Source organism: Oryctolagus cuniculus, chromosome 7 (genome assembly GCF_051225735.1).
Source record: "Oryctolagus cuniculus isolate XC-2025 breed Fujian yellow rabbit chromosome 7, ASM5122573v1, whole genome shotgun sequence".
Taxonomy (NCBI): Eukaryota; Metazoa; Chordata; class Mammalia; order Lagomorpha; family Leporidae; genus Oryctolagus; species Oryctolagus cuniculus.
The window spans coordinates 153313169-153435064 of record NC_142873.1 but is presented as its reverse complement, the minus strand read 5'-3'; the positions used below and the strand labels follow the sequence as shown (position 1 = coordinate 153435064).

The 121896-nt window shown below is 60.6% G+C and overlaps 1 protein-coding gene across 6 annotated transcripts; it reads left to right on the top strand.

Moving 5' to 3' along the window:
• Positions 1-525: 525 nt before the first annotated feature.
• ACTL8 (actin like 8) lies at positions 526-64801 on the top strand. 6 transcript variants are annotated; one of them, XM_089299248.1, is made up of 4 exons: positions 526-636; positions 62393-62785; positions 63587-64314; positions 64456-64801. In XM_089299248.1, the coding sequence occupies exons 2-4, from the start codon at positions 62438-62440 to the stop codon at positions 64574-64576; spliced, it is 1197 nt and encodes a 398-aa protein (XP_089155374.1). In that variant the 5' UTR covers positions 526-636; positions 62393-62437; the 3' UTR covers positions 64577-64801. The 6 variants fall into 6 exon arrangements, with proteins under 6 accessions (XP_089155374.1, XP_089155373.1, XP_089155370.1 ...); XM_089299247.1 differs by lacking the exon at positions 526-636 and adding an exon at positions 2490-2623; XM_089299244.1 differs by lacking the exon at positions 526-636 and adding an exon at positions 4879-5390.
• The last annotated feature ends 57095 nt before the right edge of the window (positions 64802-121896 follow it).

The window sequence follows — 121896 nt, the reverse complement described above, 5'->3', positions numbered from 1 at the left end:
GTAAAAATTCTAAAAATTGAGATGTAGTTTCTGTACAATGAGACACTCAAGAGTTCAGTTACAAGGATTTTCACCAATTTGTTTATATACCTGCACCCATCACCACCCTAAGTGTGAATCAGTAAAAATTACTATAAAAGTGTTTATGAGAGGCATTTCCACCACCCCAGAAATTCTCACCCTGCCTCCTTTCAGTAAAATGCCCCCACCCCCACCCCAGGCACCTGCTGTGGGAATTCTGTCCTTGTAGATTACCCTGCCTGTTCCTTCTCTGAAACGTACAGGCTGTGCTGTTCTGGGTCTGGCTTTCCCGTATCGTTTTGTTGCTGTTGTCCCAGGAGCGCAGGTTATGCGTTCACTGCCTCCCGCACCCTTCTGAGCCGCTGTCTGGAAAGGGAGCTGGGCCCTTTAAGGGCCCCCCTGGCCAGCAGGCGGGCTCAGGCAGCAGGGGGCACTGGGGACCAGGGGCCTGCCTCCCAGCACGTGGGGCCCTGCCTCCCAGCACGTGGGGTCCTGCCTCCCAGCACGTGGGCGCCAGCCGCTCGCTCAGCAGCCCCCAGCCCCCATCTCCACCTTCGGGCAGCTCTGCCGGGGTCCCCGTGAGCCGCCTCCCCTCCTGAGCAGCTGTGGTTTGGGGTGAGTGCCCCAGCTCCGACTTCTAGCAAGTTCGCCGGTGTGGAATTTCTTTTTCCAGACTTAACTTGGCCGTGTGTGGGTGTGTGGTGGGGGGGTGGGGTCACTGCCCTGCCCTCTTCCCAAGGTTGGACTTGGGGCCCCAAGGAGGGGTTGCTTCTCAGGGGGCTACCTCTTTTCCTGCCTTCCTGGGGAGGGTTCCTTAGGGCTCTGCCTCAGCCCTGGGGTGGGGGTGCCTCCGTGGGGGCTGGCTCAGCCTGGGGGCCGTGTTTGGGCTCTGGGGTGGAGAGGCTCCTCCTTGGAGCAGGGCCCACCTGGGGGCTGTGTCCCAGGCCTGGGGGTGGGCTCCGTTTGGTCTGGGGGTCTCTCAGCCCTGGTGGGGGAGCTCCGCGCTGGGGTTTCCCTGAGCTGGGGGAGGGGCATTTTTGAGGACCGGGTCTCTGCCCTGGGTGGGCGTCTCTTGGGACCTCTCAGGCTCTCCCGGGGGGCTGGGCCCCCGTCCTGGGGGGAGTCTTCCTGGGGGGACTTTGCTTCCATCTTGGAGTTCTTTGGAGCTGCCCTGGGGGGCCCTGCTTCAGTGCTGGAGGTTCTCAGTGCCCTTGGTGAGGGGTCCGTCCCAGCCCTGGGGGTCCTCTCCCTCAGTGCAGCCGTCAGCTCCGGGGTGGGGGGTGGGGTGGGGTGGGGGGTGGGGTGGGGCGGGGCGGGCAGTGGCTGCTGCTTCTGCTAACTCCAGTTCTCTGCCCCTTCCTGGTCAGCTCCGGGGCAGTCGCTGGTCCGCTGTGTGCCACTGCTGTTAGGGTCACAGCATGGGCTCCTTCTCTCGCTGGGTGGCAGCAGTGACCCCCTGGAGAGGCACCTGCAGCCGGTGGCGTCTGGGGCTTGGGCTCGGTGCGGTGGCTGAGGGTGGGGTCCAGTTCCTTGCCGGTGGGCAGTGGGATGCGTGGCGGAGGCACGTGGTGGCGTCACAGTGCGTGCAGCTGTCGCCGGGACGCGTCCCTTGGGGCTGGGGGGACGCTGCTCTTGACTGTGTGGCTGGGGCGGGCGCTGGAGCTCGGAGAGAGAACGGGGCAAGCTCAGGCCTTTAGCTCTGACCCCAGGCCTGGGCTGTGAGGGCCGAGGCCTCCCGGGAGCTGTCACTGCCCGCAGCCCGGGGCCTGGTCCCCGGGAAGACCACACTCTGGGCACTGCTGTCGGCGGGGTGGCATCTCGAGTTTCGCATGTGAAAGTTGGGGCGTTGGTTGGGAACAAAGGGGGTCCTGCCCCGTGGGGTCCACAGGGCCCACGTGGAATGGGAGGAGTCGGAATGCCCAGGCAGCTCAGGGGGACCCGAGCCCACCGCTGTCGGGGGACACTCAGTTCCTGTGTGTAAGAAAGCCCTGCGGGGCTGGCGCTGTGGCGTAGTGGGTTAACGCCTTGGCTTGTAGCACCACATTTCTTATGGATGCGGGTTCAAATCCCGGTTGCTCCATTTCTAATCCAGCTCTCTGTTATGGCCTGGAAAAGCAGTGGAAGATGGCCCAAGTGCTTGGGCCCCTGCACCCACATGGGAGACCTGGAGGAAGCTCCTGGCTCCTGGCTTTGGATCAACCCAGCTCCTGCTATTGTGGCCATTTGGGGAGCGGATGGAGGACCTCTCTCTCTCTCTCTCTCTCTCTCTGGCTCTACCTCTCTCTAACTCTGTCTTTCAAATAAATAAAATAAATCTTAAAAATAAATAAATAAAGCCCTGTGCTCCCCCTGCCCCGTCGGCACCTGCCAGCGAGGCTCACAGCCCAGCCTGCTCCACGGGGCCAGGTGCACGCCAGCCCCTAGAGGAGCACGGGAGGACCCACGAGACTTTGCTCCGAGGACGTGTGTGGGACTGGACTTGGGAGGGCACTGTCCCGCTAGATGGGGCTAACGCCAGGGAAGCTGCATCTCATCGCACCACGCGCCCCGTAAGGGCGGGGCTGTGCTCCGGGAAACTCGCTCCCAGGTGGCTTCGTCCCTGGTGAGTGCCATGGAGCGTGCTTGCATGAATTACGATGCTGTGACGGCACCAGGCAATGTACTCTTTGAGAGGCAGAGAAAGTGAGAGAGAGAGAAAGAGAGAGAGAGACAGAGAGAGCAAGCAGGTGGGAGAGTGAGAGAGAGCGCATGAGCAGGTGGAAGAGAGAGAGAGAGAGAGCAGGTGGGAGAGAGAGAGAGAGCGTGTGAGCAAGTGGGAGAGAGCGAGCAGGTGGGAGGGAGAGAGAGTGAGCAGGTGGGAGAGAGAGAGCGAGTGAGCAGGTGGGAGAGAGAGAGAGCAGGTGGGAGGGAGAGAGCGAGCGAGCAGGTGGGAGAGAGAGCAAGTGCTCTCAGTGGCTGGTTCATTGCCCGGCTGCCTGCAGTGGCCGGGGCTGCTCTGAGACCAGAGCCAGGAGCTGGGACAGCTCTGTCCAGGTCTCTCAGGCCGGCCGCCGCTGCTGCTTCCCAGGGTCTGCACGGGGAAGCTGGAATTGGACGCAGGCACTCCGGGCTGGACGCGGGCCTCTTCAGTGTCCTGCTCCGTGGACATGACCTTGCGTGGCCACCGTTGCGCTGCGGTTCGCTGGGGGTGCCCTCCCGTGGCACCTGACCGTACTCGCTCGAGTGGCTGAGTTGGCAGGTTGCCATGAGCCTATAGTTAGTGCTGGGGGTACCGTGATGTGAAAGAGGGAGACGGGGTGGGGGCCTGCGTGCACCCACCTCTTCTGTAAGAGGGACCAGAGACGGAGACATGGAGAAGCAGATGCGTGTGCGGGAGGGGAGAGGTGGCGGTGCTGTGGCTCAGTGGGTTAAGCTGCAGCCTGCAGCGTGGGCATCCCATGGGAGCGCCGGTTCGAGTCCCGGCTGCCCCACTTCCGATCCAGCTCCCTGCTAATGCTTCCGGGAAGGCCGCGGAGGATGGCCCAAGTGCTTAGGTCCCTGCCACCCATGTGGAGACCTGGATGGAGTCTGGCTTCTGGCTTTAGCCTGGCCCAGCCTGGACCATTGCAGCCATCTGGGGAGTGAACCAGTGGATAGAAGATTCTTCTCTCTCTGTCTCTCTCTCTGTAACTCTGCCTTTCAAATAAACAAATACATAAATCTTATGTCTCAGGGGGCTGGCATTGTGGCTTAGCAGGTTAAACTGCTGCCTGTGGCACCGGTATCCCATATGGGTGCCGGTTTGAGTCCCGGCTGCTCCACTTCCAGTCTAGCTCTCTGCTGTGACCTGGGAAAGCAGTGGAGGATGGCCCGAGTGCTTGGGCCCCTGCACCCACGTGGGAGACCAGGAGGAAGCTCCAGGCTCTGGCCTGGCCCAGCCCTGGCTCTTGTGAACATCTGAGAAGTGAGGCACAGATGGAAGATCTCTTCTCTGTCGCTTCGCCTTTCAGATAAATGAAAACAGGTATTGAAAAAAATCCGTAATACCATAGAAACGCCCTGGGGACGGCTGGCGTCCTGTATTCTTTCGGGAATAACAAGGAAAGACCCCTTCGTGTGTTCAGTAGATGCAGTTCTTTCTCAAACATATTTGACCCACCTCTGGGTGAGCCCGTGGGTGGGGCCTGAGCGACACAGCCCTGGGCGGGCCAGCCCCGCCCCCCGGCTTGAGGCTTCTGGTAGGAGTGGTGAGCACTCGTCTTGTTTGCCAATGCCACGGTCTTCCCAGACCCTGAAGGCCTTGGAAAGCCGGGGGCCCCGGAGGGAGGGGCCCGCATCTCAGTAAACCTCCTTCGACTCCTGTCCCCCAGGGCCTTGCTTCATGGGGCGGTGGAGGTGGCCAGACGGTCCTGGGGTGGCCAGGCGGTGGCCCTGAACTGGTCCCGGGGGACCCTCTAGCGCTGGGTCAGCATGGGGGCTTCTCACAGTCGGGTGGCAGGAGTCTGCTCCCAGCCGGTGCCCGTGGACCTGGCTGTCCATGCCCATGCCAAGACCGTCTCCCACACTCACAACTGCACTTAGCGCCCAGCCAGCTTCTCCCCAGGCGCCTTTTAAAACAGATTTATTTTTATTTTTTTGAAAGGCAGAGTTACAGAGAGAGAGAGGTCTTCCATCCGCTGGTTCACTCCTCAGATGGCCACAACAGCCAGGGCTGGGCCAGGCTGAAGCCAGGAGCTTCTTCTGGGTCTCCCCTGTGGGTGCAGGGGCCCAAGCACTTGGGCCATCCTCTGCTGCTTTCCCAGGCCATAGCAGAGAGCTGGATCCGAAGTGGAGCAGCCGGGACTTGAACTGGCGCTCTGTGGGATGCTGGTGTCACAGGCGGTGGCTTTACCTGCTATGCTACAGCACCGGCCCTCCATTGCCTTTTGTGTACAAGCGTTGGCAAGGCCTTAGCAGAGCATCCGTGGAGCTGTGTCCGAATTCGAGCAGCGGTCAGCGTGGTCTGCCGGCCCGTGGGCCCCCAGTGTCCTCGTCTCCTGGGCAGAGCTGGAGCTGTGTTGCTGTGCAGGAGCGGCGGGGGCTGGACGGCTTCCCACGGCAGCTGAGGCCATACAGGGAAGGCGTGCGCTGGTTCCGGCCACCGCTTCTCCACGCACCCTTCTGGGCTGCTGCGTGGGAAGGGAGCTGGGCCCTTTAAATTCCCCCCTCCCCCGCCGGCAGCGGACCAGGCTGGGGCAGCAGGGGGCGCTGGGGAGCGCAGACCGGCCTCCCCAGAGTGTGTGCACCAGGGCCTCCCGCAGCGGCCAGGCGCAGCCCCCAGCTCCCCTTTCTGGCCCCTCTGCAGGGGGAGCCCCACAAGTGAAGAGGCCCCAGAGCAGCTGGGATTTGGGGTGAGTGCCCCAGGCCGGGCTTCGGGCAAGTTGGGCTGGTTCCACATTTCTTTTTCCACGCTAACTTCTTGGCCAAGTGGGGGGTCACTGCCCTACCCCTTCCCAAGGTCGGCACTTGGGCCCCCAAGGTAGGGGGTGCCCTACCTCGGCCCTGGGGGCAGCCCAGGTGGGCAGACTCCCCTGGGAGCGTGGGAGTGGGGGTCTTCTCCTGCTTCAGCCCTGGGGCGGGGTCTTCGCTATGCTGTCTCAGCACTGGGGCTGGGGGACCCTCCCTTGGGGGGACTCTCTCAGCCCTGGGGGTAGCAGCTACTCCTTTTATTGTTTTTTAAAAAATTTCATTTGAGTAGCAGAGAGAGGAGCTCGGGTTCTCTGGTTCATTCCCCAAGTGCCTGCAGCTGGGCCAGGCGGACACTGGGAGCCAGGAAGGCAATCAAGGCCTCCCACGTGGACGGAGGACTTGAACCCAGGCCCTCCCACGTGGGACGCCGGCGTCTTACCAGTAGGCTAAGTTCTTTTCATTGCATCGTAGCCAATCTCCCATCGTAGTCATTGTCCTTTCTGTAAGTTGCCCTGTTCGGGCGACCGTGCGGTCCCTGCTCGGCCTGGTGCGCGTGGGCCCGGGTTGCTGGTGCCTGGGTGCTTCCGGCCGGGGGCTGTGAGCACACCCTGCCCCTCGTCCTCACGGTGGACACGGCTCCTCTGGCCTCCGTCTCAGAGCTCTCGTATGGAGACCACAGGGCTGCCTCTCGCGTGTCGGGAGGGTGCCGCACACCTCTGAGTGTTTCCTGGGTCTGTTTCTTACAGTCGTGGTGGGGGGAGGGGGGTTCCATGCGGATTTGGAGGGCTGGCTCAGCCTGGTGTGAGCCGGATGAATGTGGAAGCACCGTCTAGGGCCTCCGGCCGTGTCACCTGGCTGTCTCCTGGTTCCTGATCTGTGAAATGGGCCTTCGCTTGGGCAGCTGCTGGATGGTGGCAGGACTGCGCCTGCTCCTGGGCACAGCCCTTGGCAAGCAGCAGGTGCACCGTGGGCGGCAGCCCGGCTGACCCGTCCCAGGCCTCCCCTCCACAGACCAAGAGCCCAGCGGGGTGAGAAGGGGCCTGGTGCTGCTTTCCAGGGCCTGGGCCCTTGGTGGCCGTGGCTCTGGACTCTCTACCTGGCCCCTGCCCGTCCAGGCCTGCAGGGACTGGTCAAGTGTCCGTCTGTTGAGGGATTGACGAGCCTCGTTAGTGCCAGGGCAGCCCAGGAGAGGGATGGCTCGGCGGGGTCAGTGACTGGGCGCAGCGGTGACATTTAAATGAGGTCGCACTCGTCCAGGTCCTCACTGGAGGCAGCCAGGCCCCTGCGGTGCGGCGGGGCTGGTGGGGGTGGGGCTTCGCTGCAGAGAGGCAGGAGGGGGCTACTGTATGGGAACCCGGGGGTGGGGGTCACTGTGGCGTTCAGCGAGAGCTGAGAGGACAGGGCCCAGCGCAAGCCTGGCACGCGGCAGGTGCTTCCTAAATGCCCGTTTCTGCTTCTCTCCCTGCTGCCCCGGGGCTGAGCCGGGCTGCTGGCCCGAGCTGTTGGTACAGACTCCGCGTGGCCGGGCCTCTGGAGTGTCATCTGTACAATGGGACAGCTCCAGCGTGGGCAGGGGGATTTCTGAGTTCAGGGGCCCAGCCTCGCTCTGTTCTCAACACACCACTTTGCTCTGATGCTGAACCCAGCGGACCCCTCCCCCGCCACCAGGCGCCTGTGCCGCGGGTGTAGACATCGCGGGCTCCTCTCTGCGGGGGGCAGGAAGCTGTGGGGGCCTGAGCGGCTCACCTGAGGTCCCGATCCCTGATCCTCCTGTTTTCTTGGAGGGATGTGGCTTCGGCCGCCCAGTCCCTAACCTTCGCCCTCCATGGTGGCACTAACACCCCTGACCTGGAGGCCCTCGGGGGCTCCCGGGGACTGGAGAGGGCCGTCCGGTGTTTGCAGGAATGGATTGGCTTGAGTCCAGCAGAACCGAGTCCGCAGGCCCTCGGGGTCTGCTGCCCCCTCCCGGGAGCCCACACTGTCCCGTGCAGGCTCTGGAGCGAATCTGGGCTCCCAAGTCTGGGCTCCCATGAGTTTGTAGCAGGACCCCGACTGCGGGGCTGGGGCCTTTGCTCCGCTCCCGTGACTACCTCCCCGCTCCAGCACAAACCAGCCCCCAGCCCCCAGCCACAGGGCGCGGGGTCTCCCCTCCCCCTCTCGCTGGCCGCACCCGGGGCAGCGGCTGCCAGGGGCTCGCAGGAGTTGGCGTGGAAGGGATGAGAAAGCCTGCTGGGGGCGCGGGGGGAGGTCCCGCTCCCTGGGGCCCCCGACACTGTGGCTCCAGCTCGGCAGTGGGCTTCTGCCGCCTTCAGCTCTGCCTGGGTTCGGGGTCGTGCAGGGCCAGGTGGGCTGGGGCCCTGTCCACGAGCTCCGGCCGTGGCCAGGCTGAAGCCAGGAGCCAGGCAGTCCCTCCAGGTCCCCCCCGGGAGTGGGAGACTCCATTCTCCTGCCAGTTCCCTGGGGGCAAAGACCACAGCCCTGCTCACAAACCGGCTTACGTGGAGTTGCATATGGGGCCATGGAAGTACAGGGGTGGAGGGAGTAGCAGAGAGGGCTTCCCGGAGGAGGTTACATCGGAGTGAAATCTTTAAACACAAATAGATAGAAGCCCGACAGGGACAGGGGCTGAACAAAGGCCAGGCCAAGAGGCAAGAGGGCCCCGTCGCAGGGGTGACCCACGCGTTGATGTTGCTGGAGGTGCAAGTGTGGAGTGGGGAACGGGGACCGTGGAGGTGGCAGAGCCGCGGCTCGGAGGGACGGGGACCGTGGAGGCGGCAGAGCCGCGTCTCGGGGGGACGGGGACCGTGGAGGCGGCAGAGCCGCGGCTCGGGGGGACGGGGACCGCGGAGGCGGCAGAGCCGCGGCTCGGGGGGACGGGGACCGCGGAGGCGGCAGAGCCGCGGCTCGGGGGGACGGGGACCGCGGAGGCGGCAGAGCCGCGGCTCGGGGGGACGGGGACCGCGGAGGCGGCAGAGCCGCGGCTCGGGGGGACGGGGACCGCGGAGGCGGCAGAGCCGCGGCTCGGGGGGACGGGGACCGCGGAGGCGGCAGAGCCGCGGCTCGGGGGAACAGGGACCGTGGAGGTGGCAGAGCCGCGGCTCGTGGGCCTCGAGTGCCAGGCTGTGGCTCCGAGTCCTCGCAGGGAGGACCTGGGGGAGTCACTCTGACACCGGGGCCACCCTCCACCCCAGGGCCGCTACGCATGGTCAGGAGGGCTAAGAGGTGCGGCTGGGAGGGCTCCGACCGCGCGTGCCCTCCTGGTGCCACGGGCCCCGTGGTCTCCCCCATGCTCCGGCAGACCCCCAGCCTCACTAGGTGAGAGGGAGCCTGGCTTTTCCCAGCGGCTATCTCTGGGACCCCCAGTCCCCTCGTCTCGGGCCCTGCCTCCTCTGCCGGCTGGGGGCTCGTGCGGAGAGCGGTGTTGCCAGGGCTGCGGCTGCTCTCGCCCTCTCTCTCCACTCTGCCTCCTGTGGACAGGGCTGCAGCCTCCCTGCTCGCTCTGTGCCCCTGCCGGGCAGCCCGCAATGGCGACTGACCTGGGGCCCTGTGTCCAGGCGGCTGGTGACAGCAATGCCAGGGTCCCCCTGGGAGAAGCTGTCATGTGTGACCTCTGCTTAGGGCCACCTTCCACTGCCCTCCCAGGCCGTAGCAGAGAGCTGGATCAGAAGTGGAGCAGCCGGGACTTGAACCGGCACCCATGTGGGATGCTGGTGGCCTGAGGCCTGGGCACGGGGGCTGCTGGGTGCTGGCCCTTGCTGTGCCGTGGCCCCTAACTGGTGAGCTGTCAGGCTCCAGCCCTCTCCATGAAGAAGCAGGGGGTGGAGGAGCCCCCAGCTGTCCCGAGTTCAGATCCAGCCCTGGCCCGGCTCTCGGGGCCATCTGTCTGCTGCCTCTCGCACCACCCTTGTGGCCTCTGACAGCTGTGTTCCTCAGCACCCGGCAAGCCTCAGTTTATCCCATCCTCATAATGGGCATGCAGTTCCCAAGCGCCAGAGGCAGGCCTGGCAGATGCACTCACAGCGCGGTGGGGGCGGCCCGGGGAGCTTTATTTTGTCGCTGACTCCCCAGGGGCTGCCCGAGGGTGCTGCATGCAGAAGACAGATGCGCCATCCAGGTCACGGGCGCCGCAGGGTGGACCCCACCCGGGCGGGGGCTTCTGCCTGCTGTGCCCCCAGCCAGCCACAGAGCGGAGCTGCTGATGGGCGTGGGAGTAAACTGGGGGCGGGCAGTATGCTACCCCGCTCCTGACCTCCACACCACAGCCCAGGGAGTAAGTAGATTAGACCCACTTGACAGATAGGGACACTGAGGCCAGGAGGTGAGGGGAGGCTCCCAGCCCTTCTGCATGGCTAGGAGTCTGGCCTGCTCCCAGCACTCCCTCCACGGCACAGGTCACTCGGCCGTCTGTAGGTGTCCTGCTCCGTCACTCATTCATTCTCTGAAAGGCACATCCAGCTCACGGCAGGTGCAGGCGCAGGCGCAGAGCCGGCGGAGCAGCCCGTCTGCCTCCGCGTCGGCGTTCCTGCCCACCAGGCTTTCCTGCCTGCTCGGCTTGCCCAGAGCCGGGGTTCATTCAGTCCCACCCTGGCGGCGGTGTTGCTTTGAGGGAGGCGGGTGCGAGGCGCAGGTCCCCCCAGGGCATGGAGTGCCGCCCTCCCGCGGTAGTCACGCATTCCCCCCACCCGCAGCCCTTGGGTGATGCTGTCAGGAGGAGGAGGTGGGCCTCGCCCGGCCCCTGTAATTGAGGGCTGGAAAGCGCAGCCCGCAGTGCCCCCAGGGGTACAGGGTGCTCCGCTGCGTGGGCCAGGGGTGTCTGCTCCTTGGTTCCCCCACTCTGGGCTGCTTTGCAAAGATAGTAATGGCTCTGTGGCCCCCCAAGTTGTGCTCGTGTCCCCGATCCACGGTGGAGCCTCATGGCGGCTCTCCTGCTCCCGCGTCCCACACTGTCTCCACTGGCGCTGGTGCAGTGCAGGGCACAGGTGCTGCCAGCAGCCTGGCCAGGGGTTGGTCTGAGCTGTGTGCACCCGTGCATCGTGGCCGAGGTCTTCCTGCACCTGCCTGGGGCCACGTTTGGCCCCTTTGGCGTCCACGGCTCCCGGGTGCTGCTCGGTGGTGGCTGTCGAGTCCCTCACCCTCACGGTGCACGGGGAGCGCTTGGCCTCTTGGGCACTGGACGGAGATCCGCGTGTGCCGTGATTTCAATTTGTAACATCTGTAGAAACAGCTGCGTCGTGGGTCACGGGCTCAGCGCCTCTCACTGCTCCACTGATTGACTTCAAACACGCGGCCCCTCCCCCTGGTGGGGCCCCTCCCCCTGGTGGGGCCCTCCCCCTGGGGGCACCCCTCCCCTTGGTGGGGCCCCTCCCCCTGGTGGGCCCTCCCCCTGGGGGCACCCCTTCCCCTGTTGGGGCCCCTCCCCCTGGTGGCGCCCCTCCCCCTGGTGGTGCCCCTCCCCCTGGTAGGGCCCCTCCCCCTGGGGGGCACCCCTTCCCCTGGTAGGGTCCCAGCTGGCCTGGGTTCTGTTCCCACCCACGTGGGAGGAGCGAAGCTGCCTTAGGGTGGCCGAGGGCAGCAGCGCCACACGGGTCCCTCCCGCCCTGCCCGCGTGGTGCCCACGATGGGAGCAGACGGGTGGGCTTCTGGGGGGCAGGCGTGAGTGGGTGAGGTGGGGTCCAGACAGCCAGGGCTGTTGTTTCAGAAGCCGCTGAAGGGGGCTCTGGGCACCTGCCGCAGAGGAGTGCACAGATGGAAGTGTGCTGGGGACAAGCCTGGAAGGGGCAGGGACCCCGTGGGGGTCCCACCAGGAGGGCGGCCCCAGCTGGGACTGGGAGTCCGTGCCCAGGAGAGAGTCAAGCTGGCTGGTGGGCTCCGGCCCTTCCACGCCGGTGTCGTGGGGTCAGGGTCGCTCCTGCACAGGAATGTGGGGTGTGCGGGTGCCAGAGAAGAAAGAGGGGGTGCTTGGCTGCTACCAGTGCTGACGTCCCCCTGGGCTTTGCAGCAGGCTGACGATGGGGACTGTCACCCGCAGAGTGTGGGGGACGGAGGCCGTCACCCCCGGAGTGTGTGGGGCGGAGGGCATCCCCCAGAGTGTGGGGGACGGAGGCTGTCAACCTCAGAGTGTGGGGGATGGAGGACGTCACCCCCAGAGTGTGGGGGACGGAGGGCAACTGCCAGAGTGTGGGGGGCAGAGGGCATCCCCCAGAGTGTGGGGGACAGAGGCCGTCCCCCTCAGAGTGGCGAGGACAGAGGGCATCCCCCAGAGTGTCGGGGATGGAGGACGTCACCCCCGGAGTGTCGGGGATGGAGGACGTCACCCCCGGAGTGTCAGGGATGGAGGCCGTCACCCCCAGTGTGGGGGGCGGAGGCCGTCACCCCCAGAGTGTGGGGGATGGAGGCCGTCACCCCCAGAGCATCAGGGACAGAAGCCGTCACCCCAGAGCGTCAGGGATGGACGACGTCACCCCCAGAGTGTCGGGGATGGAGGCTGTCACCCCCAGAGTGTGGGGGATGGAGGCCGTCACCCCCAGAGTGTGGGGGGCAGAGGGCATCCCCCAGAGTGTGGGGGATGGAGGCCGTCACCCCCAGAGTGTGGGGGATGGAGGACGTCACCCCCAGAGTGTCAGGGACAGCCCCAAGTTTCTCGGAGCCAGTGGAGGAGCTGGCGGTGGGGGCAGAGGGGCTCCCGTGTGTGTGTGTGTGTGTATGTGTGTGTGTGTGTACAGGGGAAAGGTTGTGGAAGTGCTGGGTCTGGTTGGGCCTTGAGGGCTGGGTGGGCTTTTTTTTTTTTTTTTAAGATTTTCTTTATTCGAGAGGTACAGTTATAGACTGAGAGGGAGAGACAGAGAGAGAGAGAGGTCTTCCATCTGATGGTTCACTCCCCAACTGGCCGCAATAGCCATAGCTGCGCTGATCTGAAGCCAGGAACCAGGAGCTTCTTCCAGGTCTCCCATGTGGGTGCAGGGGCCCAAGCACTTGGGCCATCTCCTACTGCTTTCCCAGGCCACAGCAGAGAGCTGGATCGGAAATGGAGCAGCCGGGACTAGAACTTGCGCCCATATGGGATGCCGGCACAGCAGGCGGCGGCTTCATCCACTATGCCACAAAAAAAAAAAAAAAAAAAAAAAAAAAAAAAGGGTGCTGGCCCCCTGGGTGGTCTTGAACGGGAACAAGGGGTGGGGCTCAGAGCAAGGGTCCTGAGGCTGGGGTCCGTGGGGACGGGCTGGTGGTGGAGCCACAGGCAGCAGACGCAGTTGAACTGGGGGCGTGGGGAGGAGAGGAGGCCAGGGCAGGGCTGGTAGGACACGCCACCCTGGGGGGCACCTGCCGTGTGCTCGCTCTGCTGTGCCGTGTGCATTCTGCACAGCAGCCCCGTCCGCTTAGCGCTGCTGGGACCCCTGTCCACACAGACGGAGACTCGGGCTCAGAGAGGCCCAGCGCCTCGGCCGTGGTCACACAGCAAGCGAATAGCAGAGCGGGGGCTTGGAACCCTGGCCTGGCCCGGCCAGCGTCATCTGCTCGGCTCTTCCCGGATCTCGGGTGGTGAAGTCTGGGGGCGCCTGCCGATGTGTCCCGGGCTGTGGCCCGGTTCTTTCCCCTTAACCCTGCCCTCCTGCAGATTTCCTAGACAGCATTGAGCATGGCCGGGGGTGGGGGGAGCCGGGGGCAGGTTCTGGGCATGGCTGGCGCGGGGTCTGGGGAGATCTCCTTGGCTCTGAAGGTATGCTTTTCCCCTCCCTCCTCCCCCCTTGCAAAGAGCCGGAAGAAAAGGTGGCAAAATTGGAGTCAGCAGAAAAATCTCATTTTCACCTTAGACATGTTTGTAGCTGTCAGATATCAACCCAGCGAGAGAGCTCCGAGCCCAGTCCCGCCCTGGACGTTGGCAGGAAGTCACTGTCCAGGCGTAGGCAGGATGAGTCACCTCTGCAGGCCTCAGTTTTCCCACCAGTTAAATGGGCGTGGGGGCCCTTGCTTGCTTACGGGACCTCTGGGAAAGGCAGAGGTGTGAGCCGGGCCAGGAGCTGGAGAGGGGAGGGTGGGCAGTGCCCTGCTCATGGGTCCAGCCCTGCTTAGAGGGTCAGCTCTCTCAGGGCCAGCCAGTTGTTGCTGTGCGGGGCTGCTACGGCCAGATCTTTGGATTATTTCCAAGGAAAGCCAGAAATCTGAATTATGCCCTAAAATCTTCCAAATCTGGGCTGGCGCTGTGGCGCAGTGGGTTAACGCCCTGGCCTGAAGCACCGGCATCCCATACGGTTCGAGACCCGGCTGCTCCACTTCTGATCCAGCTCTCTGCTAGGGCCTGGGAAAGCAGTAGAAGATGGCCCAAGACTTTGGGTCCCTGCACCCATGTGGGAGACCCGGAGGAAGCTCCTGGCTCCTGGCTTTGGATCAGTGTAGCTATGGCTGTTGTGGCCAACTGGGGAGTGAACCATCGGATGGAAGACCTCTCTCTCTCTCTCTCTCTCTCTCTCTCTCTCTGCCTCTCCTCTCTGTGTAACTCTGACTTTCAAATAAATAAATCTTTAAAAATAAAACAAACTTCCAAGTCTGAACTATTAGGCACCGGATCCAAAATGTTGGGACCCACGGGACGGCCCCTGGGCTCAGCAGCAGGCGCTGTGCCCGTCCGCTCGCCACGGCTGGGCTGGATTGTCTGGGTCTCCTCCATGCATACAAAGAAAATCCAAATATTTGCTTCTGGATCTATTGATTTGTACTCATTGATGAGGTCTGTGCTTAACACCGTGCGTCTAAGCTCGGAGCTAATAATGGGGCGGGGGCATCGTGAGAAACGGTCATCAGGTTAGGACTCCGTGTGCACCTGTGCCTCTCCCGCCGGTCACGCCCCCGTCTGCAGTCCGGCTGTAACCTGTCCTGCTGCGGACTTAACCTAGCCTGGCTCCAATGGCAACAGAGCCTGCTGCCCCTCCCCCTCGTCCTAGATTCCGAGGCAGGATCGCAGGGAGAGTGGCCCTGAGACGTCCATGGCCCGGACAGCTGTCCCGGGGACCTGCACCCTCCATCTCTGAGACACCAAGGCAGGGCAGGGTTATCTGACGCCAGCGGCGGCCCGAGAGTGAGGTTCGCTGGCACTCGGAGGTCTTGAGGGACCTCCAGCGAGAGCAGTGGCCAATGTGGGTCAATTTCTTTCTTTCTTTTTTCAAAAGATTTTATTTATGTATTTGAAAAGGCAGAGTTAAAGAGAGAGGGAAAGACAGAGAGAGAGAGAGAGAGAAAGAGAGAGAGAGAGAGAGAGAGAGAAGGGTCTTCCATCTGCTGGTTCACTCCCCAAATGGCTGCAGTGACCGGAGCTGAGCCAATCCGAAGCCAGGAGCCAGGAGCTTCTTCCTGGTCTCCCACGTGGGTGCTGGGGCCCCAGGACTCGGGCCATCTTCTACTGCTTTCCCAGGCCACAGCAGAGAGCTTGATCGGAAGTGGAGCAGCTGGGACTTGAACCAGCACCCATATGGGATGCCGACGCTGCAGGAGGAGGCTGAACCCACTGTGTCACAGCGCCGGCCCCGTGGGTCAGTTTCTTTAGTGTCCAGTGGGTTTATAGGCCCTTTAGAATGTGGGTTGGGGAAGATCTACAAAGTCAGTAGGACTGAAAGAGGATCCAGGGGCCCAGTGGCCACGCTGATCACCGGCCCCGGGCACCAGGAGGCCCGGGTGGATGTGGCTGGGGAGGGTGTGTGACAGCAGTCAGGCTTGGGCCCTGCCCAGAAAGAACAGGGAAGTGGGTTGGATGCAGACGCTGTCAGGTGCCTGGGTCTGGATCCTGCCTCCACCACTGTGGGCTGTGGGCCTGGGCCGTGGGCCGTGTCTGTGGGCTTCTCAGGACCCCCTTGTCTGTCCGATGAGCCTGGAGCGGTGCCCTCTGCAGGAGGCGGCGGCAGACGCTGTCAAGGGCGGCTCACAACCCCCTCGGGCTTCGTGGGCCAGATGGTCCCTGTGGGTCTCTTCCGCTCTGCTGTTGTAACTTGAAAGCAGCCGTGGACAATATGTAAATGAATGGGCGTGCTGTGTGCCAATAAAACTTTATTTATAGGCACTGGAATTTGAATTTCATAGACTTTGCGTGTGTCATAAAATAGTTGTCTTTTTTTCTCTTTTTCTGCCCCCCCCCCCCCAAACTATTTAAAAAATGTAAAGACCATCTGGGCTCCGGACTGTGTAGCAGCCGGCAGTGAGCTGGGCTTGGCCTGGGGGCCATTGTTGGGTGACTCCCGATACAGAATCGTGCCTGACACTTGCTCATTAAATGTTTGTCACAGGGGTCAGAGTTGTGGTTAAGTGGCCGCCTGTGACCTCAGCATCCCGTATGAGCACAGGTTCGAGTCCCGGCTGCTGCACTTCCGATCCAGCTCTCTGCTATGGTCTGGGAAGGCAGTGGAGGATGACCCAGGTCCTTGGGCCCCTGCACCATGTGGGAGACCTGGATGGAGTTCTAGGCTCCTGGCTTCGGCCTGGCCCAGTTGTGGCCATGAGGGGAGAGAACCAGTAGATGGAGGATCTCTCTCTCTCTGCCGTTCACATAAATAAACAAATCTACAAGAAAAGCAGACAGATGTTACTCATGGATCTGCTGTCTCTGTTCTTTTCATCCGAGGAGGGTGGATTGAAGACAATGAAGTAGTTGGCCCAGAAGGAGCCGGCTCGGGCTGCGGGAGGCATGATGCTGGCTCCAGGGCGGGAAGCCGGGTTTGTCTTGCATCCGTCCTGCGCCCCACCCCCGAGAGGGGGCCTCGGTTCTGTGGCCCGAATCGGCAGGGCTGTGGCACTGGGTCCTCCAGCAGCTGGGAGTGCCTGCTGTTGGAGCCGGCGGCCTTGGGTGTAGAGCGGTCACAGGAAGTGTCAGGGCCAGGCCCCCCCAGTGCCCTGGCGTGCAGCCCCGGGGTGGCTCGCAGGCTGGGCACACGGATGTGCAGAGGGGGCCACGCTGGTTCTCATGGGCTTGGGCGCCAGGAGGGGCCAATTCCTGTCTTCCATGGTGACTTTCATTTTTTAAATTACAAATAAGTTAGAGAAAGAGAAATATCCCATCTGCTGGTTTGCTCCCCAGAGGTTCACAGTGGCTGGGCCGGGCCCATGTTGGGAGCCAGGGACTCAGTCTGGGGCAGGAACCCAGGCCCGTGAGCCATCGGCGTCGGCGATGGCAGGAAGCTGGAGTCAGGAGCCCGAGGCGGGGATTGAACTGGCGCCGTGATGTGGGACACGGGTGTCGTAGCCATTGGGCTAAGCACCTACGACTCATGCGACCTTTTCTTAATTCTCCAAGTGCTTGCCCTCCTCCTGCCTTCTCAAATAACCCAGACATATGTACTGGCCATGTGTCCCCCATTAACAGGTGGGAGAGCTGAGGCCTGGAGATGGGTGCACTGGACCCCTGTCCGGACCTGTGGGCTTGGGCAGGGAGGTGGGGGGGTGGAGACACAGGGGCTGTGGTCCAGCTCTGCTGCTTCCTGCTTTTGTGATTTTCCGTGGAGCCCGATTTCCCGTCCGCAGAGTGGGGGCAGGGTCCCTTCTTGGCAGAGCGATTTCAGGGATGAAGCACACCGTTGCCTGTGAACAGCCTAGCTTGGTGCCTGGCAGGCGGCAGGTGTCCACGCAGAGCGCTGTCCACACCTGCCCTGGCCTCGGTCCCAGGGGCTGCTCCCCTGTGCTGGCAGGTGCGGGGCGGGGCAGCCCTTTGGGGGCGTGGCCTGTCCACTAGGGAGCTCTTTCCTGAGCCTGGGGTTTGAGCACCATCTGGGGAGGGGTAAGCGTCAGGAGGTGGGACCCCCAAACTTCTCCGGGCTGGGGTGCAGGGAGGTGAGGCCCCGTCCAGCTGCACCAGGCCCAGCCAGTAGGGGGCGACCTGCTCTGTCGAGACAGCAGACAGCAGGCAGTGAAGGCTGTGGCTTGGCGCTCCTGCCTTGAACTTGGCTATGCAGTGCTGAGTGTGGACTTGGATGCGGAATGGGGGAGCCGTAAGCACAAGTCCAAGGCCCAGGGGCCAGCAGGAGCACCTCGGGCTTTTAGGGAGCCTTGACTCACTCGGGACTCCGTACCCCTCTTCCGTGTCAGGGACGCTGGTTCTCCGTCCCGCTGCGCTGGCCTCTCGGGCTGGCATGTGCTCCGGTGTCACAGGACACGCGCCCCCCTCGCTGGCACTGTGCTGTGTGCACTGCCCGGTGAAAGCTGCATGTTTACACTTGGCCATGATCTGCACAAAAACCGGTGGCGGCGTTTGGTCTGGTGGTTAAGTTGCCGCTGGGGGCGCTCAACCCCACATCAGAGTCCCGGGGTTCAAGTCCCAGCTGCTGATTCCAGCTTCCTGCCCAGGCTGACCCTGGAAGGCGGCAGGGGCTGGCTCAGGGCTGGGTCCCCACCGTCCACGTGCGGGACCTGGGGTGAGATCTCAGCTCCCAGCTTGAGCCTGGCCATGGCAGGCACTGGTGGGGGGAGTGAATCAGCGAATGCGAGTGGTGTCTGCTTTTCTGTCTCTGCCTGTCTCTCTCTTTCTCTTTTAAGATTTATTTATTTATTTGAAAGTCAGAGTTACACAGAGAGAGAAGGAGAGGCGGGGGTGGTGGGGTGGTGGTCTTCCATCCACTGGTTCACTCCTCAATTGGCTGCAATGGCTGGAGCTGTGCTGATCCGAAGCCAGGAGCCAAGAGCTTCCTCTTCATCTCCCACGCAGGTACAGGTGTCCAAGGACTTGCGCTGTCCTCTACTGCTTTCCCAGGCCACAGCAGAGTGCTGGATCGGAAGTGGGCAGCTGGGAATCAAATTGGCGTCCATATGGGAAGCCAGCAGGTGCCGGACCCTGCCTTTCTCTTTCTCTCGTCTTTTTGCCTCTTCATGTAAATAAATAAAATTAAAACAAATGATAGAAATCTAGTAAATTAGCAGCAGGCTTCTGTCCATGTTAACAGGTTAAGAAGTGTAAAACTATGCCGATAAGTGGCCGGGCGCTCTCTGGAAAGAGGCCTGAAGCTGCAGCAGTGTGCTCGTTCCACCTGCTGCCCAGCAGAGAGGGAGGAAGAGGGAGAGACAAAGAACGGAGATAAGAACTGCAAAACAGACCGAGGGCAGAGGGTGGGGGTGAGGTGGGCGAGTTCAGGGCAGTGGGAGGGGACGTGGCTGGCTGGCTGTGGGGCAGTGCCTCCTGATCAGGCTCAGCTCTCCGTGGTCACCAAGCGTTTCCGGGGTGAAATCGTGCAAGAGCCAATGTGAAATTTGCATAATGCTGCAATTAGGTCCTAATCTGTGGATGGCATTGGAACGGATTTGCATTTTCAAAATTAGCGTGTGGCAGAAGGGGTTGTACGCCGGCTTCCAAAAGCTCCTGGAAGAGGCGCACTATGAAAAAAGCCTGCACCGAAATAAACGTAGATTTTAAATCCCATCCCTCCGTGAACTGTTGGAAGCCCCCTTGTGCCTTGAATCAGGAGTTAAGAGGGGTGGGAAGGGGGTCGGCGCTGTGGCATAGTGGGCTAAGCCTTTGCAGGCATCTCCGGCATCTCATATGGGCACCGGTTCAAGTCCCGGCTGCTCCTCTTCCGATCCAGCTCTCTGCTGTGGCCTGGGAAAGCGGCGGAAGATGGACCAAGTCCTTGGGCCCCTGCACCCTCGTGGGAGACCTGGAAGAAGCTCCTGGCTCCTGGCTTTGGATCGGCGCAGTTCTGGCTGGTGCAGCCATTTGGGGAGTGAACCAGTGGATGGAAGACCCCCTCTCTCTATCTCCATCTCTCCCTCTCTCTGTCTGTAACTCTGCCTCTCAAATAAATAAATAAATAAATATATAAAAAGGGGGTGGGAGGGGCCTTTGCAAACACGGATTTCCCCCTTGTGGCTCACCCACCCTGGGCAGGTGGGCTTCTCAGGCAGGGCCTTGATGGCCTCTGGGGTTCAAGGCTACCCCCCTCCAAGCCCTGCTCCTGGTCTTGGGGGGCTCTGAAGGCCCCACAGTCTGCCCCCTGCTAAATGATGGTACCCCAGTGACCCAGGGAAGTCCACGGCTCTGAGCACACAGCTCAGCAAAGTGGTTCCTGACCTTGGAATCCTGTTGGAGCAGGGAGGGGGCCGAGTCGTGGTGGGAGGTGGTGGTGGGGTGCAGGGTGGGAGTGGGGGCCCTGCGCCCCCAGCTCCCGTAGCCTCTGCCTTTTGCTGCTCAGTCCTGTGTGGTCTGGGGTGGCCGGGACCCCGGGTCCTTCTTGGGCGAGACCCTGGCGCTCTCAAGAATCCCCTCTCTTCTGCATTGAGCCCGCAGCGGGGCCTCCGTGTGGGAAATGAGGGCTTGTGCGTGGCTTCTCCTTGGGATGAGAGGGGGAAGAGAGGATCGCCAGAATTTATTAGTCTAATTACATTTTCCTAATGCGCTTGACCCCCGCGCACAGCAGCCAGCTTATCAAAGCCGCGATCGCGCCAGCATTATTGGAGTTTTAATAAGAGTCAATTGGTTATTGTCCTCGCCGCGCCGGACACCGCGCGCGTAATCCCAGAAGCCGCCTGGGAAGGCTCGGGGCTTGTTTCCGTGCAGGAATATTATTTACATTAATAACGAGGATTAGAGGCTTGTTTGATGTGTTTAGGAGAGCGAGGTTTGCTTTGTTCTGGAAGCTCCCGGCTTCCTGCCGAGTGCCGGCCCTGCCTCTCCGCGGTCAGCAGGACCCGGGCTGGGAGGCGAGGCCTTGGGCTTCCAGCTCCTGGCCCCCGACCCCCACGCCTTGCTGTGTGGGCCCAGGCGAGCTGCCTCACCTCTCTGGGAGGACACGGGTAGCGTCCACTAAGTGAGAACGCAGGGTGGGTGTTCAGTGCAGAGCCGTGTGGGATGCCGGGGTCCCGTGTCCACGTGCCTGGGTCCCGGGCTCAGGTCTGCCTCCTCCTCCAGCGTCCTGTGTGTGTGCACTGTGGGCAGCAGCAGGTGGGGACCCACAGGCCTGTGAGTACCCTCATGGGAGAATGGGGCCCAGCGCCCAGCGCCCAGCTTCAGCCTGGCCCAGCCCTGGCTGTGGTGGGCATTGGGGGAATGAACTAGTGGATGAAAACCTCGCTCACTCTCTTTTTCAAATCAATAAGTGTGTAAATGAGAAGGCAGGGGAAGCACTTTCTTGGCTTCTTAACAGGTGTGAATAAGTGCTGGCTACTCCGCAAATAACCAACTGGGGTAGGTGCCAGCTGAGCCTTCACACACACACGCACACACACAGGCATACACACACGTGCGCGCGCGCACACGCACATGCATGCACACACGTGTACACACACGCACACACCTGCGCACACACACATGCACACACCTGCACACGGACGCATGCATGCACACACACATGTGTGCACACACACGTGCGCCCACACTCCTACACAAACATGCACACACACACGCACATGCACACACATGCACACACCTGCACACAGGGATGCACACACGCATACATGCACACACACATGCACACACGCATGCAATGCACACACATGCATGCATACATGTGTGCACGCACACACACGTGCATACGCTCACACACCTGCGCACACACGCATGCACACACGTGCTGTGCCGGTAGCCGTTTGCTTCTGGAATGAGTTTCCCTGGAGCAGGGGCTCCGTTCTGGCCACAGCAGGTGCCGGTGGCCTTGCCAGGGCTCCGACGTCTGCTCTCCCGTGCGCCGTGTGGCTCGGGGCCCCCATCTCTTCCCTCCCTGGAAAGTGGGGTGATCAGAGGGCCTCACGGGGCTCCTGCGTGAGCACTGCCCATGGTGTGCTCTGGACGGCACCGGCCAGAGCTGAGCGGGCGCTGGGAGAGCCAGGGCCTCTGTGCTCTGCTCGCACTCTGTGAACCGCGGAAGGAGCTGCCCAGGCAGGCTCGCGGTGAGGGTGCAGTGGGCGGTGCTTCTGCGGTGCCTGGCACCGGGGCTTGGTTGGGGACAGCGGGCGGTGGGCGCGCGGCTCCTCAGCGCTTTGACAGCTGGGGGCGCTGTGGAGTGCACGCTGCCGGCGACAGATGGGGACAGAAGCCCAGTGTCCTTGAGGCTCGGAGGGGCAGAGGGGGCCGTGCTGCTGTGACCAGGGTCTAGCGTCCGATGACGTTACCAGGCAAGTCTGCAGCCAGCCGGGCGGCTGTGGTGCCCCGGTCTCAGCCAGGCTTGGCCCCTCGGTTCTTCACTGGCTTCGGTGTCGTGCCAAGGGTGGCCCTGTCTTGTCCCTGCTCTGTCAGGGGCCAGCCTCGTGTCCTGGCACCTAGCAGGTCTCAGTAAACGTTCCTGCCTCTACCTGCGCCAGACGGTCAGGAGGGGAACAGGAGGACAAAAAGAGGGGCAGGTGCTTTTGGAAGGCGTCGGGGGAGGCTTGCGATTCCGACTCCCCCGGGGCCAGGGGAGACCTGCTGGAAAGGGTCCCCTGGCAGAGACCCCAGGTGAGAAAGGAGCAAGTGGTGCAGCTGTCTGAGGGGAGGGGTCCAGGTAGAAGGAGCAGCAGGTGCAAAGGTCCTGAGGTGGGCGCATGCGGGGCGTGTCTGAGGAGCAGAGGCGAGAGGAGGCCGGGGTCCAGCGAGCAAGGGGACGGGGATCTGCCCAGCACACTCTGCTTTGGGTGCCTCGCCCCGGGCCACGGGATCGGTACTGCCAGGCAGCTAGAGTCCCGGAGTGCTGGAAGGGACCAAGGAACACACCATGTGAGGGTTGCATCATGCATCCGTGTCCCCGTCTCTGGTGACAGGTGTCCCTTCCTGCCTAGATGGGCGTGACGGACGCGTCTTCCGTGGCAGGCCCCGCCTCCCTCTCAGCGTGGGCTCCTGAGTCGCACGTGGGAGGCCCGGGCCCTGCCCCCCCAGTGAGGAGTCTTTGTGAAAATTCCAGGGGGCCGGGGGAGGGGCGGGCACCCTGCTGGCCCACTGCTGTCCCAGCCTCGGCAGGCACTTGTCCGATCAGATCCTCAGAGCTAAGTCTGACTTGAGGAGTTGGGGGGTGCAGGAGGGGAACCGAGCCCAGAGAGGGCAAGGATTGGCCCAGTTTGCCCAGCAAATGAGAGACCAGGGCTGACGTTGGGCAGGAAGACTGGAGCCCGAGGCCCCAGCTGGGCAGGACAGGAGCCCGCAGAGGCTGCCGCCTCCCGCCCCTGCTTGGCTCGGCTCCTGGGGCCGAGGCCACCCCTGCCTGGAGATGGAGTGAGTTTTCTCTTGGTATGGGAGGGGCCCCGAAGCTCATGAACCAGACCCTGGGCTGGGGAGCGGGAGGATCTGGAGGGAAGCAGACAGAGGCCCCGGCAGCCAGGGCCGTGCCGTCGGCGCTGAGGGCTAGGTGGACATCATTGCAGGCCTGGGCCAGCGGCGCAAGCAGCAGAGGCCTACAGTTCCCTGTCAAGGTCACCTGGGACCCCCGAGACTAAAATCAGGGGGTTAGAGACGCTCGTTCCCCAGGCATCCTCCACCTGTTGCTTCTCTCGCCCTGTGCACCTGCTAGAGGTGCGTGCCCACGACACGCACGTGCCCAGGGCACCCCCTGCCTGCTGGGGTGCACAGCTCAGCACTAGTGAAGCCCTAGATGGGGTGCTTAGGGCTAAGATGGGATTCCTAGGGCCATGTAGAAGGAAGCCCTTGCTGGCTCTACCTGGAGTCCCACAACTTTCTGAAAGGTCAAATCGTGTTAGTCTTTCCTGAGGGCTGCCTGGCTGTCCACGCCGTGGGAGTGCCACCTCCCTCCACCAGCGACCTGTGCTCAGCTCGGCGCCGTGGGAAATCCTGTCTCCGTCGGCCCCGGGCCGTGTCAGCTCCACTTCTGTGCCTGTCCTGACTCCGTGCCTCCCTCCACCAGGCCCCTGCGTGCCCGGCTGTGGAAAGGCAGTCCTGTTTCCTGGCTCCCAGTTGGCAGTCACAGGCGTGCACGTGGCCTTCGTCTTGTGTGCCGACTCTGATAAGTGGACCACTGTGGATCCCAGCACCGTGCACAGAGACGCCAGGCTGTGCTGGGCTGGTGATTGATTAGTGATGTCTGCCATGGCCGCAAGGGAGGAGAATGTGGCACGAATGCTAGAAAGGGCCATCTGGGGCCGGAGCTTTTTCTGTCTGTGTCCTTTGTCCTGCTGTGGGCTCTGGAAGGCGGAGTTGCTGAGTCGTCATGGCTGCTGGCTGCTCTGAATCCGTTCCCGCTGGCCTTGGGGACAGTGGGAGTTGCTTTCTGCTGAGACTTGTGTCTGTTCGGGATCATGCGCTTTGCCAGTGACGAGCGTCTGTTGCCCCCACGTTGGGTGGGCTGGGGTGAAGCGGGAGACTTGGCGGAGGGAGAGCATCTAGCCTGACACCCGGCCTCAGGGCGAGGGCTTACTGTTTCCTGGGCAGCGTCTCACCACCAAAGCGTTTCCTAAGCCAGGCCCCAGGACGTCTTCCTGGTCCCCGGGGGTGGGGTGGGGTGGAAGCCCAGGAAGGGGCCCGAGCAAAGCTGCTTCCCCGAGACCCCGGGTCATCTTTCCCTCCCTGCCTGAAAACCGTGGCCCTAGGGCCCAGCGGGCTGCAGGTGCATTGTGGGCGTGGCCGCTGATCTGGATGGAGCAGGGCCGATGTCTGGTCATACTGAAACCCCAAAGGCCCCTGGGCCCCCAGAAACAGAGCAGTAAGAGAAAGACCAGCGTCCCGGGGGGCCACGGCTGTGCCTGGGATTTGCTGTGTGGCTCTGGGCAAGTTCCGCCCTCTCTGGGCCCATCTTGCGTCGCTGTACACGGAAGGTGGGGAGGGGGTTCCTGAGCTCTCAGAGTCCGAGCTCGGCCGTGGGAATGGCCGTCCAGGGCACAGTGCTGCGGCCCCAGCCCTACAGCCTGCTCTCCCGGGCGCTAACGGAGTCCCCGTGCGAGGCGAGGCCAAGGCGGAGATGGCCCGGCCAGGGGGCCACGTGCCTGCTGCGGCCGCCTCTCCCCAGGCTGCTCTGTTTGGAGGAGAGCAGGCACGCTCCCCGACAGGCCCACCCGAGAGTCCAGCCTCCCCGCTCTGCGTCGGATCCACGGAGATGGACGCTGAGCGTTTCTGTCTGCTGGCGCCTGGACTCCCTTGCCTTCTCTGACTTTGCCTTGAACTTGCCTGGGCCCGAGTCAGAGCCAACCCAAGACCACCCCGCCCCCACCTGGGCCCGGACCACAGGCGGGGCCCTTTGTCTTATGGCTGGATGCCTTTGTCTTATGGTTTTGTCTTTGTGGATTCTCGTCTACCTGCCCATTTGGATAGCGTGCGCTTGAGCTGCCCGGGGGGCTCCTGAGCGCCCTCTTGTGGCGGGCCCTTCGTCTGCTTCTGGCCCACCTGCCGGCTCTGGCTAGCGCGCAGCGCAGGGGCTGACCCTCCTTCCCAAAGCAGTCGTTCAGGCTGAGAGGCCGAGCTGGCTGCTGGCCTTGTTGCTGGTGCCTTTTGCTGTGCAAACATCCTGGGTTGCTGTGTGGCTTCCGGTGACTTCTGGGTCTCTGGTGTTGGTCAGTAAGGACTCCTCACCGTCCCAGTTCAGTCCGACAAGCATTTGCCAAATGCACCGTCTGTGCCAGGCCCGGGGCTAACCGTCCCAGATACAGAATAAGCAAGGTACCGGCCCGTCCCCAAGAAGCTCAATGTCCCCCGGATGTGCAGCACGACGGGGCACAGGCTGCTGGCGGGCGGGGCCCTGGGGGTCAGCGTCTGCGTGCACTACTCCATGAGCTCGGAGCTGCCGGGCCTTGGAGCCGCTGTGGGGGGGGGGGGGGGGCCGGGGCGGCCAAAGCCACCAGGAAGCTCAGCACTGGCCACAGCAGCCTCACACGCTGGGCCACGTGAGTGTCACTTCCTGTCTTCCCTGTGCGGGGGCGGGGGGGTGGGGCCCTGGGCTGGTGCTTCAAGGTCAAGGGCAGAGTGGGCCAGGTGAGGCAGGCGGGTGGAGGGAGGAGGTTCCTGGGGGAAGCCACAGCAGGAGGGCTTGTCCTACCTGAGGCGTCTCCCCCTGGGCCTAGGGAGGCTGGGCACAGAGGGGGGCAGGGGTGAGGGCCAGTGTCCCCGTTCCAAATGCAGGACAGACGGGACCCTGGGAGAGGTTGGCAGCAGGGGAGAGAGCTGGACCTCACTGGTGCAGGTGGCCTGGGGGAGGGCAGGGCCACGTGTGCCGGTGACCTCCTGGCCTCCCTGGGGGAGTCTCCCAGGCTGCTGGCCGGTCCTGGTCCATGGTGGCCAAAGCGGGCTCCATGCATCGCCAGGACCGTGGGAGAAGAGGCCCGGAGCCGGAGTTAGAGCTGCGTTTCTGTTCCTGCTCCCGTCTCCCGCGCAGAGGTGTATTTTTGCGTCTGCTGAGTGAGTGATGTACATAATACCAGGACGCCAGTGCGTGCTCCCGGTGGTAGACAGACAGACGCCAGGCCCCGGCACAACCAGGCTCTGGGGACGGTGGCTCCTAGAGGCGTGGGCTGCTGTTGCTCCCCGGGCCCCCAGCCCCTCTGCCCCCGGCCCTGAGAGAGGGGGGACCCCACTGACGCAGAATGGAGGGGCCCTGTGGGTGGAGGCGGCCCGCGGAGCTGGTTGCTGGGAGGGAAGCCGCTTCTTCCACGCGCCCAGAGGGCCGGCGGCTGCTCCTGCCCGTCACCTCCGGGGAGTGAGCCCCTTCCGGCTCCTCCTGCCCATCACCTCCGGGACTGAGCCCCTCCCGGCTCTGTTCCTTCCTCCGTCGGCACCTTGTAGTCTGCAGTGGCTTAGCTGTTTGCCTTTGGCCTGTTGCTGGGCTGCAAGGCAGCGTGGGGACCGAATGTCGCGGCCCGGAGCTGGCCCTCGGTGCCTATCTATGGTGTGTAGAAAGTGAGACTGAGGAGCGCACAGCAGGTCTTCTCCCTGCCCCACGCCATCTTCATTTTGTTTGCAGCAAACATGTTCAGACAGGTTAAGTGACTTTCTCTAGGCCACACAGCTCTTTGGGCAGGACCGTAGGAGGAAGGGAGCTGACATTTTCTGAATACCTACTAAGCGCCCAGCTCTTACTGTACCCTGCCACCACCTCTTAGGCTCCAAGACCAAACTCTGTTCATAGAACAGAGACGGGAAGTGGCTTGCCCAACGCCGCCCAGCTGAGGGGCAGAGGAGCTGGGATTTGAACCTAGGTCTTTGGGGTCTCTCCCCACCCCCTCAGCCGTGACTCCTCTATCCTGGGTCAGTTCAAGGGCACGGGGTGGCCTTGAGGTCAGTCAGGGGCCTGTGTGGGTGCAGGTGCCCCCAGCAGGCACCTCCCCGAGGGCAGGCGCGGAGGCGGGCTGAGTTGGGCCCCCTGGTGGTGGGCGCTGGCCCGCGGCCGCCGGCCCCGAGCCAGGCTGATTTGCCTGCCTGAGGAGGAGGGTGATGTTTTATGCATGGTGCCTAATTTTGCCCCGGCAGTCTCTGGCTATATTTAACACCATTAATCATTATTGTTGTCTCCCAGGGGACGCATCCCTGATTAGTGTCAGCGACACATCACACGCGGAAGAGGGGGGAGGGCCGAGCGCGCCCCCCGCCTGATCTCTCCCAGGGGCGCCGGACCTGCCTTTCCGGCACCCGCCTCTGCCATCTGCGGGGCTGTGACCCCCGGCCCTCATCAGCCTCGCCGGCGCCTCTCGGGTGGGCCGGGGCCAGGGCCTGTCCCCCCGCTGCCCCTCGCGGCGCCTCCGCACCCCCTGCCCCTGCATCAGAGCGCTCCGTGGCTCAGCAGAGGGAGGACGGGCGCCGCTGTCAAAACCCCAGCAGGGTGACCAAGCACTTATTAGGCGCCACTGTAGGCAGATGTCTCTGCGAGTGTCTTAGCCATGTAATCCCGCTCACTGGACTCCAGCTTCCTAGAGGATGCGTTTCTGTTGATACCGTGTTTAGGGTGTATTTATTGGGAAGGCAGAGCAGCAGCAGAGAGAGAAGGGGGGAGGGGGAGGGGGAGGGGGAGGGAGAGGTCTTCCATCCACGGGTTCTTCCCCAGTGGCTGCATAGCCAAGGTTGGGCCAGGCTGAAGCCAGGAGCCAGGAGCGTCATCCGGGTCTCCCATGAGAGTGGCAGGGGTCCAAGCACGTGGGCCACCGCCCGCCGCCTTCCCAGGGTGCACACTGGCAGGGAGCTGGATCGGAAGTGGCGCACGTGGGACTCCGGCCTTGCAAGCAGCTGCTTGTCCTGCTATGCCACAGCACTGACTGCGTGGTTTTTTAATTTTAATATTTTACTTATTTATTTGAGAGGTAGAGTTACAGAGGGAGAGAGAGAGAGGTCTCCTATCCACTGGTTCACTCCCCAAATGGCTGCAATGGCCAGAGCTGCGCCGATCCGAAGCCAGGAGCCAGGAGCTTCTTCCGGGTCCCCCACAAGGGTGCAGGGGCCCAAGGACTTGGGCCATCTTCCACTGCCTTCCCAGGCCACAGCAGAGAGCTGGATTGAAAGTGGAGCAGCCGGGACTCGAACTGGCGCCCATCTGGGATGCTGGCACTGCAGGTGGCGGCTTTACCCTCTATGGCACAGCGCCGGCCCCTGGCCGCGGGTCTTTACCCCTTCTACAATGGGGAAACTGAGGCTCAGGGGGTTCCCAGGCCTGTGGCTGCTTTGGTCAGATGTGCGCTCGCTCCCCGCCCGTACAAGGCGGCTGGAACGTTGTGGGCCTGTGCTTCTGCCTCACCTGGAAGCGGCCTCCGGGTGCCCCGGGACAGGCGAGCACCCGTCTTTCTCACAGTGAAGTAGGGAGCGGGGACTTGTCTCTACGCTCATCTCTGCTCCTGCGACGCTGACGGCCACTGGATATCCGTCTGTCCGTCTCCACTGCCCCCTCCTTGACGCGGACGTTGGGGACAGCGCCAGTCCCTGGGGGCTCCTGCCTGGGCAGTGTCTGCCCGGCCTGGAGCCCTGGCCTCTCTGCAGAGATGGGAGACACAGAGAAGACAGGGCAGGGCACAGGCTGCAGGTCCCAGAGCCCCCGCTGGAGGGCAGTGGCGTGGGGAGCGGGTGGACGCCTCCCTGCGTCGGGCCTGGGTTCCTGCTTCCCAGGGCGGGCTCCCCTCTCTGGGTGCGTCCCCAGCCTGTATCCTCAGGGCTGTGTGGTGTCTGCCCCAGGGAGAAGTGGGGCCAGGCTGTTGATCACTCGCCACCTCCTGCTCTGTCCGCCCCGCCCTGTGTCCTGGGGGCATCTTGGGACTTTGGCCCCGGCAGAGGCATCGGAGGCCAGCGGGGGATTGCTATAAAGGGCCGGACTCCTCTGCCTTGTGCTCCACACCTTGCCCGTGTCTCCAGGCCCGGGGCCTGAAATGGTCAAATTCTGTGGCTCCCCTGGGAGGGACGCTGCCCCCTTGGGGTCCCCCCTTGCGGGGAGGGCCTAGGAGCGGTCAGTCAGGCCCTCACAGCTTCGGGGATGTGGAGCTGACGCATCGGGAGCACCTGCTGTGTGCACAGGCCCCATGCAAAGGGCTTTGTCCGTGCAGCGGATGCACTAAGGCACTGCCAGGCTTTGTGGCGAGAGTGGGCAGGTTTGGACTCTTCCGCTGCTGCAAGTCACCCAGTTCCTTCAAGCCCTGCTTTGCCAGCCTCGGTGACCTCAGGCGGAGTTCACGATTCGCTGCCCATTTCCGGTTATCAAATGTAACCTGGTCTGTCTGGGGCCCTGGCCTCTCACCAGGCTCCTGGGGGCGGGGGTGGTGGGGGGCGCTGTCTGTTGGTCCCAGCAGGTGCAGAGGGCGGGGCCCACCCGTCTGGGTTGGGTTGGTTCCGCCCATGCTGGTGGTTTTGGCTGCCCCTGCTCCTGCTCCCGGCAGCCCCCGTGTCTGCCTGTGCCGCCCGTCACAGCCAGCGCCCTGTTCCCTGCGAGACAGGCCGCCTCTGGCGCTGGGGGCGGGTTCTCCCGGGGCTGCACCACCCTGGCAGTGTCCTGGCTGCTCCACTTCCCATCCAGCTTCCTCTTAATGGCCTGAGAAAAGCAACAGAGGATGGCCCCAGTGCTAACGCCCCTGCCAGCCATGTGGGAGACCTGAAGAAGCTTCTGGCTTTGGCCGGGGCCAGCCTGGCTGCTGTGGCCATCTGGGGAGTGAACTAGCGGGCGGAAGCTCTGTCTCTGTCACTCTGACTTTCAAATAAATCAGTAAGTCCCTGTGCTCCCCTTGTAGGGGTAGGATGGAAGCGCGGGCGAACCCCGAACCCTGTGCACGCGGAGGTGGCCGGGCAGCCTGCCGATGCTGCCACCACGGGAGGGTACTCGCCGGTGCCCGTACCAGGTCAAGGTTAACACCGGAAACTGGAAATAAGAGGCTGGTGATTTCACGCTCACGTTCCCACCGCTGCCCGGTGCGTCGGTCCTGGCGGAGCAGGAGACGCCGCAGCCTGGGCCAGCCTCGCCACCTTCTCCTTAGTGCCACCGCGAAACAGCTTCCAGCCTGAGTCACGCGTGGCCCGCGATGGCTGCTGGAACATGCCATCGGGTTGGCGTTCCACCCGGAGGAGGAGCACGCCAAGGAGGACACCTCCTGGGCGCAGAGCCGGCGGTCTCCTCCCCTTGGGTCCTCCCTGACCAGCGTCAGGGCCACGCCCAGCTGCCAGGGGAGCTTTTGGGAGCCCCGGTGGCTTCTGGGAGCCTGGTTCCTCCGCTGTGAGGCTCTGCCTGCCTCGCAGGGGTCTGGCGAGGAGGAGTAAATACAAATGTTGCAAAATGCACCAGGTGTTTGGCAAATGCAATTTTCCGTCTATTTTTAGTTTTGTCTTCTCTCCATTTCTGGGGAGAGGAAAGCTTTAGCTGCTCTGGGAAGGACTCAGGGGCAGTAAGAAAGAGGAACTGTTGGGGGAATGGGGCCGCACACCCCAGGGAGCTGGGACCCCGCGCGAGAGGCACCGATGGGCGCTCCGTGTCAGCCAGCAGAGGGTAGGGGTGTGTAGAAACGGGGCGGGGGCCTCAGAAGGACCCTCCTGCCCCCCTCTTTTATGATTTATTTAGCTATTTGAAAGTTAGAGAGGAGGAGAGGCTGAGGTCTTCCATCTGCTGGTTCATTCCCCAGGTGAGCTAGGGGCCAGGAGCTTCCTCCTGGTCTCCCACATGCGTGCAGGGGCCCAAGGACCTGGGCCATCTTGCACTGCTTTCCCAGGCCATAGTAGAGAGCTGGATCGGAAGTGGAGCAGCCAGGAATCGAACCGGCGGCCACATGGGATGCCGGCACTGCAGGTGCAGCTTTAATTGCCTTCACAGCGCCGGCTGCCTTCCCTGCCCTTGGAGTCCCAAACGTCGGCTGCACGGGCAAGGCGGACGGGGGTTGGGCGTGCGGCTGTTTTCGCCGGCGAGAGGAGTGTGGGCAACGCTGGGACTCACTGTGCACCCAGTCCTCGCCTCGACGTCCTCTCCTGCCCCGGGCTCAGCCCCCAGCAATCCCTCAGGGCCTTTAGTGGTGGAGTTCACGAGTCGGGGAGCCCAGCAGGCGGCTCCCTGCTCCCGGCAGCTCCTGGAAAGTGACGCCTCCCCGGAGTGGCGCTGCTGAGTCCCGGGAGCCCCAGCTGCCCTGGCTCCCGAGCCGACCCTGCTGGGTAGGGTTTGGTTCCCTAGGGCATCAGGGAGAAGACGAGGAGCAGGAGGCGCTGGGGGTGCCCCGCTTGGTGGAGGGGGCAGGATGACTGTGTGGTGGGGAAGGCGCCCGCTGTCTAGAACATTCCTAGTGCTGCCGGGGGGATGGGCAGCCGAGGCTGAGTGCATGCGGGAGCCCTGCTCCCAAGTGTGTCCTCGTATTTAACCCGCGCTACACTGAGAGGCAAGCACATGGCGACTGCTCAGGGCCAGGGGCAGCCAGTGCAATATGTGGAGAGATTCGAACCCAGCACCTGCTCACCCCCCGTTTGCCCGGACCTCCCTAGGGGTGAGCGGGGGTGTTCCCGACAGGGGGTGCTGGAGGTCCCCAGCCTCCAGCCTGCCCCGGATGCCACGAGGCTGATCCAAGACTGGAAGCCAGGCCTGCTGGCTTGCGAGGCAACCCTGTGTATTTCATCTCGTCTGTGAGCCTGGCCGGGCGGGGGTCTTCCCCAGCTGCGGCTACAGATTGGACTGTGATGAGCAGAGCGCGTCCAGGGGCGAGCGGTCAGAACGCCGGCTGGTGCCTGAAGTGTTAACTCATCCCCATCCACGCCCAGAGTCTCGGAATGAGAGGGTCTGCGGGGGACTGGCACTCCGGCCGCCACTGGCCCGGCCCCCAGGGCCCCCGGGGTGGCAGAGTCCACTCTTGGCACTCACTGGGCACCTCGGTGCTCTGGGCTGCTCCAGCACCCACGCGCTGGGCTCCTGGCCCGGCCGTAGCTGGGATCAGCGGCACCTGTTAGGGAGAGGCGGCAGAAGGAACGCGGGCCCCCACCAGCCCAGGGCTCTCCTGTCTGTGTGCTGGCCCCGACAGGTCTCCAGTGGCACAGAGCCTCCGTGTGTGCACCGCTGTGGGCGGGGGCCGCTGCCGCCTGCCAGGAGGCAATGCTGATCCCATGGGGGAGGTGGCAGCTGGCAGTTGTGGCTTTAGGCCCCCCCCCCCCGTGTCACCCAGGAGTCCTGAAGCACCTGGACCCCTCCCGGAAGGAGGGTTCTGTAACCTCAGCCTGGTGATGGGTTCTCAGACCGGCCCCGCACAGGGCTCCCCGCCCCCTCCCTCCAGGACGCAGGGCAGTGTGTGCTCGAGAGAACGTTCCAGAAGCCTGTGTGCTGCCTCTCCAGGCCTCACTTTCTGCCTCTGTCCCAGGGGAGCGGAGGCCCCAGCTTTGGGGGTGGCCGTAGGCTTAACTGACATGTTGCCCGTGGAGCTGTCAGGTGGCTCGGGCTCAGAGGACTCCGTGAGCGGCAGAAGTGGGGAGATGGGGTGGGGGGGATCATTAGCCACCGAAATGCTCTTGACTGAATGGGGGAGGGGCTGTGACCTTGGCTGACTCCTCCATCCCTGCAGCCCGGATCTCCAAGGACCAGCTAACGAACACTGGAAGGCAGAGGTCTTGGGCTCTGGGGTTCCGTGAACTGTGCAGGGGATGGGGCGCACACGGTGTCTTCACCCCACCCACGAGGTGCCTGAGCCCAGAGCTGGGGTGTCCTAGGGGCTCCCCGACGACCCGGAAACCCCAGGCCAGCACATGTGCAATTAGATCGGGCAGCCGGGGTCAGACTGGGAGGGCAGGGGCCCCACTGCCCAGCGCCTGGAGGTGGTGGCGATGGAGGTGTGGCTGTGGAGGGACGTGTGACTGCCCGCCTGGACGCACGCCCGGGGGAGGACTCTGTCGCCGCTGGCGGAAGCGGGTGACCAAGGAGGGACACAGCAGCCATGGGCATGGAATGCGCTAGAACTTCCCCGGAGGGCGCCGGTGCCAGCCCCTCTGGGCCCCGCCCTGATTTCTCCCGGGGAGATTGAAACTCCTGAGCTTGCTTCCCGTTCACAGCAAACACGCTTTCCAAATGCAAAACTGTCCCTTTACATCTATTTTTGTCCCCCAGGTGACACAAGTTCCCCTCATTCCACGGCTTGGCTGGTCCAGGCCCTCTCTAGGGTCCCCTTGTTAAACTCTCTCCTGTTCCCTGCTGCTCCCGCCCCGGGGGAGTGCAGGTGCCTGGCACGGCGCCGGGAGGTGTGTGCAGCCCGGTCTGCGGCACCATGCCAGGGGGCGTGTCCTTTCACTCCCTCACCATTTCCACTCCACGCCCGCGTGAGTCTGCCCACAGGCAAGCTCTCCCTGGACGCCTGCCTGCCTCAGTTTCTCCCTGAGCCATGTCCACTGTGGTCACTCCCCTAGCTTCCCACCCCACAGTGGATGCCCAGAGCGGGGCTTTTTCCGGAGGTGTCTGCTAAGTCACTGGGGCACATGCCTGGAATCTACTGTGTCTCACCAGGTACCTTGTCTGCAAGGTGCGCTGGGCTCACCTCCCCGCCCCTACCCGCCCACCTCCCCCCCACTGCCAGGGCTGGAGCACCCTCATCCCCCATCCTCCCCACTGCCAGGCCGGGAGCACCCTCATCCCCCCATCCTCCCCACTGCCAGGGCTGAGAGTGCCCACCCCCGCCCGCCTCCCCCCGACTGCCAGGCCGGGAGCACCCTCATCCCCCATCCTCCCCACTGCCAGGGCCGGGAGCACCCTTACCCCTCCCATTCCCCCCCACTGCCAGGGCCAGGAGTGCCCTCCCCCGGCCCCCATCCTCACCCACACCCGCCTGTACTTTCTAGATGTGTCTTTCTAGATGTCTCATTGCTTACAACACCTGTGGACATGGAACTAAAGGGTGCGTGTATCTGGGGCAGAACGGGCTGGAAATCCACACATGTGAGTAGACTGGAAAGCTCCTGGCAAATGTGTTACGAGAAAAACCACGCGTGGACTTCAAATGGGCTGCATCAGCATAAGCACAATCGTAGGTTTCCACACACTTTAAAAAACATTTTATAAAAGGGGGGGGGGGGATCTCCCTGTGCTGGTTCGTTCTGCAGCTGCCCACAGTGGGCTGGGTCTGGCCGAAGCTAGGAGCGGGGAGTTCAGTCCAGGTCTCCCCCGTGGGTGGCAGGGGCCCGACATCACTGCGTCCCGGGCGCGTTAGCAGGCAGCCGGGGGGGGGGGGTACCGACCCAGGTGCTCCGATGTGGGAGAGGCACCTTCCCCAGTGTCTGTCCCCTCCCCCTTCTTTCCTTGTCTTGTTACTGTGCTCTCCCCAGTGTCTTACCTGCTCTGGGGCGGCCTCGCCGGGAGCTCCTTCAGGCCCCGGGTGGGTGATCAGAGTCTGGGTGCACGTCCGTCCCTCACTGCACAGCAGGTCTCCGACCCAACAGGTCCCAGCCCAGGTCCACCCCCACCCCCGGGCCGGCTTTTCTCCTACGCGGTCTCTCAGTCCCTTAGCACGCGTGACAGCGCCAGTGCCTTCTCCGTCTTCACTCACCGCGATCCACCACTTTGACGTCGCTGCGTCTCTCGCTCGTCTGTGCCTTAGGAATCCGGTGTGTCGGTGTAGCTGTGGTTCCTGGCGTATGTCCAGTCCTTGGACTCTAGTTCAAGGCCAAAAAGCACCCCCGGCCACCTCCCCCTTGGTTTTATAGATGGCTGTAACTTTGGGGATTGAACAGCGGATGGTGTTAACGTATTTCGTTTCCTTTTTTTTTTTTTTTTTTTTTTTTTTTTTGGCATTCGACTGATGTAAAGCTTTCTCCATACAAACCCTGGGCGTCTGGGCCAATTCTGACCCACTGATATGATTTTCATTGATAACCCGAATGGCGTCTCACTGTCTGTTGTGTTTTCCAGTTGCTCGCTGCCAGTGTGGAAGAATGCTATTAATTTTTAAGTGGGTCTTTCTGAGCGTGTCTAGATGCTGTTGGATTTTTTTTTTTCTATCAACGATGACATTATTTCTTAAATGTGAACAATGGTGCATTTTTCCCCCTCTCTCCTTCCAATTATTTTATATCACATTTCTTCTGGTTCTCCTGTGCTTGCCAGTGTAATGTTGAACGTGGCGGTGATAAAGGGAACAGGGCTGGGGCCGGCGCGGCGGTGCTGGGGACACGGGCATCCATGTTGCAGCACTGGTTTGAGTCCTGGCTACTCCACTGCTGGTCCAGCTCCCTACAAAGGCACCTCACAAGCAGTGGAAGATGGCCAAGTCCCCGGGCCTCTGCACCCCTGTGAGAGACCATGGCCCAGTCCCTGGGCCTCTGTACCCCTCTGGGAGACCATGGCCCAGTCCCCAGGCCTCTGCACCCGTGTGGGAGACCATGGCCCAGTCCCGGGCCTCTGCACCCCTGTGGGAGAGCATGGCCCAGTCCCAGGCCTCTGCACCTGTGTGGGAGACCATGGCCCTGTCCCGGGCCTCTGCACCCGTGTGGGAGACCATGGCCCTGTCCCGGGCCTCTGCACCCATGTGGGAGACCATGGCCAAGTCCCCGGGCCTCTGCACCCCTGTGGGAGACCATGGCCCAGACCTGGGCCTCTGTACCCCTCTGGGAGACCATGGCCCAGTCCCCGGGCCTCTGCACCCGTGTGGGAGACCATGGCCCAGTCCCGGGCCTCTGCACCCCTGTGGGAGAGCATGGCCCAGTCCCAGGCCTCTGCACCTGTGTGGGAGACCATGGCCCTGTCCCGGGCCTCTGCACCCCTGTGGGAGACCATGGCCCTGTCCCGGGCCTCTGCACCCATGTGGGAGACCATGGCCAAGTCCCCGGGCCTCTGCACCCCTGTGGGAGACCATGGCCCAGACCTGGGCCTCTGCACCCCTGTGGGAGACCATGGCCCAGTCCCGGGCCTCTGCACCCCTGTGGGAGAGCATGGCCCAGTCCCTAGGCCTCTGCACCCCTGTGGGAGAGCATGGCCCAGTCCCTAGGCCTCTGCACCTCTGTGGGAGTCCATGGCCCAGTCCCCAGGCCTCTGCACCCGTGTGGGAGACCATGGCCCAGTCCCGGGCCTCTGCATCCCTGTGGGAGACCATGGCCCAGACCTGGTCCTCTGCACCCATGTGGGAGACCATGGCCCAGTCCCGGGCCTCTGCACCCGTGTGGGAGACCATAGCCCCGTCCCGGGCCTCTGCACCCGTGTGGGAGACCCAGATGGAGCTCCTGGCTTCAGCCTGGCACGGCTGTTGCAGCCATTTGGGGCGTGAACAGGTGGATGGAGGATCTCTGTCTCTCTTCGTCTCCCCCTCCCCAACTTTCAAATAAATAAATCTTTAAACAGAAAAAAAGAATGAAAAGATGCGAGAGTCTCAGCTGAGCAGGCGCCTGCTGCGGGTGTAACCGCGCGGCCTTCACGTGCTTGCTGGAGTCTTTAAGAATAAATAGATGGGCCGGCGCCGCGGCTCAATAGGCTAATCCTCCGCCTAGCGGTGCCGGCACACCGGGTTCTAGTCCCGGTTGGGGCGCCGGATTCTGTCCCGGTTGCCCCTCTTCCAGGCCAGCCCTCTGCTGTGGCCAGGGAGTGCAGTGGAGGATGGCCCAGGTGCTTGGGCCCTGCACCCCATGGGAGACCAGGAAAAGCACCTGGCTCCTGGCTCCTGCCATCGGATCAGCGCGGTGCGCCGGCCGCGGTGCGCCGGCCGCAGCGCGCCGGCCGTGGCGGCCATTGGAGGGTGAACCAACGGCAAAGGAAGACCTTTCTCTCTGTCTCTCTCTCTCACTGTCCACTCTGCCTGTCAAAAAAAAAAAAAAAAAGAATAAATAGATGTCACGTCTGATCAAATGCTTCTGTCGGTCTGTGACATCATTTTTGCACTTTGGTGCTAAATCCTGCTCTGCCTTAGAAAGCTCTTTCTGGGTGCCAGACTGCGTCGTACACAGTCACACCCTCAGTCCTTTATTTTTTTTTAAGATTTTATTTATTTTTATTTGAGAGGTAGAGTTACAGACAGTGAGAGGGAGAGACAGAGAGGTCTTCCATCTGCTGGTTCACTCCCTAACTGGCCGCAATGGCCTGAGCTGAGCTGATCCGATGTCAGGAGCCTGGAGCTTCTTCCTGGTCTCCCACGCGGGTGCAGGGGCCCAAGCACTTGGGCCATCTCCTGCTGCTTTCCCAGGCCACAGCAGAGAGCTGGATCGGAAGTGGAGCAGCCGGGACTAGAACTGGCACCCATATGGGATGCCGGCACTGCAGGTGGAGGATTAACCCACTGCACCACGGAGCCAGTCCCAGCACACCCTCAGTCCTTTAAACAGCCTCGCAGGGTGAGGCACTGCTTACTGGCGGTCACCACAGAGAGGCGGATTCACTTGTCCAGGTCACACAGCTGGGCAGGCCCTGCCCCGGCATTTTAGGGTCGGGGGAGAGTATACATGGACGCCCACAGCCATTTGAAATACCTTTGGAGATCTATTTATTGGAAAAGCAGAGTGACCAAAGGAGTGACCGAGAGAGGGGGAGACAGAATCTTCCACGCTGCTGCTGGTCAGAACAGAGCACCCGGGACTCCAGCTGGTGGCTCCCACGCGGGAGGCAGATGCCTCCGATTCGAAATATCTGAAGTTATAAACAAGTGCGCCGGCTGTCGAGTAGAACCTGCTGTGTCCTGTCTGAGAACCACAGCTCGAGAAAGAGAAGTCTGAGCGATACTAAGATGACCAAACTGATGCGCGCACCTTTTGCTGTTCTGTTGAGAAGTCTGCGATGTTCGATGAGTCGTGAAGTCACACACAGCTCTGAACTGCGGGCTGCGGGGATGTGACACGCCGGTCACGCCATCCTGTGTCCCCAGTGGGAGCCTGAGGCTCGAATCCTCCCCCAAGGACATAGAGCCTTTCCCTGGGGTCTGAGCGGGCGCCAGAGGGAGGGGCGTCTGGTCAGGGGTGTGGTGAGCTGGCCCTGAGCACTCCATCCCGCCCACTGTGGGAGTGTGTGTGTGTGTGTCTGTGTGAGTGTGTTTATGTGTGGTTATGAGTGTGTCTGTGTGTATGAGTGTGTGTCTGTGCATGTGTGTGTATGAGTGTGAGTGTATTTGTGTGCGTGTATATATGTGTATGTGAGTGTGTGTGAATGTATGTACGTGTGTCAGTGTGTGTCTGAGTGTGTATATATGTGTATGTGTGTGTATGAGTGTCTGTGTATGAGTGTGTGTCTATGTGAGTCTGTGTGAGTCTGTGTGTGTGTATGTGAGTATGTGTGGGTATGAGTGTGTCTGTGTGTATGAGTGTGAGTGTATTTGTGTGCATGTGTGTATATATGTGTATGTATGAGTGTGTGAATGTATGTACGTGTGTCAGTGTGTCTGAGTCTGTGTGTCTGAGCGTGTGTATATATGTGTGTATGTGTGTGTATGAGTGTGTATGAGTGTGTGTGTCTGTGTGTCTGTGAGTCTGTGTGTGTGTATGTGGGTATGAGTGTGTCTGTGTGTATGAGTGTGAGTGTATTTGTGTGCATGTGTGTATATATGTGTATGTATGTGTGTGAATGTATGTACTTGTGTCAGTGTGTGTGTCTGAGTGTCTGAGCGTGTGTACATATGTGTATGTGTGTGATGAGTGTCTGTGTATGAGTGTGTGTGTCTATGTGTGTCTGTGTGTGAGTGTGTCTGTGTGTTTATGCTTCAGAGTAGGTGGGGCTTAGGCCTCAGGCCTCTTCCCTGGGCCTAAAGGAGTGACCACGCCTGGTGAGGATCGGGGCTGGGGTCTGAGCGCAGGCAGCCGCCTCGGCTGCCTTGGTCCCCGTCCTCCCCCCCCCGCCGGGGGCCACCTCTCCACCACGCGGTTTCCTCGGGCTCGCAGGCTGCTCAGCTGACACCTGCTGCACTGTTGCCGCCAGGTTCCCGAGCGCAGTGGGTCTGGGTTCTGTGTGTGTGCGTGTGTGTGCGTGTGAGTGTATGTGAATGTGTGTGTGTGTGTACGTGTGAGTGTATATGTGTGGGTGTGTGCACATGTGTGTGCGTGTGTGTGCACATGTGTGTGAGTGTATGTGTGTGCACATGTGTGCGTGTGAGTGTATGTGTGTGCACATGTGTGTGTGAGTGAATGTGTGTGGATGGGTGTGTGAATGTGTGTATGTGTGAGCATGTGTGAGTGTATGTGAATGTGTGTATGCGTGTGTATGTGTGAGCATATGTGTGTGGGTGTGTGTGCACATGTGTGCGTGTGAGTGTATGTGAATGTGTGAGTGTATGTGTGCACGTGTGTGTGTATGTGTGAGCATGTGTGTGGGTGTGTGTGCACATGTGTGTGTATGTGAATGTGTGAGTGTATGTGTGTGCACGTGTGTGTGTATGTGTGAGCATATGTGTGTGGGTGTGTGTGCACATGTGTGCGTGTGAGTGTATGTGAATGTGTGTGAGTGTATGTGTGTGCACGTGTGTGTGCATGAGTGTATGTGAATGTGTATGTGTGTGAGAGTGTATGTGTGTCAGTGTATGTGTGTGCACGTGTGTGTGGGTGTGTGCACGTGTGTGTGCGCGTGAGTCAATGTGTGTATGTGTGTGTGGGTGTGTGAATGTGTGTATGAGCATGTGTGTGTGAGTGTACGTGAATGTGTGTGGGTGTGTGTGCACATGTGTGTGCGTGTGAGTCAATGTGTGTGTATGTGTGTGTGTACGGGTGTGTGAATGTATGTGTGAGCATGTGTGTGTGTGTATGTGAATGTGTGGGTATGTGTGCATGTGTGTGTGTATGTGTGTATGTGTATGAATGTATGTGAATGTGTGTGTGCGTGTGTGTGCATGTGTGTGCGTGCTCTCTGTTCAGCTTTGCAGCTGAGGTCACCGCAGCCTCCCACGGGAGTCTGGAGCGCTCAGGTTCAGCCGGGCGGTCCTGGGGCAGCGCTCAGGTTCAGCCGGGCGGTCCCGGGGCAGCGCTCAGGTTCAGCCGGGCGGTCCTGGGGCAGCGCTCAGGTTCAGCCGGGCGGTCCCGGGGCTCGCCGGGCAGACTTGGCGGCGGAGGCCGTGGCCCGAGTACCTCTGACTGCCGCTGTTTCCCTGCCTTCCACATGCCGTCGGCTCCGACTTCGCTTCTCTTATGGATGCTGGTATCTTACACGTGTCTGGGCTTCTCAATTGTGATGAACCCGGGCCGTGCGGGTGGGGGTGGGGCGCTGGTTCCCTTCCCTGTTTGTGGTCCCCGCCATCTCTGGGGGGGCTTCTCCATGGTGGGTGCGCCCCCATCCATCTCACTTGTGGCTTCTCCACATTTTTTTTAAGTTTATTTTATATATTTGAAAAGCAGAGTGACATCCCCTGGTTCACTCCCGAATGTCTGCAACGGCTGGGGCTGGACCAGGCTGAAGCCACGAGCCAGGAGCTCCATTTGTCTCCCGCGTGGTGGCAGGGGCCCACACACTGGACCAACTTCCGCTGCTTTCCCAGGAGCATTAGCAGGGGGCTGGATCGGAAGCAGAGCAGCCCAGACTCCAACCGGTGCTTGATGGGACGCTGGTGTTGCAGGCGGTGGCTTAGCCCTTGGCCACAACGCCAGCACCTCCACCAGTTTTTAACAGCAACTTAGATTTTTTTTTCCCGTGGCACCGGCAGGACTGTTGGGAGGGGAAGCTCGTGTGGGTTGGGCAGCCTCAGGCCACAGCCATGACCATGACAGCCATGACCATGGCTGGCCTGGCCATGACCGTGACAGCTATCTTGCGTGGGAACTGGCCGCCCACGTGTAGAAAGAGATGGCCGCGGCCTCTGGGCCCTGTGGGAAGGAGCTGTTCAGACAGCGATGCCTGCCGAGGGTGTGGGAGCAGGGCAGGGGGCCGTGCTGCACCTGTCGCCGTGGACTCGCGCAGTTTGGCTCTGACGTCACAGATACCCAGCGGAGGGAAGGAGCAGAGTGAGAGGGCATCAGCTCAAAGCAGGGCCTGCAGCCAGCTCCACGTGGCTTCCCGTTTCAGCTCTGCCAAATCCCCCGTGTGCCTTCAGGCAACTTATTTTCCTGATTTTCAGTTTTCTCATCTGTAAATCGGAAAGCAGGATAACACGCTTCCCAGGGTGCACACAGGCTAGGTGGGCTACACGGCGCGGGGCAGGCGGGTGGAGCAGCCGTCAGGACCTCGCCTGGACCGGCTGCGAGCCGCGTCCGAGCTCCATCCCCGAGTCCACTCTCCCCGGGAGGCAGCAGCTGGTGGCTCCAGTGCCTGGGTCCTGGCCACCCTTGTGGGAGACCCGGCTCGAGATCCCGGGTCCAGCCCCGTGTTGGGGGCATTTGGGGAGCGAACCGGCCGAGGGCGGATCCCGTTTCGCCGTGACGCTCTTGGCTCTGCCCTTTCTGCCCCGGCTCGCTCCGTGCACGGCCGTGGCCGTGGAACAGGCACAGCGGAGGGTTTCGGAGGTGACCTTTGTGGGCCGAACAGGAGGACTTGGTTCTCCGGAGGGCGCCCTTGATGAGAAAATGACCTTTCTTTCCCAGAAGCCCTCAGTTAGTGTCCCCTCTTCTGATTGGCTTGAGTCGGGCCACGTGCTCCTGCATGAACCAATCACTGTCCTCTGGGAGTTCAGCCACGCCCACGAGCCCAGACAGGGTGTGGGAAGGGCAGGTGCCTGGGGAGGGAATAAACGGCTGCCCCTCCCGCCTCTGCTCTGCTCCCAGCACCGGCCCTCAGCCCCGCAGCACGGGGTCTGCTGACATGGGGGCGGGAGCGGCTCCTCATCTCTGCTCCAAGGCTGCTGTGGCCTAACAGCTCCCTAGGGGCCAAAGCTGAGGTTTTTTCCCCTAAGATTATCCTTAATCATTTAAGAGGCAGAGTTTAAGAGGCTGTCTGAACAGAGAGAGAGGGGTCTTCCATCCGCTGGTTCACTCCCCAGATGGCCGCAATGGCCAGAGCTGGGCAGATCTGAAGCCAGGAGCCAGGAGCTTCCTCCAGGTCTCCCACGCGGGTGCAGGGGCCCAGGGACTTGGGGCATCTTCTACTGCTTTCCCAGGCCACAGCAGGAAGCTGGATCAGAAGAGGAGCAGCCGGGACTTGAGCTGGTGCCTGTATGGGATGCCGGCACCGCAGGTGGAAGCTTAGCCTACTACGCCACAGCGCCGGCCCCAAAGCTGGAATCTTGTGTTTTGATTTTGAAAGACAGAATGAGAGAGATCTTCTCTTGTCCCAACAGCCAGGGCTGGGCCAGGCTGAAGTCAAGAGCTGGGGACCCCATCCGGGTCTCCTAGGTGGTGGCAGGCGCCCAAGCACTTGGACTATCATCTGCTGCCTCCCAGGGCGTGTGTCAGCAGGGAGCTGGATTGGAAGAGGAGTGGGGACTTGAACCAGGCGCTCTGATATAGGATGCAGGCAGCTTTTACTGCTGCGCCACCATGCCTGCCCCAAAGCTGCACTCTTTTTTAGATTTATTTATTTAATTGAGAGGCAGTGTTAGAGAGAAGGAGAGACACAGAGAGACGTTTGCATCTGCCGGTTCACTCCCCAAATGGCTAGAACATCCAGGGCTGGGCCGAGCTGAAGCCAGGAGCGTCCTCCAGGTCTCCCATGTGGGTGCAGGGGCCCAAACACTCGGGCCGTCCTCCACTGCCTTCCCACACACCAGCAGGGAGCCGAATGGGAAATGGAGCAGCCGGGTCTCAAAAAGGTGCCTATATGGGATGCCAGCACTGCAGGCCACAGTTTTAACCCACTGAGCTGCAGGCCGGCCCCAGCTGGAATCATTACACTTGCCTAACAAGGCCCCAAGAGGCTCAGTGCTCCCCAGTGCTGCCCCTGGCCCCTCCCACAAAGCGCACCAGACCTCACGTCCTCTCCCTTCCCCCTGGGTCACTCCCTTCTAGCCACCCTGACTGCACTCCTGCCTCAGGGCCTTTGCATCTGCCAAGACCTCAGCCTCGACCTCTCTTCCCCAGCTGGCCGTACGCTTAATGCCCTCACTTTCGCGGCTTCGTCACCAGGCACCTCCTAACGCCTCTGCAACAGGAGAGCTCTCCTCCCCCACAACCCTGCCCCATCCCTTGCTTTCGTTTTCCTTATAGCCAATGCTTTGTAGAACAAACACGTTTTCCACCACCCTGCAGCACACAGCCCAAGGTCAGCTCCCTGCTGTCTTTCTGTTCATGGCTGCATCTGCAGAGCCCAGCACAGTGGCTGGTACACAGTAGGCACTCAATAAATGCTTGCTGGAGTTTGTAGCTCAGCAGGGGTCCCCCTGCTCACTTGGCTGCCCGCCTGTCTGTCCTCACCTCAGGGCAGGATGGGAGGTCCCGGGACTAGGTGCCTGGCAGCTGTGACGTGTGCCCCAGCCACTGGGTGCCCACTCTCGCCCTTGGGGGCAGCTGGTTCGAGGCCTGCTTCGCCCTCTTCCTTCTCGTCCTCGCTCAAGGCTGCCAGGATCTTATTAGCCCTGTTTACATGGCCGGGCTGTCGAGCGATTAATTTTTGATGGCTTGGTTTATTGCATGTTTGAACGGTTTATTGAGTAATTCCCGCATTTTAGTGATTAATTCCCCAGAGTTCAGAACGACTGGTTAGTTTTACATTAATCAGGGTTTCTGAATGCCAAGAGACAATCAATCAATCCTTCCTGCCAGGGAGAGTAATGTTAAAATACCTCAAGGTACAATGAGGTTAAGAAAAGGAGTAATTAAAGCCTTGTCTTCCCCATGCAAATGTGATGTCTCTGTCTCCTCCTCCCCTCCTCCCCCTTCTCCGCCAGGCCGTTCCCTGAACCCGGCTGCTCCGCGGGGTCAGGTCCACTCTGTCCTTGGAAGACCCCGGCTTGCTGGAGAGAGGTTGAGTCCATTTCCTGCTGGGAGGTGGGGTCTGCACAGGTCCTGCCTCCCCCCCCCCCCCCCGCCAAAAGCAAGGGGACTTTGGAGCCCAGGAGGCCTGGTGCTGAGTCCCCGGCTTCTGTCCCGGTTTGCAGGGCGGCTGAGCCATGCCTGGTGACACCTGCAGCCGCACAGAGCCGGGGAGGGGAGGGGGCTGTGCCTGGGACCCCTGCGCCAGAGCCCTGGGGCCTGCTCAGCTTGAGCCGCTTTTGCCTGGCCACACACTTGGTGGCTTAAAGTAGAGCAGGTGTCCTGCCCTGACTGCAGAAGCAGAGACGGGTCCTCCTGGTGCTGAACGTCCGGGTGCCAGCCCGGCCGGTGGCCTCTGGGGGCTCCGGGGGCTCCGTTCCTGCCTTCTCCAGCTTCCAGAGGGCACTGGCGGTCCTCGGCTGGAGGTCAGACGTGGTCTCGGCCCCCAGGGACGAGGATGTGCGTGTCTCTGGGCTGTGCTGCCCTCAGCGGCCAAAGGATTGTGGGCTCTGGGGGTGGGCGTTCTGGGTTCAGATGTAAGCCCGGCCCCTTGTAGCTGGGGGGATTTGGGTAAGATTTCTCACTGTGTCTCGATTTCCTGAAACCAGAGACCCCAGAGGGAGCCCTGATGAACAAAATCTGGGGAGCCCGGGTGTGCAAACAGTGACCCCGGGGAGCCCGTGTGTGCAAACAGTAACCCCGGGGAGCCCGTGTGTGTAAACAGGGACCCCGGGGAGCCTGTGTGTGCAAACAGTAACCCCGGGGAGCCCGTGTGTGTAAACACTGACCCCAGGGAGCCTGTGTGTGCAAACACTGACCCCGGGGAGCCCGTGTGTGTAAACACTGACCCCAGGGAGTCTGTGTGTGCAAACACTGACCCCGGGGAGCCCGTGTGTGCAAACACTGACCCCGGGGAGCCTGTGTGTGCAAACACTGACCCCGGGGAGCCTGTGTGTGTAAACACTGACCCCGGGGAGCCCATGTGTGCAAACACTGACCCCGGGGAGCCCATGTGTGCAAACACTGACCCCGGGGAGCCCATGTGTGCAAACACTGACCCCGGGGAGCCTGTGTGTGCAAACAGTAACCCCGGGGAGCCCGTGTGTGTGAACAGTGACCCCAGGGAGCCTGTGTGTGCAAACAGTAACCCCGGGAATCCCGTGTGTGTAAACAGTGACCCCAGGGAGCCTGTGTGTGCAAACAGTAACCCCGGGGAGCCTCTGTGTGTAAACACTGACCCCGGGGAGCCTGTGTATGCAGTGACCCCAGGAAGCCTGTGTGTGCAAACAGTAACCGCGGGGAGCCTGTGTGTGTAAACAGTGACCCCAGGGAGCCTGTGTGTGCAAACAGTAACCGCGGGGAGCCCGTGTGTGTAAACAGGGACCCCAGGGAGCCTGTGTGTGCAAACAGTAACCCTGGGGAGCCCGTGTGTGCAAACAGTGACCCCGGGGAGCCCGTGTGTGCAAACAGTGACCATGGGGAGCCCGTGTGTGTAAACAGTGACCCCGGGAGCCTGTGTGTGTAAACAGTGACCCCGGGGAGCCCGTGTGTGCGAACACTGTGCAGAGCTGAGCAAGAGGAGACCCAGGAAGCAAGAAGCAGAAGCCGTCAGGCGTTAGGCTCCCGTACCCATGCCTGACGCGAGGCTGCCTCCCCCGTGGAAGCCGCTCTCCTCTGAAATCCTAGAGGAGGGAGTGGACGAGCCGCACACACCCGGGGGTCACGGCCACGGTTGAGAGTGTGGGCTCAGGACCTGTGGACGGGGGTTGGGATTCTGACTGTACCTGTGGTGGGTGACCTGGGACCGGTTCCTTCACTTCTCTAGGCCTCAGTTTCTCCATCCATAAACTGGGGATGACCCTGTGGTCATTGGGTTACATTTTATTTATTGAAAGAGGTTGGCCAGAGAGAGAGAGGTCTGTCATCCACTGATTCACACCCCAGATGCCCACAGTAGCCAGGGCTGGGCCAGGCTGAGGCCAAGAGACCGCAGCTCGGTCTGGCTCTGCCGCGTGGTGGCAGGGACCCAAGTACTTGAGCTGTCATCGGTGCCCAGCAGCAGGAACTGGGTTGGAGGTCGGGGAGTGGAGGCTCCAGCCAGACGCTGAGATGATGGCGTCCCGGGGTCCCGGCGTCCGGAGCAGCGTCTTAGCCCTGCACCAAATGCCCACCCCTGTGGTGCAGGTTAAGTGAGATCGGGGGCGGGGACCAGGCCCCTGGTAGGTCCCCAGCAAAGCTCTGTGTGTGTGGTGGCTTGTGGACGAATGGGCTCCCCTGGGAGGCCGCCTGGCTTTGCGGCGTGCAGCTTTGTCTTGGGTCTCAAGGAGCTACCGGGGCGGTGGAAGGCAGAGGACAGCGGGAGAGGGCCGCGTTCTCGGCACACCCCCGGGCTGCCGTCTGTCCTCCCTCACGGCTTCAGTTACTTGAGTTAAGCCACAGCCCCCAAATCTTATTCGTCTTGATTCTTTCGAGAGAGAGAGAGCACGTTCCCGTAAGCCTCACTATAATGGATCGTTCTACTCGCTCTGCGTGATCATTAATTATTGCCGTGAGACTCTTACGGTGCCCAGTTCATAAAGGAACCCTCGTCAGAGCTGGGCAGGGGTAGGAAGAGCCACGGTCCACGGGGCCACTTCAGAACGTCGGCGGAGGGGCGGGTGTTCGGACTCACCGTGGAGGAGTTGGTGCCCGGCCTCAGAGCGCCTGGGTCGACGCCAGCCTCCGGCTCCCGGCTCCAGCTTCCTGCCAAGGCCCGGAGGCAGCGGTGCTGGCTTGAGGGACTGTGCTCCTGTCCCCCACGTGGGCTCCCAGCTTCGGCCCGAGCCCGGGGGCAGTGCAGGCAGGTGAGAGCCCTGTCTCGCAATATCTCCCTGCCTCTCAGATAAATAAATAAGTAAGCAAATTATAAACGGGTGTGAACAGGAGTTCAAATACGGTTATTGTGATGCAAAGATTGTTTGAACTGCACATGATGTTTTCACAATGTGCGTTTTCCCATGAGCCTTTGAAGTCCCCTGCTGCACTGGGGTTGGTGCTGGGGAGGGGAATGACTGTATACCAGGGAGGCTCGGGCATCCAGAGGGCGGGCGAGTGGGGCTGGAGCATGGCAGGCCGTGCACCTGCAGCTGAGTGTAGATTCCCTTTGTGGGTGGTGGGTGCCATGGGCGGGCTTGGAGCCGGGAAGTCGCCGGAAGCCGGCATAAGGAGCGAGGGTTTCAGGGGCGGGAGCGGGGCCCATATGGCACTCGTGTGCTGCCAGCACACCGAGGTATTTTTAAAAGTTTATTCATTCAACACCAACTGATTTAACAAAAATATGCCCGCTATGCGCTGGAGAGATGGAAATAAAATACTAATACGGACGTGGCCGCCCGGAGCCCACGCTCTGGGGGTGCCGTGGGCGAGGCAGCAGCGGCCGGAAAGCTCACGATGTCGGCATGCGGCGGCGGCGTGAGCGTGGGGGATCGTCAGCGACCTCGCCGCGACCTGGCTCGGGCTCAGGGAGGGAGGCTGCTCTGGAGGAGTGACAGCCGTGTGACCGGGGTGGGGGTGGGGTGGGGGTGGGGTTCCCAGCACAAGGGGCTGGAGGCTGGGGAGTGACCGGGGTGGGGGGGTGGGGGTGGGGTTCCCGGCACGAAGGGCAGGAGGCCGGTGTGTGACCAGGTGGAGCAGGCAGGTTCCTGGCACGAAGAGCAGGAGGCTGGTGTGTGACCAGGTGGGGCAGGAGGCCGGTGTGTGACCAGGTGGGGCAGGAGGCCAGTGTGTGACCAGGTGGGGCAGGCAGGTTCCTGGGAGGCCGGTGTGTGACCGGGGTGGTGGGGCAGGCAGGTTCCTGGGAGGCCGGTGTGTGACCGGGGTGGGGCAGGCAGGTTCCTGGCACGTGGGGCAGGAGGCCGGTGAGCTGGGGAAGAGGGCCGAGCTGGTGATGGAGAGGTAGCAGAGGCTTCTTGGTAGATTCCTGATTTTTCCTCAGTGTTCTTTTTTGAAAAGATTGAAATTTATTTATTTTGAGAGGTGGGGGAGGGGAGACAGCAAAAGCGCTCATTCGCTAGTTCACTTCCCAAATGTCCCTAACAGCCAGGGCTCGGCCAGCCAAAGCCAGGAGCCAGGGTCTCCCTTGTGGGCAACAGGGACCCAAGTCCCTGAGCCATCCCCTGCTGCCCACAGGGCCTGCATTAGCAGGAAGCACGACTGGGATGCGAACTCGGGTCCTCTGATACAGGCTGTGTGTCCCCCAAGATGCATTTTTTTAATGGGGTAGGGTCAATTTTTAAAAATATTTATTTTATTCGAGAGGCAGACTTACAGACAGAGAGGGAGAGGGAGAGGGGGAGGGGGAGAGGTCTTCCATCTGCTGGTTCGTTCCCCAGATGGCTGCAGCAGTCGGAGCTGAGCTGATCCGAAGCCAGGAGCCAGGTGCTTCCTCCGAGGCTCCCACATGGGTGCAGGGGCCCAAAGAGTTGGGCCATCCTCCACTGCTTTCCCAGGCCATCATCAGGGAGCTGGATCAGACGTGGTGCAGCCGGGACTCTAACCAGCGCCCATGTGGGATGCAGGCACTGCAGGTGGCGGCTTTACCCGCTATGCCATAGCGCCGGCCCCCTCCCATCCTTTGTTTTTCTAAAACCCTCTCAGTTGGAACCTGTTGCCAGTCAGAGAAGGCGCAGGGGAGTGGCACGCCCCTCCTCTGCCCTCCGTGTCCCCTCGCCGTTCTCTCTCCGTCTCTCCGTGGCATTTGCTTTGGCGCCTTTCCCGTGGGTATGCGCTGAGTTTTTCCTGGTCTATTTGAAAGTCAATCGCAGGCTGTTTTACTTACAAATACTTCCTCGTGTATCTGCTTAAAATCAAGGCTCTTCCCTTTGAAAACCTCAATAAAGTGATCCCATATTGGAAATTACACTAAAAATATAACCCACATTCAAATTTCACCAACTGTCCCAAAAACTTTATTTAAAAAAAAATTCACTTTAAAAATCGACACACGTTAAGACTTGCTCTTTTGAAAGCTGCAGGTGTGACGGGTGCACGTCAGCAGCGTGAGCACAGAGAGGCCGGTTATGGCTCCTGCGCGCCCCCTCTCCCTGCCCCCGTGCACTCACCCCTGCCCAGCCCTGCCCCGGCACCTGCTGGCCCGGCCCCCTCTCCCAGGAGGTTCTTGAATGAGGGTACGCGGCTGCAGGTCTCTCTCTCTGGGCACGCCTGCTTCTGGAACAGCGCTGCACTGTGTGCGTCCAGGGATCGTTCCTTTTATTTATTTGTTTGTTTGTTTATTTATTTGACAGACAGAGTTAGACAGTGAGAGAGAGAGAGAGAGAGAGAGAGAGAGAGAGAAAGGTCTTCCTTCCGTTGGTTCACCTCCCAAATGGCCACCATGGCCGGCGCTGCGCCAATCTGAAGCCAGGAGCCAGGTGCTTATCCTGGTCTCCCATGGGGTGCAGGGCCCAAGGACTTGGGCCATCCTCCACTGCACTTCCGGGCCACAGCAGAGAGCTGGCCTGGAAGAGGGGCAACCAGGACAGAATCCGGCGCCCCGATCAGGACTGGAACCTGGGGTGCCAGCGCCACAGGCGGAGGATTAGCCTAGTGAGCCGCGGCGCCGGCCGAATTGTTCCTTTTCGTAACGGCTGAGTGCTATGAGGGGGCTTCGAAAGGTTCGGGAAAATGGAGTTAAAGGTATGAGCAATGCATACCATGAAAGAATTATGCATGGATTTCAAAAAGATTCTTGCACCAAAGTGAGCTCCAACTTTAGCCCCGCCCCCTTTCCAGCCAGCGCTCTGTGTGCCGGTTTGTTTACCCGTTCACCAGTGGAGGGGCCTTTGGTTGTTTGCTGTGGATTTGATTGTGAGCGACACCATTTATATAAACGGGGGGGGGGGGGTAGGGCTGCTGAGTGACCGGAAGTTTCTATTTCTCTGGTGTGAATATTTGGGAACAGGATCGCTGGGATGTGTGGCAAACGCGTGGCCTGTCTTTGAGGTTGGAATCTTCCTACCAGCGGGCTCACAGCTCCAGCTCCTCCTCCCTTCTCAGCACTCAGCACCATCCCCTTTCATTGGTTTTAAAACCTCTACCCTAGGGGCTGGCGCTGTGGCGTGGTGGGCTGACCCCCTGCCTGAAGCGCCGGCATCCCATCTGAGCGCCAGTTTGAATCCCGTCTGCTCCTCTTCCGATCCAGCTCCTTGCTGTGGCCTGGGAAAGCAGTGGAGGATGGCCCAAGTGCTTGGGCCCCCGCACCCATGTGGGAGACCCAGAAGAAGCTCCTGGCTCCTGGCTTCAGATCAGCTCAGCTCCGGCTGTTGGGGCCATGTGGGGAGTGGACCAGTGGATGGAAGACCTCTCTCTCCCTCTCTCTCTCTGCCTCTGCCTCTCTGTAACTCTGCCTTCAAATAAATAAATAAAATCTTTTTTAAAAAAGTTTATTTATTTGTTTGAGAGGCTTAGAGACAGGCACACAGACACCAGCGGAGGGAGAAGGGAGGGAGACAGTTGGCTGGTTCACTGCCCAGAGGCCTGCAACAGCCAGGCGGGGCCAGGTGAGGCAGGGGCGGGGCCAGGTGAGGCAGGGGCGGGGCCAGGTGAAACAGGGGTGGGGCCAGGTGAGGCAGGGGTGGGGCCAAGTGAGGCAGGGGCGGGGCCAGGTGAGGCGGGGCAGGCCTAGGTGAAGTGGGGGCGGGGCCAGGTGAAGCCGGATCTGGGAATTCCATCCTGGCCTCTCCGGTGGGAGGCAGGGACCCAGTCACTGAAGCCGTCTCTGTTGCCTCCCAGGTCTGCGTCAGCAGGGGGCGAGGATCCAGGGACTGAACCCGGGTGTGGGTGCGGGTGCGGGCGTATTGACCGCTGAGCTAAGTGCCCGCTCCCTCTCTGCCCGTTACTGAAAGTCAGTTGTTTGGGTTCTCATTATTGATTTTCGATAGGACAAGTCCACTGTCAGATTTGTGACTTGCAAATATTTCCTCCTGGTTTGCTGTCTTTGTTTTCCCACTGGTCGTCTTTAGCAATTTATTTCTTTGTTTTCATTTTATTTAAAAGGCAGAGAGACAGACAGCAGGATGGGCAGAGAGAGGGCTTCCATCCGCTGGTTCACTCCCCAGATGCCTACAACAGCCGGCACTGGGCCAGGCCAAAGCCAGCACCAGGAGCTGCTTCTGGGTCTCCCAGTGGGCGGCAGGGGCCCGCGGGCCTCCCGGGCTGTGCCGTGGCAGGCAGCTGGGTGGGACTTGAATGCTGGTGCTCTGACATGGATGTGGGCACCCCAAGTGGTGCCCTACGGCTGCCTAACGCCCACCTCTGACAGCGTCTTTCAGATCGTGAAAGGTTTACTTCTGACGGAGTCCGGGGTGTCAGCGTTTCCTCTGTGGGCGGGACTTCGGTGCCCTGTGTAAGATCGCTTAGATGTTCTTGGATCTGAGGTCACAAAGATTTTCTCCCATTTTTCTTTTTTCCTAGAAAATGTACAGTGTTCTGTTTCATGTTTACATTTTACAGGTTTCATTTTGGGTGGATTTTTGGTAGAAACAGTGAGGGATGGTCAGGCTTATCATTACTATTATTTTTCAAGGAGAGAGCCGATTTCCGCAGGACCTCGTGCTGACAGGCTGACGTCCTCGCCCACGGAGCTGTCTGCACCGCTGGTAGAAGCGGTTGCATCATCTGTACGCACCTGTTCTTGGGCTCTTCTTTCCACTGAGTTTCATCTTGGTGCTGCGGATTTACCGTGGGCTGTGGAACCAGAGAGTGCGAGTCTTCCAAGAGTGTTCTTTTTCAATAAATGAAGATTTATTTATTTATTTGAGAGACAGAGTAGACAGAGAGAGGGAGAGACACACAGAGAGAGGTCTCCCATCTGCTGGTTCACTCCCCAGATGGCCCCAACGGCTGGAGCTGCGCTGATCTGAAGCCAGGAGCCAGGAGCTTCTTCCGGGTCTCCCACGTGGGTGCAGGAGCCCAAGGACTTGGGCCATCTTCTACTGCTTTCCCAGGCCACAGCAGAGAGCTGGATTGGAAGTGGAGCAGCCAGGACTTGAACTGGCATTCACATGAGATGCCGGTGCTGCAGGCAACGGCTTTACCTGCTACGCCACAGGCGCCACACTCCCTCAAGGTCATTTTGAATAGCTTAAATCCTTTGCTTTTTAATAAAAGTTTGAGAATCAGCTTGTTGAAATCTAAAAATCATCCTGTTGGGATTCCAGCTGGGCTTGGAGCTGCAAACCAAGCGAGAGAAATCACGTTCGGTGACATTGAGTCTGGGGCGCGGGAGCACCGTGTCTCCGAGGCGCCTTTGATTTCCCCATCAGTGTTAAACGGCGTGCAGCCTACTGCATCTCAGGGTTCAGCCAGAGTGCTGTGTGTTTCTGATGCCACTAGAAATGATACTTTTAGGCAATTTTAATTTTCCACTGCTTGTTGGTAGTTTATAAAAGATAATTGATTTTTAAATACTAGACTTGTATCCTATGACTTGGCCTCACTCAGTGTAGTGATGCCTGGATCCTTCTGTCGGTCCCTGGGGCTCTTCTGCAGGCAGGGACAGCTTGCTTGCTTGCTTTCCAGCGTCTCTGCCTGTTGTTGGCTTTTTCTTGCCTCCGTGCACTGGCTGGGACTTCTGGTTCGGTGGGTGAAAGCCGACGTCCTTTTGTCGTCCCCAGTGTTAGGGAGAAAGCGTGTAGCTTTTCCTCTCAACGTTTGCCGGCCCTAAGTTTTCACTCTGTGAGGTTAAGGAAAGCCCCTTCGCTTCCTGGTCGACGCATGTTTTTGTCACAAATGCGTGTGGAATTGCATCCGTTTATTTCCGCGTCTGTTGCGATGGTCACGTGGCCTTTCTGCTTTGGTCTCTTAGTAGGTTGAATTGCATTGATTTGCAAAAAATAAAAAAAAAAATATTGAGTTTGGCTGGTGCCGCAGCTCACTAGGCTAATCCTCCGCCTTGCGGCGCTGGCACACCGGGTTCTAGTCCCGGTCAGGGCGCCGGATTCTGTCCTGGTTGCCCCTCTTCCAGGCCAGCTCTCTGCTGTGGCCCGGGAGTGCAGTGGAGGATGGCCCAAGTGCTTGGGCCCTGCACCCCATGGGAGACCAGGAGAAGCACCTGGCCCCTGCCATCGGATCAGCGCGGTGCGCCAGCCACGGCGGCCATTGGAGGGTGAACCAACGGCAAAGGAAGACCTTTCTCTCTGTCTCTCTCTCTCATTGTCCACTCTGCCTGTCAAAAAAAAAAAAAAAAAAACAAAAACAAAACGTTGGGTTTGCCTTGCGTTCCTGGGATGAGCTCCATGGGGTCAATGTGTCTGGTTCTGAATTTGCTCAGGTTTGTTGAAGAATTCCTACGTCTGTGTTCCCGATTTCAGTGTGGCTTTCCTTTTTCGGATCTCTCTGCTTTTCGGTTCGAGGTAGTGTGGGCCTCAATCAATGGGTGGGATGTGTGGCTCCTCTGCTGTTTTCTTGAAGAGATTGTGTACAATTAGTGTGATTTTTTTTTTCTTTTCCATATATTGACCAAGTTGTGCAACCAGGAAGAGGTTTAAAACCTTTTTTAAAAATAATTTATTTTCATTTTATTTTTTAAAATTATTTGTTTATTTGAGAGGTAGAGCAACAGAGAGTGTGTGACGGGGCGGGGTGGGGGGGGTGTCTTCCATCCACTGGTTCACTCTGCAAGTGGCCACAATGGCCAGAGCTGGGCTGATCTGAAGCCCGGAGCCACACGGGTTCAGGGGCCCCAGCCCTTGGCCATCTTCCACTGCTTTCCCAGCGGCACGAGCAGGGAGGGAGCAGGATTGGAAGCGGAGCAGCCGGGACGCAAAATGATGCCCACGTGGGGTGCCGGTGTCACAGGCAGCGGCCTAACCCGCCGTGCCACAGTGCCGGTCCCGCGAAATCTGTCCTGATTCCTCCGCGACCTGGGAGTTGTTTAGATGTGCATTGTTCCGCTTCCGGCTGTCATTCCACTTGCGAGTTCTAGTTCCAGGTAGGGCCGTAGTTCCTCTGGATCCACTGGGGCTTTGTGGCCTGTCTTGAGTATTCCTCCCGGTCTTGTGTGTGCTGCTGGTGGCGGGAGCGTCTGTGTAGTCCATAGATAACAATGTGGGAGTTTTGAAGAGTGAACTTGGCCTGTCTGTTCGTTTTATGGAGCTCTGAGAACCAAGCTCACTTTTTCTGTTTCTGTCATGTCTGTGGCTGTCAGGTTTCGGTGGCTGGAAGGATCTGGCTTTGGGTGCATCATGCCAGGACGCTAATGTCCTCGTGTGAACTGGCCTTTTATCCTGGGTGAGCTCCTCGGTTGCTGGCAGCATTCTCTGTTCCGACGCCTGCTTTGTCCAATGTTCAGGTGGCTCCTCCTGCGTTCTGCTGGTTTATTTCTGCGCGGGGCCGTGGTCTGTGCCCCAGACGTTCAGATCACGGTGGGGCACGGGAAGCTGCAGACGCGGGAAGCTGACCCACAGACGTGCACATCCGTGTGCACCCTGGGCAGTCCAGGCTCCGGCACACACGGTCAGCGTTTTTGCTTGTAACGGTCACGCGTGCTTTATGGCGAGAAAAACGCCCCGGCGCCTTCTTGGATACTGACCACTTGTCCTGCTTTCCCTTCCTGTCTGGGTGCTGGCGCCCAGTGTCGTCGCCCTCCTCTGCCGGCGATCCGTTTTGGTTTTCCTCCATCTAAGAGTGCTGTGTGTCATCTTCCTCCCTAGTGCTTTTGCTGGGTCTGTAACTCCGGGCCGCCAGCTCTCCCTCTGCACCTGGAACGCTGCTCGTCTTCTGGTCTCCGCTCCTTCTTTTTCTTCCTTTTGTGTATTTGAGAGGCAGAAAGAGAGAGGGAAGGAGAACCAGCCAGAACGAACACGGTCCCGTCGGCTGGCTCACTCCCCCCGATGCCCGCCGTTGCCAGCGCTGGGTCGTCTGGAAGCGAGGAAGTGGGAATCGATCCAGGTCTCGAATCGGGGACCCGGGTACTTGAGCCATCCCCCCGCTGCCTCCCAGGCTTGTACCAGCAGGAAGCTGGAGTCGGGAGTGGATCTGGGACTTGGCCCTGGGCACGCTCATGGGGCAAGGGGTTGTCCCAGGCAGCCTGTTAACCACTGGGCCAAGCAGCCAAGTGCTCCGTCCGCTCTGGCGAGAAATCTGCAGTCACTCAGTGCTGTTCTCTCGGGTTGCGTTTTCTCTTCCTCCGGGTGCTGTCGAGATATTAAATAAAATCTTAGGTACCCAGCGGCTGGGTCCTGCTCTACCTGCACGCCTTGCTTTGCGTTGCCTCTCTGTGGACTGTGCTTGGCTTCGTCTGTAGGTTCACGTCTTTCCTGTTCATTCTAGAACCTCCATGCCGTGAAAGTGAGACCTCTCTGTTGTCCTGTAGGTCTCGAGGCCTTGCTTATTAAAATACGCTCCCCTCTCTGTCTCCGATGTTGTCGCGTTTGTAGATTTTGAAGCTCTGTTACTCATTCCCCTGCCACACCCGTCCTATTACTGAGCAGAGTCTTTAATCAATTGCAGGTGTTTCAAGGTTATGTGTTTTCAGATTTCTACTGGATTCTTTTTGTAGTTCATATATATATATATATATATATATATATTTTTTTTTTTTTCCTGGATACAGCTGCCTTTCCTTTAACGTCATAGGCGTGGTGATCCCGCTGCCTCGGCGTCCCTGGTGAGCCCGGGGCTGGGTGGTCTCAGGATCGGCACCTTTGCCTTTGCCTTGGTCCTGTGCATGTGTTGAGTGATCTGGGTTTGCATCTGCAGGTGCATGGTGCGCGTCCCTAACCCCGAGGCTAAGTTGCCTGGAGTTAGGAGCACGTGAGCGTGCCCTTGTTCTGGGGGCTGCGATGTTTTGCTGGAGCCTGGGCCAGTCTTAGAGAACCTCTCCCTCTTTCTGGAATCTTCTTTCCTGGCTTTTGCCCTCATCGTTGCCATGAAGCCGCTTGAGTGGCCAAGGCGACCGCCGCCTCCTGTGTCACTAACTGGGGTTCACTTCTCCCCAGGGTTGACCCGGGCCTCCGGGCGCCCCTCCTGCCGGGCTCCGCTCCTACGCGCTCACTCTCTGCCGCAGGTTCCTTCTCGGGGCCTGGCTCCAGGCCTCAGAGCGTCCCCAGGCACGGCTGTCGAGGATGTGACCCCGGCCTCCCCGTGGCTCTCCGCTCTTCCCCGAGTGGCTCCTGGCCCGCTGTCTAGCTGGGCATCTCGCAGTTCCCCTGTGCAGAACGAAACGCCGGACCGCTCCCCGCCCCCACCCGCTCCCCGCTGGCCGTCCCCTCTCCGTGAGCGGCTCCTCCGTTTCTGTTCTGCCTTCTGGAGCAAAAATGTTCAACGTGCTCCTGGCCCTGTAGCCGCAGTATCAGCCTCACTTGTCAAGATTTTTATGTATTTATTTGAGAGGCGGAGAGAGAGAGAGAGAGAAACTTATCATTCCTATCTGCTGCTTCACTCCCCAAATGCCCACAACGTCTAGGCCTGGGCCAGTCGGAAGCCGGATCTGGGTCCCCCACGTGGGTGACAGGGACTCAACCACTCGAGCCGTCACTGCTGCCTTCCGGGGTCGGCGTTGGCTGGGAGCTGGGGTCAGGAGCCAGAGCCAAGTCCTGGACCCAGGTGCCCTGACGTGGGGCATGGGCATCTTAAACCTGTGTCCCCACCGCTGGGCCTGACGCCCGTCCCTCAGTCTCCACGGGGAGATGGTTCCGGGGTCCCCGAGGACGGCAGCATGGCGCCGTATTTGCCTATAACCCGCACACAGCCTTCTGTGTGCGTGAAGCCATCTCTCACTTAGGCTCACAGGGGCCCGCGCTGTGCACATGGCTGCTCCGTCGTGTTCTTTAGGGAACGATGCGTGTCCAGTGCAAACACAGTTTTGCTTCCCAAGTATTTTGGTCACTGCTTGGCTGCCTCCACAGGTGCAGAGCCGTGGACACAGGAGGTCGAGTCCACGTCTGGCATCTGACTGCTCTCAGCCTCGCCACGGCCGCCTCCTCTTCTAATTCCTCCGCTTCCGGGCCTCCAGTCTGGTCTTCGGATCAGCGCAGACCACTGCCGGCAGATCTGACCGCGGCGCCGCCCAGCCCTCCAGGGCTGCCCCTCATGAAGGCCCTCGGAGGCCCTCCACACCCTCCTCGGCCACTGGCCTCTCCTGGCCGTCTCTCTCGGGGCCACACCTGGCCTTGTCCGCCTCAGGGCCTCTGCACTGCGGCTCCCTGGGTGTGGAATGCGTTTCCAATGTCCACACGCTTTATTTTGTAAAAATCTATTTTCATGTTATTCGAGAGGCAGAGACGGAGAGCTTCCGTCCACTGGTTCACTCCCCGGGGGCTGGACGGGGCCAGGAGCTCCATCCGGACCTCCCCTGTGGCTGGCAGGGAGCCGAGTACCTTGAGCCCTGGAACATTAGCAGGAAGGTGGGTTGGGAGTGCGGTAGCCAGGACCGGGACCCAGGCGCCCCGGGATGGCGTGCGGGTGTCCTGAGCGGCGGCCTAACCTCTGTGCACTTGCGAGCCCCACAGAGCGCCTGCGTGACCTCTCTCTCTTCCCGCCCCTCCCTGCAGGCGGACCCGTCTGTGAGTCCCTGCGGCTGGGCTGTGTTTGATTCCTCGGCTCCTCTCTTGCTTGAACGTAAACTCCAGCAGGGGACGGTGGCGTCTGTGTAGTTTTGGGCCCATAGTAGGTGTTCAGTAGGGAAGTGCAACAGGGATGTTTGGGGTACGTGGGCTTGATCTCTAGGGAGTTGCCTCCAAATGTTCTTCTGTCATGGTCTGGGGGAGGGACCTGCCATCCTCAGCCCCCCCCCCCCACCGCCAGGACAGGAAGGCCCCCAGCCTGCAGCCTGCCCCCCTCCCCTGCCCCATGAGCATCTTGATTGACAGCTGCAGTGGCGACCCCTCCCTCCCCAGTCCAGACGCTGGGGCCACGGGCGCATCCATCTGTCACTCTGCTCTCATGGTGCGGGGGAGGGAGGCAGAGACAGAGCCCGCTTCCCGGAATGTCATCCCGGCGTCCGCATCTCCATCACTCCAGGTGATCCAGTCCAAGAGATCCATCACTCAACCTGCCAGCAGGCTCCTCTCCTCCACCGCCTCTCCCGGGTCTGATGTCAGAGCTCGGTCAAGGCCGGGGAGCCTGCTCGCTACCCAGGGCTGGTTCCAGCGGGAAGCCACTGGGCCGGGCAGGGCTGTCACGCTCAGTCGTGATGGGCAGATGCAGTGCTGTCCAGAAATTGAGCAGAGCAGGTGGCTGGCCGCGCGACAGCCTGGAGACGTGGCTTCCGGTTGGAAGGCTCTCGTACGGGAAACACCCACAGCCAGTGTGGGCACGCAGTCTGCTGTCGTGTGACGATTTGTCTTCTGCAAGGGGGCCTCGGGCACCTGTCCCTGGCTGGCCCACACCCACTGCCTCGTCCCTGAGGCAGCCTTCACCGAGAGGCATGTTCCCTCTAGCAAGGATTTCGTTGTGAGAGTTGTGGCACACACATACAGGCGAGGTACGGCACAGGGACGCGCGTTGTGGACCGGTGACTGAGTTGGCACTTGCCACGCCGGCATCCCATATGGAAGTGCTGGTTTGAGCCCCGGCTGCTCCCCTTCCAGTGCAGGCCCCTGCCGGTGCACCTGGGACTGTGGCAGGAGGTGGCCTGGGTGCTTGGGTTTCTGCCTCCACGTGGGAGATCCGGATGGAGATCCAAGCTCCTGGCTTCAGGCTGGCCCAAACCTGGTGGTCAGAGCCATTTTGGGGAGTGACCCAGCACATAGAAGATCTCTCTCTCTCTCTCTCTCACCCTGCCTTTCAAATTAACAATTAAACAATCTTCTTTTAACATTTACTTTTACTTTTTAAAAATTTATCTGAGGGGGCTGGCGTTGTGGCGAGCAGGTTAAGCCTGCACCTGTGACACCGGCTTCCCATACGGGTGCTGGTTTGTGTCCTGGCTGCTCCACTTCCCCTCCAGCTCCCTGCTAATGCGTTGGGAAAAGCAGCAGATGATGGCCCAGGTTCCTGGTCCCCTGCACCCATGTAGGAGACCCAGTGGAAACTCCTGCTCCTAACCTCAGCCTGGCCCAGCCCTGGCTGTTGCAGACATTTGGGGAGTGAACCAGCAGATGCAAGATCTCTCTCTTCTGCTCTCTCTATAACTAAATTAATACATTAATCTTAAAAATTTCTTCGAAAGGCAGAGTTACAGAGAAAGGAGGGTGGGTGGGCGGGTGGGTGGAGAGAGAGAAAGAGAGAGAGAGAGGTCTTCCATCCACTGGTTCACTCCCCAAATGTCTGCCACAGCTGGAGCTGGGCCAAGCCCAAGCCAGGAGCCAGGAGCTTCTTCCTGGTCTCCCATGCAGGTGCAGGGGCCCAAGCACTTGGGCCATCTTCCACTGCTTTCCCAGGTGCATTAACAGGGAGCTGAATTGGAAGTAGAGCAACGGGGTCTTGAACTGGCACCCGCTGGCTGGCGCCGCGGCTCACTAGGCTAATCCTCCACTTGCGGCGCCGGCACCCCGGGTTCTAGTCCCGGTTGGGGCGCCGGATTCTGTCCCAGTTGCTCCCTTTTCCAGTCCAGCTCTCTGCTGTGGCCCGGGAGTGCAGTGGAGGATGGCCCAAGTGCTTGGGCCCTGCACCCCAGGGGGGTCAGAAGGAAGCACCTGGCTCCTGGCTTCGGATCGGTGCAGCACCGGCTGTAGCGGCCGTTTGAGGGGTGAACCAACAGGAAAAGGAAGACCTTTCTCTCTGTCTCTCCCTCTCACTGTCTAACTCTGCCTGTCAAAAAGAAAAAAAAAAAGGAAAAAAAATAACTGGCGCCCGTACAGGATGCTGGCATTGCAGGCAGGGACTTAACCTGCTTCACCACAATGCCAGGCCCATCAATCAATCAATCAATCTTAAAAAAAAAGAGGAGGAGAAGAAAATAGAGCACAGTTGTATCACATCCCCCCATTTGGCCGTGACCCCAGGCGCCAGCCCCCTCATCCCCTCTGTCTGCTGGCAGCCACTCCTCTGTTTCGGGGCTTCCTGTGCTGCCGTTTCAGAACTTGCTAGGATTGTGCTTATGCAGCCGGCTGTAGCCTGTCGCTCTGCGCACCTGCCGGCCATTCCTTCTCTGCCAGGTGGCACTCCACTGAACGGAGGCCTGTTTACCCGTGCCCTGTCTGGGCTTTTTCTGGTTTATGGCGACTGTGAATACATCTATAGAAATGTGTGCGTGTCCGATCTCCGCTTCGGCTTCCTGGGTGAACACCAGGGGCGGGAGGGCAGGTGCACGTTTGCCGCTGGTAGAGACGCCACACCAGCTGCGGAGTGGCGGTGCCGCCTTTCACCACAGCGGCAGCGCTGGAGACTTCCGGTCCTTGCACCTGCTTGCCAGCGCGCGCTGCGGCCAGCCTTCCATCTTAGCCGTCTGACAACGTGCAGCGCTGTGTGGTTGGGGTTGTGATTGGCATTTTCCTAATGACTAGGGATGATGAGCAGTTTTCACATGCTTCATTTTATTTCATTAAAAATTGTTTTTAAGATTTATTTGAAAGGCAGAGTTACAGGGTGAGAGGAGACAGAGAGAGAGAGAGAGAGAGAGAGAGAGAGAGAGAGAGATCGTCCATCCGCTGGTTCACTCCACAAATGGCCGCAACAGCTGGGGCTGGGCCAAGCTGAAGCCAGGAGCCGGGAGCTTCCTCTGGGTTTCCCATGTGGGTGCAGGGGCCCAAGCACCTGGGCCATGCTTGTGCCCTCTCGGGCACACCAGCAGGGAGTTGGGTTGGAAGCGGAGCAGCAGTGACATGAACTGGCTGATTTTTTTAAAAGTTCATTTATTTATTTGAAAGGCAAGGTGCCACGGATAGAGGAGAGGCATAGGTCTCCCATCCCCAGCTGCCGGCAGCAGCCAGGGGCCAGAGCCTCATCGGTGGCGCAGGTGAGCGGCAGGTGCTCAGATACGCGGGCCATTCCATAGCTGCTGTGTCTCAGGGCGCGCATCCAGGAGGCTGGGAGAGGCGCACAGGACGGGCAGCAGGCACCCGGGATCGGCAGTGCTGTTGTCGCGAGCCCTGGCTGTGCCTGCCGTGCCGCAAGGCCAGCCCCAGCTTCGGCCGTTCTAGCTCGGGAGAGTTTGCTGTACCCGGGGTCCCGTGAGTCTCTCCTCGGCCTTCCTGGAGAAGTTCTGTGGGTTCTGGGCTTCACGTTCGGTCTGAGATCCACCTGAGAGACATTCTGCAAGGTGTGAGCTGCACACCCGGGTGCTCCCCGTTCTGCACACAGACCTCCGAGTGCCCCGTGCCGTTTCGTTCAAAGACCCTCCCCTCTCCGCCTCCTTGTTCAGGCGCCCCGTCGAGGACCAGCGGAGCTCCTTGGCACAGATCCCTGTCTGGACTCCGTTCTCCGTAGATCCCTGGGGACTGTGAGGGTTCTTTGACTAGCGCCTCACTCACTCAGCTGCTGCTGTTCATGGCGCATCGGGCGTCAGGCAGTGACTTGGGGCAGTGACGCAGCCTTTCCTCTGCGCGGGGGTGACCATCACCCCACTGCGCTGACAGGCAAACTGATCACCACCATGGGGAGGCATCGTGCTTGGAGTCTCCTTTATATGATAAATTAGCTGCTGGGGCCAGTGCTGTGGCGTAGCAGGTAAAGCCACCACCTGCAGTGCCAGCATTCCATAGGGGCGCCGGTTTTAGTGCTGGCTGCTCCACTTCCCATCCTGCTCTCTGCTATGGCCTGGGAAAGCAGCAGAAGATGGCCCAAGTGCTTGGGCCCCTGCACTCAGGTGGGAGACCCAGAAGAAGCTCCTGGCTCCTACCTTCAGATCGGTGTAACTCTGGCTGTTGTGGCCATCTGGGGAGCGAGCCAGCAGATGGAAGACCTCTCTCTTTCTCTCTCTCTCTTTCTCTGCCTCTCTATAACTGTCTTTCAAATAAATAATATTAAAAAAATAAGCTGCTTAGTTCATATTCAAAACCTAATTCCTGGGGCGGGCGTCTGGAGTTGTGGGCATGGTGCTGTTTGGGGTGCTTGGACCACCTGGGTCCCGTCCCTGCCCCGCTCCTGACCCCGGCTCCTGCCAGTGCACCCTGGGGGGCAGCGCTGATGACTCTAGCATGAGTCCCTGCTGCCCGTGCGGGAGACCTGGGTGGAGCTCCTGGCTCCTGGCGTTGGCCTGGCCCAGCTCCTGCTGTTACAGTCATTTGGGGAGTGAACTGGCAGATGGAAGATCTCTGTCTCTGTCTCTTTGATTTTCAAATAAGTGAAGGTGTAATCCCTACCCCCACCCCCAAGCGACATCTGCCTGCTGTTCAGTGTGTGCCCCTGCCCTGCCTTTGTTGGTTATAAGGGCTGGGAAGGTAATTTAACCCTGTGAGCCTCGATCTCCCCATCTGTAAGATGGGTGCAAGGATGGCCCCTGCTCTGTAGGCTGTGGGGGAGACGGGCTGCGTTCCTGTGTTCCTGCTGATGCCCGGCCATTTTTGGCCAGCACAAATGAGTTTCCCACAGCTCGATCTCATATGCAAAATGTCCCTCCCGGAGTGGGGAGAGGGTCTGTGCCCGGCAGAGGCCGCTCCGGTCGTCATCCCGCCTGCTGGTCGCTAGCCGCTGGCCCGCAGCGGTACCACCCGCATTCCCGTGCCGTCTAAGCGGGCAGCCAGCAGCTGCCAGGCCCTTCCCGCGCCCTGGATCTCGCTGAGTCTCTAGAGAGACCTTCCCCGCGGCCTCTGCCCTGGGGCAGTGGGAGGAGTGCAGTGGGCAGGTGGCCGCAGCGCGGGATTCCTAGGAGGATGAGTTAGGCACGGGGAGAGCGTGCCAGGCCCGGCACTGCTCGCAACGGCGTGGCAGGGTAATCGGCCAAGCTTCCCAGAGGCCCGGTGGCCGGCGCGGGGGCGGAAGGCCGGCAGGTAACCCGCAGCCTCTCCCCCACAGGTCCCCTGGTTTGCCAAGCATCCTGAGACCCCGCGTGCCTGAGCCATGGCCGGGAAAACCATCGTCATCGACCACGGCTCTGCCTTTCTGAAGGCCGGCCTGTCCGGCTGGAACGAGCCCCAGATGATCCTCCCGAGCGTGGTGAACTACATCCCGTGCCGGGAGAACCCTGGCCCCAGCTACGCCCGGCGGCGCGTGAGCCTGGGCGTCGACCTGTGCCACCCCGACACCTTCAGCTACCCCGTGGAGCGCGGCCGTGTCCTCAACTGGGAGGGCGTCGAGCACATCTGGTCCTTCGTCCTGGAGCGGCACAGGCAGGAGCACGAGGACGCCCCCGTCATCGTCACCGAGACCCCGCTGCAGGAGCCCGCGGACCGGCGCAAGACGCTGGAGGTGGGGCCGCGGGGCGGGGCGGGGCGGGGCTGGCAGGGGTGGGGCCGCGGGGCGGGGCGGGGCGGGGCTGGCAGGGGTGGGCCTGGGGCTGCGGGGCGGGGTGGGGCGGGGCTGGCAGGGGTGGGCCTGGGGCTGCGGGGCGGGGTGGGGCGGGGCTGGCAGGGGTGGGCCTGGGGCTGCGGGGCGGGGCGGGGCTGCAGGGGTGGGGCTAGGGCTGCAGGGCGGGGCGGGGCGGGGCTGGCAGGGGTGGGCCTGGGGCTGTGGGGCGGGGCGGGGCGGGGCGGGGCTGGCAGGGGTGGGCCTGGGGCTGCGGGGCGGGGCGGGGCTGCAGGGGTGGGGCTAGGGCTGCAGGGCGGGGCGGGGCGGGGCTGGCAGGCGTGGGCCTGGGGCCGCGGGGCGGGGCGGGGCAGGGCTGGCAGGCGTGGGCCTGGGGCTGCGGGGCGGGGCGGGGCGGGGCTGCAGGGGTGGGGTTAGGGCTGCAGGGCGGGGTGGGGCGGGGCTGGCAGGGGTGGGGCTGTGGGGCGGGGCGGGGCTGGCAGTTCAGTTTGTCTTGATCTTTGGAGAGGTTCTGCTGAAGAGGATAAGGCTCCCCCTGCCAAGCACTCCCGCCTCCTTGTCATCCCCAGAGCCCCTCCCACATTCCCACACCCGAGCCGCAGAACCCCGTCCCCCGTCCCAGCGTCCCGAGGGACAGCCCAAGAGTCCCCATCCCCGCCCCGCCAGGATGTCAGCTTCCAGGGCGGGCGCGGGGCCCTGGGTTTGGGGGCGACCCACTGAGTGTCCCCCGCCTCCGGGCTGCAGGTCATGTTTGAGCTGCTCGATGTCCCGGCCCTGCTGCTGGCCAACCAGATGGAGATGTCGCTGTACGCCTCGGGGCTGCTCACCGGCACCGTGCTGGACTCCGGCTATGGCCTGACCCGCGTGCAGCCCTTCCACCTGGGCCGCACCTCCCCCTCCAGCTGCAAGACCCTGGAGTTCGCCGGCCAGGACCTCGCTGCCTACCTCCGCAAGAGCATCTTCAAGGAGCACTCCGACCCGCACAACCTCTTCCAGCTGGATACGGTGACCGGCACGCAGATGGGCAAGTGCTACGTGCCGCAGAACCTGGGCGAGGCGCTGGACTTCTGCCAGAGCCTGCCGAGCGGCGCGGACGAGAGCAACACCTACCTGCTGCCCGACGGCACGTCCGCCGAGCTGACGCCCATGCAGCGTCTGGCGCCCGAGATGTTCTTCAGCCCGCAGGTGTTCGACCTGCCGGGGCCCAGCGTGCCGGAGATGGTGGTGGAGTCCATCAAGACGTGCGAGGCCTCCACGCACGAGCAGCTCATCTCGCACGTCATGGCCTGCGGCGGGAACACGCTGTACCCCGGCTTCACCAAGCGCCTGCAGAAGGAGCTGTCGGCCGAGCACTTCGCCTCCGCCAAGGCCACGCTCTGGGTGGGCAGCAACAGGAATTTCAGCGTCTGGCTCGGGGCGTCGCTCATGGCCCACCTGTCCACGTACAAGTCGGAGTGGATGACCAGGGAGGAGTATGACGAGGGGGCCCGGGTGTGAGCCGGTGGCCTCTCCAGGGGCCTGGGGACGAGGTGGGCAGGGGGCAGGGGTGGGGCGGGGTTAGAGTTAGCTGGCTTTGGATGTTTCTTGACTCTGAGTTTTTATCTTGTTGGCAGAGTGGGCTCCAGGCCGAGGGAGGATGGGGCGCCAGCCCTGGACCCCGTGCAGGGAAAGCCTCGTCCAGCTGCTCCGTTATGGGGGTGGGCGTGGCCGTCGGCCGGCCTCCCCCGTGCCTAGAAGCCACCCTGTGTTCGCCGGCGCCTTCCTGGGGTCATCCCACTGGGCTCGGTTGGTTAGGTTTTAAGTGGGCCGAGAGCGAATAGTAACTGATCAGCTTTGATAGGGGAGGGGGGGAGTTGAGTGTTCTAGTCTTTCAGGCTGTGTGGTCCGGGTCCTCTCTGAGGGGTGCCTTTCCCGCCTGGGGCCTTGTTTTATATACACAAATAAACATCTGGTTTGGAACCCGTGCTGGCTTCTGTGATGGATGGGGGGCGGGGATGGGGGCGCCACAGGGCCGGTGTGAGCCTGCGGGGGCCAGGCTGAGGGGGTCCGGGAGCAGGGCAGATCCGGGCCGGCAGCCTCAGGTCCCTCCACTGGTGCGTCCTGTCGCTCCTCCAGCGCTCCGCGTCAGGTCCCGGGCACTGGGGACGTGGCGGTGAGAGGGTCAGCGAGGTTTCTGGTTTCGAGAGGACCGGCTGTGGCAGGGACACCGATGGTAAGCACACAGCTAGGCTGGCCCTCAGTTGCCTCCAGGGTCCCCCGTGCACGCCAGGCTCCGTGGATGCTCCAGTTCCCTTGGTGACACGGCCCAGCCTCGGCACAGAACCTGTGCCCATCCTCCCGGGGACTGTCAACCATGCCGTGCAGGCCCCCTATTGGCCAGGGAGGAGGGGCCGGAAAAAAGTCTGCATGTGGGCAGGGACAGAGACCACCAGGGCCGCCAGGGCCTGTGCCCTGCCCCCCGCCCCCCACAGCCCAGTGTGAGGCCCTGGCTCCTAGACGGGGCCACGTGACGAGGTCCTGGCTCAGTTCCGTGTGCCCAGGACCCTTCACCGTTGGCTCACGGGAGGCAGAAGGTTGGGCAGAGGCTGGGAAGCCGGAGAGGGGTGGAGGAGCCGGACGGGGGTGGAGCAGGGATTTGAACCCGGGTCTGCCTGTACTAAAGCCCGTGTTGTTACTCCTGGCGCCAGGCTGCCCTCCCAGCTTCCCAGGCCCCGTTGGACCCTTCAGCCTGGGAAATGCAGCGGGGCGAATTGCCGAGGTTTGAGCAGAGGCCGCTTGCGGCTGACGTCAAGGCTCGGGCGTCCGGGGCCGTCCTCTTGGTGCTCGGCACCTGGGACATGTGCGCAACCCGGGGAGGGGGCAGAACCCCACATGGGGAGAGGAGTGCCGGGCACGGGGTGTTTTCTTCGCTCATTTAGCTCCGGGCAACTGTCATCAGAGCTCTCGTTCTCATTTTATTCTGAATGTAACATTTAACCTTTCTGTTCAAGCATCAAATCTCCCTGCCTGGCGTATAATTACCAACTTTTCTTGGCTTTCTCGCCCCCCTCCCCCACCCTGAAAGCTTTTAAAATTCCCTCGCTGGGTACCATCGCTCTCCTCCGACTCCCCAATTAAACTAAAAATAGCAGCTTGCGCAGGGCTGTGCAGGCTGTCAGCCTAACGTGGGCACGCCAGGCCTGGCGGGGTGGCACGCGGTGCCCAGACATTGCCTGCCGGCTCCGGCACGGCCTGGCAGCTGCTCGGAGCTGGGGGAGGCTTCGCCGCCGCCGGGGGTCCGGGGCTCCGTGCCAGGGGCAGCCAGGTGCAGGGCGGAGGAGGCAGGGTCTTGGCAGCCGGGCGAGGGGTGGGGTGGGGCTGGCGGCGGAGACAAAGGGAAAGGCCCCCAGGCGGTCCCTCCCCGGTGGGGAGGGGGCCCTGCCGCCGGCTTCCGGTGCCAAGGAGGGCTGGGGCTTGGCACCCTTGCGTTCAGGCTGGGGTGGGGCCGGAGCTTTAGGTCCTGCTGAGGCCGGGAGCCGAGTCAGAGTGAACACGGAGCCCTCCTGGCTCCCGGAGACAGTTTTATCGCCTCCCCCTGTGCTGTGGTTTGAGTGGGATTTGGTGGCCAGAGAGGAGCCCAGAGTTCCAAAGGTGCTGCGAGGTGGAGACCTCAGCCAGGCACAGGGCTTGGAGGCGGGGCCTGGGGGGGGGGGACTGGGTGCGAGGGGTCATCGGAGTGGACCCTGAGGGTGACGACATGGAGGGGGGCCACGCAGACGCACACAGGACGCCACCGCCCGAGGCCGAGCCGTCGGGACTGCCTGATCTGGGACTGTGAGCCTCCAGAGCCATGAGTGCAGACAGAACCCTCTGCTGGGTGGAGTGAGCCGGCCCGGGGTTTCCGTCCTCGGGTTCAGAAGCTGACCGAATACACCAGGAGGCACAGTGGGTTAACGCCCTGGCCTGCAGTGCCGGCATCCCATATGGGCCCTGGTTCGAGTCCTGGCTGCTCCTCTTTTGATACAGCTCCCTGCTGTGGCCTGGGAAAGCAGTAGAAGATGGCCCAGGTGCTTGGGTCCCTGTACCCACTTGGGAGACCCGGAAGAAGCTCCTGGCTCCTGGCTTCGGATTGGCCCAGCTCTGGCTGTTATGACCATTTGGGGAGTGAACCAGCGGATGGAAGACCTCTCTCTCTTTCTCTATCTCTCTCCTCCTCTCTCTGTGACTCTGCCTTTCAAATAAATAAATAAATCTTCAAAAAAAAAAAAAAAAAAAAAAGAGTCTGGGTACAGCTTGGAGAGGAGCCCGGGGAGGGAGGGCCGGAGCAGTGGCCGGAGCCTTGCAGAAGGCCTCCCGGCAGACCCCGGTGCCTGGGCCCTCGCCCTGCTCTGACGTCTTGGATCGGGAAGCTGTTACGGCAATACCTGGTTGTGGGCTAACACGTCTTCCCTCCTGTCAGCTGGCAGTGGCTGCCAGGGGTGTGGCGCACCCTGGGTCTGGGGGATGGCGGGCGAGGCAGCCCGGAGTGCAGGACTCGTGGGGAACCGGCTCCAAGGTGGCCGCAGGAGCTGAACTCACGGTGAGGGCCAGGCGCGCCCTGCCCTGGGTGAGCCGTCCCGTTTGGCTCTTCCTGCTCTTCCTGTCAGCACTGCCCTGCGTGGACAGCTCCCTGGGCTCAGCACCGGCTTCTCGCCACACCCAGGGTCTTCTGTGCCAGGAAGCCGACCGGGGCTGAGAGCACAGGGCTCTGGTGTGGCAGCCAGACAGACGTCAGCTGGGGTCTCTGCTGCCTGCTTGTGCTGTGTGGTACGGGGCAAAGCACTTCCCCTCTCTGGTTCTGTGGGTTCACCTGTAACGTGGCAGGTTAACATGGGGATTACAGCATTTCTCGGTCCAATAAACATTCTCGAAGCATCTCTTATCCACCTTGGGCCCTTTTCTTTTCTTTTCTTTTCTTTTCTTTTCTTTTCTTTTGACAGGCAGAGTGGACAGTGAGAGAGAGAGACAGAGTGAAAGGTCTTCCTTTGCCGTTGGTTCACCCTCCAATGGCCGCCGCGGCCGGGGCACCACGCTGATCTGAAGCCAGGAGCCAGGTACTTATCCTGGTCTCCAATGTGGGTGCAGGGCCCAAGCGCCTGGGCCATCCTCCACTGCACTCCCTGGCCACAGCAGAGAGCTGGCCTGGAAGAGGGGCAACCGGGACAGAATCTGGCGCCCCGACCGGGACTAGAACCCGGTGTGCCGGCGCCGCAAGGGCCCTTTTCTGAGAAGAATGTCCTAGGGTTGCTATGTTTAGCCTGGTAGTTAAGGTTCCAGCATCCTGGTTGGGAGTCCCTGGCTCCAGCAGACCTGGGAGGCACTCATGATGATGGCTCCAGTAATCAGGTTCCTGCCCCCGACGTGGGAGGGCTGAGTTCAGTCCCTGGCTCTGGCTCTGGCTCTGTTTGGTCCAGCCCAGCCCTGGCCCTTGCAGGCATCTGAGGAGGGAACCAGCCGATAGAAGCAGCCTCTCTTTGTCTGCCTCTCAGATAAATACGAATGTTAAGTTTACAATCAGGTTAGCAAGAGCCTGGCACACAGTAGGTGCTCAATACGGGTTTGTTTTCGGGCTGAGTCCGGAGCGCGAGGCCAGGAGGTGTGGGGCTCGCTCCTGCTCCTTGCCATCGCCTCTGTTGGACAAACATCTCCGTGAAAACCTGAGCCTCCCCAGATGCAGCTGCTCTTGGGCATCTTTGAAGAGGCCCTAAAATAAGAGCGTGGGGCCTGGGTCCCCTCCTTCCCCTTAATTAAGACGGCGTTGCCTGCTCTTGCCCGGGTCAGCCCGCTCCTCCTGGCCACGGTTCTCGGCTCTCCCCTCCGCGGTGAGCTCCCTCCAGGGGCAGAGTGGTGCTGACCCCCAGAAGGACCCGCGGAGCTGAGGATGTAGACCTGCTCTCCCCAGTCCTGCTGAGCCCCAGCCCGGCGCTGCTGGTGACGCGGTGCACAGGCCCGAGTCCCACTCGAGGGTTTGCTGGGCGGTGGGGAGACGCGGAGCAGGTCGGACCGCTGCCTCCTGTGTGATCCTGCACCGAGCCAGCAAAGTTAAGTTCCTGGAGGGATGGAGGGTGCTGGGTGGAATGGTTCCCGCTGGAGCCATTGGGCTGGGGAGAGGGGCTGCCTGTAATCCGTGTTTAATTTCTCCAGGGTCTCCATTATAAATTCCATAACTCCACCAGTCAAAACATGACTAATTCCTGGGACTGCAGCCCCCACCGGGGAGGAGAAAGCCCTGCGCTGCTTTGCTGTCTTTTTATCACCGCTAATAAAGGCTCTGCAGTGGGAGTTTAGCTGCCGGAGGTGGTTTTCTTACGCACGTGGGCTCCCCTCCCCGACAGGGCCGCCACACAATAAAGGCTGGGCCTGCTGGGCTGTTTTCCAGCGGCTTTGTAACGTCCTGGCCTGCAAAGCTGTGGGTTTGGGGGCTGTTGGCCGAGAAAAGGCCCCTGCGTCCAGGGTTAATTGGGCTTTTGATGCGTCCGACAAGGGTAGGACGCTGTGTGATTTCTGGAGCGAAGAATGGGTTGGATGGAAGTCAGCAGAGCAGAATTGCAGGTGTCGTGTTGAGTCTGACGAAGAGTGCGTGAATCTGGACACGGGCCCTGGCCTGTTCGGCATAGCAGTTGTCAGCAGGTGGGCTGTGCAGGCGGTGAAACTAGGCGCGGTTCGCTTCACTCCCGGCAGCCGTGCAACCCTGCGGTCCCACGGCCTTGGTGGCTGGGAGCTTGCTCTTTCTTTCTGGCGCTCTCATGGGTTTCACTGTGCGCACAGCCAGGGGGGTCTGGGGTTTCCAGTCGCAGCCAGAGGACCCCCTGCCGCTTCCACTCTGGAAGGCCCCAGGAGCCAGCTGCACAGCACACCCGGCACCGGGCTCCGCAGAGCCGGCCTCTGCGGTGCGCGCCTGCCCGGAGGTGGTCAGCAGGTTGAACGTGAAAGGCATCGTCTCTCCCAGCTCTGGGCACCTGGAGTACAGGAGAGAATGTCAGTGCGGGCCCGGGGCTCTTAAACAAAACTGGTGACCTGGTGGCCAAGGCCTTGAAAGTCGGATTCACCTTGGATGAGCCGGAGCAGCAATAAATCATCTTCCTGCCGCCCCGGACTCCAGCGGCACCCGCGCCCCCCTCGCTCCGCGGCCACCGCCGCAGCCACCACGTCTCCCCTGGTTCCTCCCACCCGCCTGCTCCCACCCCACCCTGGGCGGTCTGTTCTCAAAGCGCAGGCCACAGCAAGCCTGCCCAGGGCCATGTCGTGTCACACGCACCTGGCCCCTCTGCCCTCTGGCCCGCCATTGGCTCCCATCCCCCTCAAGGCCAGAAGCCCACTGTCCTCCAAGGCCCGGCTCGGTCTGCTCCCTGCCACGCCTCGGCCTCCTTCATCCCTCGCCGTCACCCAGCCCCTCTGGTGTGGTCTCCCCACGGGCCTGCACCCTTGCGGCTTCCTCTGCCTGGACCACCTGCCCTGCACCTGCTGTGCACCGTCTCGCCCTCTCCAGTCTCTGCTCAAATCGGCTTCCTTGGCCCCTGCATCTCCACGAGAGGGGAGCAGCCTCCGCCTCGCGTCCCCTCTCTCTGTTTCAGTGTGTTTTCTTTGTTTCTGGACGTGTTCTTCCCCCTCACCAGGCCAGAAGCACCATGAAGCGGGGCTCGGGGGTATGGTCACCGCTGTAGCCCCAGGGCCTGGAGCACATTGTACCCACCCCCTGAGCGAGCCACCGACTCTCTCCCCGCAGTGGGGGTCCATAGTCCACGTGGAGAATGTGCTCTTCCTTCTCTCCCAGGACCCAGCAAAGGCGTGTGGCTCCAGCGCCCAGCAAGAGGAACCCAGGTAAACATTTGTAGGCTTGCTTGAGTGGGAGATGGGCGTGGCTGCCCATTGACTGACATCCTAGGAGGTTAGAACCTCAACCCCCTCCCCACTGTCCCACTTAGGTGGGACCCACTTAGGCCGCTGCCTGGTAGAACATTCTGCCACGGGCAAGTGGGTCTGATCACGGAGATAGAGGGGCCCAGGGACGCGACTGGTGACTCAGGGTGGCGCAAACGTCGCCATCGGGTCATCTCATGTGACAACGCCTGTCTCTGTTTATTGAACACCTACTATGGCTTAGGTGCTGGAGCCACAAAGCTGAGTGGCTCCTGTCCCTGAGGGGCTCCGTCTAGACCCCGCTCTCACCACCTGACCAGAGCCATCAGTGAGCGAATGTCAGCCGACTGCGCCCCCTCCCACCGGACCTCCCCTGGCACAACCCCCCACCCCCACCCCCACCCCCGGCTCCGTGCCCCGCCTCCTTCCCCTCCACCTCGCTCCCCCGGCACCTGTTGCTGGTTCCGTTCCCTCTTTCACTTTGATTTGGCTCAAACGCCATGGCCTGCCTGCTCAGGGTGCGGGCACGCCCCGGGCCCTGGCGCGCGAGGACGTGGAGGGGTCATCTATGGCTCAGCTATTTGGGGAGGCGGAGCTTTGTGTCTCTCAACTCAGCGGCAGCTACTGGAGCCCAGGGGACTTACTGTCCTGGGACGACACCAAGGCCGGGTGGGAGAATGACGGCGGGCGGTTCGGTGGGAGACGCAGGGTGAAATTCCGAGTCCACTCTGAGCCTCGGCTTCTCCTTGACAAGAGAGGATGGGGAAACCACCTTGGCACGGCCAGGCCAGCACCCGTGGGCCCTGCTCCGGCACCTGCCTCAAGGAGTGTGCAGCAAAGCTCACGGCTGTGCTTGCTGGAGCCACAGGCCTGGGTGCACGCCCTGGCTCTGTCACTCCCCAGCATGTCCACGACCTTGGTTAAGGCACTTGACCTAGGGGCCCGGCATAGCAGGTAAAGCCGTCTCCTGTAATACCAGCATCCCATACGGACATCTGTTTGAGACCCAGCTGTTCCACTTGCAATCCAGCTCCCTGTGAATGGACCTGGGAAAGCAGCAGAAGACGGCCCAAATGTTAGGGCCCCTGCACCCACATGGGAGACCCAGAAGAAGCTCCTGGCTCCTGGCTTCAGATCGGCCCAGCTCGTCACTGTGGCCATTTGGAGAGTGAACCAGGGAATGGAAGACCTCTCTCCTTCTCCCCCCCTCTCTCTATAACTTTCAAATAAATAAAATAAATCTCAAAGGAAAAAAAAAACTCATTTGACCTTGCCATGGATGAAGCCTATCATCTGCGCGGGGGAGGGGGGCTGTGGGAGGGCTCAGTGTGTCCCCCACGTGACGCACGGCTTCTCTGGGGGTGGTGTGCGGGGCGTGGCCAGGGGAACATGCAGGGCGTGGTTTGCTGGGGAGCGTGAGGCGGGAGAGTTTTTAGAGTGACAGGAGGAGGATGACGCGACGGCTGGGACGCGGTTCTTGGCTTCAGAGCTGGACGCCGGGACGGAGTCCGGGCGAGGTGAGGGGGCGCTGACACACAGGCACCCTTGCAGGTTAAGTCCTTCAGAGAGTTTGTGCAAAGTGGAGCTTACACTTTTTTATGTATTGGAAAGGCAGAGTAACAGAGAAAGAGAGGCAGAGACCTTCCATGCACTGGTTCATTCCCCAGGTGGCTGCAACGGCCCGGGGGCTGGGCCAGGCTGAAGCCAGGAGCCAGGAGCTTCATCTGGGTCTCCCAGGTGGGTAGCAGGGGCCAAGCACTTGGGCCATCTTCTACTGCCTTCCCAGGTGCATTAGCAGGGAGCTGGGTCAGAAGTGGAGCAGCCGGGGGCCAGCGCAGTGGCATAGCGGGTAAAGCCGCCGCCTGCAGTGTTGGCAGCCCATAAAGGCACCAGTTCAAGTCCCGGCTGCTCCACTTCAGATCCAGCTCTCTGCTGATGAGTTTGGGAAAGCAGAGGAGGATGGCCCAAGGGTTTGGGCCCCTGCACTCGCTGGGAGATCTCTCTCTCTCTCTCTCTCTCTCTCTCTCTCTCTCTGCATTTCAAATAAATAAATAAATAAATAAAAAAGTGGAGCAGCTGGGACTTGACCTGCAGCTCCCATAGGGGATACCGTTGGGCAGTGGCTGAACCTGTGCCGTGACGCCGGCCGCTGGAACTTTTAAAAGCTAAGTTTATTTTGGTGCCAAAAAAATAATTGAAACCCATACCTATGAAGGGTCTTCAAAGAGTTCGAGAATGAGCGAGCTTCTCTTTGGCTGCCATCTGTCCGTGCCGTGTTTGCATCACTCTGCTTCTGTGCAAGGCGGCGCCGGCTGTGTCCCGCGGTCCTTCTGCACGCGAACCCGCCCTCCGTCACCCGCGGCTTTGTGTCCGTCTGTGTTTATTGTTGATGCTTATTGGTGGGGACTTGACAGAAGTGACTCCCTTTGCACTGTGACGAGTCTCCCGAGTGACAGCTTGGTGGGGGGGGTGGGGGGGCCTGGTGCGGGTGCCTCCTTGGCTGGAGCCAGCAACAGCAGAGGCCAGTGTCCCTTCCGGCTCCCCAACTCCCAGACGGGGAAACTGAGGCTCGGGGACGCCCATGGCTGGCGCCAGGCCCCTCTCCTCGGAGCCGTAGTTGCTGAGGGCTCCGTCCCCTGGCCAGGGCTGGAGGGCAGTGGGCGTTCTGTGGGCGGCCCTGAGGGGTGTGTGGGGCCTGTCGCCGACACGCCACTCTGATCCCCTCTTGGGAGATGCGGATTGTGGTTCTGTGACGCCTGCGACTTCCCCCACACAAGAAAAAGCGTCCTGGATCCGCCTGGTGCCGCCCCCCCGCCCCCCCCCCCCCGATGTGCAAGCCTTCCTTGCTGTTACCGAATGCGTTCTGCTGGGTTCACGGCAGCTCGGAAGCGCTGTCGTAAACAATTAAACTCCACTTGTCAAGGGCCTGGTGAAGCCACAGCAGGCGCAGGAGATGAGAGTCTGCAGCCAGCTAGGCTGTCTCTCAGCCCGTGACCTTGGGCCTCGGCTTTCCCGGGTGTAGGGTGAGGAGGCGGGGGCAGGTGGTCTGCAAGCCCCCGCCAGCTCTGACAGCCAACAGCGCTCAGCTCCAGTGAGCGTGCCTGTGGGCAGGTCCAATGCACAAGGCTCCCGTCTGCGCATCCTTCCAGTGGTCCACGTACCAAGTGTTCTGGGAGACTCAGACAGCACAGACAGGCAGCCTCAGCTCCACGTGGTCTCACCAGTGAGTGCAGGGAAGCACCCAGCAAGCGGATCACAGTATCAGAGAAGCTCAGAGCACGGGAGGGCCCAGGAGGGCTTCCTGGAGGAGGGACCCTGAGCTCCAGTCTGGGAGAATGTGTAGGAGTTGAACAAATAGTCATTCAAGACACAGGGAACAGCCTGTGCAAAGGTGCCGGTGGGTAAAGCCACTGCCTGCAGTGCCGGCAGCCTGGCGCTGGTTCGAGTCCCAGCTGCTCCACTTGTGATCCAGCTCCCTTCTGATAGCCTGAGAAAGCAGTGGAAGATGGCCCAAGTCCTTGGGCCCCTGCACCTGCGAGGGAGACCCGGAGGAAGCTCCTGGCTCCTGGCTTCAGATCGGCGCAGCTCCAGCCGTTGTGGCCATTTGCAGGGTCAACCAATAGAAGGAAGACCTTTCTCTCTGTCTCTGGCTCTGCCTCTCTGTAACTCGGCCTTCCAAATAAATAAATTCATCTTGAAAAAAAAAAAAAAAAGAGACTACAGATACTTGAAGGTAAAAGAATGTAAACATGTGTGTGATGTAAAACCAAAGTAAGAAAGCTGAGGAGGTATATTAATGTTAGAGTATTAATTAGAGGAAATCAAAACAAGGACTAATACTTGAGACAAAACAGGAACATTTCAAAATTACTCAAATCAAAAACTGACGATTTCTCAGGTGCTGGAAGGCTGGCTGGGGTTCCTTTAAGAGAAGTCAGGGCCCAGGAGGTTACTGGGCTATGGGTGGGTCTGGGTGCCTGGAACACCCAGTGGAGGGCGTGGCTTCATCTCAAAGGTGCTGGAGCGCCCATTGTGGAGGGCTGAGGCCAGGATTCGTGAGGGGCCCTCAACACGGTCATGGGAAATGTCTGATTTGAAGAGCTGTAGGGGCCGACGCTGTGGCATAGCGGGTAAAGCCACTGCCTGCAGTGCCGGCATCCCCTATGGGAAGCCATATCCATATGGCTTCAGCCTGGCCTAGCCCTGGCCACTGCAACCATTTAGGGAGTGAACTAGCAGATGGAGGTGTTCTCTCTCTCTCTCTCTCTCTCTCTCTCTCTCTGTAACTCTGTGTTTCAGATAAATAAAATAATTTTTAAAGATTTATTGATTTACTTGAAAGTCAGAGTTACACAGAGAGAGGAGAGGCAGAGAGAGAGAGAGAGAGAGAGAGAGAGAAGAGAGGTCTTCCATCCTCTGGTTCTCTCCCCAATTGGCCGCAATGGCTGGAGCTGTGCCGATCCATAGCCAGGAGCCAGGAGCTTCTTCCGGGTCTCCCTCACAGAGCAGGGGCCCAAGGACTTGGGCCATCTTCTCCTGCTTTCTCAGGCCATAGCAAAAAGTTGGATCAGAAGTGGAGCAGCCGGGACTCGAACCAGCACCCATATGGGGTGCCGGCACTGCAGGAGGCAGCTATACCAGCTCCACCACAGCTCCGGCCCCAATAAACTAAATCTTAACAACAATAACATCAAAACAAGAAACTCTAAGGGGCTGGCCTTGTGGTGCTTCAAGCTAAGCGACCTCTGGTGATACCAGCACCCTGTGTTGGAGCGCAGTTTGAGTCCTGACTGTTCTACTTCCGATCCAGCTCCCTCCTACTGCGCCTAGGAAAGCGCTGGAAGATGGCCCAAGGCCTTGGGCCCCTGCCACTCCCGAGGAAGAGCTGGATGGAGTTCCTGGCTCCTGGCTTCAGCCTGGCCCAGCCCCTTTTGGGGAGTGGACCAACAGGTGGAAGGTTTCTCTCTGTCTCTCTGTGTCACCCTGCCTTTCAAATGAATTAATCATTTTTAAAAGACTTATTTATTTATTTGAGATGCCTCAAATTCATAGACAAAAAAAAAGGGAGAGACAGAGAGAGAGAGAGAGAGAGAGAGGTCTTCCATCTGCTGGTTCACTCCCCAAATGGCCACAATGTCCAGAGCTGGGCCGATCCGAAGCCAGGAGCCAGGATCCTCTTCCAGGCCTCCCTCCTGGGTGCAGGGACCCAAGTACTCGGGCCATCCTCCATGGCTTTCCCAGGCCACTAGCAGAGAGCTGAATGAGAAGTGGAGAAGCTGGGACTAGAACCGGCACCCATGTGGATGCCAGCGTCGGAGGCAGAGGCTTAATCTACAGCGCTGGCCCTTGAATAAATAAACCTTAAAAAATAAAACAAAACCCCAAAACACTATGCATGGATTTTAAAACTCCTTCTGGTACCAGAAGTAGATTATGTTTTATCCTTTTCTGAGGAGCTATGGGAGAACCGTGGTGGGGCCAGCTGGAGTTCAGGTTCCCTGGCCCCTGCCCGCCCCTCTCTGTCCCTCTCTGTAGAACCCCTGGGGTGCGCTGGCTCAGCCTGGGCGGGCGGCCGTGACAAATCCCGCAGCCTGACCTGTTGTCAGGACGGTTCTGGGAGCAGCAAGTTCAAGGTCAAGGTGTCAGCTGGGCTGGCTTCCTCGTGGCCTCTGTGTCCTGTCCCCTGCCCAGGCACACCTCTGCTCTTCTCAGAGGGACACCAGTGCGTGGGCCAGGCCGGGCTAATGGCCTCGTTGTTCCATAATCACCCCTGGAAGACTCCGCCTCCGAATCCCGACTGGAGCCGGTCTGAGGCTGCGGGGGCTCCGGTCTCAATCCAGGCCCCACCCCCGACCCCCTTGCCATTTTCAGTGGTCGGGCCTGTGCGGAGCTCCCGGGGAGGCTTCTGTGGGGCCAGCAGGGCCCGGGGGCGGGGCGGTGGATTTGCAGATGGGGCAGACCCCTCCCCCCCGTTTCACAGATTGGGAAACAGAGCCCATGGCTGGGGTTCGGCCTGCTGACGACCCACCGTGGTGGTGTAGCTGGTCAGAACTCATGCAGGGAGCATGGCTGTGCGCAGGCACCACCCTGTCATCCTGGTCCACGCTGCTGGCGGTGGCCTCGCTCACCACCTGGATGGCCTCACTTGGCCTCTCTGAGGGTCTCGGTCTGCTCGTCTGTGAAATGGGCTAATCCTTCCTTGCTCGGCTCCCAGGTGGCTGTGAGGATCCGATGACGTTCTGGACAGGCAGGAGATTTACATGCAAGGCCAGTTGCTATCCTGATGCCTGGAATTCCCTGGTGAGAGGGAGGCCCAGCGGTGGCCAGATGGCCCGGGGACTGCCCGGCCTCCGGGTCCTGGCTCTGGAGCCCTCGCCCTTGCCTGTTGCCCTGAGCTCACCAAGGGGTCCGGAGGTGGCCAGTTTGGTGGCCGAAGCAGCACAAATGGTGTCCAGGTCCCTCCCCTGCAGGCCCTGGCTGAGGTCTGGGGAATGGGTGTCTTTTTATTTTTATTTTTTAAAATTATTTATTTAGGGGCCAGTGCTGTGATGTAGTGGGTAAAGCTGCCACCTGCAGTGCCAGCATCCTATATGGGCACTGGTTCGAGTCCCAGCTGCTCCACTTCCCATCCAGCTCTCTGCTGTGGCCTGGGAAAGCAGTGGAAGATGGCCCAAGTCCTTGGGCCCCTGCACCCACATGGAAGACCCTGGAGAAGCTCCTGGCTCCTGGCTTTGAATCAGCCCAGCTCCAGCCATTGCGGCCAATTGGGAGTGAACCATCGGATGGAAGACCTCTCTCTCTCTCTCTCTCTGCTTCTCCTCTCTCTGTGTAACTCTGACTTTCAAATAAATAAATAAATCTTTAAAATAAAAAGACTTAGATTCAATGGACATTTTTATTTTTCATTTTTATTTATTTATTTATTTGACAGGTAGAGTTAGACAGTGAAAGAGAGGGAGACAGAGAGAAAGGTCTTCCTTCCATTGGTTCACCCCCCAAATGGCCGCTAGGGCCGGCGCACCACGCAGATCTGAAGCCAGGAGCCAAGTGCTTCCTCCTGGTCTCCCATGCAGGTGCAGGGCCCAAGCACTTGGGCCATCCTCCACTGCACTCCCTGGCCATAGCAGAGAGCTGGACTGGAAGAGGGGTAACCGGGACAGAATCCGGTGCCCATATAGGATGCCCGAGCCGCAGGCGGAGGATTAACCAAGTGAGCCATGGCACTGGCCCCAGATTTAATTGACTTTTTAAAAAAAGATTTATTTATTTATTTGAAAGGCCGAGTTACAGAGAGAGAGAAGGAGAGATCTTCCATCCGCTGTTTGGTTCCCCAAATGGCTGTAATGGCCGGGGCTGAACCAAGCTGGAGCCAGGAGCCAGGAGCTTCTTCCGGGTCTCTCATATGAGGGCAGGGACCCAAGCACTTGGGCCACCTTCTGCTGCTTTCCCAGGCCACATTAGCAGGGAGCTGGATAGGAAGTGGAGCAGCTGGGACTCAAACCGGTGCCCATATGGGATGCCAGTGCTGCAGGAGGTGGCTTTAACCCACTGTGCCCCAGTGCTGGCCCCAGGTCATCTTGCTTTATGTTTCTGGAATGTTCATCAGGACCTGAGGCGCTCTGCTTGCTGGTTACTGTCTGCCTCTCTGCATCCCCCTGCCGCCGCCACCGCCGCCGCCGCCGCCCGTTTCTCCGTCAGCCCTGTGGGCCTCGGTCTGTTTTGCAGAGCGCTGTGGCTGGGGTTGACCATGGTGCTTGGCACAAGGCTGAGGCTCTGGAAGGCTGCCTGGGGGTCATCTCCCAAGCCTCCAGCCAGCCAGTGCCAGGACAGCAGACCCCTGTGCGTCCATCGGGTGCAGGAGGCGCAGGTGTGTCACTGTCCAGAGTCCCCTGTTTGTCGTTCCTGGGGCTGCTCCAGATGGACTGAGAGCTGTGATGAGAGACCAGGCCTTGCAGGGCCAGGCCGGGAGAGTGGGGAGGGAGAGACCTCCCCCAGGGGAGAGCCAGGCCCCCAGGGGCTGCACCAGGGGAGGGCTGATCAGGGCAGGGGAGGGAGGGAAGCGCAGCAGAGCCCCGAGGGCAGGGGCGAGGTCCTGGCCCAGGGAGGCCAGGCTTCTGGTCCCCGCTGTGCCTGCCAGGCGTGGCCTCCCCACCAGTAGCCTGGGACCCTGCAGACTCTCCCCTGTGAGGGGCAGGAAATGCCCGGAGGCTGTTTCCTGGGTGGGCAGGGGCAGCTCCCAGCTGTGTGCCCGGGGCTGCGTTCGCCAGAGCCTTGCGGGAGGATGGGGCGGGATGGAGCCTCCCTGGGTGGCCTGGGCACTTGGCCAAGGCTCAGCCCACACCCAGCTGTGCCTGGGCGGCGGGGGGGGCAGTGTTCACAGGACTCATGAGACGGGGGCTGGAGGACACCGCCTGGCTTTCTCGCCATCCTTGTCGCTCAGGGATCCAGGCTGTGCCACAGTCTCTCAGGAGATCCCGGTGGGTTTGAGTCCCTGATGCCCACGGTGCTGCCTGTTCACCATTCACTGACTTCCTGTCCCCACCCCCCACTGCCTCTCGAGCTTCCTGGGGTCAGCCCCTCCATGATGAACACGCTTGGATCCAACCCCGCGTCGGCTGAGCTCAATCTCAAACCAAGGCCAGCATCAGAGAAGGCGGCAGTGGGGGTGGGGGTGGGGGAGGAGTGGGTGCTTTCCTTGCGGAGGGACACAGGTGCAGAGAGGTGCTGCGGCTTCCCCCAGGTCACACAGCCAGAAGGGAGGGAGCTGCTCAGAACCCAGGTCTGCTGGGACCACGGGGGAGGGGGAGGGCTGGGCCGTCCGGGAGGTGAGGGCAGCACAGGGCCTGGGCACCAGCTTGTCCGGGGGCTCCTCCGCCACTCTGGTCTCTACTACTAAAAGGTCTCCCCCAGGGCCCTTGGAATATGCACCGTGACCTTGTGCCAGCGCCAGCCAGGGACGCAGCGTCGTCCAGGCCCATGAATAAGTGATGAGCTGCGTGGTGGCTGAGGCCAAAGGCCTGGGTGGGCTGGGCAGGCTGTGTGCTGGCTGACTCCTCATGGAATGTTCTGGACTCACAGATCTCCCCCACCAGGAAACCTGGCTCTTAGAGGAGATGGGGGCTGCGCTTGACTGAAGGGGGTATGGGGATCTGCATGGCAACGAGCCCTGCCTTCGGGTTCTGGTCCACTTCCTTATTGCGCCCGGGCCTCCATGGCTTGGCTTGCACACTCGAGAGAGGCCAGATGGACAAACGTGTGCTCAGAGCTCTGAGCTCCGGTGAAGGCAGCCGGCAGGATCGTGGGTCTGTCCTGGGGGGTAGGGGGAGCAAGAGAGAGGAAGACAGGGAACGATGGGGTGAGAGAGAAAGGTCTTCCGCCCACTGGTTCACTTCCCCAAATGGCCACAGCAGCCAGGGCTGAGCCAGGCCGAAGCCAGGAGCCAGGAGCTCCATCTGGGTCTCCCACACGGGTGGCAGGGGCCCAAGCGCTTGAGCCAGCTTCTGCTGCTTTCCCAGGCACGTTAGCAGGGAGCGAGACTGGAAGTGGAGCAGCCGGGACTTGAACCGGTGCCCATGTGGGATGCCGGAGCTGCAGGCGGCGGCCTTACCCGCTATGGTGTTTCTTTAACTCACCAAGCCACCACGCTGCTGACTGGGGCGGAGCGGCTTCTTTTAGAAATGTCTGTCTTCTGTCTTCGCTCCACGGCCTCCACCTGACTGGGTGAGGCCCATGCACATCAGGGGGAGTCCTCTCCCTTATCTAAAGTCAGCAGATCCCAGGTGCCAGTCACAAACTGCCTTCAATAACAGCTTTCAGACCAGTGCCTGACCACTCAGCTGGACACCACAGCCTGGCCAACGTGGCCCAGGCGCCATGGTTCCCAGGGACCCGGACCCCTGCGCTTGCTGTGTTCTGTCTCTCGGGACCTGAGCAGGTGGCTGTGCTGTGGCCAAGGAAGCTCCGGGAGGCGCTCCTGCCTATTCCACTCTCTGCAGTCGACTGCACCCAGTTCCCGGCACCCAGGAAGTGCTCAGTACACTTCCGTGGACCCTGAGCCTCCCAAGGGCTTGGAGTTTTGCCTGTTTTGTCCACGGCAGACCTACATTCGGTTCTCAGCGGTTGTTTCTGGACTGCGTGAGCAGCTGCTCCAGGGATGCCTTCGGGGCTGAGGCCCAGGTGCATTTCCACCACCTCCTGCCTCCTGTCCTCCGAGAGTCTGGCCTGAAGCCCCGGCCTGAAGCCCGGCCTGGCCGAGTCAACAGCCCCTCTTCTTCCTCCTCTGCCTCACAGAGTCTGGCCTGTCCTCTGAGGCCCAGCTTCAGCCCAGCCCCCCACACCCCAGAAGCCCCCTCCCAGCCATTGCAGCCCTCGCCACCTGTTCTTCCGCCCTCCTGTGGCTCCAGCAGAGAGGAGGACACTGGGTGCAGCACCGTCAGACCCAAGGCTGGAACTGGGGCCTGGACTCAGCTTGCTGAGTGAGGATGAGGCGACATCCAGTCCATAGCAACTGTCCATCCACCCATCCACCCATCCACCCATCCATCCATCCACCCATCCATCCATCCACCCATCCACCCATCCATCCATCCATCCATCCACCCATCCATCCATCCACCCATCCACCCATCCATCCACCCATCCACCCATCCATCCATCCACCCATCCACCCATCCATCCACCCATCCACCCATCCATCCATCTATCCATCCACCCATCCATCCATCCACCCATCCACCCATCCATCCACCCATCCACCCATCCATCCATCCATCCATCCACCCATCCATCCATCCACCCATCCACCCATCCATCCACCCATCCACCCATCCATCCATCCGTCCACCCATCCATCCATCCACCCATCCGTCCATCTGTCCATCCATCCATCCACCCATCCACCCATCCACCCATCCACCCACCCATCCACTCATGCACCCATCCATCCACCCATCCACCCATCCATCCACCCATCCACCCATCCATCCATGCATCCACCCATCCATCCATCCATCCACCCATCCATCGGTCCATCCATCCATTCATCTGTCCGTCCATCCATCCGTCTGTCCATCCTTCCATCCATCTATCCATCCATCCATCCACCCATCCACCCATCCATCAGTCCATCCATCCATTCATCTGTCTGTCCATCCTTCCATCCATCTATCCATCTGTCCATCCACCCATCCATCCATCCACCCATCCATCCACCCATCCACCCATCCACCCATCCATCGGTCCATCCATCCATTCATCTGTCCGTCCACCCATCCACCCATCCATCCACCCATCCACCCATCCATCCATGCATCCACCCATCCATCCATCCATCCACCCATCCACCCATCCATCGGTCCATCCATCCATTCATCTGTCCGTCCATCCATCCGTCTGTCCATCCTTCCATCCATCTATCCATCCATCCATCCACCCATCCACCCATCCATCAGTCCATCCATCCATTCATCTGTCTGTCCATCCTTCCATCCATCTATCCATCTGTCCATCCACCCATCCATCCATCCACCCATCCATCCATCCACCCATCCACCCATCCACCCATCCATCGGTCCATCCATCCATTCATCTGTCCGTCCACCCATCCACCCATCCACCCATCCACCCATCCATCCACCCATCCACCCATCCATCCATCCACCCATCCACCCACCCATCCACCCATCCACCCATCCACCCATCCACCCATCCACCCACCCATCCATCCACCCATCCACCCATCCACCCATCCACCCATCCATCCGTCCACCCATCGGTCCATCCATCCATCCATCTGTCCGTCCATCCATCCATCCGTCTGTCCATCCATCCATCCATCCATCTGTCCATCCATCCATCCACCATCCATCACCTATGCATCCATCAGTCCAGCCATCTGTCATCCATCCGTCCATCCATCTCTCCTGTTTAGAATTTAAGCTGCCCGAGGGCATCACGGCAAATGCTCAGTCATATGTGTTCACCCATTGCCTGATGCACCTGCTTGTCCAGCGTCAGAGACTCTGTGTGGCCAGGTCAGGAGAAGCCTGCCGCTGCCTAGGTGGGAGCACCAGGCCCAGCTTGGTGCCTCACAGAGGCACAGGTTCTCTCACAGAGAACCGCAGGTGCCCACCTCGGTGCCAGCAGCACCATGCCTCCTCTGCCCGCCGTGAGCTCTTTGCCACCCCCCCACCTCAAAGCAAAATTCACAGAAAGAATCGAATGAGGTCAGAAACTTCGGAGCCTCCACGCGGGCACATTGCAGGTAGGGCGAAGGGCGCTTTGTTCTGGAGACCGAGCGATGAGAAGGCACTTGGAACGTGGCGTCGCCCGGACGGCCGTTTAATTATCCTATTATAGGACAGTAACTGGGCATTAGGAATTTTTATACTTATTAATAGGGTATTAAACAATGAATTATCCTGAACAATTAAAATTAATTATAGTTCGTGGAGTTAATTAAATTATTCCTTTAATAGGACAAGTGGCTAAGCAGACAGAAAAATGAAGAACCGGTACCCCGGAAATCTGCAGGAGTGGGGCGAGGGGGGAATGGGAGGCCCTGCACAGATCCTCACTGGTTGGCCCTCTCCTGGCTTGTTTCCTCCCCATGCCCCTCCCTCCCTGCCTGCCTCCCTACCTCTCTCCCCCTCCTATCCTCCCTCCCTCCCTCTTTCTCTCTCCTCCTTCCTCTCCCCCCCCCAGCCCCCACCCCTTCCCTTCCTTCCCTGGGAGCCCCAGGGACGCATCAGCCAAATGCTGCCCCTCCCGGAGTTCTCCAAGGGCGAGGGCCAGCGCGGTGTCAGTGCTGTGTCCGAGTCAGCTGGCCAAGGCTCTGCCTGGCTGTGTGACCTGGAGAGGGTCACGCTCCCAGAGCCCCAGTTCCCTCGTCTGGACAGTGGCACCCACTCCCCGGGGCTGCTGGGTGAACACAGGAGCTACTCTGTGCGAGGCTCCCCGTGCGGTACCAGGAGCACGGTGGGTGCTTGAGAAACGCTTGTCATGGTGACCGCTGCGAGTGGCCTCGTGCAGCTGCTGTGGGGACAGTGACAGTGACACTGACCCGGCCTGTGAGGGCGGCGCGGCGTTTCGGGAAAGGAGCCCTCTCGTGGGTGCTCAGGGTGGTGGGCCTTGGCTGGGTTGACAGGTGAGGAGTGCTGTGGCGACGGAGAGCGAGGCTCCGTCCAGGCTGTTGTCACCCACGTGGAAGGACATAACCAGGAGGGGCCGGCGCCACGGGGCCGCACGCATCCCAAGGGGGCCTCCAGCCCCAGCCCAGCTGCGACCTCCTGGACACATCGGCTCCGGGAGAAGCCCTGAGCTTGCACCCAGTGAGCTGCTCTTGACACCTTGACGCCCGGAGCCTGGGCAGATGGCACCTGCTCCTTGCTGCTTTCGGCCCCTACGTTTTGGGGCACTTTGTCACACAGCAGCTGGTGACTGGCACAAGCCGTCAGCAGACTCTGATGGTGGAGGGGCTGGCAGGGCCCCTGGGAAGGTCGCTCCCTGCAGCACAGAAGGAAACACAGCCAAGTGGTAGTGTGCATTTATTATGCTCCAAGTGCCCCAGTGTAGTACTCTTGGAGTCCTGCAAGGAGCTATGATTATTATGCTAATTCCAAAGGTGAGAAAAGTGGGGCAGCTCCAAGCCTCTCCCCAGTCACGCAGCAGGGAGCTGGGGTTTGCCCCCAGGCAGCTTCTTAACTGTGGCAGTCGCTGCCTCCCTGGGGGCCAGAGAACCGCAGGTGCCGGAGATGAGGATGGATGGACGCACAGACGTGTGGAGTTCAGGCGCCCGGAGAAAGGTGGCCAAGGGCGCAGGGGAGAGGACGGGAGGAGCGGCCTTAGTGCCCCAGGCAGGCGAGCGCAGGGGAGGGAAAGGTCCAGAGTTGCCTGCCCGCGACCCTGTACTGGGTGGAAGGTGGTTCCAGAACCGGGGATGGGAAACCCCAGGAGGGGACAGTTTGGAGCAGAGGAGGAGGACGCTGGGGGATGCGTAGGAGCTGAGCTCCTGCGGGGCTGGCAGGTGGCTCAGGAGACATTCCGGTTAGAGCCCTGGGGACTCCCTGCCCTTCCCCCACGCCTAGCTCAGGCTGCACCGTTACTCACTTGCCTGACTCCCAGCTTCCATACTCCAGGTCTGTGCCATCGCTGGTCCAACAACACCAAGCACGCAGCTTGACCCACGCTGATGTCCAGGGGATGCTGGTGGCAAGAATGCCCGGGCACCATGGCCTGGATTCAGTGCGGCACATGGGCTGCTCCTGGGTGGGTGTGATGGGGCGCACTGTGGGCACTCGAGTGGACTTCCCGGCACCTGCTCCCGCCCCAGCCCCACGACACCAGGGCGGGGCTCCTGGAGCAGCCAGGCTGTCAGAACAGAGGGCTGCCGGCTCCGGGGGGCACACAGGACCAGGCCTGGTTCCAGCTGAGGCTGCGAGGTCACCCTGGGGCCGGGGGAGGCAGTTGGGAACCACGTCACATTTTGGGATGCCACCAAGTAGCCTGAAAGGCACAGCTCATCCCCACAGCCATCACCCAGCCCCAAATGCAACAGGTGCCATGGCTGAGAAGCCCCACCATAGGGGCCCAAAGCTTTTGGGGGTGCATGGCGCTGCTCCCCAAGTCCTGGAGGCACACGGGGGTGAGGCACACCCACAGGCTGTATAAGGCCTGCGAGATCCTTTGGTCTGGCCCTGCCAGGGCAGCCGCAGACTGGACTTGAAATCCAAACACATCTGTAGCAGGCTGATCTTAAAGTGGTTGTTCTGTGCAGCCCGAGAATGGCGTCGTGAATATCCAAGGCCCTGGGCAGCAAAAAGGTTCCCCGCCCTGTAATGCCTGCACCTGCCCAGCCCTGCTCCCCGGATGGGACCTGGGGTCTCGAATCTGTTCGGATGAGGGGCAGTGGCTTGGACAGGGGTGGAGAGGTCCAGCCCGAGGGCGGGGCCTGCGGTAGAGTTTTCCAGCTCTCCAGACCGAGCCTCCCAGAGGAGTTGTGGGGAGCAGAGCGTGTGGGGTCCGGGACTGCTGTTCCTCCCAGCAACTCTTTTTATTATTTTCAAATCTAGGGCCTCTGTGTCCTGTGAGCATGAATTTTCAAGCCACGTCCTCTGGTGTGCCAAGAACGGTAACTTTATTTTTCTATCACTGAACGGAATTTCTGTCCCAGGCTCCTTTTCTGCCTGAGGGCAGAAAATGTAATCTCAGACAATTCCAGGTAAACTCAGTCATTCGGGAGGGAGGCTCGAGCCGCCCCGCCCTGCCTGCTCCTCCGTGGGAGCCGGGGGCCTCGCGTGCCTTGTCAGCAGCCCCTGTCCACGTGAGCGCTGCAGGGCGGCCCGTGCCAGCCGGGTCCCTGGGCAGCGTCACGCGTCCCCAGGGGCGTCCGCACTCCTGTCTGATCTCACCTCCGCCCCTCCAGGGCTGAGACCGGGAGAAGAGCTCTCTCTCCCTCCTCTCTGTCTCTCCTCTCCTCCTACCCTGTCATCTTCCTCCTTTCCCTCCCCCCGCCTACTCCTCCATGCAGACAGCCAGAATTTTAACCCCAATTCCCCGGGGCAGCAGCCTGCTCAAGTTGTGTTTGCACAGCGCTCCGCTGGTTTCAGACGGCGCAGGTGAGCTTTGCGGGGGCACAGCTCTGGCTTCGGCATCACAGACCGTGTTTACCCAAGAGCTCTGCCCGCTGCCTCCCTCAGTCCCCAGCCGCGGGCTCCACGGAGGGGCTGCGGGGGCCTGGAAGCACGCTGGGCTCACGCAGCGCGCATCACGGGCGAGCGGGCACACCTGCCTGCGGCTGGGGCTCGCACAGACCCGGACGTCTGCGGCAGTCGTTGGCGGCGAGTGACGGAGGCTGGCTTCGTCCTGGTCGTGGCCGGGTGCGCTGGCTTTCGTGGAGGGGTGGAGGCTTCCTCTTCTCACATCCATCACCAGTGCAGCCCTGTGCCAGGTGGAGCCTCGCGTGCCCCTCCCCCCTTACTGGGCATCCACTTCCATTTGGCAGATGGAGAAACTGAGGCTTGTGCCGCGACACGCCTATTGTAGCCAAGGCACAGGGATGGAAAACTCGGACTTCTTCATTTTAAAAAGACAGGCTCCTTAAATCATTCGGAACAACTCTGAAGTATAGAAAATGCTACAGGGCCGGCGCTGTGGCATAGCAGGCTAAGCCTCTGCCTGGAGCGCTGGCATCCCATATGAGCGCCTGTTCTAGTCCTGGCTGCTCCACTTCCGATCCAGCTCTCTGCTGTGGCTTGGGAAAGCAGTAGAGGATGGCCCAAGTCCTTGGGCCCCTGCACCCACATGGGAGACCCGGAAGAAGCTCCTGGCTCCTGGCTTCGGGTCAGCTCAGCTCCGGCCATTGCGGCCATTTGGGGAGTGAACCAGTGGATGGAGGACCTCTCCCTCTGTCTCTCCCTCTCTCTGTGTATAATTCCACCTCTCAAATAAATAAATAAAAGTCTTTTAAAAAAGACAATGCTACATCTTTCTCACTTCTCTTTGATTTCCTGTCCCCCACGCTGTCTCCTCTGTGAGACAACCAGTGTCCTTTGTCTCCTGCAAAGAGGAAGCCCCTCCTGAAAGTTTGTGGCTAAAGGGAACTAAAAGACAAGTTCGCGGGAAGTTTTGCATCAGCCGCATCCTCCACGGGTTCTGGAAGGTCCATCCTGAGCGCATGTCTGGGGCGCCGGGGAGAGTGAGGGCGCGGCTGGGCGTCCTCTCCGCGGGCCGTGCTCACCTTCGCCTGCTACTTCCTTGACGCATGCTTGGCTTCCTGATGTATTCTGGATGCTGCTTGTCACCGAGACAGATGTAAGTTATTCTTTTTAATGGCTTCCCGGGAGCCAATAATAGCCCTGCCCGGCCTCCGTCTCCAGCCAGGCCCCCGACGCGGCACGTTCCAGCTGCTTCAAGGCTTCTGCTCTTACAATCCCACGACGGCCACCGCAGCGCGAATGTCCACGGGTAATGGGGCTTTTATGTCTGCTGATCGATTCTACAAGTGGGACTGCAGGTCAAGGGTTATAAACAGTTTACGTTTCCATAAATACCAGGGGCGCGATTTGAATCCTGATAGGTCTGGCTCTACAGCCCGAGGAAGACCGGGGCAAAGGATGGCGCCACGAGCCCCACACGCCGCCCCGGTGCCCAAGCCTCCTGCCCCAGCCGGTCTGGAGCGTCCTGCCTTGGGCGGGGGTGGGAGCGGGGGCAGGGCCGGGGGGGCAGAGCCCCTCTGCTTGCTCAGCCTGGCCGTCCTCAGATGCTGGCGGCCAGGCGGGCAGGGGGCAGGACTGTCCTTGACGTTCACAGAGGAGCAGACTCCGGGGGGCAGTCGAGAAATTAGATCCAGGCACAGACCGGCTACGCTGGCGCGTTGAGCTCTCTCTGTGGGGCCAGGGACATTCTGCGCTCTCACGGATGGACTGGGGGCAGACAAACCTCACCGCCGTCTGTCCAAGGCCTGGTCCCAGTGTGGGCACCCCGCTGCCCCGGGAGGATGGACGGGGCCCTGCTGCCTCTCTGCTCCCAACCGCATGAGCGCATGCACCCTCTCCCGCTCCAGCTGTCGGCGAGCTGGGCGGGCAGCGCGTGGCACCTGCTGGCGAGATGATGGATGCGCCTTTTGCCTGGAGGAGAAGGAGCCCGAGGAGCGGCCCAGGAAGGGACAGTGCCAGGGCCATATGTCGGGAGGAGAGGGGCCTGTTTGGTGACGCCGCTGACAGATGGAGAGGAAGGCGGGGCTGGGGCTGGCTGCGGAGGGAGGGCAAGGACTTTCAGTCTGAGGGGGGAGGCACGGCTTCTGTTTCCAGTCTGATGGAAGAGGCCCGGTTTCTTCCCCAAGGGGCTCCCAGTCTAAAGGGGTCACTAACATTTCGGGCCCTCGGGCCTCCCTGTCTTCCGGAGGTTGTAGAAAATGTCAGAGAGCACGGACATAGCTCCTGGTCCCGGACACCCCACTGGAAACCCAGAGAGCATGGACATAGCTCCTGGTCGCCGGACACCCCACTGGAAACCCTGGGAGTGGCGCCCAGCGTGGCTCTGTGGAAGAACCACAGGCGTTGGAGCCCCGCCGACCCCCTGTGCGACACAGGCTCTGTTTCTTTGCCCCCCTGAGCCTAGTTTCTCACTGAATACAGAGTTACCATTTAAATGAGTTAATGCTCCTGTATCCTCAAGCGTAAGTCTTGGCTGTGAGCACCCAGTGTGCAGCACCCTCCTGACTGGTGGTATCTGGGCTGGTTTAAATCAGGGAGGGCTTCCTGCTGGAGGTGGACTTGGAGGTCTTGGCCTTTTCTCGCACCTCTCCCAGGCGGCTGAGCCCAGCTGTCAGGAGTGACGACCGGGACGTGCTCAGAGGCTGTGATGGGAAAGCATAGTGATTGACGGGAATTAGAGGAGAGGGGAGCTGCTCGCTGGAAGGTGCAGCCCACCACGGAAGTGTCAGCAGGTGTGCCCCCCTGCGCTCCCCCAGCACGAATCTCCCGGTGGTCACCACATCCCATGGACCTGGTCACCTGCCGTGGCGGTGCTCACGCACACGGGCTGAATTCTGAAGCCAACCAGGAAGACGGGGACTGGAGTGCAAGCAAACACCAGGGCCAAGCGAGGAGACCACAGGGACATCCGCGGTCAGGCAGAGCAGAGCAGCTCCCGGAGGCGGGGCTCGCGGGCGGGGAGGGGGCGGGGCTTCCGGGAGCTCCTCCTGTCGGTGGGTCTGTGGGTCTGAAGGCTGGGCACTGCCTCCTCACGTCCCTCAGCTGGCTTCTCCGGCCCTGACCTCCAGCCTGCCCGCCCCTCGGGACTGACCGCTCCCTCTTGTCTATGCCCAGCCCCCGCCTTACGTCCCCTGGGTCCCAGGGAGGAGCTGGTGGCTGCTGTTGATCTTGGGACAGGTGGCGCCAAATGGAAACCGAGGGGACGCTGGGAAGGTCAGAGAGCTAAGGTCCTGTGTGGCAGAAGAGCTGTCCCCAGGGGGCCAGGTTGGCACACGGGAGAGTTGCCCAAGCGTGGAGCGTCGTGCGGCGCTGCTGATCCTGTGACTGCTTTGTGAACTGCGCCACTCTCCTGTGCAACATCGCTGGACTCCTCCCAGCTCCCCGGGAGTGGGCGTGACGTCACCCCTGCTTCCAGGGGAGGAGCCAGCTGTTCAGAGAGGCTGTCACCTTCCCCAGGTAGTCCGCTGCTCTGCCTTGGAGCCAGGAATCAGGAGTCACCTGCCAGCAGGCCACGCCCCAGCAGGCCACGCCACAAGCAGGCCACGCCCCAGCAGGCCACGCCCCAGCAGGCCACGGGCAGCCAGGGTCAAACCCTCCCTGTGCGCACGAACCATAGCCAAGACGTGGCAGGTCGGAGTCCCCTCCGGGGAGGGCTCACCTGCACCTCCACCCTCTGCAGACCCAGGATGGGCTCTCGTCTGCCTTCGAGGTCCAGCTCTTTAAAGCCCAAGAAAGCGCCCCCTCTTGGTCATTGTTTCATTCCCTGACCTTGGCCTTAGAGTTTTTTTTTTTTTTAGATTTATTTATTTATTTGAAAGGCAGAGTTACAGAGAGGCAGAGGCAGGGAGAGAAAGGTCTTCTATCCAATGATTGGCAACGGCCAGAGCTGGGCCGATCTGAAATCAGGAGCCAGGAGCTTCTTCCCGGTCTCCCATATGAGTGCAGGGGCCCAAGGACCTGGGCCAGCTTCCACTGCTTTCCCAGGCCACAGCAGAGAGCTGGATCGGAAGTGGAGCAGCCAGGACTTGAACCATCACCCATATGGGATGCCGGGACTGTAGGCTGTGGCTTTACCTGCTATGCCACAATGCTGGTCCCACTGGGCTTGGAATTCTATGGGCATAGCCAGCTCTTCCTACTCACCACGGGTGGCTGGAGGGCCCTCAGTGATAACCCCACCACCGTCCAGTGGCTGACCCACTCTGGGGCCACCCCTACCCGGGTCTTTAGCCTTGGACTTGCCTCCTGGGTTTCCCACTTGGGCCTGCCCTTGATTTTAATCTCTGGGCTCTCTAAGGCTCTTGACTTTGGCCTGAGATTCTCTCTCCCAGCACTACCCACTCGCAGACACAGCTCATGGTTCCTGTCCCATACAGTGCCAGAGCCCCCGGCCTCTGCACGTATCCAGAGGTGCCCGGTCCTCAGCTCAGAGCGGCCACAACTGGCCTGCTCTTTGGATTCCACACCAACAAGAGCCAGTGACGAGAAGGGTTAAGGCAAGTGTGGAGTACGGGAGGAGAGAGAGGGCGAGAAACAGCCCAGCAGGCTGCTCCGTCCAAGTCCCCGCCGCCCAGGCCAGGGCTGCTCGCAGATAAATGGGCAACATAGCAGGAAGGTGCGTAATGACACAGAGTGATTTCAAAGCGATTATCTGGGATAACAGTAATTATGTCCAAGAACAGAGAAGGTCAAAGCGGCTGGTCCCACTGCTCGCTCCAGCCACACTCCAGCCAAGAGAACAGCACGTGTGCACGCGGAGCGGAGGAGGGGTCGCAAGGTGCAAGGCTGGGCCTGGCTCTCAGGGGTCCCGCGGAGGTGTCTGGGGCTTGACCTCCTGGAGGAGGTGCTTGGCCCTGGTCCTGAGGACGTGCCTGTGCAGTGGACGCCGCTGGGGAGCCCCCTTGTCTGCCCCCACCTCCTCGCGCCCTCTGCCCTCTCCCTCCCACTGCTTCCTCCCCGTTCAGCACAGGCCCGTACAGGTGCTCAGCCGTCCACTCACCTGGCCACCCGGCTGCCCAGACACCCCTCCACCCTCCCCTCCATGGCCCTGGCTCTGTCACCCTCCATCCCAGGTGTGGAATCTTCCATAGCCCACGTGTTCTCCCCTTCCACGTGTCCAAGTTAACACCCATCCTGGCGTCCACGCTCTACCTGTCCACACGGTCCATCCCCCCAGCCACCACCTTTCCGCCCTTCCATGTGTTCCCCCATCTGCCCTTCTGTCTAGTCACCTACCTACTGGTCCTCCCTCCCCTCCCCTTCCTCCCCTCCCCTTCCCCTCCCCTCCCCTCCTCTCCCTTCCATTCTCTCCCCTCTGCTCTCCTCCCCTCCCCTCCTCTCCCCTCCCCTCCTGTCCTCTCCCCTCCCCTCTTGTCCTCTCTCCTCCCTCCCCTCCTCTCCCCTCCCCTCCTGTCCTCTCCCCTCCCTCCCCTCCTCTCCCTTCCCTCTCCTCTGCTCTCTTCCCCTCCTATCCTCTCCCCTCCCCTCCTGTCCTCTCTCCTCCCTCCCCTCCTCTCCCCCTCCTCCTGTCCTCTCCCCTCCCTCCCCTCCCCTCCCTTCTCTTCCCTCCCCTCTGCTCTCCTCCCCTCCCCTCTCCTCCTGTCCTCTCCCCCCTCCCCTCCTCTCTCCTCCCCTCCTGTCCTCTCCCCTCCCTCCCCTCCCCTCCCCTCCCTTCCCTTCTCTTTTCCTTGCCTTTTCTGCAGTCTGATCCCCCACTCAGCCCCATCTTTGCCTTCCATCTACTGCGTACCCATCATCACCTCACCCCTCCTCTCCCATCTGCACACTCCCTGCTCCCCTGCCAGCTGTCCGCTCGCCCACGTGTCCACTCGTCCCTCCTGCCCACCCTCCCTTCTCCCTTGCCCAGCCTCTCTCTGTGCCCACACCCTTCCATCCACACCGACTCGTGGCTCGCTCCGAAGTAAACCTTTGGCCTGCTCAGTGCTCTCCCACGAGCCCCTCGCGTCCCACGGCCGTTAGCTTATGTCCCCACCACGCCTCACGTGTCCTCCGCCTGGAACCTGATTGGTGAAGTCAGACTCCCCCTTCAAGGTTTGTTTTAGGATGGCTCTTTCTTTCTTTCTTTCTTTCTTTCTTTCTTTCTTTCTTTCTTTCTTTCTTTCTTTCTTTCTTTCTTTCTTTCTCTCTCTCTCTCTCTCTCTCTCTCTCTCTCTCTCTCTTTCTTTGACTTATTTTATTTATTTGAAAGGCAGAGTTACAGAGAGAGGTAGAGACCGAGAGAGAGAGAGAGGTCTTCCATCTGCTGGTTCACTCCCTAGGTGGCCGCAATGGCCAGAGCTGAGCCAATGCAAGGCCAGGAGCCAGGAGCTTCTTCCAGGTCTCCCAAGCAGGTGCAGGGGCCCAAGGACTTGGGCCATTTTCTACTGCTTTCCCAGACCACAGCAGAGAACTGGATTGGAAGAGGAACAGCCAGGACTAGAACCGGCGCCCATACGGGATGTCGGCGCTTCAGGCCAGGGCTTTAACCCGCTGTGCCACAGCGCCGGCCCCAGGATGTGTGTTTCAAGCAAGTGTCACACGCTAGTGGACAGGCAAGGCTGCAGCCAGAGAGACAGGTGCTGTCATTGTGGGTTGGCGGTTGGCTGGCCCGGCAGTGTCAGGAGGGTGTCAGGAGGGTGTCAGGAGGGTGTCAGGGTGTTCATGAGATCTGCTTTGTAAAGCAGTTCAAGGGTTAAAGGAAACCTTCTACAAAGTTCCGACTGCATGCTCGTGGCCCCAGGGGACGCCTGAGCTGGACTCTGCTGAAGAGGAATTGCTCCCAAGGTGCAGAGGGCTGGGCAGGTGCAGAGGGCTGGGCAGGTGCAGAGGGCTGGGCAGGTGCACCGGCCCGGCCGTGCTGTCTTCTGCTGCTGTTTGCTTCTTGGCCGGCCCCGCCCCTCACCGAAGATGGGCCCTCCAGGCCGGGAGAGGCAGATACAAAGCAGGGGCGGTGTAGACAGCAGGGCGCGTGGTTAAATCAACTTGGGCTCAGCAGGGGGCTCGGGATGAGACCAAGGGCGTCTCGCCAGCTGCTCATTAGTGATGAGAGGCCGGCTCCTGCTCCCACACGCACAGCAGTGACACCCGGGGGCTGGCTGTTTCCATGGGGAGCGGGTGTCGGTCGGAAAGCTTTTTCCGCAGAACCCCATGGTTGTGGAGGCCCCTGGCTGGCAGGGACCACGGCAGCTGCAGCCCACGGGGAGTGTGCGTGGCCTCTCCCACCCTCGTCTGGGGAAGCGCCCTGCAGAGGCGCACCGAGTCCAGAGCTGGTGCCGGCAGTGAGCGGTCCTCTCTGAGGGCCGAGGGCTTTCTCTGTTACCTGCTGGCCTCGTGGAGGCTCTTAGAACCGTGCTCTTGCGCCGATGACCGTGTCCTATGCTGTAGAGCAGCTGTGAGGTGCTGGCAGGGGCAGGCACCTGGCACAGCGGTGAGAGGACGCTGGGGACGCCTGCCTTCCAAGTTGGAGGACCTGGGTTCAAGTCCTGGCCCCGCTCCCGATTCCAGCTTCCCGCTAATGCGCACCCTGGGAGGCAGTAGTGTGGACTCAAGGACTTGGGTCCCTGCTACACACGTGGAAGACCCCGATGGAATTCTGGGCTCTTGGCTTTGTCCTGGTCCAGCCTCAGCTGTTGTGGGCATTTGGGGCAGGGGAAGGACTGAATCAGTGTCTCTCTCTGTCTTTCAAATAAATCAAACGCATGCATTTAAACATTTTTAAGAGACCAGCGACAGCAATCTCTCTGAGACATTAGTAAAAACAGAACCTGGCTGTAGCGTTTGCCAGTTTCTGAGGCTGGAGTACTGCGCCATGGCTGATCTCCCCGCTCCACAGGGCACCAGGAAGCAGGGACCTGGGGGCGGAGGACCGGTGGACGTCACCGTGTGGGATCTGCACCACGCAGACGCCACAGGAGCCAAGGCAGCAGTGCAGGATCGGCGGATCACCGTGGAGGTGACTTCGGAGCGGCTGCTGTGTTTTTACATGTAATTCAATTAATGGAAAGTTTACGTCACTTGTGTTAATCATGGCCGTGCCCAAGCACTGGCTCACAAAAGCCCCGGGGAATTCACAGCTGCTCCCCAGGAACCCACACTCTCCGTGTGGGGGAGGGGCGGCATCCTGGGGAGGTGGGACCTGGAGAAGTGGAGAAAATCTCCTTGACCTTGACCCTCTGCAGGTGTGGTCTCAGGGCTGGCAGGGCTGCCCTGGCGCTGTGCTCCCCGAAGCGCAGATGGAAAATGCGCCTTCCTGCGCCTTCCATTGAGAGGCAGCTGGCGGGCGGGGCTTCGTCCTGTCTGACCTGGGTTCACATTCAGGTCCCACCATTTGGTAGTGATCAGACTTCAGCAAGTTACTCACCTCGCTGGGCCTTCTTCTTCTTCTTCTTTTTTTTTTTTTTTCTTCAAGATTTATTTATTTTACTTGAAAGGCAGAGTTACACAGAGAGAGGGAGAGACACAGAGAGAGAGAGGTCTTCCATCCATGGTTCACTTTCCAAATGGCCACCACAGCTGGGGCTGGGCCAGGCCAAAGCTGGGAGCTTCCTCCAGGTCTCCCATGTAAGTGCAGGGTCCCAAGGACTTGGGCCATCCTCCACTTTCCCAGGCCACAGCAGAGAGCTGGATCGGAAGTGGAGCAGCCGGGACTCGAACTGGCTCCCACATGGGATGCCAGCAACATAGATGGAGGCTTAGCCTACTGCACCACAGCACGCCCCCTCTCTGGGCCTTTTGAGTGAACTGAATCACTTATTAATTTAACAAAGGCTTATTTGTATCTGCTATACGCCAAGCACTAGAAATAGAAAGGCGAACGGTCAGACAGAAGCGTCCGTCCTTGCTGGACACGTGTTCAGCTTGCGGCCACACAGCAGGTGCTTCTCAGTGGTGACGGCTCCTTGTGGTCTGGGTGCTGTTGCTCTGCCACCCACAGAGGCAGTGGGGGCAGTGGCTGGGGCCCTGGTCCCTTTCATGACCACTGTAGCAGGAGTGTGCCATTCTCTTTCGTAAGACTGTGGCATTTGCATCTTTTTAAAATAGAAATGGGTTCTCTGCCCTAGCATGGTGTGCGTTACCTGCATTTACATAATTTGTTCCTTAAATATCTACCCATCCACCCTTCCTTCCTCCCTCCCTCTTTCCCTCCTTCCTTCCTCCCTCCCATACATGCACCTATGCACCCATCCACCCAACCACCCATCCACCCACCTATCCACCCAAGAATCTACTCACCAACCTATCTACCCAATAATCCATCCACCCACCCATATATCCACCCAACAATCTACCCAACCACCCATCTATCTACCCAATAATCCATCCATCCATCCATCCACCCATTCATCCTCCATCCCTCCCTCCCTCGCTCCCTTCTAACCTTCCCGTCACAGGCAGCTCAGTTAGTGTAGTTCTTGTCTTTTCTCCATTCTGTCTGGGAGGTGCAGAGATGTATTTGACCGGTGACCTTGGCTCACACAGCCTGATCTTTCCTGTCTTTTCCTCACGGAAGTTGCTTTCCACAGGGATAGGCATCACTCCCTGATCTTCTACGACTTTTGTCCAATGCAGTAAGCACATTATTTTTTAAAGATTCATTTTATTTATTTGAAATACAGAGTTACAGAGAGAGGTAGAGACACACACAGAGAGGTCTTCCATCCTCTGGTTCACTCCCCAAATGGCCACATCGGACAGAGCTGTTCCAATCTGAAGCCAAGAGCCAGGAGCTTCTTCCAGGTCTCCCACGTGGGTGCAGGGGCCCAAGGACTTGGGCCATCTTCTACTGCTTTCCCAGGCCACAGCAGAGAGCTAGATCACAAGAGGAACAGCCGAGACCAGAACCGGCGCCTATATGGGATGCTGGTGCTTCACACCAGGGCGTTAACCCACTGCACCACAGCGCAGGCCCCAGCACATTTAGCTGTTTGATGCCACATGTGGCTATTGGCACTTGCAAGGTGTCTAATCCCAAATGAGACGTGCTGTTAGTGTAAACCAAGCTCTGGAACTGGAAGGCGTATTTTAAAATAACTCTGTATTTTAATGGCATATTTTAAAAAGAATGCAAAATATGTCATCAAAAATTCTTGAAATTGATAATGTGGGGCCAGTGCTGTAGCACAGAGGTTAAGCTTCCACCTGCAGTGCCAGTATCCCATACAGGTACTGGTTCGAGTCCCAGCTGCTCCACTTCCAATCCACCTGTTTGCTATGGCCTGGGAAAGCAGGAGAAGATGGCCCAAGTCCTTGGGCCCCTGCACCCACGTGGGAGACCTGGAAGAAGCTCCTGGCTCCTGACTCCTGGCTTCGGATCGGTACAGCTCCGGCCATTGTGGCCAATCGGGGGAGTGAACCAGCAGATGGAAGACTTCTGTCTCTCTCTCTACCTCTCTTTCTCTCTCTGTGTAACTCTGACTTTCAAATAAATAAAATAAATCTTTAAAAACATTCATAAAGTGTTGAAGAGATAATGTTATGAAGATACTGAGTTTAATAAAACACATCATTAAAATTAATTTCATCTTTTTTTTTTTTTAATGTGGTTACTCAGAAATTTGGACTGTGTCTGTGGCCGGCATTCTACCCACGTTGGCCGGTGATGGTGCAGCCCTGGAGGGGCGGGGAAGAGGTGGTCCACCTCACCGTGCTGGCGTGCGCCGGGCCGGGCTGGTTGGTCTGGCTCTGGGGCTCACGAAGCTCTGTTCCGATCTGCACATCAACCTCGCCCATCCCCACGGTGTCGCGTTGGCCTCCATCCGCTCCTCCCCCGTGTTCCTCCCCAGGGTAGGGACGAGAACTATTTCTGGGCACTGGAAGGGCCCCCTGCTGTGCAGCCGGCCAGGATGCAGGGAGCAGTGGACAATTGTGCCTCCCCCGCGGGCTCAAATGTCAAATGAGCATCGTGATGGAGAAGCTCACGCGCACTCACACACATCCACAGATCCTGTGATGGCCTAGGGAGGGGCCTGGATTTCCCGAAGCATGGCTGTGGCCTTTCCAAGGGGCCCAGGACCCCGGGGTGTAGACTCCCGTTGGGGGCAGGGCTGTCCATCCTCAGGGTGGGGGGCACTGGGGCTGCAGGATTCCTTGCTGTGACACTGTCTATGCGCAGCTGCGTCTGTGGCCTTTGTCCATCAGGTGCCGGTATAGGGCCCCCAGCCCCAGGGTCTCCAGACATCGCCGAATGTCCCCTGGAGGCTAAGAGCCACCCCGGCCGGCCGAGGACCGCTGAGCTGCAGGGAGCAGACGCCAACGTCAAGGAGTCCTCTGCACGGACGGGTCCACGCCTCACCCACGGCCGCCCTTCCGTGCCCCTCCCCCGCCTCGGGACCCGTCCTCCAGTGCCAGAGCCGAGGCCACTCTTGGCGCCCCTCCTCCCGGCGCGCAGACCTCACCAGTCCTTGGTTTCCTGGGAGGCCCTGGAGGCCCTGCCATCTTTAATTATTTTAAACTCGGATGTGCGGAGACATCTTCACTGCTCCGTGAGAAACCACTGCTTGGGAGCGGGTGAGAAGCACGGCCCCGCCATGCCTGCAGCAGATGGCCCCTGGAGGCCCCACTGGCCTCTGCCTCCTGTTCCCATTGCTGGAGCCGAGGAGCCGTGAACCTGACCCCCACCCCACCCCCGGGGCTGCCACACTCCCCGCTCTGTGCTCCACGGCTCCGTCTCCGGAGCGCAGACCGGGCCTGGGGAGTTCCAGCGCACGCCGGTGCGGGGTGGGGGGGGAGGTGGCTGCATCCGGGGGCCGCTTCCCTTCAGCAGGGCCTGGAGAGAGGCTGAGGGGCCAGCCCGCCTCCCCCGAGAGCACTCCTGCTCCCCTCTGCACCCCACTCATGGCCTCTACAACAGGGAGCACTGGCAGGGAGCGGGGAGGCCCACGACGCATTCACCCAGCGACTGCTCAGCTGCCGCCCTCATGCCGTGGTCCCCCCCACCCCCATCACAGAACCTGCGAGAAGGTGAGACGTGCAACCCCGGGGGAGAACTGGGCAGGATTCAGGCGGGCCGGAGGGAGGGGAAGGGCAGGGCAGGTTTGGACAGGAAGGCTGAGGTGGGCCTGACCCAGAGGGCTTATTTTAGCAAGGACTCTGAGACGAGGAGGGAGTTGGCGGTGTGGCTATTTGGGACAGCCTGTGCCAAGGCCCTGTGGTGCACTGGAGTAAGTCGCCATTTGAGACATCTGCTCCCATATCAGAGCACATACCTGCTGCACTTCCGACCGAGCTCCCTGCAATGCGCCTGGGAAAATAGCAGCGGATGGCGCAAGTGCTCAGGTCCCTGCCACCCCCGTGGGAGACCCGCATGGAATTCTGGGCTCCTGGCTTCAGACTGGCCCAGCCCCAGCTGTTGAGGCCAGCAGCAGTGAACGGGCAGATGGAGAGCCTCCCTCCCTCCCTCCCTCGCCCCTCCCTCCCTCCCTCCCTTGACCCCTCCCCTCTCCTCTCTCTGTCAGTGCCTTTCAAATAGATAAATAAATCAACCTTCAAAAAAAAAAAAAAAAAGGAGGAGCGCAGACTCTGAGGGCTCAGAGGAGTGAGGGCGCTGTGGGTCTGACTCGGGATGAGATGGGAGCCCCCATGGGTCCCCAGGCAAGGTCATGGGTGAGTTGGGGTCACCATCGGAGTTCCCCGGCGAGGTCATGGCTGAGTCAGGGTGCAGCATCGGGGTTCCCAGGTGAGGTCACAGGTGAGTCGGGGTGCACCATCAGGGTCCCCAGGCAAGGTCAAAGGTGAGTCGGGGTGCACTATCGGGGTCCCCAGGCAAGGTCATGGGTGAGTCGGGGTCACCATTGGGGTTCCCAGGTGAGGTCACGGGTGAGTCGGGGTCACCATCGGGGTTCCCTGGTGAGGTCATGGCTGAGTCAGGGTGCAGCATCGGAGTTCCCAGGTGAGGTCACGGGTGAGTCGGGGTGCACCATCGGGGTCCCCAGGCAAGGTCACGGGTGAGTCAGGGTCACCATTGGGGTTCCCTGGCGAGGCCATGGGTGAGTCAGGTGCACCTTTGGGGTTCCCCAGTGAGGTCATGGCTGAGTCAGGGTGCAGCATCGGGGTTCCCAGGCGAGGTCACGGGTGAGTCGGGGTCACCATCGGGGTCTCTGTGTCAGAGGGAAAGTGCTCTGAGTGGCCTCGCCGTGGCCCCGGGTCCTGGGGAGGGGAGGCCCAGAGCAAGGGTGCGGGGGCCCTGTGGCTTTCTCCCTGGGAGGTCCCAGAAGCTTCTGGAAGCCAGCAGCCCAGCCCAAGGCTGTGCTCGCCAGGGCCAGGCTAGGGGCTGAGCGGCCTGGAGTCTGAGTGCCCCGCCCCCGCTCCCGGCGGCATGGAGCGCTCTTCTCACGCCTCGTCCCTGCGGGCAATTATTTATTATTTCCTGCTCCAAAGTGTTCCTGAGACGCGGCCCTTGTGAAAGATGCTGCTCTGGATAAAGTGGGACGGCGTCATGATTCTCCCCGGCTCCGGCAGGAAGATCGAGCGACAACACATTACTGTCCAATTCCGCTGCTCTCGGCTTTGAGGGAGAGGCAGGCGCCCCGCCGGGGGCTCCGAGCTCTCCACGGGATGGAGAGAAATGGCTCTGGAAGCCGCAGCGTGGACTGGGGAGTCGCAGGGAGCCGCCGATGGCCACGGCTACTCAGACGGCTGAGGGGCCCCTCGGCTCTGCGGCCCTGCCTCCTCCGTCCGACTGGGAGGTCCTGCAGCGCCCAGGGCTGGTGCTCCCTCCTCCCTCGGTTTCTGCTGAGTCAGGATGCTCAGGCAGCCGTGGCAGGGAGAACACAGCTCTGGAGCCACGCCTGGAGCCACGCCTGGAGCCACGCCTGGAGCCACGCCTGGAGCCACGCCGGCCTGCTCTTCCTACATATTCAATTCTGGCTCAGACTCCAGCCTCAGTCTCTGCACCTCGGTAGTGGGTACACGGAGAGCTAATCCGAGCCTGGCTGTGAGAATCGCCGTGAGATAACTTGTGTGTTCTCTGTGGCTGTGGAAGGAACGGCCCCCAGGTTAGCAGCACAAAACAACACACGTGTGTCCTTTCACACGGTTTCTGAAGGTGGGGGCCAGGAGCAGGTCAGCTGGGACTGGCTCAGTGGCTCTCGGCGTGTCTTTCAATCAAGACCCACCCCCAGCCTGGGGGTCCGCTTGTGAGGCCACTCCCCCCGGAAGGCAGCTCCTGGGGCCCCCTTTCCTCTCTGGTTGCCATGGAAACTTCCTTCCTTCTCCTAGGGTCCAAAGCCAGGAGCTGGGAATTCCAGCTGGGTCTCCCACACAGGTGCAGGGCCCGAGCGCTTGCGCCCGTCTTCCCAGGCGCATCGGCAGGGAGCTGGATGGGAAGCGGAGCAGCCAGGACTCCGGCTGCTGCTCAGATGTGGGCTCCTGGTTTCGAAGGTGGTGGCCTAACTCTCCCCCTGTGCCTTCCTGCCTGGACCGGTTTTCAAGCACTTTGGATAAATGGAGTCAAAGGACTCTCTGGATCCTTTAACTTAGCCAACTGTTTTTGGAGTCCACCCACGGTGCCAGCATGGCCCCATGTCCACTGCTGGTGTGGACCTGCCCCTCCTTCCACCCACGCACTTGTAGACGCCGAGCTGGTTTCCGGTGTTGCGTGGGTGAGAAATCAGCCTGAGGCATCACCCGCAGGGCTTTGGGAGGCCACGCGTTGCCATTCTCTTGGGAACGTGCCTAGACCTGGGCCTGCTGTGTCCTCAGCCACGCACGCTTATCTTCCACGGGAACCTGCCCAACTGCTTTCCAAGGTGGCTGCACCGTGGTGGACCCCTGCAGGCCCGGGGGTCCCGGCTCCTCGTGTCCCCTGCATTCAGTTCTCCCAGCACGCGAGTCCTGCCAGGCGTCGTGGTTTGCACTTGCATTTCCCGAGTGGCTAATTGTGCGCCGTGTTTTCTCACGGTAGCCATTCCTGTGTCTTTTTTGATGGAATGTCTGTTCAAATCTCTTGCCTATTGGGTTCTTCGTCTTATGATTAAGTTATAAGATTTTTTATATGTTCTGGACATGAGCTTGTTAGCAGATACATGATTTACAGGTATTTTCTCCTGCCCTGTAGCTTGTCTTTCTATTTTTTCTTTTTGTTTTAAGATTTATTTATTCATTTGAAAGGCTGAGATACAGAGAGAAGGAGAGATAGAGAGAGAGAGAGATCTTCCACCTGCTGGTTCACTTCCCAGATGGCCACAACTTCCCTGGCCAAAGCCAGGAGCCAGGAGCTTCTTCCGGGTCTCCCACATGGATGCAGGGGCCCAAGGACTTGGGCCATCTTCCTCTGCTTTCCCAGGCCACAGCAGAGAGCTGGATCGGAAGTGGAGCAGCCAGGACTCGAAGTTGTGCCCATCCTGGCTGCCGGCACTGCAGGCGGTGGCTTAACCTTCTATGCCACAGCGCTGGCCCTGTATTCTCTTAATGGCAGCTTCTGAAGTGTGCGTGTTTTCAATTTTGATGGCGTCCCACACATCAACACATTTCTTTACAGTGGTCAGGCTGTGGCTGTTGTGTACATGAACTTGGTCCAAGGCAAGGGTATGAAGATTTTTTTTTCTATATTTTCTTTTAAAAGACTTGCGATTTGGGTTAACTTTTAAGTCTGCAATCCATTTGAGTTAATTTTATGTCTAATGTAATCTAAAAGACTGAGTACCCGATTTTCCCGGCCCGGTTGTTGGGTTGCTGGAAAGCTTGCTGGTGCTCCGTTGGAATGTCCGAGGACCTTCGTCGAAACTCAGCTGACCATGAACCTGTGGGCTCGCTGACCATGAACCTGTGGGCTCGCTGACCATGAACCTGTGGGCTCGCTGACCATGAACCTGTGGGCTCGGTCCTGCTCTGTTGGTCTCTGTGCCTCTCCGGGCCAGGACCACACCGACCTGGTCACTGTGGCCTTGCACTAAACTTTTATTAAAAAAAGATTTATTTATTTATTTGAAGGTTAGAGTTACACAGAGAAAGACGGAGAGGCAGAGAGAGAGAGAGAGAGAGAGGTCTTCCATCCACTGGTTCACTCTCCAGTCAGGAGCCAGGAGACTCCTCTGGGTCTCCCACGTGGGTGCTGGGGCCTGAGGACTTGGGCCACCTTCCACTGCTTTCCCAGGCCATAGCAGAGAGCTGGATCGGAAGTGGAGCAGCCAGGACTCGAACCAGTGCCCATGTGGGATGCCGGCACTGCAGGCGGTGGCTTTACCCACTATGCCACAGTGCTGGCTCCTGCACTAACCTTTGAAATCAGCTAGTCTAAGAGCTGCTACACCATTCTTCTTTCTCTGGCTCCTTCGCTTTGCTTTATACATTTTGGGATCAGCTTGTCTATTCCAACCACACACAAAGCCTGCTGGGAGCCATGTAGGGATGGCCCTGTCTTCTATAATAACACAAATATCGGGCCCTCCCTGTTCCCATGGCGCCCCACACTAACCCTGGCACAAGGTGGACATAGTGAAACCTGGGCCCCAGGGGGGACTGCACCCCAACCCTATAATCCTCCTCCTCAAGGTCAAAGGTGAAGCCCAGGGGCACGGATAGGCCTGCACCAGGAACGGGAGAAGGCAGAGGCCAGGCTGGCGTGCAAGGTCAAGTTTGCCTGGTGGACCTGGACGTTCTCAAGGGGACTTTATCCTCTGCCGTGGGACTGGGGGGGCCCCTAGGCGCGAGTACCTGGCAACTTGAGAGGCTTGTCTGGCGGAGCCCTGGCGGTCAGCAGCAGTGGCGGACTCACCGGGTGCCTCCGCCCCGCGGGGGCCCCACCCGGAACTTGCCGCTGATGAGTAGCAAGGTCTAGCTGGCGGCCCGATAGGGACGCGGAACAAACCGTCCAGGTCAGGCTACAGGAAGCAGCATCTGCTCTCACCGGCCCAGCGGGGTTTGTCAGGGGGCCGGGGTGGGCCGGGCTGCAGGTCGGGCTGCGGTCTGCTTCTCGCGTGTTCGCACCAGGCCAGCGCCTCCTGCAGGTCAGCGTGTAAGGGAGTCAGGGAACACACAAGATGCCACAGAGGGCTCACGTTAACTGCCACGCCCCTGCTCCTGTCTGCAGTCCCGTGGCTGAGCTCGGAGTCCGTGGAGATGCACGTTAGGTTCTGCCAGGGCCGACACCAACTTTGTGTGGCTGTGTGGTTGTGACGGTGGGGAGAGTGTGATGGACGCTGAGTGACTTCAGTTCACTGCAGGCTCCAAAGAGCATGCGTGGTTTGCTTTAAGAAAAGCGACAGGGTGGAGTGGGTGCCAGGCTGCCCCTAAACCCTCACTCTCAGGGCTCCCTGGCTCCTAGGGCCTTTCCCAGGGCGATGGCCACCTCTGTGCACCTGCGGGGATGCCTGAGCCCCACAGGCCCTGCTCCCTGGCCACACTCATAGTGTGCATTGCACAGGAGCCCGTGTTGTAGGTGCCAGGCTCGGGGTGGGGATGGCGTGGCCCCCTGATGTGTGACGCTGCCACTCCAGGGGCCAGCGCTGCGCCAAGCCGTCCCAGGGGATCCTCACATCAGAGGTAAGAGGCGGGCCGCGTCCCTGTCTCCATTCCACAGGTGAGGAAAGCGAGGCACAGAGCAGGGATGTCGCCCCTGCCCCCCACCCAGCTGGGGCTGGGACTTGCACCTGCTCTGTTCCACACCTGTGGCATCCGTTGTCCTTCAGGTGGTCCTGGGCCTCCCTTGGGGCAGAGGTTTCGTGAAGTGGACTTGAACTCAGATCTGTGGAGGGGTTTTTCTCACTCGGGGAACTGTCTGGAATAGAGTGAATTAATTTATTTTTGAATATTTATTTATTTATTTGAAAGAGCTACACAGAGAGAAGAGAGGCAGAGAGAGAGAGAGAGAGAGAGAGAGAGAGAAAGGTTTTCCATCCACTGGTTCACTCCCCAGTTGGCCGCAATGGCTGGAGCTGCGCCGATCCAAAGCCAGGAGCCCTTTCTGGGTCTCCCACTTGGGTGCAGGGGCCCAAGGACTTGGACCATCTTCTACTGCTTTCCCAGGCCATAGCAGAGAGCTGGACTGGAAGAGGAGCAGCTGGGACTCGAACTGGCGCCCATATGGGATGCCAGCGCTTCAGGCCAGGACATTAACCCGCTGTGCCAAAGCACCGGCCTCCTGATTTAATGTCTTTTTCCTGAGCTAGGGGAGTGAGCTGCCCACCTCTGGGGTAATCAAAGAGAAGCCAGCTGGTCCCTTTAAGGGGGGGGGCTGGGGAGGAGTTTAGAGGGGCAGAGATGGAACAAGTATGGGCCTGAGTCCTTTTAGCCCTGAGGAGTTGAGGGTCATGTTCAAGGTCATCTGGTCAGTTGGTGCTAGGACCACAATTTGAATCCAAGTCTTCCGCCTCTTGGATCTTCTAACCCTGGACGGTCAGGGACCACCTCTCCCAACCTCCTCATCTTATAGGAATGAGGAGTAGCTGGGGGCCCCAGGGGAGGCTGCACATCTCCAGGGCTCACCCATAGACCTTGGGGCCTAGCTGGACTTGAACTCGGGTTTTCAGACAGCCATCTGCCTCTGCTTCCGGGGCCCGGCTCGCTGGGGGCTGGGAGCCCCTGCCTGCCCATCAGGGCCAGGAGGGAGTTAACAGGGTAAGGAGGTGACAGCCACACTGCAGGCTGCAGTTTCTTGTTTAGAAATGCAAATGACTGGCAGGCCACGCTCACTGCTTCACGTTTTTATGCCACACAAATTACTCTTCTTTTCCTGCCTCTAAGACTTGTCTGGGATTGTTTGTACTACAAAAACCGGAGGGAACTGAGCCGTTTGCTGGAACAATCCTGCCAGATCCGGCCTCTGGGACGAGGCCCGCTTTAGCAATGAGGGCCCTGTGCCTTCCCCTTGCTGGGACGGAGGCCCCACAGCAGGCATGCAGCTGCCTGCCCCTTCTCTCTTTGTCCAGAGGGCCAGAGAGGGGCCAGAAAGGGCACCGCGCAGCTGCTGTGTCCATTACGAGGGCGGGAAGACTGAGGCTCCGCCCTCAGGACCCAGTCCGCTCTCTCTTTAGGGGACAAGGGCAGGCTCGACTCTCTGGCAGCTGAGATCTGTCCCCACTCTCTGGGTCCCACCCCCGCCCCCGGCTTCCGTGCCCGCTATTGGTAGGTCATTCCGTGAGCACGGGCTTCCGTGTGCTGGTGGGAGCCTTGCGACAGCATTTCGGGGGTTCACTTAATTCTCACCCTGAGGATCCTGGATCCTTCCCCCTACATAACAAAGAAGAAACAGGCTCAGGTCAACCCAAACGCATCTGCCGCGTGTGGAGGTCAGAGAACGTTGTGCGTGGGCTATGTCTGGGGGTTCAGGTGGGTGACCTGCCCCGGCCGGTCAGTGTCCCCATCGCACACGTCTCTGCTTAAGCTCTTCCCGGGCAGGCGCTCTCGCTGGCATCATCGGCTCTGCTTTGTTGAGGGCCACAGTCGCATGACCGCCAGCCTGTCCGGCCGTACGCCGCGGCCGTCACGACAGTCTCCACGCTTAGCCAGCTCTTACCCACCTGGGCACAGGCCCTGCTGCACCCACCCCCTTCCCAGCCGTAAGAGCTTCTCTAGCTGTGTGGCCATGGACCCCCAAACTCCAGGCTCAAACATGTTCACCGTCTCACAGCCGCGCAGGGGCCCAGCAGGTGCGTGTGTGGCTGCTTCTGGCTCGGGGCTCCTCCTCCGGTTGCCATCTAGATCCGGGGCCAGGCTGTAGCCCCCTGGAGGCTGGCACGGGGCCGAGGCCCTGTTGCTGACAGCTGACTCGTGTGCGGATTCCTCCCTGTGCGTGGGTCTCTCCACCGGCCGGGTTGGGTCTCCTCACAACTTCCCCCAGGGCAGATGACCAGACAGAGAGGAAGGGGGAAGCCCCCCTTGAGGTCACACTGCCGTTTCCACCACGTTCTGTCCCTTAGAAGCTGAGTGCACTGGCCGGCGCTGTGGTGTAGCCGGCATTCCATGTGGGTGCAGGTTCAAGTCCTGGCTGATCCACTTTCAATCCAGCTCCCTGCTAATACTCCTGGGGAAGCAGCAGAAGATGGCTCAAGTCCTGGGGCCCCTGCGCCCACGTTGGAGACCCGGAAGAAGCTCCTGGCTCTTGGCTTCGGGTCAGCTCAGCTCTGGCCATTGCGGCCATCTAGGGAGAGAACCAATGGGTGGAAGACCTCTCTCCCTCTCTCTGTAACTTTGCTTTTCAAGTAAATAAATACATCTTTTAAAAATAATGTGATTAAAAAAAGCAGTAGCAGCAGTTACGGGCAAGGCAGCGAGTCTGTTAAGAGTCTGCGGGAGGGGAGGAAGGCCACAGGACTTGGGGACGTATTTCCCTGCCGCCCTCCTCAGCCCTGCGCTGGTAGGAGACGCTTCCTGGAGCTCTGCCTGTTGTTTGGTCCCTAATTCCACAGCCTGAAACCGCCTTCTTGCAGCCAGGGCTTGTTCTCTGGGGAAATTAGGAGGGTTTGTCAGTGCCGGGGACCCAGCCGAGAACAGGGGGAGAGGCCAGGCAGCCGGTGGCTTCTCCCCGGGAGCTCGTGGCCCTGGGCAGGCCTGGGCTGACCTAGCGGATGCCAGGGGCACAGTCAGGGCCAAGGAGCCCAGGCGACGGGAAGCCGCTGGGAGTGGGGGAGGAAGAATGGGGCTTAAGTCTGATTTTCACAAGTGGGCTGCAAGCATCGGCTGCCGCGGACGCTCTGGGAGCTAATACCAGAAAATCCAGCCCGAACTGACTTGAGGAAAAACAGGAAGCTTAATTTATGTAAATGAGAGGCCAGAGGGTGCACAGGCTTCAGGAGCTGCTGGGAAGAAGCGCGCTTCCTGTGCAGGTGGAGGCACTGGCGGGCCACCCACAGCTCCGGATCCCTGTGCAGCCTTGGTGCTGAGAAGTGGTTTCCCAGCAAGAAACTACATTTCCCAGCAGCCCTTGCACGTGAGGGCAGCCATGTGACCAATTTGCATCAATGCCATAGGGTGGAAGCGCTCGGTGGCACTTCCAGACCCAGGAGCTTAGGTTGCAGATTGCGTCCTCTGATGGCCAAAGTCAGAGGGCACCAGGGGGTGTCCAGTACAAGGCAGCAGGATCCCAAGTCGCCAGCAGTAGCCGGTCAGCTGGCGAGGAGAGCAGGAAATGCCTCTTCCGTAGGAGACGACACTGAGGTCCGGGCTAACTTTGCTGTGAGACTGACGTCGTCAGGACCCCCTCTCTTTCCAGCCTTCTTCTCCGCTGGCTCCAGGGCGTGGTAACGTGGCTGCCAGCGAGTAAAAAGGCCTGCCGGTCCCCAGCTCCACGGCCGGCAGGCGCCACCATGCGTTGCCCTTGTGATAGTTTGAACAAAGTCCCAGACGTTTTTAGCTCGTGGTTTATGGTTGTGTGCTTATTCCAGAATGAGCTACTGCGTCCAGGGAGGGGCAGCGCTTGGGCCAGTCAGCCCCGTCGTGTCCTCTCTGTTGGGTGAGGGTGGAGACTGATGCTCGTGGGGTGTGGCTGGGGGAGGGGCCTGGATGCTGGGCCTCTGTCCATCGCCATGAACTGGGCAGTGCTCCTAAGCGCTTGGGCTTGCGAGTCCCTTGCTATTTGTTGGGGGTGGGGTGGTGGGTTGGCTGGGTTGGAGGGACCCTGGGTGGTTGCCCAGGCTGCGATCTGAGACTAAATGCAACTCCGGTTTCCTTCCCACTGGAGTGTGGTGGAAACGGCTCGTCTGGGCTCGGGCTGACTCTCCCAGCTGAGCGTTTTCCAACCCCTTCATCCTTTCGCTCTGCCTCACATCCACGCGGGGCGCTTCCTGGAAGGACATCAGAGCACGCGCCGGCTCTCACCCGTTGCCAGCCCTCCAGCGGGTTCCACCACTGTCCCCGTCTTTGGATGGGAGGGGGCTGATCAGAGCTGTGCCTCCCGCTTGCAGGCAGTGGGTTTCAAACCTCCAGGCTCTGTTTTCATGTCCTTGCCCGCGATGCTGGCCCAGAGCTGCCTAATGGGAACAGGATCCACGAGGCCCTCTGCGCGGCAGATAATGAGGCGGCTGGCTCTTTTGAACACCGCCTCCCAGAGGCCCTCCAGGCTGCCCAGCCCAGGAGGAGCTCTCTGAACCCCCGCTCCCCCTTCCGGCCACTTCTGCTGCGAGAGCTCATCGTGCTTCGTCCTCTAAGTGAGAAGTTTCCTACTTCTCCGTCTCATGCAAAGATCTTCAGGACATGAATTTCTTTGCACCTTGTGCTCCCCGTGGTCTGTGGGTGAAACAGCCCAGAGCTGAGGAAATGAACTAAATTCAAGATGACATTTATGTAACAAGGACTAACTGTGGACTCCCCACTGGACGTGTTTGCGTCTGGCCTCTCATTTCGCTCTCACCAAGAGCCCCATGAATTGGAGATCCGGACACATTTTTACACACTGACACCGCAGACACAGAGCGTCACCCAAGCCAGGTCCCACAGAGAGCAGAAGGGGTGCACAGCCTGAGGCGGCGTTTACTAAGGGTCTTCTTCCCCAGGTGGACCCACTCCCCCGCCCCCGATGAGCTGAACGGGGTGGGGTCTCAGGAATGCGGTGCATCTGGGGTCCGGTCCTGCCATGGCGACTTCTGAGTTGCGCCCCTCGCTTCCTCTCTCAGCCCCAGGGCCGCGTGTGGGCACCCAGTAGGACATCCGGGGCCCATGTGTCCACTGCCGCTCTGCACAGCTTCATTCTCCAAACCCGAATGGAGCACGCCCACGCCGGCCGTGTGCCCGAAATGGCTTCGAGTGCTGGGCCCGTGTCAGCTCCTTTCTGGCTCACGCAGCCCGTGGGGCGAGGGCACAGAGGAGTCCTAGACCCCAGCTGAGGGGGGCGGGGCTGAGTGACCCGCCCATGCCTTGCGGCTAGCGTTCAAACCCTGTCCGCCCGGCTCCGGGAGTTTCTGCCCTTGGCCTCTGAGCTCTGCTGTCTGTTTACTTAATAAATAGAGGCTGGATTGGATTAAATTAAATCACCCCGGTGAATTTTGCAGACGGCTGGGGGCTGGGTTTTCCAAGTTCCTGCGGGGCTGAATCAACCACTCCATCTTCCCCGGCCTCTGATCCAGTCAGTGCTCCTGACAAGGTTCCAGGCCCCCAGGGCGGGACAACTGGCCCCAGCTGTGGTCAGCAGGCTCCGCAGTGGGGAGCCCTGTTCCGCCCGGGGTGAGCGGGGCTGGGATCTCTGCAGGCTGCGCCCCCAGTTCCCTGCATCCTCCCGGAGTCAGCAAGTCAGAGGCTCAGCCCGCAGAGCCACGGCCCAGGTTGTGGAGCCTGCACTCAGGTTAGCCATCTCCTGGCCTGGAAGCTGCCGGCGGCCATCAGATAGGCTCAGCCTTTGGCCACACAGCCAGGAGGTGGTGGTGCCGAGACTCCGAGGCGAGACCTGTGCGTGTCCCAACAGCCACGTGCCCTCCTGTTCTCCGCCAGAAGCTGAAGGGCAGCGCTGTGTCTCCCTTGGGAGAGCCACGCACCTTGATGGAGCCGGAGTCCCCTCATTGGCACTCTGGGGCCGCGAGGACCTATTCCTCTATATGGGCTGTGCGGCGACAAGTGATGGTGGCGCCGTGGCATCGGGCCAACACCCGACGGCAGCCGGAATTCTTTCTGCTAGTCCGTGGAATGTGTTTCTATCTACAAGGGCATCTGCTCTAGGGAATGAACCTCAACAGGGTGGACAAATGTGTATGCGTGTGTGTGTGTGACTTCCAGGATTTCAAGGAGGACAGCAGTGCCGGTGAGCCCAGGTTAGAGGAGGTCAAAGGTCATCCCGATTGCTGACCAAGCTCGGGTGGTTCCGGCTGCTAAGGCCCTGGGCACTGCTGCCGAAGTGTGGCTGAGCGAGGGGCTCCAGGCCCATCTTCTTCCAGGCCCAGAAAGTACCCTGTGTGGGTGGCGGAGGGAGGAGTTGGGGAGGGTGGGGCCCTGGAAGGGGGTGGGCGCATCATCAGGGGCCAGGATTTGGGACAAAAGCAGTCCTAGCCGAGAGACTATAGCTAACGACTCAGCCGCTCTGAGCTCAGTCTTCCCATCTGTGAAAGGGACATGGACAGTTCCTCCCTAGCCCACGGGCCTGGGTGTGAATGAAATACCGCACCGTGTGCCAAGTGCTCGGAACCTGCCTGGCACAGAGCAGCGCTTCAGCGGTTGACGTTGGCTTCTGTTTTCTGACCGTGAGAGCTCGGGAAAGGCAGGGAGCCTACGGCTGGCTTCCGGATGCTTCTGTAGCAAACCTGACTCTGGGAGGGGCTGCCTATGACCCGACCCCCGCTCTGAGGGTCTTGAGCCAAGGGGCATGTCGGTGACTTACGGATGTGAAGCCCCGCCCGAGTGGGGGGGGTCTCAGAGAGGCCCCCACCTCCCTATCTTGCTGGCTGGGATAAAGGCCCTCTCCGGGTGTCTGGTGGGCCACGGTGGACGTCACGGAGCTGCTGGAGGCTCGTGGGTGTGGAGGGATGAAGCCAGGGAAGACTGGGTGCTGCGCAGGAGGATGACGTCACCTGGACTCTCCCGGGCTCTCCAGAGAGGTTGCCTGCAGGGGAGGTTGGCTGCCCCGAGACCCCTCCATCGGCCGAGCACCTGGCACAGCAGGGCAGAGATGCATGGGATCTGCAGAGCCTAGGGGTGGGGGCAGAGGGCGGCACAGGGCCCGCCCCCAGGTTTCTGGCTATGGGTGTGGCGTCTGGGGCACGTGCTGTATGCTGTGCCGAGAACGCCCTCTCTTCCCGTCACTCTCTACCAAGGCTTCAACATTCCTTCAGCCCTCAACTTAGCCATCATCTCTCCTCCAGGAAGCCTCTGTCTGTGTTAGCGTGGGGGCCTGGCCCCTGTCCCCACGACCTGCGCTTCCTGAACTTGGACTTGTCACATGGCTGTCTCCTTCAATAGATGGTACCCTCCTTCAGGACAGGGGGTTGGGTCTAATCACTGTGGGCTCATCAGCTGGGGCGTGAGTATCCTGGGGACTTCGCTATTACTTTGTTGGATGGATAGGTTGGTGGGTAGGTGGATGGGTGGGTGGTTGGATGAGCAGGTGGCTGCATGGGTAGATGAGTGGGTGGGTAGATGAGTGGGTGGGTGGATGGATAGGAGGATTAGTGGGTGGATAGATGGGTGAAGGGGTGGGTGGATGGGTGGGTTGGTGGGTAGTTAGGTGGGTAGATGGATGGGTGAATAGGTGGATGGATGGGTGGGGCATGGAGGATGGGTGGATGGGTGGGTGGGTAGATGGATATATGGGTGGGGGGATGGAGGATGGGTGGATGGGTGGGTGGGTGGGTGGGTAGATGGATATATGGGTGGGGGGATGGAGGATGGGTGGATGGGTGGGTGGGGGGATGGAGGATGGGTGGATGGGTGGGTGGGGGATGGAGGATGGGTGGATGGGCGGATGGATGGGTGGGTGGGTGGGTAGATGGATATATGGGTGGGGGGATGGAGGATGGGTGGATGGGCAGATGGATGGGTGGGGGATGGAGGATGGGGGTATGGGTGGATGGATGGGTGGGTGGGTAGATGGGTGGGGGATGGAGGGTGGGTGGATGGGTGAATGGATGGGTGGGTGGGTAGATGGATATATGGGTGGGGGATGGAAGGTGGGGGGATGGAGGATGGGTGGATGGGTGGGTGGGGGGATGGAGGATGGGTGGGGGGATGGGTGGGGGATGGAGGATGGGTGGGGGGATGGGTGGGTGGATGGGTGGGGGATGGAGGATGGGTGGATGGGTGGGTGGGTAGATGGATATATGGGTGGGGGGATAGAGGATGGGTGGGTGGGTGGGGGATGGAGGATGGGTGGATGGGTGGATGGATGGGTGGGGGATGGAGGATGGGTGGATGGGTGGATGGATGGGTGGGGGATGGAGGATGGGTGGATGGGTGGATGGATGGGTGGGGGATGGAGGATGGGTGGATGGGTGGATGGATGGGTGGGAGATGGAGGATGGGGGTATGGGTGGATGGATGGGTGGGGGATGGAAGGTGGGTGGGTGGATGGGTGGGGGATGGAGGATGGGTGGATGGGTGGATGGGTGGGTGGGGGATGGAGGGTGGGTGGATGGGTGGATGGATGGGTGGGGGATGGAGGATGGGTGGATGGGTGGGTGGGGGATGGAGGGTGGGTGGATGGGTGGATGAATGGGTGGGGGATGGAAGGTGGGTGGATGGGTGGGTGGATGGGTGGGGGATGGAGGGTGGATGGGTGGGTGGCATAGATGAGTAAATGAAGCAGTCTCAGGCAGACGGGCTGCTGTCCCCCCGTCTCCCTCTCCAGGACCTGGCCCCCTGGACAATTCCTGAAGCCTCAGGCAGCCGCTGCTGTGGGAATCTCGAGCCTCATCAAAATGCTGTGCAGCGGCCGTCACCGCCAAGCTGGGCCCCGCGACCGCGCAGCCTCACCACTGCCCCCCCCCCCCCCCCCCGTGTCCCTGCTACTCCGGACGCTCTTCTCAGGGCCGCGGCGGCCTGGGCTACGCTCACGCTTTGTCAGGACCCCTGAGGGCTCCCAGCGGCCCCGGAGCGCTCCCGGGGGCTGTGTGCCCTGCAGGACGTGGAGAGGGCTGAAGTGGGGGCGGGGAAGGGGTCCCTGCAGCTGGGAGCAGGGTGCTCAGCGGCCACTCCTGGGGGTGCTGCTGCCAGCTGTCACGGGGCCCGCAGGTGGCTGACACCCCGCGCCTGCTCGGGTTCCTCCTTTGTGAACAGAGAGAGTCCCACTGCATCCTGGGAAAATCTCCTACATCCCGGGCACTTCCCAGACACTGTCCCAGGTTCTCAGGAGAAGCCCGGAGGTTCTGCTCTTTACAGAAACTGGGGCTCTGCCCGGGACGGGACCCCCGGCTAATGAGCGATATAAATAGGATTTAGCCCAGGGCCGAGGGACCGCAAGCCTCCGCCACCTAACAGGGGAGGCTGGGCGGGATCAGAGGTTTGCAAAATGTTTGTAGTGCAGGGAAGCTTTGTTCAAACAAAGTCTGACACGGGTGCTCTCCGCAGAGCAAACATGAAAGCAGAGTGGAACTGATTGAAGCCGGAGGCGGGCGGGGGTCTGCGGGCTCTTCGTTCCCCTCCCTCCTGCCTGGCTGCTGGCCCTGCTCACTGGAGACTTAGGGCGTTGTCTCAGGGTGGGCTTCGTCCCTGGGGGGATACAATGACAGTGGCCACTGGGGGTCACTCTGAGGGCTGTGGTGACCGGAGAGCTCACGAGTCCATTCTCAGCAGATGAGGGGACTCGGGCGTCAAAGGAGTCCCAGGCAGCACCTGGATCAAGCTCTACCTGAGTGTTACCTCCTGGGTGGAGTCAGGTTTCTGGAAACAGCTGCTGGGTGTGGCTAGACCTGGAGAGGAGGCTAAGCCTCAGAATGGAGCCCAGGGGCCCAAGGAAGGCGGCGAGGGCTCTGAGAGAGGGGAGGGGTCTCAGGAAGGACCGGGGGATGGGGTGGGTCCCCCAGGCTGCAGCCCCTCCAGGAGCTCTGGTTGCTCTGGGGACGGTGGTTGAAGACTCCAGGTGGGCCCGGCGGTCTGCCTTTGGGGCTGGGCTTGGCAGTAGGGGGGTCCCCCTCCTCTGGCAATGCCTGAGCCCTGAATTTCTGGCCCCACCCCGACCCCTCTTTCCACCCCATTTTTCTGCTCTGTGTTGAGCTCATCAAAACCCCACCTCCCGCCGTGGACCTGACCACGCTCGGTGCAGCCCTGGGGACCCTGGACCTAGTCCCAGCCCTGCCTGCTTCCTCGAGGTGACTTCTGTGGGTCCCTGGGCCCCGGCAGCTCTGGGAGGCTGTGACTCAAAGCCAAGGTCTGCGCTGCCTGGGCCGCTCAGGGAGAGGCCGGCCGAGGAGCTGCCGGGATGGCACCCGGCCTCCGCCGCCCGTCACCAGGGGGACTCCGGAAAGGCCATTTAACACAAACACTCTTGGCACAAGCCTGGGACGGCAAATCGGGTGAGAGCTCACGGAAGGCAGGGGATGTCGGTCACCTCCGCTCTGTCACCTGCCCTGGCTCCTGGCAGCCAGAGGATGGGCCAAGGCTGGCGGTGGGGGGCCTGGAGGGTTCACCGGTGACCTGGGGCCTGGTCTCCTATCTCCATTCCACGGGGAGCAGGCCAGGGTGTGAGTTGGCCAAGGTCCGTCTGTCTGGGGCTCAGTGCGTAGGGGCCCACAGAACTGCAGCAGCCGCCTGGGATTGGTCAGCAGCTCCTCCTCTCGGAGCTGCCTGAGTGGCCACGTGCAAGCCCTTTCCCTCCCTGCCAACACCAGGCCTCCCTCCCCTCGACTGTAAAATGGGTACAATGGGAGCCTGCAGGGCTGCTCAGTGCACGGTCAGAGGAGACCTGGGCTGGTCTGAGATCTCACCCGGGTCTGAGAATTTCCCGAAAGATCAGGGAGGCAGTGCCCGACCAGCTCAGAGCCGGGCACCCGGATCTCCATGTCGTCTCTTCCCTCTGATTCTGGAGACGGGTGTGGGGGGTGGGAGGAGTGTGTGGTGGTGGGGGCTCTGCTCCTGGAAGGGGCTGCACCTTTCAGAGCCTTCCTGGGCAGGCAGAAGGGGGTGGGCTCCCTCGTCTGAGCCGAGGTCCCGGTAAGTGGGAGCCGTTTGCCTTAACGAGCGTCTTCTCCCGGTCCGTTAATCCCAGCGGCCGGTTCCTGCCTGCTTGGGCGGGTTTGGTCTCCCTGCGCCCAAGAGGTGCTTCCTTCCCTGGGAGCGAAGTCTTGGGGGACAGGTGAGGGCCCCTGGAGCTGCGGAGGGGCGTGGCCACAGAATCACGCTGGCTCCAGCTCCGCGGCCGTTTTCTGGGGGAGGAAATGGGCTCCATTGCCTGTTCTTAAAGTGACTGTTCAAGACCAGGCAGCAGCGGCGGTGGAGGAGGGCTGGCACCCAGGTCTCTGAGGCCCAGGGCCAGGTCTGTCCTCCTGCCCCGACGACTCCTCCCAAGCCAGCTGCTCATCAGCACAGGCCCCGGGGGCTGCTCCTTTGCCACCCTCCCTCCCCCGGGTTTCTCTGCATTCCTGTCCCCCGAAGCCCCTGGGCTGGAGAGAAGCCGCCCAGCTCTGAGGGTCTCCGCGCTGCCTGCTCAGCCTTTGTCTGCGAGGACAGTGAGCCCGGATGTAGGTCAGGGACAGGAATCGTGCGCGGGAGGCGAGCAGGTGCGCAGGAGAGGCTGGGCGCTGGCCGTGGGGGCTGCACTCTGTTGGACACGCAGATGTTGGGGACCGTCCCGCCAAGCCACCAGCTGGCACTCTGCCCTCCAGCCCAGGAGGTGGAGGGTTCGGTGTTGAGGTTGTCTGGTCTTCCCTTAGAGCAGCCCCAGGATCCGATGATGTCCCCCTTCACTGTCTGAGCCAGCTGGCGCCGGCTGGTGGGCTGTCCAAGCCCTGATTTGCCCTCAGCATAAAGTGAGAGTCATGATTCTCTTTGGGGGGGGGGGCGTGGGGGAAGGCACTTGGCCTGGGCCCCGCGGACCCCACCCGGGCCCCCCAGGGCTGTTTCATGCTCTCGGGGCAGCTCAGGCCTGTCCGTCTCGGGGCGGGGCCACCTGGGGTCGCTGGTGTTTCTCCCTGGGGCCAGGCCGTCCTCCAAGCTCCCCAGAGCATCCCAGAAGCAGCTCCCAGGAGTCCGGTTCGTGAGGCAGAGGTGGCCGCAGTGTGTCCAGGGAAGAAATGAATCCCGCAGGCATCCGAGTACAGCCTCGGCGACTCCGCCTCCGGGCTGCAGTGCTGGGCCAGGATGGAACCCCCCGCACGGCCCCGGTGGGGGATCCTCAGCCCTGGCACCGCTCCCCCACCCAGGCGTTGCTGGCTTGGGCTCCCAGGGCCTCCAGTCCAGGGCCACGGCCCCAGTGGAAACCAATTTGGGAGCTGATCTTTTAATTTGGCCGTCAGCGTGGTGCTGACCGCTCGCGGTTTCTCTCCCGCTGGGGAGCTGGGAAGCAATCAGAGCCTGGTTCCCCGCAGCAGCCGCTTGCCCGGTGCTGCTGCTCCCCGGGGCCTGGCTCTCCGGACTCCCGCAAGTGGCCTGGCTGGAGCATTCTCCCGCACGGCACGGCGGGGTAGACCGCGGGCTACGGAAGGGAGATGGCAAAGAACTCGGCGCCTGGCCCACCCGTGCACAGCGAGCGGCGGCGCTGGGGCGGGAACCCGGGCTCCTGACTGTGTGCCCACACGTCTGCTCGCAGATGGGGACCGCGGCCAGGACGTGCTCAAATTCCCCTCCTCGGCCATTTCAGCACGTGGCTCGGCGTGGTAAGCGCATGCACACTGCTGGGCAGCCGATGTCCACAGCGCCCTCCCTCCTGCAAGACTGAAACCCCGTGCCCAGCAAAGGACAGCTGCTCACCGGCCCCTCCCCGGGCCCCGGCGACCCCACCCTTGTTCCCTTCCAACTCTCTCTGCCGGCTCAGACAGCTCCTGTAAGGGGAATGACGCGGCGTGTGACTGCGGAGCAGTGTCCCCAGGGCTCACCCGTGCTGTCACACGGGTCGGAACTCCCAGAACCTCTGTTCCTCCTAAGGCGGAATGGTGCTCTGTGGAGTGGACGGGCCACATTTCGTCTAGATGTTCATCGGACGCTGGGGTGCTTGGCTAGGATTTCCCAATCCCGACTCCTCGTCTTCCTGGCCGTGTTCTTCGGACACGTAAAGAGGTCGGACCCTCTTCGTGCGTCTCCGTCCTCACCTCTGTCCTCTCCGTCAAACGCAGAGGTGGACAGTCCCTCTCCACGGGGTTGGTGATGTTTCCGAAGATGTCCCCGGGGTCCCTGTCCTGGGTGCAGGCTGTGCTACCTCTCGTCCCAGCCTGGTTTCTGTGGCTGTCGCCGAACCCCGGAGGCTGTGTACTCAGGAAGGAAAGACAACTCCGGAGGTTCACGGCCTGCTGGCACCTCCCGGCTCCAGGCGGGCTTCTGGCTAAGCACAACGTGGCCGATGACACCATGACGGGAGTGTGCAAGAGGGAGCCAGCAGTCATGTGGCAGGGAGGAAGCAGGGGGACTCGGGGCCCCGTTTCCTTTTCCTATCACAACCACACTCCAGGACCCACTGGGGTCCCCCAAGAGCTGCTTTATCCTCATTTGAGGGCGGTGCCCCCTAATGATGTAATAATCGCCCATTAGACTTTATTCTTTTTAAGTCTGAGGGGCAGAGAGACAGATGAAGAGAGACAGAGCCATAGAACAAGAGCTAACATCTGCTTGCCCACTCCCCAGATGTCCACAAGGACTGGGCTGAGCTGGGGTTGGGGCTGGAAGCCAGGAACCTGATCCACATCTCCCACGTGGCTGGAAGGACCCCAGTGACTCAGGCATCACCTGCGGCCTTCCAGCGTCTGCGTCGGCAGGAAGCTGGAGCCAGAAGCCGGAGCCGGGGCTCGACCCCCTGCACTCCAACGTGGGATGTGGCCCTCTTAACCAGAATCTTGATGCCGGGCCAGATGCTGCCTGGGCCCCATCTCTTAAAGGGCCCTCTGCCTCAACATCACCGTGCTGGGGACCACGCTTCCAGCGCGTGAACCTCGGAGGGACTCACTCACGCCAGATCAGCCTTCTCCAGGGCGTGGGGGTGGCTTTGAGTGACAGTGCCATCGGCTGGGAGCGAGCAGGGAGGTTATGTCCGTGCGCTCAGGACTGGCCGCTGGTCAATGACAGCAGGGCCGCGGTGGTGTGTGTGTGCATGAATGTGCTCCCCTGTGCGGGGACCCAGAGACCCCACACCCTCTTGGTAAAGGGGGGACAGACTCTGCCATGCAGATCCTACTCCTGAGCTCCCCAGGGCAGCCTGCTGAGGCTGGCTTCATCCGGACCCTGGCTTCGCTCAGCTCCCGGCCTGTCCCCTTCCTGTTTCCCTCACTTGTCCCCGTCCAGGTTTCTCCTGGAAGCCATCACTCGCATACGATGCCTTGTTGCAGGCTCTGCTTCTGGTGCACCTGCCCCAAGATCATAGCCAACGTCTGGGTGTGGGTTCTGCTGCACACACCCATTCTGAGTGACTACATTGTGGCTGATTCAATCCCATCACACCTCTCTGGACAGGGCCGTGAAGATCATGCTGGAGAGTCAAGGTACAATCCAGAATTTTTTTTTTTGACAGGCAGAGTGGACAGTGAGAGAGAGACAGAGAGAAAGGTCTTCCTTTACTGTTGGTTTACCCGCCAATGGTCGCTGTGGCCAGTGCACCACGCTGATCCGAAGCCAACAGCCAGGTGCTTCTCCTGGTCTCCCATGGGGTGCAGGGCCCAAGGACTTGGGCCATCCTCCACTGCACTCCCGGGCCACAGCAGAGAGCTGGACTAAAGAGGGGCAACCAGGACAGAATCCGGCGTCCCGACCGGGACTAGAACCCGGTGTGCTGGCACCGCAGGGGGAGGATTAGCCTAGTGAGCTGCAGCACCGGCCACAGTCCAAAATTAGCTCTCGGTACTGTTATTAATGCACCTGCTGTTGGTGTTGTTGGTCTATAGGGGCTGGGGAGGGAGGAGGGAGGAGGGAGCAGGGGAGGTGAGCACCGGAGAATCTTATTAAGAAGGGGTCTTAGCAACAGAGAGCTCAGACCATCCCATATGTTTCCAGTTGGAAAAATGTCAGCAAGGCCACCCGAGTGACAGCCCGACCTTGGGCAGAGCAGTCTTCCCCATCTATGAAGAGTTGGCCTGAATAAATGAATGGACACAGATTTCATCTCTGGAGCCAACTGGGATCAATTAGAAGTGACTCCCTGGAGGGCTGTAGTGAAACGATTCTGGATTTGTAGCTCAGCCCTGCAGGAATGAGAACTGTGATCGATTAGTGATGTCTGCCGAGGGGACAGGAGAGGGGAGTGATGGCCAGTGTGCTGTGCATTGGTTCTTCCTGGATGGCTAGATTTGCAGGCTCCTTTGAGCTCTGATGGCCGGCGGGTCTGTGATCTGAGCTATGTTTAGAAGCTTTGCCACAGTGTTCGGATGAAAAGCAAGGCCAGTAGAGCCAGGCGAGAGATGAGAGCGTGGCTCTGTGCCAAGGAGAGGCCAAGGCCGGGCAACAGACATCTGCCACATTCTGACCACGGCACCCACTCTTCCCCTGGTGGAGGGGAGCGACCACTCATCCCTCGCTCTGGGATTTGACCAATAAGATCACTGGATTCCCCTGCTGTGCGTGTATGACCCAATTAGAGCTGACGAGCTGAAAGGAGCCTTTCGCGCGGACTCCTGCTGGAGACACGAGCAGCATTCTTTTCCACTGAACTTGAACTTGGGAGCGGGACCCCTGGAGCTTCCGGCAGCCCCGACAACCTCCTGGGCCGACTGAGAACGAGGCCAATGGGCGGAAACATAGAATCAAGAGACGACTAGAGATTGGACTGTCATCTTTGTGTCCCCCACTCCAGCCACGTCAGACGTGACGTGGATGTCTGAATTCAATGATTGAACAAGCCCATAATTTCTGTCCTGCTAAAGTCAGTCCCAGCCTTCGAGGGCACAGCCAACGCCCCTGCTGTGTGCACCAATGAACCCTCGTGCCCACCTATGGCAAGAGGGCCACTGAGCAGTGGTCATTGGAAAGCGCCACATCCCAGGCGCCCACTGCCGCCCTCACCCCCTGAAGCCCCCTCAGCCTAGGAGGCTGACTCTGTCGCGGTCCTGGCCACTCAGCCTCCGGCCATCCCTGAGCTGGGTCCCCAGCAGGAGCCACGCCTTCCCCGAGGTCTCCTTGCTAGATGAAGACACACACACACACACACACACGCACACTGACACACACACACACAGCTCGGAGCTGCTCTCCTGGCTCTGACGCCCGAGTTCCAGAAGGGGCCCCAGGGAGCATGCTGGTTTGCGATCAGCATTCTGGGAACGGAGGTCCAGAGGAGACAGCTGACACCACCAGGCTCTGGGCTCCTCTGGGGCAGGTTTTCTCCTCCGGGCGCCAAGCTCCAGGCTGTCTCTACTCCCAGCTGGCTTGTTCACCTGTCGGCGATGCTCAGGGGCTGGCTTTCTTCTGCTGGGAGTGGTGCTGTGGAGTGTTGCTGCCTGGGGTCTGGAGACAGCGCTGACTGGTGCTTGGGGATGCGTGGCTCCCTGGAAGTCAGGGTCACGGATGCTGTGGCAAGCAGGTTAAACTGTGCTTGGGACACCTCCAGCCCCGGGGGTCACCTCCTGCCTTGCTTCGCATCCGGCTTCCTGCAGGTCAGCCCTGGTGGGCAGCAGATGGTGGCCCTCCCTGCCCCACGTGTGGGAGACCTGCATGGAATTCCTGGATCCAGTTTCAACCTGCTGTTGTGGGCATCTGGGGAGTGCACCAGCAAATGGAAGCCCTCTCTGTCTGTCGCTCTGCCTTTCATAAATAGAAGTTTAATGGAGAAATGCATATTATGAAAAATCTATGCCTGAAATTCCAAATGCTTTTGCACCAAGAATGAAAATAGTCTTCTAATTCCATTTTCCAACAAACTTCCGGCTGAATCCTTGTTGATGCTCAGTAATGGTTGGATGTGCAGCTGAGAGCGACTTTGCCTGGCTTTGTCCCCAAAGCGGAGTCTGAAACAAACACGTAGTGCAGGGAGTTCCCCTGGGAACGTGACCCCAGGGCACAGGGCAAGCACGGGAGGCGAGCAGCGAGGGAGCATGGCCCTCAGCCTTCCGGTGGCCCTCGGCGAACCCAGGCTCCTGGCATTGCCACCGCTGTGTCGTGCCATCCCACGCCGAGGACGGCTGACCTTTGCAACCACAATCCTGCAGAAGTGACAGCGTGTGGCTTCTGGGGCTGGCCCCAGGGATGTCGAGGCTTCTGTTTTTCTCCCGTGGATCACCTGCTCTTGGAGCAGCCAAGTGCGTGTCGCATGGACACTCGGGAGCTGCTTGGTGAGGAACTGGGGCCTTGTGCCAACAGCCAGGCTTGGGAGTGTGTCCTGTTGGAACTGGATATTCAGGCCCAGGTTGAGCCTTTGGATGCCATCAGCCCCACCCAGCATCTCCACTGCAAGCTCACGGGAGACCCCAGCCCAGCCCAGCCCAGCCACTCTTGCCTGCCCGACACACGCAAACCGAGATTTAAAATGCCTCTTGTTGCTCTCAGCCACTGAGTGGGTGACTTTGTCTCCATATTGGATGGGCCCCTGCTGTGGGTTGTGGGATTCTAGGGGCCTCAGAGACAGCTGTGAGATGTGTCTCAAGACTGCCTGCTGGGGCCAGTGCTGTGGTGTAGTGGGCTAAGCCTCCACCTGCAGTGCCGGCATCCCTTATGGGTGCTGGTTTGAGTCCTGGCTGCTCCACTTCTGATCCAGCTATGGCCTGGGAAAGCAGTACAAGATGACCCAAGTCCTTGGGCCCCTGCACCCATGTGGGTGACCTGGAGGAAGCTCCTGGTTCCTGGCTTCGGATCATCCCAGCTCTGGCTGTTGCAGCCATTTGGGGAGTGAACCAGCGAATGGAGGACCTCTCTCTGTCTCTCCCTCTCTCTGTCTCTAACTCTGACTCTCAAATAAATAAATCGATCTTAAAAAATACAAGACCCCCTGCTCTAGGAAGACGGGGGAAGCATGCCCCTGCCGGCTCCCACCCTCCATCATCCGAGGGC

Bases quoted from the DNA above. Each gene is read 5' to 3' on its own strand.
- ACTL8 (XM_089299248.1), top strand. From the start codon at position 62,438: ATGGCCGGGAAAACCATCGTCATCGACCACGGCTCTGCCTTTCTGAAG. The intron at 62,786-63,586 runs GTGGGGCCGCGG...TCCGGGCTGCAG, and splicing joins ACCGGCGCAAGACGCTGGAG to GTCATGTTTGAGCTGCTCGA. The intron at 64,315-64,455 runs GTATGACGAGGG...TCTTGTTGGCAG, and splicing joins GAGTGGATGACCAGGGAGGA to AGTGGGCTCCAGGCCGAGGG.